General features: G+C 33.6%; 4 protein-coding genes across 7 annotated transcripts in view; 1 reads left to right on the top strand and 3 right to left on the bottom strand.

The window, feature by feature from the left end:
* The window catches only part of LOC6047969 (low-density lipoprotein receptor-related protein 4), a 136406-nt gene extending 100880 nt beyond the window's left edge, over nucleotides 1–35526 (bottom strand). The window contains exons 1-7 of the mRNA XM_038266557.1: nucleotides 34892–35526; nucleotides 27009–27485; nucleotides 14174–15134; nucleotides 2954–3404; nucleotides 2767–2891; nucleotides 558–2706; nucleotides 1–502 (exon numbers count right to left, since the gene is read on the bottom strand). The exon at nucleotides 1–502 is cut by the window's left edge and continues 446 nt beyond it. Of these exons, the coding sequence (XP_038122485.1) occupies nucleotides 1–502; nucleotides 558–2706; nucleotides 2767–2891; nucleotides 2954–3404; nucleotides 14174–15134; nucleotides 27009–27156 (4336 nt within the window). The 5' untranslated portion in view covers nucleotides 27157–27485; nucleotides 34892–35526. The remainder of the gene's footprint in view (nucleotides 503–557; nucleotides 2707–2766; nucleotides 2892–2953; nucleotides 3405–14173; nucleotides 15135–27008; nucleotides 27486–34891) is intronic.
* A 6460-nt stretch (nucleotides 35527–41986) lies between these two features.
* Nucleotides 41987–106078, bottom strand: LOC6047968 (gamma-aminobutyric acid receptor subunit beta-like). Of its 4 annotated transcripts, none has more exons than XM_038266805.1 (9): nucleotides 105476–106078; nucleotides 77155–77852; nucleotides 67419–67522; nucleotides 64522–64589; nucleotides 61905–62322; nucleotides 60354–60469; nucleotides 55242–55629; nucleotides 42368–42634; nucleotides 41987–42300 (listed from the first exon to the last, which is right to left on the bottom strand). In XM_038266805.1, the coding sequence occupies exons 2-9, from the start codon at nucleotides 77292–77294 to the stop codon at nucleotides 42128–42130; spliced, it is 1674 nt and encodes a 557-aa protein (XP_038122733.1). In that variant the 5' UTR covers nucleotides 77295–77852; nucleotides 105476–106078; the 3' UTR covers nucleotides 41987–42127. The 4 variants fall into 4 exon arrangements, with proteins under 4 accessions (XP_038122733.1, XP_038122736.1, XP_038122732.1 ...); XM_038266808.1 differs by lacking the exon at nucleotides 105476–106078 and adding an exon at nucleotides 92210–92321; XM_038266804.1 differs by lacking the exon at nucleotides 105476–106078 and adding an exon at nucleotides 89154–89271.
* A 3581-nt stretch (nucleotides 106079–109659) lies between these two features.
* LOC6042758 (gamma-aminobutyric acid receptor subunit alpha-6) overlaps nucleotides 109660–144179 on the top strand; it is a 37758-nt gene continuing 3238 nt past the window's right edge. Inside the window, exons 1-7 of the mRNA XM_038249113.1 lie at nucleotides 109660–110090; nucleotides 118364–118493; nucleotides 132767–132913; nucleotides 133179–133690; nucleotides 133968–134035; nucleotides 137545–138297; nucleotides 142830–143193. Of these exons, the coding sequence (XP_038105041.1) occupies nucleotides 118387–118493; nucleotides 132767–132913; nucleotides 133179–133690; nucleotides 133968–134035; nucleotides 137545–138297; nucleotides 142830–143193 (1951 nt within the window). The 5' untranslated portion in view covers nucleotides 109660–110090; nucleotides 118364–118386. The remainder of the gene's footprint in view (nucleotides 110091–118363; nucleotides 118494–132766; nucleotides 132914–133178; nucleotides 133691–133967; nucleotides 134036–137544; nucleotides 138298–142829; nucleotides 143194–144179) is intronic.
* On the bottom strand, nucleotides 142108–142597 carry LOC6042757. Its single transcript, XM_038249115.1, has 2 exons — nucleotides 142414–142597; nucleotides 142108–142327 (listed from the first exon to the last, which is right to left on the bottom strand). The coding sequence occupies exons 1-2, from the start codon at nucleotides 142588–142590 to the stop codon at nucleotides 142166–142168; spliced, it is 339 nt and encodes a 112-aa protein (XP_038105043.1). The 5' UTR covers nucleotides 142591–142597; the 3' UTR covers nucleotides 142108–142165.

The raw sequence follows: 144179 nt of genomic DNA, 5'->3' as shown, positions 1-144179 counted from the left end.
CGATCGTCTTCCTCCGCTCACCGTCCATATCGGCCCGCTCGATCACCGGATCCTTCCTCCAATCCGACCAGAACAGATATCCCATGTCGTAGTCCAGCGCGATTCCCCTCGGATGATCCAGATCGTGCCAAACCAGCACCGTCCTCACGCTACCATCCAGCTCACTGCACTCGATCGAGCACCTCCCCGCGTCCGCCCAGTAGATCTTCCGTCCGATCGAGTCCACCACCAAACTGTCCACGCTGTCCATGCTCTCGCTGAGCACCTGCTTGATGCGCATCCCGTTCGGCGACGATCGCATGATCACGTCCTCGATCGTGTCCGCCCAGTACACGTCACCGGTGCGGGCGTCCACGTCCAGCGCCACGGCGTTCGAGATCGGCGGCAGGGGGAGGACCACGTCTATTTGGTAGTCGCTGTCCAGCGAGACTTGCCGGATGTCGGTACGGTGCGCGAAGATCAGGTAGTTCGAGGGGCCGTCCTTGCACGTTTTGCCGTTGTCCTGAAAGGGTACCAGAATTAGTTAGGAGTTGGTTTTGTTACGTAACAAGACTTACATTCAGCTGAATTCCAATCGGGCAAGCGCAGGAATATCCGGATGGGTTCAGCAAGCAGATGTACGAGCAGCCGCCATTCCTCGATCCGCAAGGATTGCGGACGTCCTTCCGAGTCCGATGAAATACCCTGATATCCATCAAGTCGGTATTGTTCGCCAGAATCGTGTCCCGATTCTTCCCGGTGATCTTGTCCGCCACCTGAATACTGTGCGTATCCCAATCCGTCCAGTAAACCTTCCGATCGTGCACGTCCAGCCCAAACGGATGCTTGAGCCCCTCCGTGATCAGTCGATTCCGGCCAGTCCCGTCAAAGTTCACGTACTCCAGCAGTTTCGTCCCGCCATCAACAAAGTACAACTTGTGGCTGTCAATGTCCAGCGCGAGTCCGTTCGGCCACTGCAGGTTCTCCGAGACCAGCGTCACCCGCCCCGTCCCGTCCATCCCAGCGCGCTCGATCAGCGGGTTCGAACCCCAGTCCGACCAGAACATGAACCCCTCGCTCGGGTGAACGACAATGTCCCGCGGTTTGTCCAGCCGTTCCCAGATCAGCAGCGCCCTCTGGCGACCATCGGTGCTCGCCGCTTCGATCCGGTTCGTACCGGCGTCGGTCCAGTAGATCTTGTCGGTGATCCAGTCGAGCGCGAGACCCGCTGGGGAGATCAGGTTCGACTTGATGATCGCCTCCTGCTGGCTGCCGTTGATGAACGCCCGGCTGATGATGCTCTTGCCGACGTCGGTCCAGTAGATCACGTTCGACTGGCTGCACCAGTCGATCGCGACGTTCGACTTGATTCCGTCGAGCGGGACGACCATGTCTACGCCTTTTGTTGGATTTTGTTGGTCGAGCTGGCGCACGCGGATGTCTTTCTTGCGGGAGATTAGCAGGAGTTTGTCCGGTTGGTTGGAGCAGGTGCGTTGATCGGGTTTCAGGGTTAGGCCGATTGGGCAGGCGCAGCGTCGGTGGTTCCGGTTTGGTAGACACAGGTGGGAGCAACCTCCACGGCGACCACTGGAGTCTTGTGCGCATCTATTGATGTATTCCGGTTGGCGAGAGGGGTGGTAGCTCTGGATGTCCATCGGGAAGTGCAGACCTTCTTGAACGATGCGGAAGTTGCGTCCGTTGACCTTGTTGGCGGAGGACACCGTCCTCGTGTGCCAATCCGTCCAGTACATCGAGTCCTCGAAGAGGGTCATGGCGAACGGATGCGGCAGATTGTTGCTGAGGATCTTCTTGCGTCCTTTCCCGTCAAAGTTTGCGCTCTCGATCACGTGCTTCGCGTCGGCCCAGTAGATCCGGTTGGTGGTGTAGTCGATCGCGAGGCCGTTAGGCCAGAAGATCGACTCCGACACGATCGTCTGTCGCTCCGATCCGTCCATGTAGGACTTTTCGATCTTCGGTACCGTGCCCCAGTCCGTCCAGAAAACAGTGGTTTTACCAGGGTGAACCGCGATCGCACGTGGCTTGTCGAGATCGTTCGCCGCGATCACCGCCCGTAGCTTGCCGTCAAAGGTGGACACCTCGACTCGACGTGTTCCGGAGTCGGTCCAGAAGAGCAGGTCGTGAATCCAGTCAACCGCTAGACCTCCTGGAGACTCCAGTCCCCACTTGATCACGTCACGCACGCCGGTTCCGTTGATGTACGATCGCTTGATCACGTCGATTGAGACGTCCGTCCAGAACAGTAGATCCTTTTGGTAGTGGTAATCGAGGGCGATCGCGTTCGGCAGTCCCTTCACGATCGACGTAAACTGATTGTTGCTGAGAGAAACCTGTCGAATGTCGGCACGGTTGGCCATCAACAGTTTGACCGATCCTCCAACGGCTTTGCAGGTTCGCCCGTCCGGTCTCAGGATGTACCCGGGCTTGCAGCTGCACATGAACGATCCGATCGTGTTGGTGCATTCCTGCGAGCAGACCGGATTGCTGGTGATCGTGCACTCGTCAAAATCGGTGCAGTTGTATCCGTTTCCGTGAAGCAGGTAGCCCACCGGACATCGGCACTCTTCCCGACCACTGTACGCCGTCACGCAGATCTTCTCGCACATGGCGTGCGCCCCGCACGGGTGGACAATCGGACAGCGATGCTCGTCTTCGCCGTTGGCGCAGTCCGCGTGACCATCGCACACGTGCTTCTGGTTGATGCAGCGACTAGTTTGAGAGAAAGTCAGTAAATAAATAACATAACCTAGAAGGTCGAGCAATACTCACGAGTCGCGGGAGCTGTTCCGGCCTGCGGCCGGACACGTAAACTGGTTCCGTTCGCACTTGATGTCGCAGTCCTGCTCGTCCTCGCCGCGCTTGCAGTCGGCGGTTCCGTCGCAAACCCAGGAGCGCTGTTGGAAGGACAAATCAAGTTTTATAAGAAGACCAAACAATAACAACAAACCAAACTCACCAAAATGCACCGACCATCCTTGCACGTGTACTCATCCTGCGAGCACTCCTTCCCCGCCAGCTTGTCCACCGGACATCCCTTCTCGTCCTCTCCCGTGTTACAGTCCTGCTTGTCGTCGCACCGCCACTGCATCGGAATGCAATCCCCGTCGTCACACTTGAACTCACTGGCCGTACACAGCGCCTGCTTCTTCGGACAGCCCTCCTCGTCGCTCCAATCGCCACAATCGTTGTCCCCGTCGCACCGGAACCGCATCAACACGCACCTCCCCCCGGGGCCCCCCAACCCACCCAGCGAACCCTTGCACTTGAACTCGCCCTCCGGACAGCTCTGCATGGGCCGGTCGCACGCACCCTCGTCCGACTCGTCGATGCAGTCCGCCTCGCCGTCGCACTCGAACGCCGCCGAAATGCACGACCCGTCGTGGCACCGGAACTCGTCCGCGGTGCATCTGGTGGAGAGGAGGAAAAAATTGTGAAGATTGAAATTTAGCATTTTTTTTGTGTTTTGTTCTTTAATGAAATTAAAAAAAAAAAAATTTTCGAACCTAGAGTTTTTATTTATTTTAATCCTCATAATAAATTTTCATAAAAAGTTGATTGTTTCAAAACTATTTTTCGATGAAAACTGCACCCTTAGATTTTACGGATTTCAGTGAACTTTACCGATTTTTTAACTTTTCGGTAAACTGAAAACTACCGAATTTCGAAAAATCTTACCGACATTTCGGTGCATTTTTTTTCATTTTGACAGATGGTTTACCGATCTAAACTTTACCGATTTTTCATCTACCAAATTCGGTAAAAAAAAAATCTAAGTGTGTGAGGTTTCCAGAAAATACGTGTTTTTATCATAGCAATGGAGGCGCATGGTCATTTACGAAAGTTATTATTAAATAAACAGATTAAATCTTTTTATGATTTTATTTCATATTTAATATAAATTGAACACGCAATTTGAATATTTTGTTACCTTTAGGATCGTTCATCATTTAATTTTTAAAACACTTGTTTTTAAATTTCCGATAATTATTCATGCCGGCAAAAAAAAAACAACTTTCTACGTAAAAATTTTCTCAACCTTTTGAAAAAATACGATTCACATTTGAAAGGCCCAAATAATACGATTAAAGCCGTTTTTTGAAAAGGGAGTCATGATTTTCAAATCCTGGATTTTTTATGAAGGTAAAAAGTCGGATCTACACGCACGTTCAAAATCACTCAATTTTCGCCAAAAACGAACCTACTCAGAAATTAGTACAGGGGCCATAAGTCTGATTTGAGTAAATTTTTCTCAGAATTCAACGAAAACTGAATGATATTTACCCATATCTGAGTGAAATTCACTCAAATCTGACAAATGACCCCTTTACTCATTTTTCAGTAGGTTCGGTTTTGGCAAAATTTATCAAATTATTTGCAATGCCATATCTTAGCAACCACAGATAAGATCAACATTGCTCAAAAAAGAAAATTGAATGGATTTTCTCGAATTTTCAAATTTGGTATTTTTTCAATTTTGTTTAAACAAAAGAAAAAGTAGTTGAACAATTAAAAAAAAAAACATGTTGTGATGAAAATTCATTTAAAAAAAATGCGTTTTATTTTTCATTTTACCTATTTTCTTCGAATAGTTCAAATCCTAACCAACAAATTTACCAAAGACACCAAATCGATCAGAAAAAACCCTTCCTCAAGATAAAGATTTTTGCATATTTGCATAGCACTTATTTAATGGAACTCCAGGGAATTTTCTAGGCACTTTTTTATTGCCACCTCCTCGATTTAAAAAAAAAATGAAAACATGTTTCATGAGCCAGTTTCTCTGGAGAACGACATTTGAGAAGGGCGTAAGTTATTTGAATATTGTTATTTTTTTTTTCTTTGTAATTTTGATATTTCTGTACCTCGCAGCCAACTCGCAGCCGTTGTGTCAAAAAGGGAATTGAAAAAACACACTGAAATAAAAATACACGCTCTTTCTATGATTTTTTGATATTTAGTTTCAAGTGAAATTTCAAAAGGGCACAATCTATTTTTGCTTCATATTTTTGTGAAAATAGATTAAAATGTTGCAAAACGTCTATCCTAAAAAATATAAAACATCATTTATCAAAACCGTTCTTTTGAATAAATAAAACATTTGAAAACTTTTTTTTTAAATGGCGTTTCTTCGAAACGATAGGACTAAGGTCAAAATTTTAACAAAATTTGACAAATAAATAAGTTTTCTAAAAAAAACTAAAAAATAAAATACAACAAAATTAATATTTTAAGCCGTAGTATTAACATTTGAATTACAAAAAGTATTTTAAAATGCATTTTACACCACTGCAGTTAATTTTACACCACTGTAGTTAATTTGCAATTATTAGCTTTAGCGTTTGTAAGCATTGATACATATTTTTGCGCAAAAAAAACTTTTTGTGGTGCTTTTCACAAAAAAAAATCAAGTATCTTTTAAACAAGCTCAAACATGCAGAATATGATTATTTGCTGAAAAATGCATTTCAAATAGTTTTCAGTCGATTGAATTAAATTAAAATTAAAACTCTAAAGTTTTAAAAAAAAAAAAATATTTTTCTGCTCCCTGATAATGCAGGCCAATTTTGAAGGGGGTGACATCCACTTTCAAAAATAATTGCAAAGGTCTATGGAAAAAAATCAGGTGTCAAAGCAAAATAATTGCATACAAACTGTAATTTTAATTGCAATCACATGCAAAGTATTCAGAACATATTTCACAAAAAATATTTTTTGCATTTTTTTAAATCTGATAGGGCCTTACCCTTATTTAAAAAAAACACGAAATTTCAAAATGATTTTTTAATTTAAAAAAAAAGCAAATTCTAAAAGTACATCTATTAAAACTATTTTTATATTTTTTTCGATGAAAGATAAGTTTTTTTAGGAATTCTGAGTAAAAGTCCCTTTGACACCAGACCAGCACCATTGCAGGCTGCACATTATTGGAAAACTTGTTTTTTTCGAATGTTCAAACACACAGAAAAAAACTAATGTCATTTTATTTGTCTTAATTTAGGTGAAATTGCATCATAGAAAAGGTAATTTTCAAGATATCGAGAAATGCAGCTCGATGGCGGAGAATTACCCAATCTTAAAAACAAAACTCAATTTTCGCCAAATTTTTCCAAAACGCAATTCACAGGCTCCACACTTTACCTTCCAATCAAAGCATGCGATTTACATTTCCACCACCCAAATCGTGTGCAACCTCCCACAGAGCCCACCCAGCCAGCAAGTCCAAAGCTCGTTAGAACATGCTGCGAGAGAGGGAGAGCGAGAGCTTTTGCTTCCATTCGAGTTTCGGGAAAAAGCTTTCTCTCCTCCGGCATCCCACTTGAAGCTTGAAGTTGAGAGATTTTGAGAGAGGTAATTTTCTCTCTTCTCTCCTTCTCTGTGGAAGCCACCACCTAGGTTGAAATTTTGCGAAAAAAAATCGTCGAATCTGTAAACTTTCCATTATTTACATGTAAGAAAATTACCTTTAATTTAAGATGAGTTTATTTTTGAAGCTTTTCGACTGTTTTATTCTAGAAAACGAGCAGTCATTGAAATTCTTCAAAAAACCCTGTAATTTTTCTTGTTGGGAATACTCCTGATGGTGGTGGTGGTGTCAAGGACCACCTACGCACCACGTCTTCACGCCACGTCCTTTGTAGGATTGTTACAAGTGGAAGGGGAGATGAAGGTGGGGAAGTTACACTTTGGGCAAAAAGCAAAAAAAAAAAAAAAAGATTGATCTTGTGTACCGCCCACGAGAATGTCGACGGGACACGCGAAAGGGGGCATTTGGCCCGTGGAACGAAATAGCTTGGGCCTGAAGCTGCTGATGATTTTGTGTTGTTGGATGAATATGTATTGGGGTTTTGAGTTGTAGGAAAGTGTGGTATTTTTTGAATAAGTACTCATGCGGTGATTTTTAAATGGATTTCTAGTTTCAAATTAATTTTATTTCTTTTTAATAAGATCAAAAATATCATATTTTCTTCTAAAACATTTGCTCTGTAATTCACTTTAAATTTAGCCACCATTTGTCATAGGCAACATGTTAATACAGTTTAAAAAAATATCTGCCTGAAATTTTAACGAATTTCTCTCTAAAAATCAACTAAACAAAATTTTCACCGAAATCTTGAATGAAATTTCTTGATTTTTTTTAACAATAAGTTTGTGTCGCTTCAGTGCGAATGGTGCAATTTTCAAAATTCCTTATAAATATGTAAATTTCGCTAAAAATAGCTTTTTTAAACAATATCAAAGGTTTTCAGCAAAATTTTGGAAAAATGTTTAAAATACTTTTCTTATTAGTGGCGCTTACATCACTTAATCAAATATATTACAAAGATTGGTTTTGCATGAGCAACTCCAAACCAGCTATTTTCTGTCATTGGTTCACCCATACAAGCCTCCATACAATTTTGGCTGCTGTCCATACAAAAATGGTATGTAAATATTCAAACAGCTGTAACTTTTGAGTGAATTTTCTAATCAATTTGGTGTCTTCGGCAAAGTTGTAGGACTATTGAGAAAAAATTGGTATACGGAAAAAAATTGCTAATTTTTTAATCAACTTTTTTTTTCACAAAAACTAAATTTCCCAAAATACGTATTTTTTGATTTTCGAGAATTTTTGATATGTTTTAGGGGACAAAAACCCGCAACTTTTGAGCCATAGAGAAACATGGTCAAAAAATCTGCCGCCAAGTTATAAATTTTTGAAAAAATATTTATTTTTGGAAAAAATCTAAATTTTATGCAAAAATAAATTTGACGTAATTTTTTAATGTAAAATTGATTTCCAATCGAAAAGTACTTTGCAGATTTAGCCCTTTATCTCCGTTTTCAAGATATAGCCACCGAAAGTTTGATTTTAGCGAAATATTTGCAGTTTTTCTATTTTTTAAAATGAGTGACCATTTCTAAAAAAAAAATGTTTTGAAAAGTTCAGAAAATTTGCTATAAAATTGTCTAAGAGATATTGAAGATTGGACCTCGGGTTGCTGAGATAGAGCCGCTTTAAGAAAAAGAAACACGAAAATTGAAGTTTTCTAAGTCTCACCAAAACAACCCACCATTTTCTAATGTCGATATCTCAGCAACTAATGGTCCGATTTTGAATGTTAAAATATGGAACATTCGTAAAATTGTCCGATCTTTTCGAAAAAAACATTTTGAAATTTTTTTAGTCAAGGCCAAACATTGAATATTACGCCCATTTAAAATGCTGGTCTTGATTTATTTTTTTCAAAATATTTTTTTCGGAAAGATCGGAAAATTTCACGAATGTTTCATGATTTAACATTGAAAATCGGACCATTAGTTGCTTATCGACATTAGAAAATGGTGAGTTGTTTGGGTGAGACTTAGAAAACTTCAAATTTCGTGTTTCTTTTTCTTAAAGCGGCTGTATCTCAGCAACCCGAGGTCCAATCTTCAAAGTCTCTTAGACAATTTTCTGAACTTTTCAAAAAAAAAAAAAATATTTCAGAAATGGTCACTCATGGTCACTATTTTTAAAAAATTTTAATTCGCTACAATCAAACTTTCGGTGGCTATATTTTGTAAACAGAGCTCTTTATCAAAAAATCTGTAAAGTCGTTTTCGATTGCAAATTCAATTTTTTATTAAAAAATAACGTCAAATTAGTTTTTGCATGAAATTTAGATTTTTTTCAAAAAATCAATATTTTTAAAAAAATTTATAACTCGGCGGCAGATTTTTTGACCATGGTTCTCTATGGCTCAAAAGTTGCGGATTTTTGTCTCCTAAAACATATCAAAAAATCTCGAAAATCAAAAAATACGTATTTTGGGAAATTGAGTTTTTGTGAAAAAAAAGTTGATTAAAAAATTTGCAATTTTTTTCCTTCTGCCTATTTTTTTCAATAGTCCTCAACAATACCTACAACTTTGCCGAAGACACCAAATTGTCCGAAAATTCACTCAAAAATTACAGCTGTTTGAATATTTACATACCATTTTTGTATGGAGACTTGTATGGGTGAACCAATGACACAAAATAGCTTATTTGGTCACAGGAAAGACCCCCACAAAGTTTGAGTCAAATAAAAAAATACAAAAAATAAAAATGGTCGAAATCGGCCGATTTCGTAGAGAGTTGCTCATATGCTTGTTTGAAAAATATTTGTGATGAGCTTAATTTTCATCAAATAAAATAGAAATATTCGAAATTTAAAATTCACAAATTTATATGTAAAATTTTTAAATTTTTAATTTTTAATGTTAATAAGTTAGAAACTACTTTCAACGTCGAGCTTTACACCACGTGTATGCAAATCTTCGCCCAAGAAGAAAACAAACAAATATCAATCTAATAAAAAAAAACAACGCAAACCATATTCCAGGAAACACCCAAAACTAAACCCAAAAAAAACGCAATCTATCCTCAGCAGGCCATCGAACACCATCGAATGACGTCATCAAAGTTGCGAACGCGTTGTTGTCGCAAAATCAAGTCACGGACAGCCGGACCTTGGGTGGAGGAGGATGGAAAAATCATGCTAAAATCACCCAAAATCTCATCAAACATCCACACAACATCGTCCCACCACAACAGATAAAGTCATAAAACTTCCAATCGATTCGATTCTGCGTTTGCGTGCGCGTGTGTGTGCCCTTCGTTCCCTTCGACGTTATCCATGCACACAAAAATATAGCCTTCTTTTTTACCCCCACTTGCTGTTGGTGTTAGTAATCCGGTGGGAGAGAGAAAGAAAAAAACAACCCCAAAAAGAAGAAAACTCCGGCTTATCCAAGAGGAGAGAGGAAACTCTTAGCTGACGAAAAGTGCGTGGGTGTCCGACCCCTTAGCTCGACCCACTTGCAATAACCGAGCGTGTAAAGAGAAGAAAGGCCAACATCCCTTGGAAGGAACAAGCAAAAGTTGGCATTTATGTTTGGCCTTGATACATAACTTTAAAAAAATAAAAAAGTTTAAAAAATTTAACATTTGAATGAAAAAAGTGTTTGAAAACGCATTATACACCTGTCCAGTTTTGTTGAAATCATTAGTTTCCAAAATACCTAAGTATTCAACACAATTTATTTTTTTGCAGAAAAAAAAGTTTTCGCGGTGCTCTAAATTGGAATTTCATAAAAATTCAAAATATGTTTAATACAGCCAAAACTTGATGAATTGGCTTGACATCTATTTCATCTAAATTTTGAAGCTTAAAAAACTGTTTTGCCTCCTGATTTTTCGGACCAATTTTAAAAGGGGGGGTTCGGGAAGGGGTGACATAAACTTTGAAAAATATTTGCAACTGCCTTACGATTAGCACAGAAAAAAATAGAAGCATGAATAAATCCCTTTTTTTTTAATTCTGTGTGTGTGTTCACCTAATTCAATACCGCAATATGTTCAAATATCTGACAAAATTGATCCAATTTTGGGCTGCTGAGATGCGGCAAAAAATCAAAAACAGGAAAAACATATTTTTATGTGCTACCTATTTTTTTTTGTATTTTCTAAAAATATTACTTAACGGTGTACATCAGCCAGAACTTTTTTACCAACAATACTTTTCGATTTCAAATTTAATTATAAATCCAAAAATGTTTTATTTTTAAAACTTTTTGGAGATTTTTTTTCAAACGTTACATCTTGCCCTAAACAAAAACTTCCGTTTTGCATTACAGAGCTGTTAAGTTGTTTTGTAAGAGCAAATTCAATTATACATTGAAAAATTAGGTCAAAAAATTGTATGCGTAATTTTTTTTTCCAAAAATCACTATTTTAAAAATAGCAAGCCATAGTCTAATTATTTGAAAGAAAAAAGTGTTTCAAAACGCATTTAACAATAGTTCTGTTGTTTTGCAAAACAAACTTAATCCACCAATGTGGTTAATGCCTTCCTCACTTTTTACCAGCAATGAGTACAAATAAACAGATATAACTTAAGTGGTCATAACTCGAGACAGGGTTGCCAGATTATCAATGTTGTGGACTCCTTGGAAAGGGATTTCGATTACCTAACCAACAGTGGGTCGGGTGATGGATCCGGACATTATTTTGCATACATTTAATTGAGATCCGGCTTCAAAAAAGTGCATCAATATCACTTAAGTGGCCATATCTCGAGACAGGGTTTCCAGATCTTCAATGTTTTGGACTCATTGGAAAGATCTATCGATTACCTACCCAACGACGGGTTTGATGATGGATCCGGACATAGTTTACATACATTTAGGTGCGATATGGCTTCAAAAAAGTACATAAATATCACTTAAGTGGTCATAACTTGAGACAGGGTTGTCAGAACTACAATGGTTTGGACTGGTTGGAAAGGTCTTTTGATAACCTAACCAACGATGGGTCGGGTGCTGGGTCTGGACATAGTTTACATGCATTTATGTGAGATCCGATTCGCAACTCTGACACTTTTTTATACGTAACTTTTGAACTACCTATCGGATCTTCAAAAAATTCAATAGTGCAGTATGGTGCACCAAACCGGATCGAATGCAACTTATTTGACTCAAATCGGATCAGCCAGTGCCGAGAAAACTTGGCAAGAATTTTGAGCACCAAGGGGAATACGTACACACACACACACACACACACACACACACACACACACACACATACGCGCATTTGTTCAGTTTTCGATTCTGAGTCGATAGGTATACATGAATATAGGTCTAGAAGCTGTTTTTTTAAAGTTCATTTTTCGAGCAGGATTATAGCCTTATCTCAGTGAAGAAGGCAACAATAATTTTAGCGAAAAAACACATCCCAATTGAAAATATGTTTCATTAATTTTAAGGACATTTTATGTAACATATGCATATCTATCAACAGGATTTTGTGATATCGTCAGCTGTGTGCTATCTTGTGACAACGACAATTTAGTACTTTTCGAGAAAATCGATTCTTAAAGTTTGTTGGTAAATAATTTCATAACTATGAATGATAGAGCTAAACCTTTTGAAGCAATCAGTTCGTATACTATCGCTTAACAAACGCTCCAAGTTTCAACTAATTTGGTTACACCAGTTAAAAGATACAGTAAATAATGTAAACAAAAATCTGAAAAGCACGTGTCACAAGTGTGTTTCGAAAGTAAAATTGTACTACGTGTCACAAGTGTGCACATAATTCCAATACAAACTAAAATAAGCTCAAATCAATGGTTTACTCGACTCAGTATAATCAGTATATTTTTATAAACTAAAGGTGGCATTGCCTTTAGAAAGTATGTATGTACATAAATTTGTGAAAAACAAGAAATTTTTTCCACATTTTCCAACAACATGTATGACGTGTCACAAGTGTGCACGATCATTTTGATGATAAATTGGTCTATGTCACAAGTGTATATTGCGATTTCCAGGAAACGGAAGCTAGTTTCCAAAATCGGGTTAAAGCATCTTGTAGTGTTTGTTAAGTATAGCAAAACGTCATCATTAACTCATTTTCGACCAAAATGGTCTATGTCACAACATAGCACACAGCTGACGATATGTTAAAAAAAGTCGAACTTAGATGGTAAGAAATGAGTTGCCATTTTGCTGGGGACGCATGGTGCTTTACATAAAATTAATGGACTGAATTCAGATATGTTTTTGCCTTCCTCACCTCACTGAGGCAAGGCTATAAAATTACTCGAAAAATGAACTTCTTAAATACGACTCCTAGATATACCTTCACGTATACCTATCGACTCAGAATCAAATTCTGAACAAATGTCTGTGGGGATGTGTGTAGACACGATTTTTTTTCTACACGATTATCTCAGAACTGACTGAACCGATTTTGGCCGGATCCGCCTTATTCTGTTCGTTTTGGGGTCCCCTAAGACCCTATTAAATTTTATTCTGTTTAGTTAAGTATTAAAAAAGTTATGCAAAGAAAAAGATTTTTTTAGAAACAAAAAAGGGTGATTTTTTGCCTAACCTAAAAAGGCCGGGTCTTTTTGTTTACGTGCGAGAGTCGCGCCAGATGCGAAACGCCCGGTTGCCACATTGCTTCAAATGAGAGTCTGCATGTTTTCTGGAAAAGTCTGTATCAGGTATATATTTTTTTCATAAACTTATTTTCAATATTACTTTGTAAATGTGAGGAAGGCACAACCCACTTGATGGTGGATTTAGAAACGTTTTTTATCATAACCCTGTGAATCCTGTTAATGGACATTCATCTCTATGGTCTCGAGACCTTCAGATCAGCAAATATAGTTTTCCTTTGATCTTTAAGTGTATTCAGCTATGATTTTTGAATGTCTTAGCTATTTTCCGTTAAATCGCGGCGAATAACAGGTAGGGGAACAGCATATAATTACAGCGAGCATCTATTGTTGCCATATCAGAACTTTGACATTCAATTACTGCCCATGTTCACATAAATGTCCCATATGCAAAAACAGCAAGCTGAGGAAAAAGACATTTGAAGTGTGTCCCACACAAAAGGTTACGTAAAAAGTTTTCGCGAAAAAACTGGATTTCCTTCTGATTTCTAGAACATAATTCTGGATGTTGTATGCTTTTCTGAAAAGCACACGATTTTGAACCAAACTGCATCAAAAACTCAAAAGCGCTTAGAATGCATATGGGACATTTATGCGATCATATTACAGCTCATAAAATAGCGTTTTCAACTGAAATCGAGTGATAAATAGCTCAATAAGAAGTAAGCAAGCAAGTTTCGATCAAAAGTTTTGCAAAATAAGTTGTTTAAATAATGAAAATCAGCAAACATTCGAGAATTTCGCCTAGTACAGCCGTTCCGGTGATATATGATTTAAAAAAAAACAAATATTTTTGTGATAATCGTCAAAAAAGCCATTTTCTTCACCACCCTATTAAGGGTAGGGTACCCTTTATAGTCAACAAAAAAAAAACGGATCTAATTATTTCTTGGCCAAGGAACTCGCATGCCACATTTGAGCTAAATTTGAGTCAAATTGTACCACTTGGAATCGCTATAAATATAAGTATTTCCTGATAGTCCACACATTTGCATTAGAGTGGTTCAAACTGGTTTAACTTTTCTTCCATAACATGGCATAACTGATTCATTGTGAACTCGTTGACATGATGAAATCAGAATCTATTTTAAACTAGATTTTAGAAATTTGCATCTTCCCTATCCACTTCAAATTTAAACTTTTGTATTAAATTTCATCAAAACCATAAAACTAAATCAAAAATATCGTTATTTCAATCTTCAAAATACTCACTGCCTCGAACAATTCCTCTCATCGGACAGATCCGTACAATCGTCATCCCCGTCGCAGACCCACTCCCGCGGGATGCACAGCTCGTTCGCGCACTGGTACTTGTTCTCCGTGCACTGATGGGCCGTTCCACACCCGCGTTCATCGCTCCGATCTCCGCAATCGTCATCCCCATCACATCGCCACTCCTTCGAAATGCACGTCGTCGAGGTCGCACAAATCATGTGCGTTCCGCTGGCCTCACACGACTCCTTCATCCGTGCCATCAGCTCCTGCTGGACCGCTTCGCAGTTCTGCTCGTCCTCGGACAGAATGCAATCCGCCTGCCCGTTACAGTGCAGATCCATGTGGACACAGGCGCAACTCTTCTCGCACTTGAACTCCTTCGGCTCGCACTGAATGTCGCAGTTGTCCACGCCCGGGGAATTGTCCGCTCCGGCACCACCCGCCAGAAGGTCACCCTCCGGCACGAACACCTTGTCCAGCGATCCCCCGTACTCGTACCCGTTGTGCATCCGCGGGTTGCCCTCGGTTCGTTCTCCCCCAACCGGTCGACTCAACCCGTGCGAAAGTGTCCCAAATCCACCGCCGGTCCCGTAAACCGGTGGCACCGGCCTCCTTGGACCATTTCTCAAATCACCCGGCCCATTCGGAATCTCCTGCCCGATCGGAATCGGCCCCGGTGCCATCTTAATCCTTCCATGGGGCAACGGGGTGCGTCCATTGCCGCCGCCACCACCACCACCTCCGCCGCCATTGGCCTTGGACTTTGAGTTGGGGTTCTGCTTCTGGGCCTTCACCAGCCGGCCGTCGAATTTTAGCTTGCCTGCGGCCGGATTGTACGCGTACGGTCGTGAGGGGGGACCACCGAACTGGTTCGCGCCCGGAAACAGGATCGGCTGCGAGTGGCGCCAGTAGTGGTCGTCCACGAGGGGGTGAGGCGTTGTGTCCTCGTCGCAGAGGGCTGGGAAAGAGAGGGGAGAAAGGAAAAGATTTAGATTTATAGAGAAATTGTAAATAGTTGCATAGAATTATTTGAATGGAAAGCAAAGATAGTAATTGAGGGAGTTGCAAATATTTTGTTTTATCGTCGTGATTGTGCTATCGTGTCGCATGTCAAATCAGGGCAAAATTGCCTCACATTTGGACCCTTCATAGATCTTCATAATTCGAATACTGAGATATTCAACAAAACCTTTAAAAACTCCATACATTGTATACGGATAAATTTATTTGCCCTTGTTTTAATTATTTAATTTTACAAAAAAAAAAAATTTCACGATCTTCGTTTTTATTTTATTTTAGGTTCTTGATATGTTCCAAGGGACAAACCGCAACTTTTGAGCCATGGAGAAGAAGGGGATTTGTCCCTATTTTGGGCCTACTAAGCAGAGCGCACTTTTAATTTGATGTTCTCTCAAAGACTGCTATTGGCAGCCTAGTTTGTTATACATGAATAAGTTGGATTTTTAATGCTTAAGCTCGTACATAATCAACATTTTGATGAAAATACCTTATATCGCTGTAAAAGCACGAAAAACTTAAACACTTTTTGCCCCTATTTTGGGGATATTGCTCCTAGCATACGACCTTCTTTGTGCATATTTTCGGCCTATCTTCTGATTGGTTGAAATCTCGAAGCACGTGGCGAACTTTTTTGACGTACGGTTCAGCCCCAGCTCGTACAGTACAGCCGCACAAATTCGGTCGACAAATATGCTAAATCATTGTGATGTTTTAAGCTACAAATAAACATTAGAATGATTGATTTCACTTGCATTACGTGCATATTTAGCTTGGCCATGATTTATATCATTCTTTACGAGTTTTAAACATAATAAAACAATTGTTGCATAGCCAAACAACGAGCTCGTAATATGCAAGAAAGACTGTAAAATTCGAGAAGCGCACACACACTGGCACAGTTTGTAGTATTGTGAAATGTATCGAAAATATATACATTTCTCTCCGATATGGACGAAGCAACTTAAATCAGTTATTTTATTGATTTGGTGGCAGTTTAGTGATTGTTTTTGCAATGGGATTGTGCAACCCACCAATTGCTGGTGGTTGGAGATTCGCGGGACGGCTCTCATTCATGTGCTGAGCGATGAAAACCGTGACGCTGAGTGTCAACAAGCGGTAAGCAAAAGTGGTGAATATTTTGGACCTAATGGGCACCTAGTGATTTGCCAAGAAAAATGTGAAGAGTGATATATTTTTTGCTTTATTTCTATTTTAGGAGGAAAAAGTGAATGATCCTTGCCCACCAAAATGAAGATAATGACTGCATGTATCATTCTCAAGTAGCAGATCTCTGCCAGATTTGGTGAAATGCTCAATTTCGTTGAATTAAGTTTGGTAGACACAAAATACGTACTAGGCCCAAAATAGGGACAAATACCCTACGAACAAAAATTTGCTATCGAGTTACAATCGTATTAATAGTGTCTTTAATCTAATCTAATCTAATCTAATCTAACCCTAGCGCAGCCAGTCTTTCGAGGGCATCCTGGAAAATGCCTTAGGTTGATTGACGCCTAGCATCTTCTTGTCATTATCAACATTTGCAGTGCGCCATTGCATTAACATGCATTGAAACATCACAAACGTCGAAGCGGCCAGGCCAACTGCGAAAAGTTAACCGCAAAGATGATTCGTTGAATTGGATTGATTATGAGCACGAATGTTCACACAACAATACATTTCTGAATCTACAGGGGAGGAAGAAACGTGGGGATCCCCCGCTCACGTTCCTGTTTTTTTAGAACAATGAATCGTTGGGAGCACCATGCTAAGAAGTGTGCTCCGGGACCCTCGAGGATGGGACATTGTATTTCCACAAATGCCCTGGACACTATTTGCCATGGTTATAGCGCCAAAACTCGCTCTCTGTTGATGAGATAATGTTAAAATAATTATTATGAAAATACAAATTTTTGATTCACACAAAACATTAAAATTTCAATCAGATTCAGCTGATAAATGAAAAAATGATTTCAAGTATAACAACAAATAGCGCAAAACGCACACAGAAATATGATTGTAAAATAAAAAGAGTGGACTGACCTTGATTAATGAACAGAACGCCAACACGCTCTGAAAACTGGAAAAATCTTACCTCCAATAACAGCTTCTTTAGTCCCTACCGTTCTGATTTATGTCTTCTCTCGCTCACCACCTTTGGCTCGGCAAGCCAGTCAGAGAACGCTTTTTCACCAATCGCCAGGTAATGCACCAGCCGCATCCGGATTGGAAAGCTCCTGTAAACACAAGCTCTACTCTACCGCTTACGCACAGCCTGAGCCGAGCAAACGCTGCAACTCAGCATAGTAAATTCAGGTTGCCTCCAACGTCCCCTTCCGTTGCCGTTAGAGTTTCCTTCTGCATACCAGCCTGAATATTCCAATCCACTAACACTAACGCAATCCAATTTTGCGCACACCTTTAACTGCTAACAATTTGTTGCTCATTTCGTTTCGTTTTTCGTGAATCTTCCCCGATACTTATCAGCGCTGTCAACAGACTTTCACCAATACAAAGGCACTTATTTTTCCAGGCTTGGAGTATCTGTTGTCTCACTCTTTCCCCCGCGGTTTCGGTACTGATTTCTTTTGCGATTCTACTAAACACTTTTGGCCACACAACTACAACAAGCAGCAGTATCACACACACTACAGCATGACCGTCGAAAACATTCCGGAGCGCCATCATGGCGGCCTCAAGCGAGTGCTCCAAACTGATTGAAAACTCACTAAAAATCACTACTTATGGCAAAACTTCGTAAAACTCCATGTTTTCTGAGATCCCTCAACACACTCGCGACGTTTCCGACATTTTCCCCAACGCAGTCTAGCATTTTCATGCAGAAAACTTCAAAAACAAAAGCACGATGAAAAAGACAATCGTGAAAAGGAATCGTGACGTCAGGAATCCAATCGTATTAATAGTGTCTTTATGGAAAAAAATAGAAAATTTCACTTATTTTTTTCGGGATCAGTTTTTAATGTAAAATTAAACTTTGCAATCTAAAGGTAGTTTACAGAAATATTGATAAAATAAGACGTGTTTGAGATACAGTCAAGCATCGATTTTCCGAAGTTTCGATTATCCGAAGGTTTGTATGGGACTTCGGATAATCGAATCACGAAAAAAATGTATATTTTTTCGTATTTTTTTAACATCAAGTTTTGAGTTCTACGAACCCATTTTAGTCAAATTTGAATGGTTGCCTATTAAATAATAAATGCATTTTTTTTCAATATTCCATCACCGTTGGCCGCCATCTTGACAATCAAAAATAAGACAACAACAAAAACAAAATTTGTGATTCGATTATCCGAAATGAAATTTTTCCAAGGCTTCCGGATAATCGAGTCTGGACTGTATAGCCACTGAAAGTTTGATTTTACAAACAAAGAATCAGATTTATAATTTTGTTTAAATAGTGTTCATGAGTGTCCATTTCTGAATGTTTTTTTTTTCGAAAAGTTCACAAATTTTCCTATAAATTTGTCAAATAACCAGCAACAAATTTATAAGTATTTTTTTATATTTTAAACTAAACAATTGTTGTTTAGAAAAAAAAAATATCTTTAATTTCAATTAATATAGTATTTTATATTATATCATATTCTTTATTATCTCAAAAATTTAATATTAGGTGTGTTTCAAATGTTAGTATAAAAAAGTCAGAAAATTTCACAAACGTTTCATAATTTAACATTAGGAGTTGTGCCATTAGCTGCTGAGATATTATCAGTCGAAAATGGGGGCTATTTAGGTGAGACTCAGAATAGTTTCATTTTTCAGCAATTTTCCTTTCTTTTTTTTTTATCCGCTGAATCTCAGCAACCAAAGGTCCAATCTTCAATGCATCTTAGACATAAATGACAATATTTTTAGAAACTGAAACTCATTGAAATTATTTTAAAAAATCAAAAAATGAAATGTCTTCGTTAAAAACAATTGAGTAAATTTCTATTTTTTCCAAAAAAACAAGTTTTTTAATTATTCAAAATTTGACGGCAAAATGTTGGCCCGTACTTCTGTATACAGAAGTACATATATGGTTCAAAAAGCAGGTTTTGTCTCCAAAAACAACCAGAAAATAAAAAAAAATATAAAATACGGATTTTGAAAGTTTATTTTACTGTAAAAAATTGGCATTTTTTCCGTTTACTTTTTTTTTCTTAAAATTCCTCATCTCATTCCAGTCAAAATTGTCAAAATTGTCAAAATTGTCAAAATTGTCAAAATTGTCAAAATTGTCAAAATTGTCAAATTTGTCAAAATTGTCAAAATTGTCAAAATTGTCAAAATTGTCAAAATTGTCAAAATTGTCAAAATTGTCAAAATTGTCAAAATTGTCAAAATTGTCAAAATTGTCAAAATTGTCAAAATTGTCAAAATTGTCAAAATTGTCAAAATTGTCAAAAAAATGTCACTATTGTCAAAATTGTCAAAATTGTCAAAATTGTCAAAATTGTCAAAATTGTCAAAATTGTCAAAATTGTCAAAATTGTCAAAATTGTCAAAATTGTCAAAATTGTCAAAATTGTCAAAATTGTCAAAATTGTCAAAATTGTCAAAATTGTCAAAATTGTCAAAATTGTCAAAATTGTCATAATTGTCAAAATTGTCAAAATTGTCAAAATTGTCAAAATTGTCAAAATTGTCAAAATTGTCAAAATTGTCAAAATTGTCAAAATTGTCAAAATTGTCAAAATTGTCAAAATTGTCAAAATTGTCAAAATTGTCAAAATTGTCAAAAAAATGTCACTATTGTCAAAATTGTCAAAATTGTCAAAAAAATGTCACTATTGTCAAAATTGTCAAAATTGTCAAAATTGTCAAAATTGTCAAAATTGTCAAAATTGTCAAAATTGTCAAAATTGTCAAAATTGTCAAAATTGTCAAAATTGTCGAAATTGTCACAATTGTCAAAATTGTCAAAATTGTCAAAATTGTCAAAATTGTCAAAATTGTCAAAATTGTCAAAATTGTCAAAATTGTCAAAATTGTCAAAATTGTCAAAATTGTCAAAATTGTCAAAATTGTCAAAATTGTCAAAATTGTCAAAATTGTCAAAATTGTCAAAATTGTCAAAATTGTCAAAATTGTCAAAATTGTCAAAATTGTCAAAATTGTCAAAATTGTCAAAATTGTCAAAATTGTCAAAATTGTCAAAATTGTCAAAATTGTCAAAATTGTCAAAATTGTCAAAATTGTCAAAATTGTCAAAATTGTCAAAATTGTCAAAATTGTCAAAATTGTCAAAATTGTCAAAATTGTCAAAATTGTCAAAATTGTCAAAATTGTCAAAATTGTCAAAATTGTCAAAATTGTCAAAATTGTCAAAATTGTCAAAATTGTCAAAATTGTCAAAATTGTCAAAATTGTCAAAATTGTCAAAATTGTCAAAATTGTCAAAATTGTCAAAATTGTCAAAATTGTCAAAATTGTCAAAATTGTCAAAATTGTCAAAATTGTCAAAAAAATGTCACTATTGTTAAAATTGTCAAAATTGTCAAAATTGTCAAAATTGTCAAAATTGTCAAAATTGTCAAAATTGTCAAAATTGTCAAAATTGTCAAAATTGTCAAAATTGTCAAAATTGTCAAAATTGTCAAAATTGTCAAAATTGTCAAAATTGTCAAAATTGTCAAAATTGTCAAAATTGTCAAAATTGTCAAAATTGTCAAAATTGTCAAAATTGTCAAAATTGTCAAAATTGTCAAAATTGTCAAAATTGTCAAAATTGTCAAAATTGTCAAAATTGTCAAAATTGTCAAAATTGTCAAAATTGTCAAAATTGTCAAAATTGTCAAAATTGTCAAAATTGTCAAAAAAATGTCACTATTGTCAAAATTGTCAAAATTGTCAAAATTGTCAAAAAAATGTCACTATTGTCAAAATTGTCAAAATTGTCAAAATTGTCAAAATTGTCAAAATTGTCAAAATTGTCAAAATTGTCAAAATTGTCAAAATTGTCAAAATTGTCAAAATTGTCAAAATTGTCAAAATTGTCGAAATTGTCACAATTGTCAAAATTGTCAAAATTGTCAAAATTGTCAAAATTGTCAAAATTGTCAAAATTGTCAAAATTGTCAAAATTGTTAAAATTGTCAAAATTGTCAAAATTGTCAAAATTGTCAAAATTGTCAAAATTGTCAAAATTGTCAAAATTGTCAAAATTGTCAAAATTGTCAAAATTGTCTTAAGTGTCAAAAGTGTCAAAATTGTCAAAATTGTCAAAATTGTCCAAATTGTCCAAATTGACAAAATTTTCAAAATTGTCAAAATTGAACAATGTCTCTTCCACGAAACCAAGAACTGCATTTGACTACCAGTAACTGAATAGTCACGTGTTCGCCAGTGAGGGTCACTGATTTAGAATCTAAATTGCACCATCCACTTGACAATAATTCACTGAAGATGTCTCTTCCTGAAACTAAAGGGTCATTTTCTACTGATCACTGGAAAAATGGTCAGAAAACAATCAAAACAAACTCTTATCACAAAATGCAAATCTTCCACCCAACCCAGATCAGCATTTTCCCACAGAAATAGAAAAATTTAAATTTTGATTTGCAAAAAAGGTGAGCTCGTGTGTCCACTTGAGTATGCAGTGCAGTGTTCCCAGCGCGGACCAATTTTCTAATTTTAGCTCACTCGAAACCATGGCGAGCTCTCCTCGGCGTCGCTGCACTCAATCAATCAACGACGACGCTGATGATGATGCTGTTGACAAGCCGATGCATTATGTGCATAGCACTTTTGTTTATTTATTCTATTTTGCAGTGGAGGGATGACAGCAGTGCAGTGCAGTGTGGCGGATTGATTGAGTCTGGCGATGATGGGTTTTATTTGTTTTGTTTTGTGATCGAAGAGCTTAATTGGATTTTACTGAATTGAATTGCTTTTGAATTGATGTTTCAAAGATTTTTTCAAGAATTTTAATTTTTTTTAATTTTAAATGCGACTTGATTTTTTTTTATCTTTTCGTTCTCATTTTATTTCTATCAATCTTCAAAGACTCTCAATCAATCCACTATCGTTCGATAGTCCTTGACAAACATAGAGCAAGAAATAAAACAACCTCCAAAAAAGAAAACCGCTCAAGCAAACTACACTCAGCCAGCAGCCAAAAATAGTTTTCATTCAATAAAATCCATCAACTGGCAGCAGGCAGCCAGCAGCACTTTTAGCCCCAGCAAGCCATGCCAAACTGTCGACGACGACGATGTATTATGGCTTCCATAAGGTCATCTCTCTTGACAGCCCCAACCCCCAACTTCTCGTCATGGCCACCTTGGATCAGGATGATTCGTTCGTCGCCAACCAACAAAACGAATCTGCTGGGGGAAAACAGGGGGAAGGGAAGTGGGAGAAAAAAGGACGATTGAATGAATGAAGCAACACACCCACGCAGAAACAGGCAGCGGGTTTTTCCTTGATTTGAGTTTTTTTCTTCTGTATTTGTTGTTGTTGTGGGGGAGGGAGGTGTTGTGCTATTTCTGGTAAAGTGGGGGTTGATTTACTGATGTTGTAATTTCGTGTTTTTCGAGTGTAATTTTTGGAAATAAATTGAGTGTGTTTTTTTTTCAGAAGAAAACCAATTTTTTTTCATCTAAATAAAGATGTAATTTATAACAATAATCGGAATTCAAATTTAACACTACAAAGTTGAATGGAAGAGGAAATGCTGGTACTGCGCAATCGCGATTGCTCAATTTCGAAAGGACCTCCGACTGATTGAGAGGGAGAGAAAGCTTTGGCAAAATTTGCTTCTCGCATAGGATTCAAACTGGAGAAAGAGCGCGAGAATAATAATCTGAGAGAAAGCACAAGGTTATTACGGGTTGATTATTGCAAATAACTTACATGCGAGCATAGAAGTATACAACAATGCTTTCTAAAATTTTGTATTTGATTTTCATCCATTGCTGAGCTAGATTTATGTACCAATAGGGTGTAATATCAAAATCGATTTTCCAGCACAGCAATTTTTCAGTTGCTTTTGGGGTCCTAAACAACTCCCCAAAGTTTGGGAACGATTGGTTTAGTCCTCGCTTTGCGCAAAGCGATTCAATTTTCCATATAAATTTGTATGGGAAAACCAATTTTTTTGAGTTTTGATATTTATAAAATCCACGTTTCACGCTGTACTTAAACCGGATTCATATTCGGATGCTCTGGAAGGTGCTCTACAACTTTCCCGAAGAGAGTATGGTGCTAACTTGCTCCTATAAAAAGATACAGCGTGTTCAAAACTCGTCTAAAACGTGTTTTTTGCTCGAAAATCACGTTTTAGACGAGTTTTGAGGACGCTGTATCTTCTTTCAGGGACAAGCTAGCACCATACTCTCTTCGGGAAAGTTGTAGAGCACCTTCCAGAGCATCCGAATATGAATCCGGTTTAAGTACAGCGTGAAACGTGGATTTTATAAATATCAAAACTCAAAAAAATTGGTTTTCCCATACAAATTTATATGGAAAATTGAATCGCTTTGCGCAAAGCGAGGACTAAACCAATCGTTCCCAAACTTTGGGGAGTTGTTTAGGACCCCAAAAGCAACTGAAAAATGGTTGTGCTCGCTAAATTTGGACAACTTTATTTTTTTCCATACAACCATATTACACCCTAATGTACCAATCATTAAATTAAACTGCTAAAGATCATTCTGAAAAATGATTAATTTTTTCAGTCTTGTAATTCTGGTACGATGATATTATTATTTTGGGAATACTTTCCCAATTAAAAAAAATAAATAGTTTTAAATTGGTTTTTGAATGATCTTTATCACTAGTCGATAATTACATAAACCTGGCAACCCTGCTGTGACAGATCACTACTTATCTATTTCTACTTTTCAAGGCATCTGGCATCCCTTATTTGAAAAATTGGTACCAAATTAAACTACTAAAGTTTTATTTAAAAAAAAATCTTTCAACACAATCAAATTAATTTTGCGACAATGATTTCATAAATCTGGTAACCTTGCAATTAAAATCATTACAGAATTAAATTTGAATTTACATTCGAAATAGTCGATGACATTGGCATTAATCGTACGAAAAATCATGCAAACATCAAAAAATTATAGTGTTTTGGAATCGGGATGATGTCAGTTATCCATTAAAATTATTATTTTATGAAATTTTTCACAAAAATACGTATTTTTCCTATATTTCTAAAATGCATTTTTTTTCTCTAAAGAAACCAAAAATATATTGTTATTGCAATATGGGTATCAAATGATCAGGTTTTTTTTCATACATTTTGGATGTAATAACAACATTTTTAGAAAATACTTCAAATTTTCACAAAACTACGTATTTTCGATAAAAAAAATACTCAAAATTTCCGTTTCTATAATGTGGGTATTAAACGATCGGGATTTTTTCATACATTTCAAATGTAATAACAATATTTTTTGAAAAATACTAAAAATTTTCACAAAACTACGTATTATTGTAAAACTTTTCAAAATTTCAGTTTTTACAATATGGGTATCAAATAATAGGGATTTTTTCATACAATTCGAATGTAATAACAACATTTTTAAAAATACTCCAAATTTTCACAAAACTACGTATTTTCGAAAAAACTCAAAATTTCCGTTTTTACAATGTGGGTATTAAACGATAGGGATTTTTCATACATTTCGAATGTAATAACAATATTTTTTGAAAATACTAAAAAAATTCACAAAACTACGTATTTTTGTAAAAAATTTCAAAATTTCAGTTTCATTTCAGATTTTTTAACAAAGGTTGAACCTTTTTGGTTGTATTTCGTGTGCCAAATAGTATGTAAAAATTAAAAAAAATTAAAAGGAGTTTTTTTTTCTATCAAACAAGTAGAAATTGTTTGCGGATTTTAAAATTACTTCTTTGCCGCTCAAAATTTATTGCAAGAAAAAAAAATATTTTGATATGTTTTTAAGCTATAAAATGTTATCTTTTCAGAAATTTCAAGAAAAGCTAATAAATATTTGCTTAAATAACTTTTTTTGCAAAAAATGTGAGTTTTCGAAACAAATTATCTTAAAAAAGGTTTAAAAATAGATTTTATAATTTCATGTAAAATCCAACAAGGGCACTATTTAAATGTGTTATTTTTAAAAAAGTTTCCTAATAAATTGAAAACTGTGCTCTTTATCAAAATTTTACTACACTACTTTATGATTGCAAATTTGATTTAAAAATCTCGCCAAAATGTATGGTGTACTTTTTATTTTTTTAAATAACAATTTTTCAAAATATCATAATTTGGTTTAAGATTTTTTTGACCTTTCTGGAATTTTTGATGTGTTGACATTTCATGTCCCATCACGCATGAAAAATTAAAATCAGTTAAAATTGTGTGTTTTTTTTTTTGATATCAATTTCTAGTGTAAGTCTAAAAATCAACAAAAAAAATCATTGTATTTTTTTTTCTCATCCATACCTACAATTTTGTCGAAGACCCCAAATTGGCCTCAAAAAGAATCTCTTCAAGATACAGATTTTTAAACTTTCGCATTCCATTTTTGTTTTGACAGCTGTCAATTTGGTATGGACATGATACGGACAAACTGATAATGCAGAATGGCGTTTTTTGGGCATTTGAAAGGCATAAATTAAGCATAATTTTAAATTGATAATCACAAAATAAATTTTAAATTGTATTACACACTGCTTTTTAGGCAAAATAAAGTTTTTGCAGCATTTCGCTTTGAAAATTATTATAATTCGTTGAATTTTCTAATATACAGTGGACTCTCTGGCTGTCGATCTTCTCGATATCAATATTGCTCCAGCTGTCAATAAATTTTTCAGTCCCTTCAAATAGATTGCTTTGATTTTTCGTTCTATAATTTGATAACTCCCGCTCTCGACGGTTCCACAATTTTCACTAAAAACCTCATTAAAACCCATTTTAAGGGATTTGCTCTGACAAAAGAAGGGGGGGACTCGATTTTTTTTGGTTACGGTATTTGTGAATGACCTCCCGGACAAATCCCTCCCCCTGGTACCGCCAGTGACCTCAACCCATAAATCAAGAAAAACATAAGTTTCCTTAATGTTTTCAAAGAAATTCTGAGGGTTCTTTATGAATCAGTTAAAAAAAACTGAAGAAAATATTTTTGAAAGCATTCCTCATGGAAATGTTTCATAAAAAGCATAACAAAACCCTGAAGATTCAAGAAAAAACCCAAAATCTTTTGAGAAAACAACGACCGTTATTTTCAACTGTCACTTTCACCATACCAGGCATGCCAGATTTTGAAGTTTTTCGGGCACATCACAAAAACGCAAATGAGTTTAACTTGATGGCAAAATAATATTTTACAAATCTGTTTTTGGCAAAAGAAGCAAAACATTGTTATCTTTTTCGTGAGTAATTCATTTAATCAAAAATCATCGAATAACATGGCAAAGCAATACGTTTGAGCATTGAGCCTGTGCTCTAAAATCTTCAAATGTGGCATCCCTGCACCATACCATTCAAAATAGAGACAAAAACAACAACAACTTTGTTTCATCCTCTCCCACAAAATCCATCTCTTTCTCATTTTCTGGATGCCGTTCAACCATTTCCACCATGAAGCTTTCACTCTCCCACCACCCAAAAGTCCTTAATTCGAGAGAGCGGAAAAGTGAGCGCCTCTTTTCCGCCCAACTCTTCCGAAATCCACCCCGCGAGAGAGGGAGTAATTTTCCATTCAGAAAGCACCTCCTGCTGATGCCTCGATTTGCACGCTTTGCCCCAATTAACGACGTTTCGGCCCACTCGAGTCGCTTCCTCAGGGTGCTTAATCGTAAAATTACAAATTAAGTTCAAACTCACCAACTCCGGCGACCAGCAGCAGGGTCGACAGTGTTGCCATCGTGTTGGCAATGCGTCCCGTGACATTTCGCAGAATCGCTCCAGTGTTGCCATCACTTCGTCTGCTTCTGCTTCTTGCGAGGATCCAAACGCTTTGGATGCTCATCATTATCGCGTCGCTTCAGGGTTGAGATTTCTTTTTTTGGTTTGAGAGTGTTTCGATGATCGGCTTGAAAAAAGTAATCTTTCTTTCAAGGACTGATTTTTGGCTGGCAACACTGAACTGGTAATCCTTAGTTCTTTATTTTTCGCACAAAATTTTAAGGTTTTTTTTCACTCACAGAAAAATTCACATTTGAAACACCCACTTTGAAGCTCACTTTTGCGTTGGTGAGTCCACTTAGACGTCGACGTCGTCAAAATCGGTGACCAGTTCCGGAAGGAATCTTCTCTTATATCCTTGCTTCATAGTTTCTGCCGTTTTGCGTCAGAGGCTATCTGCATGAAAGTAACAACAATTTCATTTTAGAACGAAAGAATCAAAAACCGAAATTTTTCCAACACCCGACATCGCGAAAAATTGAACCCAATTTCGATGAATGAAAAGCACAGCTGCTGATGCTGATGCTGCCAGTTGGTCCAGCACCGTCTCTCGCAGGAGAGCTTTTCAAATTGTGTGAGAGTGAGCTTTTCTCTTTAAAGATTGAGAGAGAAAGAGAGCGATTCAAATTGGCTTTTGGCGAAACATGGGCGGTTTGCAAAACTATTGTTTTTATTTATTTTTAATCATTTTTAAACTGTTCCAAAATTAAAATATTTTAAATTTATTTAAAAGATATAAGTGAATAATTAAATAAATATAACTCTAGTAGGTGAATAACAGATCATCTTTAACATCAAGTTGAGTAACCTAGTTCTATAAAGAATCAGAAAATTGATGCGAGAATCATAAAGTTTTCCATTATTTGCCAATTCCTTGGAAAACTAAGTAGAAGCTTCCCTCTCGAAAGATTGCATAAAGATTTCCTTGGAAAATTATCCCACAGTTTTCCATTAGGTCATGTTGAGGGCTCTGTGGGAAACGAAGCCACAGCAAATTTATTTCCGCAGTATGAACGTGCACACTCAGTAGAAGTTTTGCTTCTCAGGAAACATAACAATAAAGTGCACACGTTTTCCCTGGAATGAATACTAGTTTGTAGTTTTTTTTTCTGAATTTACAAATTGGACGGCACAATTGATAGTACATCCTGGAAATTGCCTAGCTCTGATTGTGTGGTCGTGTTGTTTCCGAGCTATCAATATTCAAATTCTTTGGAAGTCAAACAGTTCAGCATGAACGTAATTTATGCGTTGGTAATATGTGAGCAACCAGAAAATCAAATTGGTTCCCGCTGAAATATGGTTTATATTTTCAGGTATATTTGTTTGAATTAATGATTAATATTGGTGGTATTTTTGAGAAATAAAACTTGTAATTGAGGAAATTGATTCTTATGAATAATATTTTGCTCGATAACAGAATTAATTTCAAAGTCAGTAGATATCAATCAAATTAGATTTTTAATTTTATCTTTAAAAATATCAGAATTGAACACCTTAAAAAAATCTGCGAAAACTTGTAATTGCATACAAAAATATAAATTTAACTTTTGTACACTTGCGTTAACAGTTATTTCAAAATGTACCGTAAACCGGGGTGACTTTGATAGGATTTCAATTTATTTTTGGAATATTTCCCAACTGGAAAGGTTTTTCTCAAGATTATTATTTTTAAAACATGTAATGGGGTAGGCCACACAAAGTCCATGCACTATTTTTGAAAAAAAGTTTTTTCAATAGTGTTTAAAAAAATAGTTACGTTAGAAATTCTTAGTTTAAATTCCGGGGTAAACTATGACTATCAACATAGTTTTTCATGTTAAAATCACATTTAAGATGTTCAAACTTAATTTGTACGTTACCGAGCATGGGTAAATAACAAGGGAAATGCGTAACAATACCTTTCTCTGGTATCAATACCCAATTTTGGTATTCCTGGACCCTTTAAAATTTGTCTTAAGGATTATGCAAGAGCAAAATGTGCTATCATACCAATTTAAGGTATTGTTTTGATATTGCAAAATTGCAGAATTTGTCAATGGTCGAACACCACATTTTGGTATTCTTTTGGTATTACAGTGTTTTATCAAATTCCTCTGAAACTATGGGAAAATTTTGACCAATTTTGACAAAATAATTAATTTTGCGCTAAAATGATGTCTCAAAGCGAATGCTTTCATTGAAAACCGGAAATTTCAACCTTGATTTTAAAACATTTTTGATATACCCTTCAAAGAAATGACTTGAAATTGTGGAAAATTTTCTAAATCAGGATGGCGCATTTTGGTATTATTTTGGTATTGAAAGGTTTTTTTCAAATTCCTCTGAAACTATGGGAAATTTTTTATAAATTTTGACGAGATAATTAATTTTGCGCTAAAATGACTTGAATTCCAAAAATGTTAAAGCTGATTTTCAATTTTTTTTATATACCCACTAAGATTTTATTTAAAACGTTGAAATTTCTCTAAGTCGGGATAACCAAATACTTAATCGACAGATTATTGAATTTTGGTGAATTCAATCCACATATTTTTCAATCTTGTTATTTTTCAGAATCTTCAAGAACTTCAAGCACAGGCCGTTCATCAATGACAAATGCATTCGATGTGGTGAAGAATATCACTAACAACAACATGTAATCATCAGGTGAGAAGATTTGGCTGTTGCATATGGATCATTTCCGTTTTTTCACTGACTGCAACTGTTGCACTAAAAATGGTATGAAAATACCAAATTTTGGTATTACTTATGCAAATACCAGCGACCGTAATGTGCCCTTGGTTGCTCAGTAATAGATGGTAAAATACCATGAAATCATACCAAAATCATGTATGTGGAAGACCACAGGAATACCAAAATCTGATTTTCCAAGGGCGCGGGAATACCTAAAAATAAAACCATGGTAATACCAAGTTGTGGTATTCAAGCAATGTTCAAAAATCCAGAAGACCTCAACTTGGTATTGAAATGGTTTTATTTTGAGGTATTATTTAACCTTTGGAATAACATGGTTTGGTATTGTTGTGCCCTTCCACATACAAGACTTTGGTATGATTTCATGGTATTTTACCATCTATTACTGGGCAACCAAGGGCACATTTTGGTCCCTGTTATTTGCCCAAGTAATACCAAAATTTGGTATTCCCGTGTTATTTACCCCTGCTCGGGTTAAATGTACCATCACTAAAGTAGCTGTAAAGTTTTTAAGAAAAAAAAAATAATGTTTATATTTAATTAACTAAGTGTATAAGCTTTTTAGCAAAATACATATAAATTTTAGGTAAAATTGTTAAAAATTTTGCGGAATTTTGCCTGCAATTTGTTAAAACTAGTTTTGTTTATAAAATTATCGATTTATATTGCATTTTATACTGAATTCGAAGCACAAATCACAAGTTTTCACATTTTATATGAAATTTGTTCTACTGAAATTGCAAATAAATTTGGATATTGTTTTGGATTGTGTTTCAAAAACACATATTATTTATTATTTACAAATTTATTTAACCTTCTCCTAGTGGAAAATTGTCCAAAGAATCCGAAAATGCATTCCGTTTTCCGATTCAAAATCAAGTTCATTGAGGAAATTATGACACTTTGAAAAGTTTAAAATAATGACTTTCATCAACATTTTCTTAACTATAGTTAATTTTTATGAAAAGTTCTTCTTGAGGTACTTTGAACACTTCTCTACCACGGTCAGTATGATTCTAAACCATTCCGTACGTATTTTAGTTGTACTCTTCATTTTGCGGAAAAATCGCAAACCTATCAAAGTCACCCCGTTTTACGGTAATCAAAGAATGATTCTTACAAATAATGGCGAAACTAAAAAGATTTAAATAATTAAACTCAAACTGCGTCCAACATGAAATTTATCACGTAAAAATAAATATTTCAAAATAGCTTGAAAATTTATCTGATTGGTTCTTTGTTCACAAAATCTGCTGAATAATAGTTAAATTCGTAAAATTTGCTACTTTACCATTAATTAATTAAAAAGTTGCAAGAAAATGTAATATTGTTTGTTTTTTGATTGAAATAAAACGAAGTTTATTTGCCCAAAAATAGCATGAAAAAGTAGTGACGAGTTATTTTAGGTATTCAAAATCCTATTCTTCAATCAAATTTATGCTTAAAAACGTATCTTATCCACCATCATCTGAGGCACCGACATTTTTGATTCAGTAGTTTAGGTAATTTTCCAAACAACTATCATTTGATGACCATATCAACAAACGCAACTATTTCTACTGTTAATTTCTAAGGTAACTTTTTGTCAAATTGTGCTTGAATCAGATGGAAAAACTGATTTTGTGTTTAAAAAAAAAGATTTATTTTGACAGGCTTTTAAAGTGCAAAAAATAAAAATTAGCAATTTGAATTGTTCACGTCATTTAAATTCTTTTTTTTCTTGAAATTTTAGCAAGTTAAACTCATAGTAAATTACATAAGGCCTATGCATATATTTTTCAAAGTGTTTGTACCTTGCCTCTGGTCGAGGCCGAGAGGAGGGGAAAAATAAGAAAATATTCAAATTGAAACTGAACAGTCAAGAACTTCCACATGGCAACGAAAACATTGTGGGAAAATGCATAATACACCCGTACAGTTGATTTGCAATCATTAGTTTAAAAAAAAAAACAGATTTTCCATAAGACATTATTTTTATTGCAATTCCGAAAATCGAAAGCCCTTTGTGAAATAAAATGCGGTTCATTTTCCGATTCAATTTAATTTTAACTCATCACATTAAAATGCCATTTTGTTTAAGAATTAATTTCTTTTGAAACTGATAGAAGTTGAGAGCGGCAAAAAATATAAAATTTGGAAATATGCAATATAAAAGCCATGAACCGTTGTTCAATTAAAAATAAAAACAAGATTTAAATATTCGTGTTTATTTTACATTAAAAGGTGTATGTTTATATCTTTTCTGCATAATATCACAAAAATCCAGTTAAATTGAGGTAAAATTACATCAAAATGAGAGTGTTGAACGTTCCATATGCAAAAAAGGGAGTTTTAACGAAGGCTTTCATGGTATAGAACCAGGCTGCATCATTAATTAATTTTATCCTTGATAGCCACACACAAAACTGGTATAACAAATTTAGTCAATTTTACTAAAATGTGCAGTATTAAATTTTTGACCGTGTGAAAATTTGCTGAAACTTGACAAATTTTGACAACTCCAACTGGATTTTAACTGAAATTCAGCGAAAAACTTTTTTTTTGTAGTACAGTTTTCAGTAACTATTTTCTGAAAAACAACATCAAAATTTGGTGTTACAATTGTTGAAAAAACGTTACTTAATCCACCTAAAGGTGGTTGGTGCCTTGCTCACGTTAGTCACTTTAATATAGTTTCTTTTTTCCAGAATAATCTTGTTCGATTTACAAATGCATCTAAATTTAATTTCATTTACTTATAACTTTTGATAGGGTTGTCAGATCTTCAATCTTTTGGGCTCGATGGAAAGTTGTTTCAAAAACCTTTCTAAAAATGTATAGCATTTTCTTACAAAAACCACCCTTTTTACAATCTTCCGGTTTTTAGTCACACAGAAATATGCTCAGAAAATGATTCTGAGTCGATATGTATAAATGAAGTTGGGTCTACCATGATCAAATCACGAATTTCAATTTTCGAGTGATTTGACCTTTTGTGTCTATTTTGGATAGCATTACCCTCTAAATGTGAGGAATGCACCAACCACCTAAGAGTGGTTTCAGTTAGTTTTTTTTTTATATTTTAAAGCCTTTTTGTATTGACAATTGCCAAAACTGTATGGAGCCTTGCATGGGCGGAACCATAATATAAAATGACTTCTTTGGTCATAGAAAAATGCAAATAACTATCATTGTTCGATGTCTCAGGGGATTTCTCAAATGAGAGATTTATGCGAACAGGTGCGACATTGACATTGAATTAACGCCTAAACTCTCAAGCTCGAGAAAATGGGGGAATTTGTATGGAAATTCCCCCTATTTCTCGAGCTTGTGAGTTTAAGTGTTAAATATTGCAAACTTTCATAATTTTATTATTTGCCACGGTCTTCAAAATAAAAATTCAAGGGATTTTTTTTTTTGTGAAAAAAAAAATATGATCTTTAAGTGACTATTATTCCAAAACAGTGCATTTATAAAAAAAATATTGGAGTGCTTTTCGATTGTAAATTTAACCCTCTACTGTCCAATTTTTTTTCGAGCATTCTTATTTTTCCCGTGTTTCGGAGGTCATTTTGAGCAACTTTTGTTTTACGGAAAACTTTACTTTTCTTGTTTTATGTTTTTCTTGTTTTATTTTTTGTATTTTAATTTGCATTTATCTTGTTTAGTTTATATTTGTTTATGGTAGTTTTTGGCCTATTCTACCACCTCCTAGCATTACGTTTCGTCTTTCTAATTTTTTCATGTTTTTAAAGTCACTTTTTCAATTTTTTGCGTGTTTTTTTACAAATTTTGCTCTAGAATGGCACCACTATCATTTAAATTGTAAAAAAATGCGTAAAAGCATAGTCTGGGACACTACTGGGAATCCAACTTTCAGAGCAAAAAATAAATAAAATATTGATATGGGTAATTTTTTAAATGTAACTTTTTTCTAAATAGTCCTAATTTTAATCTTCAACTTTTCCGAGGACACCAAATCAATCAGAAATTCTCATCTTTAGATAAATACAGATTTTTATATATTTACGTACGTGAAATCGTGAGAAAACTGAGACAGAAAATTTTCATAAACAAATCTAAAATTTTTATTTTTTGCAAGAAACAATCGTTGACGATTCAAACAGAATCAACTCTTTGCTCTATAGATTTGAAGATTGAGTAATACTATTTGAATTAAACATGTATAACTCAATGATCATTTCTACCTGAGAAAAAAAAAATCAGGATCTTTATGCGGAACAAATCTCATAACATTTCATTAGATTAAAGGAGACATTTACAAAACTTACAAAAAAATATAAGCAATTGTTCTGCATCCTTAGAATCAAAATCTAATTCAAATTTACAATTGGCAGTCCATCAATTTTCTCCTAGAGGAACAGCATCTAACTCCATCGTGCCTTTAATGTTGGCATATCAGCACTTTGACGTTCAATTACAGCTCATAAAAAGCGTTTGCAACTTAAATTGAGTGATAAATAGTTAAATAAGAAGTGAGCAAACAAGTTTCTATCAAAAGTTTGGCAAATTAATGAAAATCAGCTAATTGGATGGAGTTGGGAGCGGGTGCTGCCAAACATATGAGAATTTCCCCTAAATAAGTTTTTATCGCTTTAAAATTATTTTGAAAAATAAAAAGCTTTGGAAATTGCAAAAATGATTGCCTTGTTTCTATCCAAAATTGACCAAATTGTGCAAGTGACCTCCTCCAGCATCCCACAACGAACTGGCAAACCTACACACACACAACCTCGCACAAACACACACACACCAAAGCTGGCCAAGATGGCCGTCGGTCCCAGTGTGCCATGCCGTGCTTTAGCAGTACGAAATTTTCCTCAATGAAACTCCTCGCCGAGGATTCGAAAGTCTCTCTCAAGCTCAACAAAAAAAAGCTCATCGAAGAGAGCGAAAGCTCTCTCTTTCTCTCTCTCATTTTCTCTTTGTGCGGTTAAGGGAAAAGCAACAACAACAACAACGATTTAATGGGTGTGTTTTTCGCGATGAAAAGTGAGAAACGAAAAAAAATCGCCAGGGTCGGAAAATTTCCAAATTTCCGCTTCCACCGCAAAGCGGTGGGAAAATCCGGAATTTGGACGGGTTTTCCAGCCTTTTTCACGCACGTTGTGTCAGCTTCAGCAGTTTTTTCGTTCCGATTAGATTCGCCAAGGCGCGGCGGGGACCGTTTTTACACGTGGGCGTGATGACGACGTGGGACCAGGCCGTCGTCTTCGGCGGTTGGCCAGACTTTCAGCCATTTTTGCGGTCCATCCGGCACCGGACCGGAAGCGGATCGTGGTCCGCGGTCATCCCCGGGACCAGTTTTTTTTGTTTAGCTCCTTCAAATTTTCCCAAATTTTCTTTCTTTTGCTCCAGTAATCCTTAAAGGGGGGCGAAGATCCCCGCCCGGGTTCCAACTCCGGTGGCCAGGAACCACTTCCGGGTGCAGCACACCACACTTCACTTCACTTCAAACGCCGCAATCGGAACGCAGTTTTTTCCGGAAAATTTTCACACCCAAAAAAGAAAGATGGTGGCACTTTTGCTCGGGATGATTTTTTGTCCTGCTCCTGCTCCCCTCAAAGTGTGTGGGGGTTGAAAGTGCTGCGTTTCATACGGAGGAACACACACACACGCGCGCACGCGAACACACACACAGCTGTAGCGCGGCCTGCTGTGGTGGTGATAAGTCGTCGGGGTCGGTTTTTGGCTTCTGGTTCCATACGTGGCTGTCTCAAAACTGAACGAGCCGCCGCCAGCTCAGTAGGCTGGATGCTGTGATGATTGGGATGCTGGAGATGAGCGAGAGAGAGAGCTTTTGCGGTGGTCTGCTCAGAGATGACACTGCTGATATCAATGAATGAAAGTGGGACGAGCTTTGCGAGTTGAATGGAGGGTTTTTGGAGAGATTTTTTCGAGGGGGGAACTTACAGCATTGTCATGTTGTGAAATTTGGAAAATTGTGGAGAGTTGGGATAAGAAAGGTTTATGATTTGGTAGTTGAAAATTGTTGAAAAAAAAAATAACAAAATTTCAGAGCAAACCCAATATAATTTGGGAAAAAAGTCCAAAACTGCCCTTAAATTACAATAAATTGAACAAGTTTTTTCGATGAAAATTTAAGTTTTCACCAATAGTTTTATGCCTCTGTTAGTGGGTAAAAAAAATATTGACTTGTATCTCACAGTAAAACGAATGCTCGAAAACATGAAAATAAATCTTGTAAATAAACAAGTTATATTGGGGCAATCCTCTATCATTTTGCAAATCGATTTTTCATTATATTTCTTTTTTTTGTATGAAACTAAGTCGATTGATTTCTTATTTCTATATATGCCATTTTGCATAATTTGTTTCTTCTCACAAGTTATCAAACCAATTTGGGGGCTGTCCATGAGAAGAGGTATGAAAACACACCAAAAAAACACCCAAAAATACTTTTGGACTCGACCTTCACCTATTTTTCGTTCATTTTTCGATAGTAATATCGAAAGAAATTTCAAGATTGGTGCCAATTGGACCCTTCCTCTATTTTTGGCATGGGGTGCTTGATTTTGCAAAATAAAAAAAAATCAGTAAAATCGCTGTTTCTCGGCAATGGTGCATTTTACATTGAGGTTTTCATTAATTTTTATGTAAAATTGTCCGGGGAACACGATGGTGAAAAAATAAAAATTTAACAAAAATAGGAAATGGGTCAAAACCACACTTAAAAACTTAAATTTTAGTTTAAGGGTAAACCGAGGGTTAAACTTTATTTTTATTGAATTCTCTGGGAATTTCCTATAAAATTCTTTTTTTTAAATTTTTTTTGCTATAATAGTTGCAAAGTTATGAGTAAAAGAAAAAATATATTTAAGAATATCGTCAAAAAAGAGGGCGGTGCCAAAACTAGACGGATGAAGAAAAAAGTGTCCACGTGGTTTATAGATGGTCCCTTAACTATCGATAGATGAATCCTCCAAGTTTGGTCCAGATCGGCGAAGGTCGAGTCCAAAAGTGTAGTGTTTTTAGAAAGGTATCGAAAAAGCTAAAAAAAAACATTTTTTAACGTGAAACTCAATTCTAAAACTAAAATTACTTTTGTAATTACTGCTAAGGTGCGCCATTTTTAGGTTCACTGAAAAAAATGATGGTAATATTCATCGAGAAATGGGATTTTGTGTCAAAAAATGTGTAATATTACATCAGAAAATTATGAATTTTCAGCAGTTTATTGGACACCATTGGTCACATTTTCAGTGTTAAAAAGTGAATCTTGTGTGAAATATTTTGATAAAAAATTAATCATAGATTTTCAAAATCACAACTTACATTTCACTAGGGTGAAATAATATGATTTAAGCCTTTTTGAAATAAAGTTGTGTTGGTTGTGATTTTTCAAATCTGAAAATGTTTTTATCAAAGAGTTGAGAAAATGTCACACTAGTTACAAAGTTCAAAGAATTGAGAAAATCACAAAACCAACAACTTTACCGATGCCACCAAATTGATCAGAAAAGTTCTTCTCAAGATACCCCCCAAATTAAAATTGAGATTTAAAATTAAAATCCGGATTTATTTTGCGAAATTCTAGAGAACTTGTTAATATTATTTAAGATTACGAACAAAAACTGTATCATCTGGATGGAAAATTTTCAGTTTTTTTTATTAAAAATCTTTTTTTTATCAGAACATTTTTCGTTAGCATTTTGCAAAATAAATAATAATAACGTAATATTTCTTAGGGACCATCTATAAACAACGTGGACCCCCTGGAAGGGGGGGGGGGGCGATTGTTCACGCTCCATGCAACAAAACATATATTTGTATGGAAATTGGGGGGGTGGGGATTGAGATTTCCAAAAATGTGTCCAGATGGTCCCTTAATGATTATTTTCAAACATAGTTGCAAATTATTGTTAAAAATTATTACAGTCTAGACTCGATAATCCAAAGCCTCGATTATCCAAAGTTTCTATTTTCTTTTTTTTTTCTATTTTCCAAAGTTTTGATTATCCGGTTTTTATGGGACTTCAGTTAATCGAATTAAAAAAAAATAATTTCGTATTTTTTCAATGTCTTACTTTTAACATCAAATTCGAGGTCTACGACCCAATTTTAGTCATATTTGAATAATTATTTAATTGTCTACTAAACTTCAAAATGCATTATTTTTTTCAACATGTCACCTACGCCATTTTGGCCACCATGTTGCAATTAAAAAAAACTTTAAAAATTTGGAATAGTTTAAGGGTCAAAATTAAGCTCAGCAATCAAAAATAAGAACAGGCTCGTTTGCGATTCGAATATCCGAAGTAATTTTTTTCCAAGACCTTCGGAAAATCGGGTTAAACTGTATCACATTTCTTATTAAGTACACAAATTTTCTTAATTTTTAATATGGGTTTGAAGCGCCGCATATTTTGTAAACCTATTTCCTACGTTATTTTCAATCAACGCACTGCAAATTATGATAATTTGAGTACTTTCCAAAAAATGCGGTGGAAAATTTAGTCAAATTTAAATATATGATTGCCTTTTAAATTAAAAAAATGCATTTTTTTCAATATGTTATAACCGCCGTTTTGGCCGCCATCTTGGATTTAAAAATTCTAAATCATTTTAGAGTAGTTCATGGGTCATACATAACCTGGACCATCAAAAATAAGACAACGGAAAGGAATGTTTTTCGTGATTCGATTGTCCAAAATCAAAATTTGTCGAGGAAATCGCATAATCGAGTCTGGACTGTATTTTAGATTAGGTACTCTTATGTAGTGAAAATATATACACAATTTCGAGTCGAGTGAATGAAATTTTGAGTACCGTCGTCAGGGGTGACATTGGGTCTGGGGGGTGAGATTGGGTCATACAAATTTCAGCATTTTTGTATGACCCAATCTCACCCCCCAGACCCAATGTCACCCCTGATGACGGTATTTAAAATAAACACTTTAAAATTTGTTTTATTAAATGCTAAACAAAAGGTTAAAATAAATAAAAAGTAATTTCAAGGATTTCTTTCACGCCACAAAAAAATAAGTCCACGCTAGTAAAATTCAATCATTTCATTTATTGTAATTCACAATACGTTTAAAACTATAACCTCATTAATTTATCTCTTACGCTTCTAGTATTTGTTTTCTTCTTCTTCATTAGTTTAGTTGACATGTTTTGCTTTTGCTGCTTTGCGTCACTTTTTTCTCTGTTTGCTTTGCTTCATGTTAAACGTTTAGTTTGATTTTATTCTTAACTTTTAGTTCTCTGCCGTCGATTTTTTTTAATTCTATTCAAATTTTCTTGTGTGCTAAATGCTCTTTTATTCTTCATCTTCTCCTTATTTCTCATTATTAATTTCGTCTACCTGTTTGGGGGGGAGCTGAAAATGCATGATCGATCCTTTCGAGTTTGGTGCGTATATCAATGTTTTACTTAAAAAGTTGCTACTTTCTCTTTTTTTGTGTGGTTTTTGTTTGTCTCCAGTGAACACTTTCTATGAGTAGTTTCTTTTTTCCTTAAATGTTTTATCTCTTTTTCGTTCTCACTAAGTTTTACTTCTACAATGTGGTTTGATTTCGTTCATACCTGAAACAGTTTGTGGAATTTTCGTTTCAGGGACGAGCTTCGCGTTTTTTTTTTTATTGCAATTCCATGACTTTCAATGTTTTTTTTTTCTTCTTCAAAAAAGATAAAATGCACGATAAACGGAAAAAAGTGTTAACGAAATCCTCATTAATATAATGGGGGTTTGCCTTGTGCGGTTTGCCAAACATTCAAATTATCTTTTTTTATTTTAGTGTTTTTCTTCTTTTTTTGATTATTGTTTTATTGTTCTACACGAATTTACACCTACTAATTTTTGACTTACACCTTCAATTGAGTTCATATTTGTATTTCTAGATTTCTCTTTGATGTATCAAAATCAACTTGAAGCAAATATAACCAAACTTCAACAGTGAAACATGATCCTTGCCGCTCTATAGTTTGGTTCTTTCTCTTTTTTTTTCGCCTTCTTTCATTCTTTGTAGCTAACAGTTCAACGTGCGATATATAGCGGATAACAAAACATTATGGTCTCTTTTCTTCCTGTGCCAACACGCTCGATTTTGAGGGAAATCGGTTTGTTGTTATTTCGTATCAAAAATTGCATAACATTTATGAGTTAATTTTTACTTATTTTTTACATTTAGGAATGATTATTCTAACATTCTCACAAAAAAAAATTCAGCTGGAAAAATATTATTTTTGTTGAAAAAACTTTCATTTTTAGCGTGCTCCGTTTGTTTATCAACAATGCTGCAGCTGGATGGTGAGACGAAGTAAGGGGAGAGAGGTCTGACATTTTTAAGCCCGCATCTGATTTGCGCATATTTAGACGGTCGTTTCCAACGACCGAGTCCAGTAAATCACTGACCGTGCAATAAATAATTCAAATCAACAAAAAAAAAATCAACAGAAATGAGGGTAGATACCGAGCTTACACTCGAGAATTTGTAAAAAAAGCCAGATGCCAAAATAATTAGCTTCTTTTCCCTCGTGTTGTTTCAGGTTTTAACAGCGAAACAAGTGAAAAAATGTAAACAGTTCACGCGGACTGTCAAAATTCTAACCTCAAAACCACTCAAAACTAAGTTGGCGTAAAACCTAATCGCACGTTAAAAATCACTCAGTTTTCGTCAAAACCGAACCTACTCAAAAATGAGTAAAGGGGCATCTGTCAGATTTGAGCAGGGGGTAGCAAACACTGAGAATCAGTATTATACATATTACTATGGTAACACGAAGTGTGTTTTGCTGGTTGAACTCAAAAGTCCCCTGCAAATGTGTAAAAGCAATCTGAAAAATGTGTAATGCCAATTCACAGTGTACGGGCGCACTGTTCGATCGACCAAAAGAAAAAAAGCAAAAAAAGGTAAACAGAAAAATCACTTTTTTCGATTAGAATTTTTCAGCCAATAATGGGATGGAATCTGCAAGAATATGATAGAATTTGCCATCAGCAGCACAAATCACGTTTTTTTTTTTCAGGAATTTATCGTTTAAATTGCGGAAAATTTGATAATCAAAAACCCCGAACAATGATTTGTTATGGGCTCTCATTTGACAACCGTGCTAATGTCGACTGTTGTCAGTTTGCTTTGGTCGGAATAGGGTTGCCATCCCCTCGGATTTGAGAGATTTTCACTCAGATCTGGGTGATTATCACTCAGTTTTCGTCGAGACCTGAGTGAAATTCACTCAAATGTGATAGATTTACTCATTTCAGAGTAGGTTAAGTTTTTACTGAAATCGAGTGATTTTTAACTTGCGTGTAATGTCAAACGTCAAATAATCGAGAGTAACATTGCAAAAAGGTTTTTTTAATTGCGTAAAAAAAGATTATTTAATCTGGATTTCTACTGTTTTTGACTCAATTTTGTTATCATTATTTCTTTTTCAATGCGGATTTATAATGTTTATTCATTTAATAAAAATACACGAATTCAACAACAAACCAATTTACCCCATAACCCTCTCTCTTTCTTGTTCCTAAAGTTAAAGCTGTATCGTGCAATATGTTTTTTTGTCTAATAATGTTCTCACTGTTTTTTCCCATCACATTTTTTTACTGGTTATGATTTATGTTTTTTGTTTTTCTAATACTGAAATCGACATGTTTTTGTTGCCCCTCCTCGCGCTTTCCTATCACCTCCTAACCTTCTTCCTTCGTTTTTTTTGGCACTGCATCCAAGCAACCAGCCTCCTGCGATTTCGCTAAAAAAACAACAACTTCTCAGGGCTTGTTTTTTTTTTTGCGGGGGGTAAATTTCGTTTCGTTCGCTTTAGTTTCTAGGTTATGTTGCTTAGTTTATGTTTTCTTCTTTTTTATTTAAAGTCTAAGGTTTCTCTAAAACGCAACTACCATTTATTTTTGACGGATATTTAGTTGTTGTTTGTTTTTACAATTCGATTTTGCTTGTGTCTTTTTTAATGTTTATTTTCAATGCCTACTGTGACGTCCGCTTTGCTGAGCAACCTCCGCACACGTAACCTAACATTTTAGGTGAGGTTATGTTCGCGGAAATGCGCTCAGCCCTACTCTACCAATCACGATTTTTTTTTTCGATTTTGATTCAGGACTCTCGGAACTAACCGGATCAGCCAAAAAGTGGGGGAAAAAAGGTTCTCCAATTTTTTGTGCTTTTGTAAGAAAATTCACGCGAGAACTCGTCGGCGAAGGGGATTTGTTAACTCTCTCTCTACAGGGTGTTCGTCATCGTCGTCGCCTGCTTCGACCTTCGGCGTTCTACTGAGTTGCACTACGAGACCGCTACTGTTGCTACTCGACTCGTGGCGGGTCGTGACTTTGCTTACGGATTCGGTTAGTTCACGGTAGGTCACTCCAGAACGTAGAAGATCCAGTAGCCGGCGTTGAACGCCGCAAAGCTCACCGGAAAGATGACCCGCGAGTACTTGTCGATCACGTTGACGTCCTTGATCTTCGGGATGGACGCCTTGATGACGGACGCGCCGCGCCGGATCGCGTGCAGCATCTTGGGCCGGTTGTGACCTGGAAAAAAGAACAGACAAAAACGTCAAAATTCATACAAAAACCCCACTCATTTCGGCGACTTTACCCCGATTGGCCCGGTAGCGGAGGCCGCTGGACCGGGTGCTTCCGCCGCCACCGCCGCCGTACTGGCGCGAAATCCGGAAACTGGGCGGGAACTTGGCCAGGTCGATCGCGTCCGGACCGCCGCTGATGCCCGTCGACGAGGTCGTGTTGGAGTAGTGCCGATTGCGCAGCGACGCGATCGGGCTCATCCGGACGTCCTGCAGCTCGATGATGTCCTCGGAGGAGCAGCCGCCGCCGCCGCCGCTGTTGGCACTGTTTTCTTGTTTTCCTGTGAGAAAAAAACGTAAATAATGTCGGATTAATTTAAAATTTGGTGTTACGTAATATTTGAACGATTCCCTGTGTTTGACAGATGATGCCCGGCCACCTCACCTTGAGTATTGCAAGATCTTGACTGTGATAGGCGCTGCCATGTGCAAGGTAAGCTTTGTTATGACATTCAATCTGTCAAACGGGATCGGTGAAATTGAACAAAAGAATTTTTTAACTTCCTGAATATTTCATGTAATGCAAGCCTCTATATCAGTCAATATAATCCAGCAAAATTGTGTTGTATCACTGTTTGTCGTGCAAACTCGTTTGTTGATAGTTCCGTTGAAATCGATAGCTTGTCTTGATAGCTTAATAAAAGGGTAAACAAATTAACCCTTGCTTCACTATTGTTGGGGGTTAAAAATAATTTCTTCGAATTGCATTGTTAGTTTTCGTTTTTAAAATCGGTTTTTATTCTGTCAAGTTTATGTGAATTTTTTTTTTCAGTCAACCTATATTTATGTTAAGGGTTAATTGAGTCATATTAACTTTCTAATAGTCCAATAACAAAGGCGTATCAGGCATGGATACCTTCTTTCAATATTTTATTACAATTTATACAGTTTACACAGAGAATTATGTTGTTAAACGTCTGATAAATTGGTCTTTGTTTTAAAAATAAAAGATTGTTGTTCTAATAAAACAATCTCATTCTAGACGAAAATATACTGGATTGAGTCATTTTTAAAACGTTACAGTGAGTGGTTGATTCTTCTGCCTCGGTTGTTATTTATTTGTTTGACATCCATACTGCTTGAAGGATGATTCCAGAACCGGAAGTTAACACCGCATTATTTAATTTTCTACAAATTTTGAGTAAGTGAAAGATCCAACATTGTTTTTGTTTCTCTTATTTAAAAAAAAAACATATTTTTTTATAAGAATTCAAGTACAAAGCTGATTAAAAAAAAAAGATATATTATCTAAAAGGGCCCAACTGTGGGCTTAGGCGTCATCCATAAAGTATGTCACACAAAAATCGGCAAAAATTTTTTTTTCATTACGTAATCATATTCAACTTGTCTGCTATGATATTTGAAGAAGAATTACAATTCTGCTAATTGTTATAAGTTTCAAGATTCTTCAGGTCGTCGCCGTCGTGCTAACTTGTCGTACGTGCATTTTGGACCAAATTGAGTTAAGAACGCCATTTGGTGCAGCTCACAATGCCACATCTTTTGACCACAGATCCCCAAAATTCGATTTCAATCCTGAGATATTCAATGAAAACCAAAAAAGCTCCGAAAATTTTTGTCACTCTGCATATAAAAGAAGTTTCAATCCTGTCGTGCTATCTTGTCACTCCCTGAAAATTGATGTAAGTGCGACAAAGGGCAAAGGGATTTCAGGTCAGAATGCGTTTGACGCACGTACAAGTGAGACTACCGTAAACATTATTAATTATAACTCGGGACTCCAGCAACCAACTTCAACCAAACTTCGGGACAATGCACAGAATGGTCAGCCAAACAAAACGTGTTTGTTATTGTTTACATTGCGTGCTTTCGTTTTTGTTTATTCAAGGTCAAACATTAAAACGCGTTTTTCTCGGAACGTCAAAATGGCGGGTGCGACATGATAGCACGACGACGTCGAGGTGAACATGGAAAATTCGGTTCAAAGATGAAGTAAACAAACAAGGCTATACAGTCATGCCTCGGTTTAGCACCGCATATGGGGGGGGTGCAAAACCGAGGCGTGCATAACTGAAGCACACACAGAAAAAAATTCATGGTAATATTACATCTGGGAAGGGGTACATCTTTTATGTCAGAAAAATGTGAAATTTTACTTCTGAAAATGTGTAATTTCACCACTTTTCTGTTGTAATGTCGCTTTTTCAGTCTAAATTGAGGTTAAATTACATCATAAAAGAGGTGATATTCAACCTTCGAAAATTACACCTTCCAAATTTACCCAATTTTTTACTGTGCAGAGCTTATGGGATTTTGGCTATATGGGAGACATTGGCTATTATAATCGTATGAAAAATCGTGCAAACATCAAAAAATTATAGTGTTTTGAAATCGGGATGATGGCAGCTATCCATTGCAATTATAATTACAGGAAAATTTTCACAAAAATACGTAACCTCAAAATAATTGTTATTGCAATATTGGTATCAAATGCTCGGGTTTTATCATACATTTTGAATGTAATACCATTTATTCATTAAAAATACTCAAAATTTTCACAAAACTACGTATTTTCGAAAAATACTCAAAATTTCTGTTTTTTATGATATGGGTACCAAATGATTGGAATTTTTTCATACATTTCGAATGTAATTAAAACATTTTTTGGAAAAACTCAATTTTTTCACAAAACTAAGTTTTTTCGAAAAACTACTCAAAACTTAAGTTTTATTCACAATATAAGTATCAAATGATCGGGATTTTTTCATACATCTCAAATCTAGAGTTTTTTTTTGAATATGTTCTATAAACATATGAATGACATTAGCTTATTGGACCTTTTCAAAAAAAAGTCTAGAAATGTAAAACCATTTTTTTTTGAAAATACTCAAAATTTTTACAAAACTACGTATTTTCGAAAAAATACTAAAATTTTCTGTTCTTCACGATATTAGTATCAAATGATTGGAATTTTTTTGTACATTTCGAATGCATAACAATTTTTTTGAAAATACTCAAAACTTTCACAAAACTACGTATATTTAAAAAATACTCAAAATTTCATTTTTTTTACGATATAGGTATCAAATGATTGATATTTTTTCATACATTTCGAATGTAATTAAAACATTTTTTGAAAATACTAATTTTTTTCACAAAACTACGTATTTTCGAAAAAACTACTCAAAATTTAAGTTTTTCACATTATGGGTATCAAATGATCGACATTTTTTCATTCATTTCAATTGTAAAACCATTTTTTTAAATACTCAAAATTTTCACAAAACTACGTTTTTTCGAAAAAATACTAAAATTTCCAGTTCTTCACGATATTAGTATCAAATGATTCGAATTTTTTATACATTTCGAATGTAATAACATTTTTTTTTGAAAATACAAAAAACTTTCACAAAACTCGTATATTTAAAAAATACTCAAAATTTTAGTTTTTTACGATATAGGTATCAAATGATTGATATTTTTTCATACATTTCGAATGTATTAACTTTTTTTTTTGAAAATACTCAAAATTTTCACAAAACTACGTATTTTTGAAAAAATACTCAAAACTTTCAGTTTTTCACGTTATGGGTAGCAATAACTGAAAATTTTATTATTTTTTTCGATGAATGTATGAACTATATGAAGAAATCCAGATCGTATGATACCCATATCGCTTCGCTTCGCTAGGAGACGGTGATTTTAGCGGATTGCAGAATGGATTTCGCCATGTTATGTGATGATTGCCTAAGCCCAAGTTGCCTAGGAATTGATTATTGGGAACACAACCAACTCCACCTGAACCAGATTCTCACCACCATGACAGCCGTCCATTGCCGGCCGCTCCCATCTCCACCGCGCACCAGGGACAAGGAAAGGGATTTGGAAGACGGGAAGTGTTGATGCTCCACTTTTTTAAGGGCAGATCGTTTGATACCCATATTGTAAAAAAAATAAATTTTGAGTATTTTTTCGAAAATACATAGTTTTGTGAACATTTTTAGTATTTTCAAAAATGTTTTTATTACATTCGAAATGTATGACAAAATCCCGACCATTTGATACCCATATTGTAAAAAACTGAAATTTGGAGTATTTTTTCAAAAATACGTAGTTTTGTGAAAAATTTGAGAATTTTCAAAAATGTTGTTATTTCATTCGAAATGTATGAAAAAACCGATCATTCGATACCCATATTGCAATAAAAATAATTTTCAATATTTTTTCGAGAAACATGGCATTTTCAAAATACAGGAAAAATACGTATTTTTGTGAATTTTTTTATGTACCCTCCGCACGGCTGGGACCTTGACCCCATGGAAAGCATGGGACGGTCGGAGGGCTTGTAATGCACTTTACCAATACGGAAAGAGCAGGGGAGCATTTGTTCCCCATACTAGCGCCAGTCAAAGATGTTACACATTGATCTTTGCCGAGTGGTGTCTGGAAATATTAATAGTTCTTTATTAGTTATTTGAAGAATATTTACAGTGCCACAGTTTTGAAGAATAAATCCAGACGGAACCGAATGATCGAATGCTGCCTGACGTCGGAAAATTCGGAGCAACTGGAGCGTACCTAGCGGCCGGGTTGTGTAGCGTAATGGAACTCCGATTTCGATATGATGGTACCCACGGCGGAGCTGGTCAAAGGACAAGCAGAACAAACTCGTTACTGGCCAATTGCGACTTATGCTGGCGAAGGTGATCGAGGACATCTGAAGGCGGTTGCGGAGTCGTCCTCTTTAAAGCTAAGTACTCATGCATGATATTCGTATTACAGGCCTGCCTTTTCTGGTCATGTTGAATACGATTAACTGCAACACTAACCACTTTAATTTTCAGCAAAATTGACAAGACTTTTGACGAACGTGACAGGACAGGGGACAGTAAGACTGTAAAACATTTTATATAAGTCCTTTTTATGTGGGAAAATTTTGCCCGAGGTGTGTTTCTTTGCTTCTTTTAAATAATGACCTTTGCTAATTGAGTTTAAACCTCAACATATGAATTCATTTTAATAATTTTGCTTTTGTTGGAACAGTTAAGGGTCACGTAGTAAAAGTCCGTTGGTGTGTGGATAGTGTACCCCGTTCGCTCGAGTTCCTTGGGGCCAGTTCTGTAGGTTTTAACAGTCTCGACAGTTCAAACCTACAGCACTGATTTTAGGAAGCTTGTGCGAATGGGGTTTTTAATGAACATTGGGGGCGGCGATTGAGCACGAAGTTTCGATTCAGCTTATTTACATCATTACACGATTACATACTCTCACAAACACAATCTCATTTTAACCTACCCAATCGTGTCCTCAATCCCCGCTCCCATGGAGTGCGAGCGATCCGCATGTGATTGACACGACCATTACCGTTCCTTTACACAACCGGACTTGGACTGACTTGATCCTGGCTATCCCACCTCGATCCGCAAAAAAAAAAAAAAAAAACTTTTGATAGGGTTGTCAGATCTTCAATCTTTAAAACTCGTTATTGTTATTTTTATTTTATTGTCCATCCGACATTTATCTGTCTTAATGGACTGGGTGGTAAAAGCCCGTTCGAGTTGGATCGCTAAATTCGCCACTCTCGAATAGGCACAAAACCCACCGTCTTTTAAACATGGTCAATACATGAAACATGAAAAGGTCTTTCGAATACCTTTCTTTTTTAGAGTTTCCTTTTATCGTTTTTTTTTTTGTGCGCGATAGAGGAGCCATGTTCCCTTCTGATTTTTTCTCTTGATGAGCGTCAAAAGATAAAATCTTTTGATTCTGAGATTGAGATTAAAAAAAATGTCAACAATGTGTTTTTTTTTTAATTTTTTGTTGTTGTTTGAGATCAAAAGATAAATACTTAATAATAATTTTGACTTATTTAAATGAAGCGAGTTGCTTTGGAGGATTTGAACGGTGCGCGTCGCGGTCATCACGCAGGATTTTCGTTGCCGTTTCCGTCTTTGTTTTCCCCCCGATTGTGTGTGTATTTCGACCCGGGTGATTTCGCGATTGTTTGACGGTTGCTTTGGATGATTTGAACGGTGCGCGTCGCGGTTATCACGCAGGATTTTCGGTGCCGTTTTCGATTGTGTGTGTTTTTCGGTCCGGGCGGTTTCGCGTTTTCGCATTTTATTTGGTTTTTTCTTTCCACAGCCGGCTGTCTAAGATTGAATCATTTATGCTAAACTCAACACCAAATAACCGGGAATAATCTCATCCGCATCCTCCGACTGTTTGCCTTGAGAATGCATAATACATCACACCATTAAACAAAATTTATTGATTATTGGGTCGCATCATCATCCTCTATGTTGAATCCTGGCCATTACCCTCACCCACTAACAAAATCCCAAGTAGAAGTAGTTTTCCGGCACACGTGGGGGTGTGGATATCGTATAGAACCCACCCTTGGTAGCAACCTGTGCTAACTAACATTCCCGTCCCAATCCCCCGAGATCTACAAACTGACATGGCGGGCGCCGTTGGTGGCCAATGACTGTTACCTATTTGCTTCAGATCTAGTTTTAATGATCTTGATGTTTTATCTTTTCAACGCATTCATACATGCTGTTGATAAGGGAAACACCATTAGATCGTTTAAGCGTATGGTCGGTTGTATTGATAGGATATTACGGTCCTGTTCAGCAACGGAGAAGGACAACCATGGGTGGTCTCTCATGCTCATGCTCATGCTCATTTTTGTGAATTTTTTTATGTAATTGTAAGCGATTCCAAAACACTATAATTTTTTGATGTTTGCATGATTTTTCATACGATTATAGCCAATGTGCAAAACCGAGGCGTGCAAAACCGGGGCATGACTGTAATTGTATTTTTGTATCTGCTTTCGACAAGAAGCCGATTTTTTCAGCTCCAAAAAAGTTTTTAGTTGAAAACATATTTTTATTGAAAATTTTCATTTCCCTAATTTGTTTTTGTTTATCTTTTACTCTTTTGTTTGACAGGGGGATTGGAAGCCGCACCCCCTTTAAGCTTACACTCAAAGTAAAAAGTATCCTTTTTTCAAGTTCACCCGTCGTCACCCTTTAAAAGGGTATCGAAAATGTACTGAATTTGACATACCCTTTTAAAAGGGTGACGCCGGGTGAACTTTAAAAAAGGATAGAAAGTATCCTTTTTGAGGATTGAAAGTACCCTTTTGAGGGATACTTCTGACTTTGAGTGTAGGGCTGACAGTTTTATGCTGGATTTTGGTCTGGACCAAGTGAGGGATAGGACACAGCTCCCTCTTTACATACATTTCTTTACATTTATTTTTGATAAGCCTTTTGACTTCCACCAATATCCTCATCCTGAATCTGTGCACAACATTTACCAACAAAATTTAATCTGTTCTTTTCAAGTTTTCCAAAACTTTTCCTCGGAAAACTACTGCACCGTGCTCTACCAGGACCCTCCGGAGCGCTTCCTCACTGCTGGCAACACTGCCCTGACCGAAAGCGACGACGGTTGCAACCACTTTTGCGAGATTCGAGCTGCGCTGGAGCAGGTTTTCATCGCGGACCAACTCCCGGTCCTTTGGATCACCACCGGAAGTGACGACGAGGATAAGCTACTTGCGCAAGCCATCGAAATTGGGTGCCAGAGCTACATAACCTTAGTTGGTGATGTTGAAAGATTTCTGGAGAGGAAGCTTGCCGTTAAGGAGCACGTGACTCAACGTGGGAGGGACCAAAATTTTCTGGTTGTGGCCGAAAATGCAACATTTACGAGAAGCAGTGAAGTTTACAGAGAAGCCTTGAATTGCAAGAATCCTAATTGTGCGAAGAAAAGTTTGAATTTAACGTGTCTATTTTTTTCAGTTTACCCCAACTTCTGGGCCATGGTCCCGTCAGAGTCCGGCTTCGACTTTTACACGCAAAACTTTACCACCTCAAACACCACCGATCTTTACCTGGCCAACAGTTTCGATCTGGAGAACGGGACATTCTCCAACCCCGAAGTTCCGCTGTTCCACGATAAAATCTTCAACCTTGGAGGCCGTGCCGTCCCGATGGGGGTGGTCGATTACGTGCCGTACTGCGTCACCCGGTATGTGGAGACCAATCGGGGCAACGCGGACGCCCACAACTCGACTCTGCACGGGGAGGTTCAGATTGAGGGGCTGGAGGGCGATTTGATTGCCGAGTTTTGCCGGATGAGGAAGTGCAGCTTGAAGGTGTGGCCTTGTGAGTATTTTTGGATCCCTCTTTGATTTTTTTAATTGACTGCCTTCACCTTAAGTTGGTTTCGAGAATTGGGGCTACATCAACGAAGATGGCACTGGCGATGGACTACTCTATTCTGCTTATTCGAAAAGAACCGAAGCTGTCATTTGCTGCATTTATTACACTTGGTAAAATTGCTCACTAACATTCCTAACCTCAAACTAACACTCAATTCCTCCAACAGGCGTCGTGAAACCTTCGACGGCAGCAAATCCGTGGCGAAATCCTCGGTCGTAGTTCTGGTCCCACGACCAAAACTGCTACCCTTCTACCTGACCCCGATTTACCCCTTTTCGCCCCAGCTCTGGATGGTGGTGTTCACCATGATGATGATCATGACCGTCGTGCACCACGGAATTACGACGCTGAATCTGATCGTGAACAACTCGCCGATGCCGCCGATCGAAAAGTCCGTGTTTGATATGATGTCGATCTATCTGGATCAGGGAATTTTTCCGAAGTGAGTTATTCAATGTTGTCAACATTGTCAAAATTGTCAAAAATGTCTAAATTGTCAAAATTGTCAAAATTGTCAAAATTGTAAAAATTGTAAAAATTGTAAAAATTGTAAAAATTGTAAAAATTGTAAAAATTGTAAAAATTGTAAAAATTGTAAAAATTGTAAAAATTGTAAAAATTGTAAAAATTGTAAAATTGTAAAATTGTAAAATTGTAAAATTGTAAAATTGTAAAAATTGTAAAAATTGTAAAATTGTCAAAATTGTCAAAATTGTCAAAATTGTCAAAATTGTCAAAATTGTCAAAATTGTCAAAATTGTCAAAATTGTCAAAATTGTCAAAATTGTCAAAATTGTCAAAGTTGTCAAAATTGTCAAAATTGTCAAAATTTTCAAATTGTCAAAATTGTCAAAATTGTCAAAATTGTCAAAATTGTCAAAATTGTCAAAATTGTCAAAATTGTCAAAATTGTCAAAATTGTCAAAATTGTCAAAATTGTCAAAATTGTCAAAATTGTCAAAATTGTCAAAATTGTCAAAATTGTCAAAATTGTCAAAATTGTCAAAATTGTCAAAATTGTCAAAATTGTCAAAATTGTCAAAATTGTCAAAATTGTCAAAATTGTCAAAATTGTCAAAATTGTCAAAATTGTCAAAATTGTCAAAATTGTCAAAATTGTCAAAATTGTCAAAATTGTTAAATTTTTAAATGTCAAATCTTCTTTATCTTATTCCAGCACCTCAACCTCCTCGTACCGCACCCTCATCTCCTTCATCCTGCTCTCCGGCGTGGTCCTGAGCAACTCGTACGCCGGTGGCCTCGCCAGCTCCCTCACCATCCCCAAGTACGACAAAGCCATCGAATCAACCCACGACCTGGCCCAAAGCCCGTACCGCTGGGGCTCCCCCTCAATCGCCTGGATCTACTCGATTCTGACCGCCGAACAGCCGGACATGCGAGCGGTCGTGTCCAAATTCGACGAAATTCCCGACCCGGAAGTGATGTACCAGCGATCCCTGAAAGGAGACTTTGGCCTCGGAATCGAACTGCTCAACAGCCAGCGGTTCGTGGCGGGACCGTTCATCCGCGAGGACAACCTGCACCTGTTCGCGTCGATGAAGGAGATTCTGTACTTTGACTATTCGGGAGCGTTTGCCCAGAAGGGTTGGCCACTGATGGCCTACTTCGATCAGTTCATCATGGAGGCGGTTCAGCACGGGTTCGTGATCCACTGGGAGCGACGCCTACTGCGCAAGCATCAAACTAACCGGTTTGCTGTGGCACTTGAGGAGGTCACTTCCGGCGGAAGTCCGGAACCGGCCGTGCAGAAACTGGTGGTGGAGCACATTTTGGGCGCCATGTTTATTTTGTGGGGAGGGTCGGTGCTTGGTGGGATGGTGCTGGCGCTGGAATTGGCGTGGAATGCAGCCTCCAAGTGGAATCGGCGACGGTTGCAGCGGAGGGCGGAGATTTCTGGGCATGCTGATTGAATTGTGTTTATTTTTAAGGATTGCAAATATGCTTTTTTAACTCAACTTGCAGCAAGCATTAATGTTAATAAAAAGTTTGAGCAAATTATCAGTTATTTATAATTTATGAAAAAAAATCCAGAACATCAGTTCCCCACGGCACGGTTTCGTTTTTCGCAACTAGTTTTAAATTTTATGTCATTTTTGTATTTTTTGTTCTTTTCTGTAATTTTCCATAATTTTCTACTATTTTCTGCAATTTCCGTAGTTTTCTGTTAATTTCTGTAATTTTCTGTAATTTTCTGTAATTTTCTGTAATTTTCTGTAATTTTCTGTAATTTTCTGTAATTTTCCGTAATTTTCTGTAATTTTCTGTAATTTTCTGTAATTTTCTGTAATTTTCTGTAATTTTCTGTAATTTTCTGTAATTTTTTGTTCTTTTCTGTAATTTTCCATAATTTTCTACTATTTTCTGCAATTTCCGTAGTTTTCTGTTAATTTCTGTAATTTTCTGTAATTTTCTGTAATTTTCTGTAATTTTCTGTAATTTTCTGTAATTTTCTGTAATTTTCTGTAATATTTAATATTTTTATGGTAATTTTCTGTAATTTTATATAATTTTCTGTAATTTTCTGTTAATTTCTGTTATTTTCTGTTATTTTCTGTTATTTTCTGTTATTTTCTGTAATTTTCTGTAATTTTCTGTAATTTTCTGTAATTTTCCGTAATTTTCTGTAATTTTCTGTAATTTTCTGTAATTTTCTGTAATTTTCTGTAATTTTCTATTATTTTCTGTTATTTTCTGTAATTTTCTGTAATTTTTTGTTATTTTCTGTAATTTTCTGTAATTTTCTGTATTTTTTTGTAATTTTCTGTAATTTTCTGTAATTTTCTGTTATTTTCTGTTATTTTTGGTAATTATTTGTATTTTTTTCGAATTACTGTAATTTTAGTAATTTTCTGTAATTCTTTGTAATCTTCTGTAATTTTCTGTTATTTTCTGTAATTTTCTGCTTTTTCTGTAATTTTTATGTTATTTAATGCTATTTCTGCTATTTTCTGTAATTTTTTGTAATTTTCTGTATTTTCTGGAATTATCTGCTTTTTCTGCTTTTTTTTATTTATTTGTAATTTTCTGTAATGTTCCGTTATTTTCTGCATTATTCTGTAATTTTATGTTAATTTCTGTTATTTGCCGTTATTGAGTAGTGCGGTGCCTGTGTGGACGCGCAGTCCTGTTTTTTTTTCGTGTTATTTTCCGTCTCTTTTGTGTCGCTGTTCGAGTGCATGGGGTGATTGGCTATTATAATTAAATAATGGCATCAGTAGTGCGGTGCCTGTGTGGACGCGCAGTCCTGTTTTTTTCGTGTTATTTTCCGTCTCTTTTGTGTCGCTGTTCGAGTGCATGGGGTGATTGGCTATTATAATTAAATAATGGCATCAGTAGTGCGGTGCCTGTGTGGACGCGCAGTCCAGTTTTTTTCGTGTTATTTTCCGTCTCTTTTGTGTCGCTGTTCGAGTGCATGGGGTGATTGGCTATTATAATTAAATAATGGCATCAGTAGTGTGCTGCTTTACGGGACGCGCAGTTCTGTTTTTTTTACCTTCTTTTTTTCATTGTTTTTTTTTCCACTCGCGTTCGTTGGCCGATGAGTTTTTTTGTGTTGTTCTCTATTTATAGTTTTCTATAAAAACGTACCTATTTTTTTGAGACTAGCAAGTCGTATTGCTGGATTAAGCCCTTTCTATTCCATTTCAATAATCATTTCAATAAATGAAGCCCTTCCTACATCACCGTTGATCGGAAGGCACGCCGACGGAGAATTTCTGGAGAATCGCGGTTGAATTAATACTATATTTAAATCCCTAGATAGCTATCTTTCCGCAGCCGGCTGCCTAAGATTTTTAAAATTTCAACCGATAAACAAATTGCTTATGGTCGCATCACCTACCACAGTGAATCCTGACCTCATACCCATCTTACTAACCCTCAAAACTCATGTGATACTTTGTCGGAGACGCAGTCGATTTGGCGGTCCCATCACTCAAGTATCGGACTAACATTCCCATCCACTTCCCCGTGTCTTACCTCTGGTCGTGGCCGGCGTCGGTATTGATCAGCATGATAGGGACCTTTGAAAATTGCGAAGGGGTGATGATTGGTTCCTACTTTTCATCTGTGGTCCACGGAGCAATGTTTGGGGGTCCTGGTCAATAACGAAGTAGCAGCTACGGGTAGACACCAATGCTATGCTATGCTATGCTATTTCTGTTATTTGCCGTTATTTTCTGTTATTTTCTGTTATTTTCTGTTATTTTCTGTTATTTTCTGTTATTTTCTGTTATTTTCTGTTATTTTCTGTTATTTTCTGTTATTTTCTGTTATTTTCTGTTATTTTCTGTTATTTTCTGTTATTTTCTGTTATTTTCTGTTATTTTCTGTTATTTTCTGTTATTTTTTGTAATTATTTGTATTTTTTCGAATTTTAGTAATTTTCTGCAATTCTTTGTAATCTTCTGTAATTTTCTGTAATTTCTGTAATTTTTTTGTAATTTTCTGTCAATTTGGTCAATTTTGCAAATATTGTTAATTTTGTCAATTTGCTTTGTTAGATAAGATTTATATTTTTGTAAATGATTCCATGAATATTGTTCACGTTTTCATGAACTTTGTTCATAATTTCGTGAACAATTCACATTATCTTGAACTTTGTTCATGAAACAGAGTATTTCATTTTAATTTCCCACGTAATTCAATGTGACACAGCATAAATACTCACTTGAAACCTTCTTCTCCTGCTCCTTGTTCTTTTTACTCTTCTTCTTGGCCCGCGCCCCCCAGTAGGTGTAATTCACGGCCGCGTACTCCAACAGCGCCGCAAACACAAACACGAAGCACATCACGAGGTAAATGTCGATGGCCTTAACGTAGCTGATCCTCGGAAGCGAACTCCGCACCCCGGTGCTGATCGTGGTCATCGTGAGCACCGTCGTAATTCCGAGGGCCACCCTCGCCGAAGTGGCCTCGTGGTTGATCCAGAACGACACCCACGAAAGCATCACGATCAGAATGCTGGGGAGGTACGTCTGGAACACGAAGTAGCCAATGTTTCGCTGGAGCTTGAAGGAAAGGGATAACCGCTGGTACACGCCGGTGGCGAGCTTTTCCTGTAATTATATGCGGGAGAGAAGGTGGGGGGGAAATTGGTGAAACAATTAGCAAACGAGCGATTGAGCGAGCATTTCAAGTACGGAAACAGGGGGAAATGTTTTTCTCAGCGTGTTAATTGGTGACCTCGATTTGGAGGAGAAAATTGTTACAATTATCACCATTCTGATTTTGGCCAAATGCACACGAATGCGACTTTAACAGTACAATTTCTAGAATGATACATTTTGAATGCTACACACTTAGATTTTTATGCCAAACTTCGGCAGGATTCTGCCGAAATCAGAACAACTTATCGCTCGGCAGAAAAATATGCCGAATCTCGGCAAAATGTGAGTCATTGTACCGATTACTCGGTGAAAAATGACAGTTATTTTGCCGAAGTTCGGCATTTTTCTGCCAAAGAAATCAGTTGTTCTGTTTTCGGCAGAATTCTGCCGAGCTTTAAAACCAAAAATGAGTGTGTAAATTAAATAAAACTGAATGATTTTCCTTTGTTTTCCTTTTGTTTAGGTTTATGCCCTAATTCAAAAAAATTCTATTTGAAAACCCGGATAAAAAATTACCATTTGATTACCATATTGGATCATACAATGACACTTTGAGAAATGGTAACTATTTGTGAAATCGTTTTTTCAATTTCCCAAAATTAAAATTTAACTATATTAAACTATTTGTGAACTGTTTGATTTAAGGTTACTTTTTGCCAAATAGTACTTAAACCATTTATTTACCACACAACAAACAGTTTTTTGACGAAAATAGTACTGAGTTTTTTAAGGTTACCATTGCTAACCACCCTTATGCCAGATGGTTAAACCATTTGTGAGATAGTAAAAATTCATGCCAACCATATAAATACCATTTTTAAAATAGTAGTCAAACATTTTTGGAAATGGTAGTAACAATATAGTTTAAAGTTCAATTACCATATGAAAAAAAGTTTTTATATGGTACTTTTTTATGCGGGAAGTACTCTACAAATTTATATTTATTTGATAATTTTGAAATTTACGGTTTTGATTTTGAGACCTCATCATTTTTATTCATTTTGAAGAGTAATTACACAAAACAACGTCAAATTTTGTATTACCGTAAACCGGGGTGGCTATAATACGATTTAAATTTGTTTTTGGAATATTTTCCAACAGGTAAGGGTTTTCTCAAGACTATTATTTTTAAAACAAAAAATAATGTTTTTTTTAATAGCGGAAAACGGCAAAAGTGATGAGAATTGTTTGAACGGCTTAGAGTGATTAAAATGGATGTGTTTCCCCTACTAGGGTAGGCCACACAAGGTTCATGCACTAATTGGATGCAAAGTTTTTTCAATAGTGTTTAGAAAAATAGTTACGTTAAAAATTCTTAGTTAAAATTCCGGGGTGACTTTGATAGTCACAGTTTTTCTTGTTAAAATCATATTTCAGATGTTCAAACTTTATTTTCACGTTAAATGTCCCATCACTTAGTAGCTGATATCATTTTTTAAGAAAAAAAATCAATGTTTATATTTAGTTAACTAAGTTTATAAGCTTTTTAACAAAATACATATAAATTTTAGGTAAAATTGTTAAAAAATCGGAATTTTGCCTAAAATTTGTTGAAACTCATTTTGTTTATAAAAATATCGATTTATATTGCCTTTTATACTGAATTCAAAGCACGAATCAAAAAATTTTACATTTTACATGAAATTGGTTCAACTGAAATTGCCTATAATTTTGGAGATTTTTTTTAATTGTGTTACAAAAACAAATATTATTTATTATATAACTTAAACTTATTTTACCTTCTACTAGTGGAAAATTGTTCAAAGATTCGGAAAATGCATTCCATTTTTCGATTCAAAATCATGTTTATTGAGAAAATCATGAAACTTTGAGAAGTTTAAAATAATGACTTTCATCAACATTTTCTTAAATAAAGTTAACTGCAGGGATGGAATAATCGCAAAAAAATCAATATCGCTTGCGAACTTTCTTCACCCGCGAAAGAGAGAGAAGGCAAATCACGCAAAAGAAAATCGCTCCCGAAATTCTTCAAGAAAATCAATCTGCTGATGATTTTTTGTGAATTTCCTTGTCAGCACCACTCAAAAATATTTATTTTACTTTGTTTACACACATTGCCCATCTACAATATGTGACAGGTCATTTTTCGACGTGTGACGTTACACTTGCAAGTGTAGTAGTGAAAAAGATGTTCCGCCGAATAATCATGATGATGATTTTTTTAGATTCATTTTACCGATCTTTCGTGCGCGAGAGAGGAGAGCCATACTCCCTTCGATTTTTTTCTCTCGATGAACATCCAAAGATTTTCTTTTGATGATGATTATTCCATCGCTGGTTAACTGACTTTAAAAACTTTTTAAAATTTTAAGAAAAGTTTTTCTTGAGGTACTTTGAACACTTCTCTACCACGGCCAGTATGATTCTAAACAATTCCGTATGTATTTTAATTGTACTTTTCATTTTGCGGAAAAAAACCTATCAAAGTCACCCCGTTTTACGGTATTACATTGTAGTTTTAGAGCAAAGTACTAAAATTTTCACAAAATACAATTTTTAATTGCTCAAATTTAAAATATTGCAATATGAGTATGAAACTAAATGAAATTTTGTTTGATTTTTAATACATAAGATTTTTTCAAATTAAATATTCGGATATTTCAAACAAAAACCGTAAGTGTTCTAAATACTAAAATTTGTATAATTTTCAAAATGGATATGGATGAAAAGATGAAGAATTTGGTTGAAACTTTTCCTACTTTAGAGTTTAAGAGTGATTTTTGTATAGATTTTCACTATGTTTTTAGTGTAAAATACGCTGACATTCACAATATTCTGTATTTTCTTAAATACTCGTAATTTACAACATGGATATCGATTGACGCAAAATTTTTAATAAATGAAAACTTCATTTATATTTTAACAGTGAATTACTCAACGATTTTATACAAAAAAAAAATTAAACACTGACATTTAAATAGGTATTGAATGACACGTTTTTATGAATTTTCAATACATTTTGAAGTATTTAAAACTAAAATATTTACAAAATACCGTTTTCAGAAAAACTAATATTGAAAATTTAAACAAATAAATGGCGTTGTTTGGTACTTATGTTACAAATTGTGAATATTGTAAATTTGAGTATTTCACACTAAACAGTTTTAAGTTGTAAAAAAATAGACGTTTGATACCCGTACTAGAAATTTTGGAAAATTGAAAATTTCAATAAAAGATGTTTTTAGAAAATAAAAATCTTCGCGATAGAAATTCTATTGATTTTTTTTACAAGATTCTTTTTTACCTTTTGATGCAATTATGAAAAATAGAGTATTTTGAGAACATTGGGTTCTACAAACTCTAATTTAGTGATTTTTTTTTAAATTTAGTGTCGTTTGATACTTATATTGCAAATTATGAAAAAAATTGTATTAAAAAAAAGCAAATATATTTTTATTTTTCAAATTCACCATGCTGTTTTTGCATATAGACATTTATGAAAACATGAGCAGTTTAAACCATTTAGATAAAAAAACATCTTCCATCATTTTAACATCTGGAAAAAAATATGTTTGACAAAAGTGTAATGTTTTGTACCCTTTTAATTTATGACCATCGCGTAAACTGCCCATAAATGCATACATGTCCCATGTATTTTATATTATTTTGTTGAGCAATTTGCTTGAAAACCGGCTGAGTTTTTTTTTATTTGGCTGAAATTTTGTGGAGGCCATTTTGTTTAATTAGTTAACTCATACAAGTCTCCAAAAAATTTTGGTCCAAACAGAAAAATTACGTTAAAATTCGAAAATCTGTGTATTTTGGAGAAATTTTCTGATCAATTTGGTGTTTCGGCGAAGTTGTGGTTATTGATGAGGAATATTTAAAAAATGAGCGATTTTTGAATAATAAAAAAAAACAAATTCCTAAAATACTGTTCTTTCTGTTATTTTTTTTTGTTTTAGGGGGCAAACACGACAATTTTTGTTAAAAAAAACCTTACCGAAAAAAATTCGACTACAATTTTTAATGTTAAATCGAATTTGTTATCGCAAAGTAATTAAATTTTGTTAACTCAAAATTTGCTGCTTGGAAAATATATTTTTAGAAGAGTGCAGATATTATCCTATGATTTCGTATAAGAAACAAATTCTCTGATTGCTGAGATGCATCGGGTAAAAGGTAAATAAAAAGTAAAATTTAAGTCCTTCTTTTTAAATGCGAATATCTCACCATCTGATGGTTCAACTTTCAATGTAAAAAGATGAAAACAATTTCTGCTCTTTCTGAAAAAAAAATATTTTGAAAATTATGGGCTCATAACTAACATTTCAAAAGGGACAAATATTCAATATTACGATGCGATTTTGGTTTATTATTGTTAGAAATGTACATGGGACAAATATGCCGGTAAACTACAAAGTTAAAATAATTTAAGTCAATTCGGACTTATTTGAAGCGGAAAAGTTTACCGAATATTTTCCTTTTCAAAACACTGAAAAATAATTTATCTTCAAATGCAGTTTTAAAAAATAGTAGCCACTAGTTTAGCTCGGGAATTTAAGTTTACTAATTCTTTCATGTTTGGTCAGTATTGGAATTTAATTTAAATAAATAAAAGTAATAAAATAATAATTTTTGCTATTTCCAAATGATAATTTTCATAACTACACATTTATTACATCAAAATAAAAACTCCAAACAAAACTCACCTTCCTATCGTTCGTCTCGTACCCGATGATGGTGAACTGGGGCAGTTCCGCCTCTTCCACTCCCCGGATCGGCGTCGAGCGCCAGTACATCACCACGTCGGACACGGTGTAACCATCTGAGGGGAGGGAGGGAGGAAACAAAAAGAGAGTTGAGCAGAGTAAAATTGGATTAAAAGCCGGGTGAAAACCGCATCGTTCTCCATCATTATCAAAATTAATCAATCTGGACAGTTTGGATGACCTTTTTTTAAAGGGGGGAGACTTGAAACCACAGATTAGAGAAAGATTTTTGAAAGGTTAATGAATTGCAGTTTGGAGATAAAATTGAAATCAATAAATCATGAAGTTGAAACTGCCCACTGTCAAACTTGTTTGAATCAAATTGTCACAGTAAAGTTACACGAGAACTTGATTGCCCTAACTTTTCTTGGAAATCAACGGCAATCTCCTTGAAAGGGACTGTAAACATCATTAAGTAATCACCACAGTAATTTGTGTTTGTTTGAGCAGTACACAGAAAAAAAAATGATGGTAATATTCATCAGGAAATGGTGACAGATTTTGTGGCAAAATAAATGATAAATTTTACCCCAGAAAATGATGAATTTTCATCAGTTTTTGATGAATATTCATCAGGTTCACATTTTTACACATTTTTTATGTAATATTACACAAATAAAGAGGTAATATTCAACCTACCAAATTTTCAACATTCCAAAATTCAACTTTTTTTTCTGTGTAATACACAGGGTAGGTAAACCATCACCATCGCACTATCATTGATGCATATTTCGGTGCGTTCCTCGTCTCTTAAAATTTCTCTTCTTCTTCGCAACCGAGTGATGGTCGGCTTGCTATCGCGAATATCGAAAGCCCCTCACATCGACGAAAAATACCCTATCGCTGGCTCCGATGGAACTATCGTTCCAACCGGAGAGACACGCACACGAAATTGCTGTATACATACACTGGACATCACGCACACAAATGAACTCATTTCTACAGGGCTTATGGGCGAGAGAATTTCACGATTGCTCTTTCTCTTGCTTTTGAGCGAGGGGACTGGCTGTGTGAGAGATTTTTTTTCCGTCTTACGCTTCGGTTTGTTCGTTGCTCGCTATTTCATCGGCGTCGTTTTCGCTTCACTCTCTTGATGCAGTTTTGGGAGAACGCCGAAAAATTGATGATTTGAGCGAGGGACGATATCTAAAAGTCCTCGCCATCGGCGAGGAAACGAGGAAATACCATCCCTGGTAATACATGCAAACTTGACACTGGTTTCAAATTGATTGTAGACTTGAGAATAGCGTTGACTCTTACCAAAAAGTCAAAATCTCAGGTTAGACTTAACGAATCAAGCTCATATTTGGACAGTAGATGCACAAGAAACATATCTAAAAACTGTCGAGCTAGATTTCTGAAAAAATGAACCATTTTTGAAAAAATCTGATTTTACTGAAAAGCTTCCAAGTCATGCCCTCAGTCGTTAAGTGTATCAAAAGGTTCGTGTCTTGTCAAAAAAAAAGAAAAAAAAACAAATCAAACACTCACAACTCTCGATCTCCACGGTGCAGTTCTGCGAGTCCAGCGGGTAGTAGTGCAGGTCCATCATGCAGGCTAGCGTCGTCGTGAACCGCATCCCGTACGTCACCGCCCCATCCCCCGCCAGCCGGACCAGCTTGTTCCGCTCGGTGACGTCGTGCAGGAAGCTGTTTTTGTCGTTCGCGAAGAACGTGTCCGGCACCCAGATCTTCTCGGCAAAGTCCCCCGACAGGGTTATCACATCATTCGCGCCGTCGTCGTCGATCATGATGTCCCCGTTTTGGTCGTACTGAGACGACGCCCCTGAACCACCTGAGGACGACGAGGATGAGGACGCCCCTGCGTTGTTGCCCCAAATCGAGTAGGCGTTGAACGCTAATCGCTCGTCCTTCCAGTACTGATTTAGGTACATTGTTATCGTGTAGTCCTAAAAATAGAAAAAAGGGGATTTTGGGAGGAATCAGAAGGGTTGGTGATGGTCTGGATGGTAGTAGGCTATGCTGGGGAAAGGATAGTAGGGATGCGTTCGTAAGGCATGGGCGTACTGAATGTTAACTGAAGGAAGATTACCTAACTTTAAAAAATACCTTGATTTCTAAGATCGAAGAACAATTCTTAGCAGTTTTGTCTTGTTGTCGTTATTGTCGTTTTGATCGTTTAGATCGTTTATGTGATTTTTGACGTTAATTTTTGACGTTAATTTTTGTAATTTTTGTAATTTTTGTAATTTTTGTAATTTTTGTAATTTTTGTAATTTTTGTAATTTTTGTAATTTTTGTAATTTTTGTAATTTTTATAATTTATGTAATTTTTGTAATTTTTGTAATTTTTGTAATTTTTGTAATTTTTGTAATTTTTGTAATTTTTGTAATTTTTGTAATTTTTGTAATTTTTGTAATTTTTGTAATTTTTGTAATTTTTGTAATTTTGTAATTTTGTAATTTTGTAATTTTTGTAATTTTTGTAATTTTGTAATTTTTGTAATTTTGTAATTTGTAATTTTTGTAATTTTGTAATTTTTGTAATTTTGTAATTTTGTAATTTTGTAATTTTGTAATTTTGTAATTTTGTAACTTTGTAATTTTGTAATTTTGTAATTTTGTAATTTTGTAATTTTTGTAATTTTTGTAATTTTGTAATTTTGTAATTTTGTAATTTTGTAATTTTTGTAATTTTGTAATTTTGTATTTTTGTAATTTTTGTAATTTTTGTAATTTTGTAATTTTTGTAATTTTGTAATTTTGTAATTTTGTAATTTTGTAATTTTGTATTTTGTAATTTTGTAATTTTTGTAATTTTTGTCATTTTTGTCATTTTTGTCATTTTGTCATTTTTGTCATTTTTGTCATTTTTGTCATTTTTGTCATTTTTGTCATTTTTGTCATTTTTGTCATTTTTGTCATTCTTGTCATTTTTGTCATTTTTGTCATTTTTGTCATTTTTGTCATTTTTGTCATTTTTGTCATTTTTGTCATTTTTGTCATTTTTGTCATTTTTGTCATTTTTGTCATTTTTGTCATTTTTGTCATTTTTGTCATTTTTGTCATTTTTGTCATTTTTGTCATTTTTGTCATTTTTGTCATTTTTGTCATTTTTGTCATTTTTGTCATTTTTGTAATTTTTGTCATTTTTGTCATTTTTTGTCATTTTTGTCGTTTTTTGCTGTTTTTTTTTGTTTTTTTTTTGTCGTTTTTGTCGTTTTTGTTATTTTAGTCGTTTTTAGCGTTGTTGTCGTATTTGTCATTTTTGTCATTTTTGTCATTTTTGGCATTTTTGGCATTTTTGGCATTTTTGTCATTTTTGTAATTTTTGTCATTTTTGTCATTTTTGTCATTTTTGTCATTTTTGTCATTTTTGTCATTTTTGTCATTTTTGTCATTTTTGTCATTTTTGTCATTTTTGTCATTTTTGTCGTTTTATTTTGTCGTTTTTGTCATCTTTTGTCATTTTTGTTGTTATTGTCGTTTATATCTGTTATATCGATTTTACCGTTTTTATCGTTTTTATCGTTTTTTTATCGTTTTTATCGTTTTTATCGTTTTTATCGTTTTTATCGTTTTTTTTGTTTTTATCGTTTTTATCGTTTTTTGTAGTTTTATTTTGTCGTTGACAAATCATCTTTTGTAATTTTTGTTGTTATTGTCGTTTATATAGTTTATATCGATTTTATCGTTTTTAAGGTTTTTATCGTTTTTGTCGTTTTTGTTGTTTTTTTATTTTTTGCGTTTTTGTCGTTTTTTGTCGTTTTGGTCGTTTTTTCATTTTTGTCGTTTTGTCGTTTTTGTGTTATTTGTCGTTTATATCGTTTTTATCGTTTTTTATCGTTTTTGTCGTTTTTGTCTTTTAGTCTTTTGTTCAATTCTGACTCGCCCATGACTTTTCCACAAGTAAATACCGTGGATGACAGCGAAAAAAATGGTCCTACACGATGTTAAAAAAGCGACACGCTGATTTACGGCCAATACAATCAGATACACAAACGTTTACATATGTGTAGGCTTCGATCCCATTTAGAGCCGCATTTTGCGCAGGTGACATCCCAGTAAAATGGAGTGCGGGGGCATGATTGATGGAAGTAAGAAGAGAGAGGGATGGACAAATTATTATTGATCGTCACGATACTCACCATATTTACTTCTGAAATTGCATCGAAACTAGCTATCGTTAAATCCATCCCTACAGTTAGTGGGTCACCTGCGGCAGGGAGAGAGCAAATTGGAAGAAAGGAAATAAAATTGTAATTTAATTCAAATCACTCTAATTAATTCTGCATCAATCCCAATCAGGGCGCACACCAATTGGATTGACCTGAGCGCAAAACCTAGAGCTGGAATGTCCAAAACCAATAATCATAATGTGGCAGAGGGCAGCAGTGTTTTTGACTGGACACATCACACGAATACCACACTGTGTGTGGGTGGATGTTGTGGGAATTAAATTGACCTCGGCCTCACAAATCGGAGCTGCTGCTGCTGCTGCACCTGACACGACATTTGATGGACACTTTGTCCGTGACGGTGTCACCATGTTATTGCACTGTGGCAAAAACATTGTTTCAAAACATACGTTCACACGTTCTTAAGTAAATTCATCATTTCATGAGAAATCATGTTTCCATGTGAAATCATGTTTCCATGAGAAATCTTGTTTTCATTACAAATCATGTTTTCGTAAGTCACATTTTCATGTGCAATCATGTTTTCACGAAAATTCATGTATTTATGTGAAATCATGTTTTCATTAGAAATCATGTTTTCATAAGGAGTCATGTTTTCATGAGAAATCAAGTTTTCATGCGCAATCATGTTTTCATGAGAAATCATGTTTTCATGGTAAATTTTGTTTTCATGAGAAAACATGTTTTCATAAAAAATCTTGTTTTCAACAAAAATCATGTTTTCATCAAAAATCACGTTTTCATCAAAACTCATGTTTTCATAAAAAAAACATGTTTTCATGAGAATTAATGTTGTGTGTGTGTGTGTGTTCCAATCCAATACCCGCTAACCGGTAGCGATATTATGGGAAAGTATAGTTTGTATCAGACTTTGGTATATGCCGAATGCTGATACAACTTATCTCAGTCCCGGGTATTAGGTGGTGATAGCCCTCGCGCTGCTTCCAACGACCCGTTTCAGAATGACAGAGCTCCTTGCGGTCCAATTCCGAGGTCGCTGGGCATTGTTCGGCCCCGCCTAAACATAGAAGCAAGCATCTGAAGGAAACTCGATCTATATTTAGACTTCCAATCCCTTCAGGCAAATCAGGGATCAGCGCGTATTTAATATGAGAAGATAACATGTTTCACCACTACGGATCAATTCACTGCTAGAGTGTAAACCTTCTGATAGCCGACTGCTTAGCGTCCCAGACTACCAATCCAAAGGCGTGAGTTCGAATCCCACCTGATTCAATTTCGTTTTTTGTTCATATTCAAAGTTCAAATTCCTGATTCCAGATTTCAAAGGTACCGACCGGGATTTGATCCCTGAACCTTCTGCTTGTGAGGCAGAAGCCATAACCATTAAGCCACGGAGCCGGTAGATGTTTTCATGAGAATTCATGTTTTCATGATAATTCATGTCTTCATGATAATTCATGTTTTCATGAGAAATCATATTTTCACGAGAACTCATGTTTGCATGAGGAATCATGTTTTTATGAGAAATCGTGTTTTCATCAGAAATCATATTTTCACGAGAAATCATGTTTGCATGAGGAATCATGTTTTCATGAGAATTCATATTTTCATGAGAATTCATGTTTTCATGAGAAATCATGTTTTCATGATAATTCATGTCTTCATGATAAGTCATGTTTTCATGAGAAATCATATTTTCACGAGAACTCATGTTTGCATGAGGAATCATGTTTTTATGAGAAATCGTGTTTTCATCAGAAATCATATTTTCACGAGAAATCATGTTTGCATGAGGAATCATGTTTTCATGGGAGTTCATATTTTCATGAAAATTCATGTTTTCATGAAAAATCATGTTTTCATAAGAAATCATGTTTTGATGAGAAATCATGTTTTCATAAGAAATCATGTTTGCATGAGGAATCATGTTTTCATGAGAATTCATATTTTCATGAGAATTCATATTTTCATGAGAGTTCATATTTTCATGAGAATTCATGTTTTCATGAGAAATCATGTTTTCATGAAAAATCATGTTTTCATAAGAAATCATATTTTTACGAGAAAACATGTTTTCATGAGAAATCATGTTTGCATGAGGAATCATGTTTTCATGAGAATTCATATTTTCATGAGAGTTCATATTTTCATGAGAGTTCATATTTTCATGAGAATTCATGTTTTCATGAGAAATCATGTTTTCATGACAAATCATGTTTTCATAAGAAATCATGTTTTCATGAAAAATCATGTTTTCATGAGAAATCATGTTTTCATGAGAAATCATGTTTTCATGACAAATCATGTTTCCAGAATTTCACAAGCTTTGTCTGTAGTGCCGTCGTTGTGGGAGCATTCCCGTTCGGTCTGGCGAGTGGGTGAGATTGGTTTGTGGTTTTTGGCAACGACAACTACATGAAAATTAGCACCCTTCCCATGGTTTTCTGCTCCCCTTTCCAGATCCTGAATAAATTAGATCAACCGCCGACCAGCTTCTGTTTTGTCCTCTTTTTGCTACTAATCAGTAACCTTCCAGCCTGAAATTCAAAGGTCAATCAAAATACTGCTGCTGTTAGTGTTTTGCGTGGGAGTAGACACCGTCCCAGCATAATCTTTTATGGCAACAGAAATAGCTGCCCGTCGGATCAGGACTAAATCTAATTGGAAAACTTGTCTCGGTCAAAACGGGAAACCGCCACCCGGAATCCCATGTGCTAGAGCTCTCTCTCTGTTCAGGAATGAATTTGCAATTTGCTACAAATTGATACACCTACAACTGCTGTATCCTTACAGAAGTCGAAATGGACTAAAATGTTTAAATCCGGGTTTTCCTAGTTTCTCAATTTAAGCCCTCTTCAAACAAGAGTCAAGAGCATACGTACCGCCAAAGTTTGGCCGCAACCGGATGTCGTATCCTTCCAATATCCTAGAAATAGTTTGGGTGACGTTCTCCAGTCGGCCGGCTGCCATCGCCCGCGAGTGCCCACTGTGGAGGAAAAGGAGTAGAAAAAGGGGAAACAAGTTTAGAGGAAAATTTTGGGTGTTTAAAATAACCTCTACAGTTTTGAAGTTAATGTCAGTAAACGCTTTAGTTTCGTCAAGGTATGATAGATTTAGGCTCGCTTAACACACTCCAATCGACAGAATTGAATTTCAGTGGATGATCTGCCAATAAATAAAATTATAAATTTTGAATCATGTTGAACAACCGTGCGCACTCTCTTATAATATTTTTCGTTGGCAGGGAATTCACTAAAATTCAATTCTGTCGATTAGAGCGTGTTCAGGGAGCCCAAATCTATCATACCTCGACGAAACTGAGGCATTTACTGACATCAACTTCAAAATTGTCGAGATGTGTAATATTGTCGATTTCAATGGAGACGCTTGGTTATTCATCAGAAATTTTGGTCAAAGGTGCCAAAATGAACAACTTTCAATACAAAACATCGTTATCGCTCGAAATATCCCGCCAAAAATCCTTTGCAACCCTTTTCCAGTCGCAATGAATTCATATCTCGTTTATGATCCAGTCCCAACAAGCGATTATCACCTCAACCCCTCGGGCTAAAAAACCAAAAAAAGATTTGTCACCGTGAAAAAAAAACGATAAAAAACGTGGTGCGAATAACCCACGCGAGACACAGATTTTTCTCCGCCACCAGCGGGAAAAATTAGTAGCTCAAGGCTAGGTTCGTCCTCCTGATGGCTTCGAGTCGAATTTATCGATATTTTCCCCCTCCCCGATTTCGATTTCGCTTTGAAATATTGCCGATTTCGAAACTTCATTAAATTGGGTCCTTTTTCCGGTCCCTAGCGACAACAAAAAAAAATACGATGGAAATTTAAAATGACGAGATGATTTACTTTTCAAGCCACGTCGAAGAAAAGGGGGCACTCTCGGCTTTTGATGTGTTTTGCAACCTTTTTGAAGCTCGAGAGTGGCTAGCGATGTAATCCGGAGAAGGTAAAACGGTTGTGAAAATGTCTTAGTCTGAGATTTGTGTCCTTTTCTAGTAGGAAAATCAACCACTAATAAAAAAAAATGTGGTTGAATTTGCTTATTTAAGGAATAAATGAAAACTAAAGAAGTCTGTGTGACTTTGTGAGACTTTCTGTGATTGTGTGTGACTTTGTGTGATTTGTGTGACTTTGTGTGACTTTCTGTGATTGTGTGTGAATTTGTGTGATTTTGTGTGACTTTGTGTAACTTTGTGTGACTTTGTGTGACTTTGTGTGATTGTTTGTGACTTTGTGTGATTTTGTGTGACTTTGTGTAACTTTGTATGACTTTGTGTGACTTTCTGTGATTGTGTGTGACTTTCTGTGATTGTGTGTGACATTGTGTGACTTTGTGTAACTTTGTGTGACTTTGTGTAACTTTGTGTGACTTTCTTTGACAGTGTGTGACTTTGTGTGACTATTTGCGATTGTGTGTGACTTTGAGTAACTTTAGGTGATTGTGTGTGACTTTCTGTGATTGTGTGTGACATTGTGTGATTTTGTGTGACTTTGTGTGACTTTGTGTAACTTTGTGTGACTTTCTGTGACAGTGTGCGACTTTGTGTGACTATTTACGATTGTGTGTGACTTTGTGTAACTTTGTGTGACTTTCTTTGACAGTGTGTGACTTTGTGTGATTGTTTGTGACTTTGTGTGACTTTCTGTGATTGTGTGTGACTTTCTGTGATTGTGTGTGACATTGTGTGACTTTTTGTGTAACTTTGTGTGACTTTCTGTGACAGTGTGTGACTTTGTGTGACTATTTGCGATTGTGTGTGACTTTGAGTAACTTTGTGTGATAGTGTGTGATTTTGTGTGATTGTGTGTGACTTTGTGTGACTGTGTGTGACTTACGAGCATGTCTGTCTCCAGATTCATAGGTACAATCGATAATATTATTATGATTATTTAAAAAAGCATACATACACATACACTTTTGGACTCGACCTTCACCGATTTGGACCAAACTTGGAGGGAACGTTCATCTATCGATAGTTAACAGAAATCCCAAGTTTGGTGCTGACCATCCCTTCATTTTTGGCACCACCCTCTTTTTTGACGTTTTTCTAAAAAACTTCTTTTTCTTTTAATCATAACTTTGCAAATACTTAAGCAAACGACTTTCTACAGGAGGCATTTTATAGAAAGTTGTCCAAGGAATGCGACAAAAATAAAACTTTAACAATTAAATGACCACTAATATTTTATTTTAACGTTTTAAGTATTAAAATTCAGTTTTGACCAATTCCTTATATTTTTATTTGTTTTATTTTATCGCCATCGTGTTTCCCGGACAATTTTACATAATAATCAATGTAGACCTCAAACTAAAATGAACTATTGGCGAAATACAGCGATTTTACTGAAAAAAGTTTGATTTTGCGCTGCACTCTGTCCTATGAATTCAAATCCGAAATAAGTTTCTCTCATATAAAAACCGAACTATGCGGGATTCATCCCTTTTTGTTGAAAAGTACACCATGTACTTCCGAGTGCTGTGCAAAATCAAACTTTTTTCAGTAAAATCGCTGTATCTCGCCAATAGTTCATTTTAGTTTGAGGTCTACATTGATTATTATGTAAAATTGTCCAGGAAACACGATGGTGATAAAATAAAACAAATAAAAATATAAGGAATTGATCAAAACTGAATTTTAATACTTAAAACGTTAAAATATAATACTAGTGGGCATTTCAGGGTTAAAGTTTTATTTTTGTCGCATTCCTTGGACAATTTTCTAGAAAATACCTCCTGTAGAAAGTCTTTTGCTTAAGTATTTGCAAAGTTATGGTTAAAAGAAAAAAAAGTTTTTAAGAAAAACGTCAAAAAAGAGGGCGGTGCCAAAAATAGAGGGATGGTCCAATCAGCACCAAACTTGGGATTTCTGTTAGCTATCGATGGATGAACGTTCTCTCCAAGTTTGGTCCAAATCGGTGAGGTTCGAATCCAAAAGTGTACTCAGTTGACCTGGAATGACCCATGTATTTCATCGTAAAGAGATGACATCACAGTTTGAATAAATTTCTACAAAGATAACATCAATTTCCTTAAATCTAGATCGAGGGTTATGAGCCTCACCTCACAAAGGACTTCCCAGCGAGAAGTGACTTCAAATGTTTGCAATGATTTCGCTACATCATTCTTCTGATATGTATTCTGCAACAAAGTGCTTGGGGAGCATTCAAAGATGACGTAGATTTTTTTTGAAAGTTGCAAATAACCTCTTTCAAGGACAATTGTTCAAATAAAAACAACATTTATATAAATCATGAGAATTTTTTTAATCAACCCCCCTTCTTTTCGTCATAAAGCGTAATTTGTAAACGACCCCCACACGAGAAAACGCGTGTGGTGTGAGAGTGATAAAAGACTTTGCGCTTAGCGAGTAATTGTAAGTGTGCTCGTTCGTTCTGCCCTAGGATAATCCCAGTCGCGACGGTTTTTGGGGAAAATCACAGACACACACATCAAAATCCCTTCTCATTCTAGGAAAATTCTGCCGAAAAAGCGCGGTACATTTTTCCGGGGAAAAGCGTGGGCGTTGTTGTTGTTGTTGGGCTTGGATTGAAGGAAACTCACAACAAAAAGTTTGACTCAAGGGTGATGCGAGCTGGGGGTAGGGCGTAAATGATGCTCGCTTCAAGGTCGGTTGTCGCCGTGATTGTGATAAACGCTTTTAAGCTGAACACTTGAGAAGGTTCGATAATCTGGAGGTTTGAGTTATTTCTAAATTGTGGAACATAACATAATTTTTTTATAATAAAACAAGCCTTACCCGACAAACTTCGTTCTGCCTTCGTTTGTTGACGTTTTTGGCTTCAGCCTCCTGTGATCAAAATTTGATTTTACATAACATTTTCCATACAATTTGTCGATGCTCCGGAATCGGTTCCAGAGAGGCCAAAGTGTCAATTAGTTAGCGTATAAACCTTCCTTGGGCTTATACGAACCTAACGCAACAAAGAGCACCTCGATCCGACGCTCCGTGTTGAACTGATTCGCGTTCGAACAAAACCGTCGAAATTTTTTATATATATAGAAGAAGAAGAAGAAGAAGAAGATATGTTTTTATATTTTGACAAATCCTCTCTTTTTTTAAACATTTCTACAAACCAAATTCGATTTAAGCTGTTTCGGGAATTCTTCAGAGTACATCGCTCTGATGCTGTCAGTCGTCAGCTCCAAAAGCATTACGACACGTGACATTTATTACATTTTTCAGCTCTCATCACTTGCGTGCGATGTTACCGGTTTAACGGTGTCATTGCTTCGGTTTGTTCTTATTTACTTTTTATGTTCGCTTTTTTTTGTGATATCATTCATATATCCATAGTAAGTAAACCCGGGCAGACGGTAATAACAAAATTTATGCCATTTCAATAACAAATACTGTTAAAATAACAGAAAGTGTTATGGAATCTTCCTGAAAAATCAATTATTGCATAAGAGTTTAATAACAGTTTATGTTATCATAACAAAATTTGTTATTGGGCTGATATTGGTTGAAAGAAAAAAAAACTGGGGAATAACATTTTTTGTTATGGAAGAATACCGCCAATTGTTATTGGGATGATCGGATTAGTTGTTAAAATAACAAAAAATAATAACAAAGATTTGTTCGAAGAATAACTCAAAATGTTATTAGTCTGTTATTACATTAACAATCCAATAACAAAAAATTCATAACGACGAATAACAAATCTTGTTATAAATAACATAAAATGTTATTGGCCTAGTATTTTTGAATAACAAAAAATGTTATTCCCAAGTTATTTCCGTCTGCTCGGGAATGCTGGACGTGATGGAACGTAAGGCGAAACAACTGGATAATAATTGGATGACAGTAGGGGAACTCACATTTTTTTTGGTGATAAATGAAGACATTTTATAGTAAAGGTTTACGTTCACCTCATATTCAAGTCATTGAAAATTGACAAGCGTTTGAGAGGATTCCATAAATAATAAAATCGCATATTGAGTTCAACGCATCTAAAAAGTTTAATGTAAAATGTTAGAACGGATTTACTGATCATTTGGGGGAAAAGTAGCAGGTATTGATGGGAAGAATTGAAGACAAATTGTCACACTCTAAAAAATTACCAACCATTCCAAATATTGAGATGACGATATCTCAGGAACTATAAGATCGATTATGAATGTCAAAAATTAAACATTAAAAAAATCATAAGATTCAAAATATCATCAAAAAAATTAAAATCTGCTCTAAAATTTTCACTCAAAATGGATTATGTCAAATGTTTAATTTAATATGTTTGAAAAAATGATGACTCGAAACATCAGAAAGGAATCGTTACTTGAATCGTACTATTTTTATTCATGTTCATTTTCTGTAGTAAATTTATAGAAACATTCCAATATATTCGGAATAATTTTCAACGATAAAGAATAATATTTTTTTAAATGTAATAAAATTTTCGTTGTGACATAAAAAAATACTAAATTGGCAGCACTGCCGAATGATGTGTAACAATCTCATTTTGTTGCTCAAAATGGCAGTTTTGATCAACTAAAATATATTCTAAGTTCAAGTTTTCTCAAAATAATCATTTTGCGCTACTTTATTTTTTGTTTATAAAGTAACTTTTTTATCTTAGATTCTTCACATTAAAACCTACAACTTTGAAAAAAAAAACACCGATTTGATAAAATAAATTGTTGCATATTTTTTCATGTTTATGTCCCTCGACTCTGATCAAAGTCGAGGGGGGGGGGGAGGGAGTTCAAAAAATAAATTACAGACCATGGTATCAACATTTGAATGAAAAAAAGTGTTTTAAAATGCATTATACAACTGTCCAGTTGTTTTGCAATAATAAATTTCCAAAATTTCAAAGTATTGTCGAAAATTTTATTTTTGCGAGAAAAAAAAAGTTTTTGCGGTGCTATACATTGTAATTTTCTAAAAGTACTAAATAAAAACAAGGCATTTAAGATTGTTCTCAGTTTATTAGAATTTTTCTTCCATTGATATTTTGAATCACTAGCGTGCACAGGGTGGGGCAACATGGGGCAACTGCCCCACCATCCTCAGAAATTTGTTCCAAATTTGGTCAGGGGGTGTCCATAAATGACGTAATTTTCAAAACGTTCACATTATTGCCCCACCTTCCACAATGAGCTGGGCACGCTAGGGATTTTGATGTTCTTTGAAAAAAAAAAATTGCCCCCTGATTTTTCGGACCAATTTTGAAGGGGGTGGGTCACATAAACTTTGAAAAATATTTGCAACGGCCTTATTTTTGTATAATTTTTGTGCGCAACTGCAAAAATTTCATGATTTTTTATGGACTATCTAATGATATAAAAGTGCCTGAATAGTTTCAGTTGAACTTATAAATGCCTAAAAAAATGTTGTTCAAAATATAAAATTGAGGAAAACGTGTTGTACAATTCTTCATAATATTAAAATTATTGCCAACTAATTCAAACCGCTTATTGGGCATTTATATTAACATTTTTAAAATAAAGCCTAATCAATTCAATAGGGTACGTTATCCATTAGTGGACCCCTTTCCTATAGTGGACCCTCTGAAGGGTTTTTGATGAAAACTTCAATAAAATCACAATTTCAAGCGTGTTGTTGTCTACAAATCTTTTATTTGGCATGTTCAGCATCATTTAAAACAATGTTGACTGACATTGAATTGTCCTTTTCACCAAAATAAGTGTTTTGAGTTCGACATCTGAAATTAGCCATGGCCACTAGCATTTTCACAACAAAACTGCATTTATATTTTATGATTGAATTAACCATCCAATCATTTTTTGACTGATAATTTAACTTCAGCAAGTCGAAATAATGTAAGTTTAAGGATCTTTACTAAAATAAAGCGAAGAGCTGTCATTTTCGAGCAAAAATTAGGGGGGTCCAATATAGGACAACGAAATCCAAACTTTTCCAAAAGTGGACCCCTGTTAATTTAACCTTCAAAAATGAAGAAAACTGTGTATTCAAGCAAAAGTTTCTCTAAAACATACAATAAATGCATGTTGTTATCAACCTAAACGCATATTTTTTTCAATTATGAGTATAAATATAGCTGTTTTCATGTTAAAAGTACCAAAAATGCTGAAGCCGTAAGAATTTATAATTAATCAAAACTATAGTTCATTGTACTTAACTGAAGCATCATAATTGCAGTTTGAAATGATATTTTATAATAATAAATCAATAACAAAACATTTTTTCAAATAAACATGCGCGGTTTTATCAGCAACTGTAAACAAATCTATTATTTAGTTTCGGTCAACCATTTATGTAACTAATATGGAAAAATTTGCATCAAGATTACTTTTTTTTATTATTTTTATGTTTATAGTGGTTTTTGAGACGTTTTCTCTGATCTTTTTCGTAAAAAAAATGTGTTTAAATGTCTGTTAGGTTTTTTATTGTTTAAAGCCAAATTTGTTAACAAAACATATTTGTTTATAATGAAAAGTGAGCAAAATCCTTCCTTTATTCATTATATCTATCGTTAGACCTACACAATGCATCAAAACATCAAATATCGGTTAAATTTGGTATAAAAATAACAGTTTGCCTATAGTGGACCCGGGTCCACAATCGGATTATGGACCCGGGTCCACTATAGGAAAAAGGGGTCCATGACAGGCAAAAAAAACTTTTTTTTTCAAATGGCTTTTTTTCTGCACAAAAACAAATAACTGATGAAACAAATAGTCAAAATTGTTCAAAAGACTTCAGATTTCATTGTTTTGTACAAAGGGTTATGAAAAAGTGCTTAAAATATTGAAAATTTGTGAAAAATGTGCTTCGGCTCTACTAGGGGGTCCACTAATGGTTAAAATACCCTAGATACACTATTAGTTTATTAGATTCAAATTATGGCCCTATGATGCTTTGCAATTTAAAAAAAAGCGCTCATCAGTCCAAAATATTCAAAATTATAATTAAACGTTTGCAACGTTCAAGTAAGTAAAAAAATAATGTTTTAAAATTCTAAATTACTTCAAAGGTATATTTCAATGAGTACAATAATAAAAATCACAATTACAGCATTATTGTTATTTAATGGATTGAAATATATATTTAAAACAAAGAAAACTTTTCAACTCTCTTTTCAATATTATTTTACTGCTCGGCACTGAATTTTTTTAAGCTTTTCTAATTTATGATTTGAATTATAACTAATTTTAAGTTTATTAACTTTATTGTATTATATTGAAATTATATTGAAATTAAAGACCTTTCTGTTTGTTCTAAAATCTGGCAAAACTGTCAAGCAATTTCCCCACTTCGGTAAGGTCTTTTTAATTTTTTAGGCTGTGAATTCCGATGAGATTTAGTTCCAGATTTTTTTTTTAATTATTTTTGAATGTTGAATACTAGTATTTTTTCAGATAGTGAAAAACTTCAATATTTATTTCAGAGCTAATTAAACGTATAGGCTGACAATTTTTTAACACAAAGTTACAATAATCATATAAGCAACTCTCCACGAAATCGGCCGATTTCGACCATTTTTATTTTTTGTATTTTTAGAATTGGCTCAAACTTTGTGGGGACCTTTCCTATGACCAAATAAGCTATTTTATGTCATTAGTTCACCCATACAAGTCTCCATACAATTTAGGCTGCTGTTCATACAAAAATGGTATGTAAATATTCAAACAGCTGTAACTTTTGAGTGAATTTTCTGATCAATTTGATGTCTTCGGCAAAGTTGTAGGTATTGTTGAGGACTGCTGAAAAAAATAGGTTCACGGAAAAAAATTGCAGATGTTTTAATCAACTTTTTTTTCACAAAAACTCTGTTTCCCAAAATACGCATTTTTTGGTTTTCGAGATTTTTTATATGTTTTAGGGGACAAAAACCCGCAACTTTCGAGCCATAGAGAAACATAGTCAAAAAACATGATCAAAAAAATACAGATTTTTTGATTAAGGGCTCTGTTTTCTAGATATAGCCACCAAAAGTTTGATTTTAGCGAAATATTTGCAGTTTTTCGATTTTTAAAAATAGTGACCAATCTCTAAAAATATACAGATTTTTGAAAATAAGGACTAACATTTTAAAAGGGCTAAACATTGAATATTACACCCTTATAAAGCGGTAGTCTTGATTTAATTTTTTTCCTAAATATTTTTTTCGAAAAGATCGGAAAATTTTACGACTGTTTCATGTTTTAACATTAAAAAAATAAAAATCGGACCATTAATTGCTGAGATATCGACATTAGAAAATGGTGGGTTGTTTGGGTGAGACTTAGAAAACTCCAATTTTTGTGTTTTTTTTTTCCTTTAAGCCGCTGTATCTCAGCAACCAGAGGTCCAAGCTTCAATGTCTCTTAGACAATTTTATAGCAAATTTTCTGAACTTTTAAAAAAAAATATTTTTAGAAATGGTTACTCATATCATCATTTTTAAAAATCGAAAAACTGCAAATTTTTCGAGATTAAAAAAAAGTGTCCACGTGGTTTATGAATGGTCCCAAGGAAATTTATGTGTATTTTGATTATTTTTGTTTAGTACAAATTCGCAGAATAAGTAAATTTTTACTGAAATGCTTATGAGAATAACCTTATGATCAGTCAATCTGTGTTTATATATGAAAATCCTCAAAACGCTTACCTCTTCACGGCCCCTCCGGTCTGCGCGCCGCACAGCAGCAGCACAAGTCCCGTTATCACCAGATGTCGCCACCAGAGCCAACACCACCACCCGGTCCGCTGCCACATTTTCACCGGCCGGCCACCACCTTCGCACCCCATCCGTCCCGACCCCAACTTGTACCCCTCTTGGACTCCGTCTCCCAAGGTTTCCCCGAAACTGTTTTTTCAAAATTCAACTTTAAACTTTGCTTATTTTGGTCTCACACCAAACCATTCACTATAACTCACATAAGCAGGATATTTCGAACCCGGTTCCACCGTCCAGTTCCGGCCAACTTCGCGCTGGGACAACCGCCGCGGGACACATGCTGCCGCACTGTTATTTTTTTCTAACTGCGTTCGGAATTTCAATTCCCAGTAGCTTTAAGCCGTTGAAAAAGCTCACATGCACTACTCCCCCAGCCACCACCACCACATGCGGTGAAAAGTTTTTAATTATTTTCCGTTTTCCATTTCCGTGGGAGCTTTTTCGCGAGAGAGAGAAAAAAAACTGCCACTCAATTTGCTGCCACCACCAGAGGCAGATTCCGCCGACGGACAAGTTTTCGACTTCCTCCAGCAGGCAATGATGTACTGGCGCTGCTACTACCACAACTATCAGCAAAACTAGTGCTCGACATCCTCCTCCTCATCATCGTGCTGCTGCTAGAGAGGCATCTGAAATGGTAGACAAACAGAAAGCACACACAAAATGAGCGATTTTACGTTCCATTGGAGCATAGCTTTTAATTGGAGATTATTGACATTTTCCTCCCAGCGACGGAACATCATCATCGTCATCAAAGTCTGTCTCGGAAAACGAGGAGGAAAAAAACAGCAAATTGATGAGTTTGACGAGAAACAAGTTGGGGTGGCCGTCCCACCATGCCTTTGAACTACGTTATTGCAGAACATTGCTTCTGGTTGTGTTTCACTAAGCAGATAATACCTATTTGCTACGATTTAACTACTGTTTAAAATTGTGCCCATTCTAACATTCTTTACGTGTTAGGGCTGTCCCACCATGCAGTTTTAAACGGCTGTCTCACTATCCAAAAATCATCAATGCGTAACCACATTGTTCACTAGCTTTCTAGAATTGTAGGTGTCTCACCACTTCAAAATAAAAAAAAAATAGATTGGGTCCTTATCATGAAATTACCCTCTACGCTTTCAACTGTCCCACCTTCTCAAATCACTAATTTCAGTTCTTCTTGAAAATTGATCAGCGTTGTTTATTCTTCAATAACCTTGAAAAGTTGTAACTGTCCCACAACTTCAACATAACTCTACTTGGTGTCTCAATTACCTTTTAAAATTATTACTGTCCCACCACTTCAAATCACTCTACTTTTTCCAATATAAATTCAATTACCTTCCAAAATTGTCCCATCACTTCCAACCACTCTTTTCAGTTCTTGTTGGAAAGTGATTTGATATGCGTTTTTTCAATCGATTTAAGACTTCTTGAATATAGATTTGATGTGCGTTTTTTAATCTCTATTATCCTCTTCAAGTTATAACTGTCCCACCATTTCCAAATAACTCTACTTAGTATCTCATTAAATTCAATTACCTTCCAAAGTTGTCTCACTGTCTCACCATTTCAAATCGCTCTACTAAGAGTGTTCTTATTTTGCCTATCAACTACTAAAATTTTAACTGTCCCACCACTTCCAATCACTCGATATAGTTCTTCTTGAAAATTGATTCAATAAGTCTTTTTCATTCTTCAATGCCCTTCTGATTTTTTAGCTGTCCTACCAATTCAAAATAACTTTACTTAGTGTCCCCTTTATTTAATTTTCTTCTATATTTATTACTGTCCCACCATATCAAATCACTCTACTTTTTCCAATATATATTCAATTATCTTGCAAAATTGTCCCACCACTTCCAATCGCTCTTTTCAGTTGTTCTTGGAAATTGATTTAATATGCGTTCTTTTATTCTTCAATACACTCCTGAAGTTGTAGCTGTCCCACCACTTTAAAAAAAAACTCTACTTAAAGTCTACTTTTAATCAAATACCTTATACATTTGTTACTGTCCCAACAATTGGGTGCTCTATCATGCTCTCATACATTTGTTTTTTGTCCCAACAATCATTTGATTTTGCCTAGTGTTTAACTGTCCCACCACGTCCAGTCACTCTAAATAGCTCGTCTTAAAAATATATTTAATATGCTTTTTTTATTCTTCAATACCCTCCTAAAGTTGTAGCTGTCCCACCACTTCAAAATACCTCAACTTAGTGTCTCCTTTTATTCAATAACCTTCTAAAGTTGTCACTGTCCCACCATTTCAAATTACTTTACCTAGAGTGTTCTTAATAAACCATTATTTCCTGGGTGTTTAACTGTCCCACCACTTTCAGTCACTCTATATTCAGTTCTTCTTGAAAATGGAATTAATATACGACGTTTTTTTTTATTTTTCAAACCCTCTTGAGGTTGTAGCTGTCCCACCTCTTGAAAACAACTCTACTTAGTGTCTCCTTTTATTCAATAACCTTCTAAAGTTGTCACTGTCCCACCATTTCAAATTACTTTACGTAGAGTGTTCTTAATAAACCATTATTTCCTGGGTGTTTAACTGTCCCACCACTTTCAGTCACTCTATATTCAGTTCTTCTTGAAAATGGAATTAATATACGACGTTTTTTTATTCTTCAAACCCTCTTGAGGTTGTAGCTGTCCCACCTCTTCAAAACAACTCTTCTTAGTGTCTTCTTTTTCAAATAACTCCTAAAATTGTAGCTGTCTCACCACTTCTGTTTACTTTTCTAGTGTTTCCTAATATTCAATTTCCTCTCGAAGTTTTAACTGTCCCACCACTTCACTCAATTCAGTTTCCTTTGAACCAAAAATTAGTGGGTGTTCCTCATAAAGTTGTAGCTGTCTCATCGCTTCAAACCACTCTATTAGATGTCACTATGTTTCATTTACTTTCGATAAGAATAACCCTTCAAAGTTGTGGCTGTCCCACCACATCAAATCCATTCCTTACTACACATTGGAGAGAGAGAGGGAGAATTGTTTAAATTTCCTTATTATAAAAAATCGTTTTACGGATGTCTCAAATTATATCAATTAAAATTTAAAAAAAACTACTCAAGTAATGGCCGTCCCACCATGCAAAGTTGTAAATGTATTAGTTACGATCACGAGGTATGTTGTGGCCGTCCCACCATCAAACAATTTGGGACAAACTGACTGAAAGTAGTCGTTTTAACATACACATAATTACATGCATTTTAAAGATTAAAATGACCATCATTTTCAGTAGTTGTTTTGATTAACTAACCGTCTCACCATTCAGATAAACAACATTCTCTTCCGATTCACAACAAAAAAAAAAACAACTTGTCTAAACATAATGCCAGAACTTATGAGAGAAGGTGAGATTTGTATGCATCTTTTCATCAGATTGATGTTGCTGTCCCACCATGCAGCGTTCCCCCCTTTCTCATCATACAGTTAATTGCATCTTGTCCCATACCTAGATCTTATAATCAGACACACCGGAGCAATTTAGATCAAATCATTATTCTAACTTAACCATTTAGAACCAGAACATCTGAGACAAGATGAAACTTTTGACTTCGTCCAAAAGACGTTGCCCGGCTGTCCCACCATGTGACACGCTGGAACCATAACTTAAGGAAAAAAACAGCGATTTTGTTGCAAATATGACTGTCTTGCCACTCAAGATAGATCATTTGAAATAACTTTTCGATAAATTGTCGACTGTCCCACCATGCAGTCGATCGTGTCTCAGTCTATCAGTACATTATCGCACCATTCTAAATTCCAATTTTTTTAACTTGAACGTACACAGAAAAAAAAATGATGGTAATATTCATCAGGAAATGGTGACAGATTTTGTGGCAAAATAAATGATAAATTTTACCCCAGAAAATGATGAATTTTCATCAGTTTTTGATGAATATTCATCAGGTTTACATTTTTACACATTTTTTATGTAATATTACACAAATAAAGAGGTAATATTCAACCTACCAAATTTTCAACATTCCAAAATTCAACTTTTTTTTTCTGTGTACGTAAATCATAATCTGACCGTCTCGCCACGCAAATTTCATTGTTTGGCTGTCCCACCATGCAAAAATCTAGTAGCAAAAAAAAAGTGACACACCGATTCTGATGAAAATTTTATTGTCCCACCACTAAGAACAGTCCTTTTAAAATCAATTTTTGTTATTATTTCGACTGTCCCACCATGTATTCTATCAGCTCGTCCCATTTTAATTTATTCTGTTGGCGACTCAGCTAGCTTCCACCAAACTCAACAGGAAAAAATCCTCAAAAAGTAACGAACTCCGCTTCGTCAATCTGTACAAATTCCGCTCCACTGCGTGCTGTGCACTCTTTCAAACTGGAGCCGCCACTCCAATTAGCGGTAAAAAGCGAATCCACGAATTTACGAGTTTGATTCTCACTCGAAAATCCAACCCATAAACCTGGTTTCGTTCGCGGTAACCACATTCAAATCCTCTTCAGAAAATCTTTTCCCTTTTTTTATCCACCACGTCACAGTTTTTTTTTTTTTTTCAAAAGTTGTCCCACTTTGAAATTCTACTTCTTTTTTTCTCTCAAGTCGAAAAAAGAAAAACTAGCTCACACCTTGGCTCCATTTTGCGCAACAAGACACCCTTAAACGCCCACAATTTGCTGGCAGCTTTTGTGGGCAAGGTAGAACACAAACTCACCACAAAGGCGGCAACGGAAACAAAACAAAAAAAACTAACAATTGTACCTACCACAACAGCTTCGCATCGTGAACCACCTAGGTGTGGTGAGAAAGAGAGTGAAAAAAAGATCAAAGACGTTTTGTTTGAGGGAATTCTATTTTTGTTGGCGCTTTTAGAATGGTGTTTGCACTCAAGCTTTGGGAAAAACACTTTTTTTAGGAGGAAATGATAATCTAGAAAATTTCATCTCTTAAAAATTTGAAAAAAAAACTAATAAAAAACTTAAAAGTCACTAATTTTATTTTTTTTAAATGTTGCGTATTATTTGGACGAACCCTAAAGCTTATCATAATCATATCTTAAAATTCTTAAAATTCTTAAAATTCTTAAAATTCTTAAAATTCTTAAAATTCTTAAAATTCTTAAAATTCTTAAAATTCTTAAAATTCTTAAAATTCTTAAAATTCTTAAAATTTTTAAAATTCTTAAAATTCTTAAAATTTTAAAATTTTAAAATTTAAAATTTTTAAAATTTTTAAAATTCTTAAAATTTTAAAATTCTTAAAATTTTAAAATTTTAAAATTTTAAAATTTTAAAATTTTAAAATTCTTAAAATTTTAAAATTTTAAAATTTTAAAATTTTGAAATTTTAAAATTTTAAAATTTTAAAATTTTAAAATTTTAAAATTTTAAATTTTAAAATTTTAAAATTTTAAAATTTTAAAATTTTAAAATTTTAAAATTTTAAAATTTTAAAATTTTAAAATTCTTAAAATTTTAAAATTCTTAAAATTTTAAAATTTTAAAATTTTAAAATTTTAAAATTCTTAAAATTTTAAAATTTTAAAATTTTAAAATTCTTAAAATTTTAAAATTTTAAAATTTTAAAATTCTTAAAATTTTAAAATTTTAAAATTTTAAAATTTTAAAATTTTAAAATTTTAAAATTTTAAAATTTTAAAATTTAAAATTCTTAAAATTTTAAAATTTTAAAATTTTAAAATTTTAAAATTTTAAAATTTTAAAATTTTAAAATTTTTAAAATTTTAAAATTCTTAAAATTTTAAAATTTTAAAATTTTAAAATTTTAAAATTTTAAAATTTTAAAATTTTAAAATTTTAAAATTTTAAAATTTTAAAATTTTAAAATTTTAAAATTCTTAAAATTTTAAAATTTTAAAATTTTAAAATTTTAAAATTCTTAAAATTCTTAAAATTTTAAAAATTTTAAAATTTTAAAATTCTTAAAATTTTTAAAATTTTAAAATTTTAAAATTTTAAAATTTTAAAATTTTAAAATTCTTAAAATTTTAAAATTCTTAAAATTCTTAAAATTTTAAATTCTTAAAATTCTTAAAATTCTTAAAATTTTAAAATTTTAAAATTCTTAAAATTCTTAAAATTTTAAAATTTTAAAATTTTAAAATTCTTAAAATTTTAAAATTTTAAAATTCTTAAAATTTTAAAATTCTTAAAATTTTAAAATTCTTAAAATTTTAAAATTTTAAAATTCTTAAAATTTTAAAATTTTAAAATTTAAAATTTTAAAATTTTAAAATTTTAAAATTTTAAAATTTTAAAATTTTAAAATTTTAAAATTTTAAAATTTTAAAATTTTAAAATTTTAAAATTTTAAAATTTTAAAATTTTAAAATTTTAAAATTTTAAAATTTTAAAATTTTAAAATTTTAAAATTTTAAAATTTAAAATTTTAAAATTTTAAAATTTTTAAAATTCTTAAAATTCTTAAAATTTTAAAATTTTAAAATTTTAAAATTTTAAAATTCTTAAAATTTTAAAATTTTAAAATTTTAAAATTTTAAAATTTTAAAATTTTAAAATTTTAAAATTTTAAAATTTTAAAATTCTTAAAATTTTAAAATTTTAAAATTTTAAAATTTTAAATTTTAAAATTTTAAAATTTTAAAATTTAAAATTTTAAAATTCTTAAAATTTTAAAATTTTAAAATTTTAAAATTTTAAAATTTTAAAATTTTAAAATTTAAAATTTTAAAATTTTAAAATTTTAAAATTTTAAAATTTTAAAATTTTAAAATTTTAAAATTTAAAAATTCTAAAATTCTTAAAATTTTAAAATTTTAAAATTTTAAAATTTTAAAATTTTAAAATTCTTAAAATTTTAAAATTCTAAAATTCTTAAAATTTTAAAATTTTAAAATTTAAAATTTTAAAATTTTAAAATTCTTAAAATTTTAAAATTTTAAAATTTTAAAATTTTAAAATTTAAAATTTTAAAATTTTAAAATTTTAAAATTTTAAAATTTTAAAATTTTAAAATTCTTAAAATTTTAAAATTTTAAAATTTTAAAATTTTAAAATTTTAAAATTCTTAAAATTTTAAAATTTTAAAATTTTAAAATTTTAAAATTTTAAAATTTTAAAATTTTAAAATTTTAAAATTTTAAAATTTAAAATTCTTAAAATTTTAAAATTTTAAAATTCTTAAAATTTTAAAATTCTTAAAATTTTAAAATTTTAAAATTTTAAAATTTTAAAATTTTAAAATTTTAAAATTTTAAAATTTTAAAATTTTAAAATTTTAAAATTTTAAAATTTTAAAATTTTAAAATTTTAAATTTTAAAATTTTAAAATTTTAAAATTTTAAAATTCTTAAAATTTTAAAATTTTAAAATTCTTAAAATTTTAAAATTTTAAAATTTTAAAATTTTAAAATTCTTAAAATTTTAAAATTTTAAATTTTAAAATTTTAAAATTTTAAAATTCTTAAAATTTTAAAATTTTAAAATTTTAAAATTTTAAAATTTTAAATTTAAAATTTTAAAATTTTAAAATTTAAAATTTAAAATTTTAAAATTCTTAAAATTTTTAAAATTCTTAATATTCTTAAAATTTTAAAATTTTAAAATTTTAAAATTCTTAAAATCCTTAAAATTTTTAAAATTTTAAAATTTTAAAATTTTAAAATTTTAAAATTTTAAAATTTTAAAATTTAAAATTTTAAAATTTTAAATTTTAAAATTCTTAAAATTTTAAAATTTTAAAATTTTAAAATTTAAAATTTTAAAATTTTAAAATTCTTAAAATTTTAAAATTTTAAAATTCTTAAAATTCTTAAAATTTTAAAATTTTAAAATTTTAAAATTTTAAAATTCTTAAAATTTTAAAATTCTTAAAATTTTAAAATTCTTAAAATTTTAAAATTTTAAAATTTTAAAATTTAAAATTCTTAAAATTTTAAAATTTTAAAATTTTTAAAATTCTTAATATTCTTAAAATTCTTAAAATTTTAAAATTTTAAAATTTAAAATCCTTAAAATTTTAAAATTTTAAAATTCTTAAAATTTTAAAAATTTAAAATTTTAAAATTCTTAAAATTCTTAAAATTTTAAAATTTTAAAATTTTAAAATTTTAAAATTTTAAAATTTTAAAATTTTAAAATTTTAAAATTTTAAAATTCTTAAAATTTTAAAATTTTAAAATTTTAAAATTTTAAAATTCTTAAAATTTTAAAATTTTAAAATTTTAAAATTTAAAATTTTAAAATTCTTAAAATTTTAAAATTTTAAAATTCTTAAAATTCTTAAAATTCTTAAAATTCTTAAAATTCTTAAAATTCTTAAAATTCTTAAAATTCTTAAAATTCTTGAAATTCTTAAAATTCTTAAAATTCTTAAAACTCCTAAAATTTTTAAAATTCTTAAAATTCTTAAAATAAATTAATTCTTATAGATTTTATAGAATTTTGAAGAAAGTATACTTTCAGGCGATTTTTGGTATTTTGCTTCAAAATGTATGAAAATGAACTACAAGTCTACATTACGGCGTTTTGAAAAGCAGTTTACTCAAAATCATGTTCTTTTAAAACTAAAAAAAAAACCTCTTCAGTAATTTTGAAGAAGTCGACTTTTGGAGAATTTCCTTTTTCTTATCTTCTATTACGGACTTCAAGCTGCAAGTGTGTATCTGCATAGTTTAACAATTTCGATGTTTCAAGGTAAGTGTAACAATTTGGAAGCAGTTGAATGATTCTGGTAAGTGTTTTCTGTCAATCTGTCATTCTGTCAATATAATAATATAAGATCATAAATATTTTAAGGTAACATTTAAATCCCTTTTAATACCACCGTGCATAATAAATCGCTGCTATTTTTGTACACCGTATCTTTGCTCTTCTCGGCATTATATCTTTCCCCCCTTCCCTCCATAGATTCTATTCTCGCGTTTCAAAAACAGAACCGGAGCTATTTATTCTCGGCAGACACACACTATTTACCCTGAAAGCACGACCTATAGAAAAATATTAAAATCAATATTTCGCCTCCCCGCTGCGAAAAGCATAAACAAATCCTTGCCATCATCATCTTCTTTCTTCTTCTTCTTCTTCGCCAAAGATCTTCTTCCGAGTTTCTGAGCCGCCCAGAATTTGCTCACAACAACAGCAACAACAACACATCACTATTCAAATTATGCACCACACAGAACATTGTTGCAAGCTCAGCGCTGCTGGCTTCCATCTTTTTACACAATTTGCATATAAATTTCAAAAGTAGTTGCCCCTACCCCGCTGCCAGGACCAATCGGGAAGGCAGCTTCTCGGGGTCGAATAATTCAAATTTGTAGCGAGTTGCATAGTTGGCCTCTCCAGCATATTTTGCGTGGATTTTGGGCGATTTGTAGAGCGTTAGGGAGCGCTACAAATGTTTGGATTTTATTTTGCTTCGCTTGGCTGGGAAAATGCACATGAAATATTCATAGATTTTGGGTTCTGGGCAGACTCAACATGTGCGGTGTACGAGGAGTATGATTGGGATTGATTTTTGGTGGGGATTTTACGACTTTACGAGCTGTAACAGCTGGAGAAGTGATGAAAAGGGATTTCGACGGTTGGAAAACAGATAAGAATTTTCTAAATTTTGAGCTTTCTTAAAATACCAAAAATACTTGGAATTCTAAAAAATTACAAACACAAAAAATAACAAAATTTCTTAAAATTCTTAAAATTTAGAAAATATTTGAAATTCTAGAAAAAATAAAAACACAAATAAAAATCCAAATTTCTTAAAATTCTTAAAATTCTTAAAATTCTTAAAATTCTTAAAATTTTAAAATTTTAAAATTTTAAAATTTTAAAATTCTTAAAATTTTAAAATTTTAAAATTTTAAAATTTAAAATTTTAAAATTTTAAAATTCTTAAAATTTTAAAATTTTAAAATTCTTAAAATTTTAAAATTCTTAAAATTTTAAAATTTTAAAATTTTAAAATTTTAAAATTTTAAAATTTAAAATTCTTAATATTCTTAAAATTTTAAAAATTTTTTAATTCAAAAAAAAATTCAGAAAAATTCATTTGAATTCAAAAAAAAATTCAGAAAAATTCAGAAAAATTCAGAAAAATTCAGAAAAATTCAGAACAATTCAGAACAATTCAGAAAAATTCAGAAAAATTCAGAAAAATTCAGAAAAATTCAGAAAAATTCAGAAAAATTCAGAAAAATTTAGAAAAATTCAGAAAAATTCAGAAAAATTCAGAAAAATTCAGAAAAATTCAGAAAAATTCAGAAAAATTAACAAAAAATTCAGAAAAATTAAGAAAAATTAAGAAAAATTAAGAAAAATTAAGAAAAATTAAGGAAAATTCAGTAAAATTCAGAAAAAAAACAGAAAAATTCAGAAAAATTCAGAAAAATTCAGAAAAATTCAGAAAAATTCAGAAAAATTCAGAAAAATTCAGAAAAATTCAGAAAAATTCAGAAAAATTCAGAAAAATTCAGAAAAATTCTGAAAAATTCTGAAAAATTCTGAAAAATTCTGAAAAATTCAGAAAAAATTAGAAAAATTCAGAAAAATTCAGAAAAATTCAGAAAAATTTAGAAAAATTCAAAAAAATCAGAAAAATTTAGAAAAATTCAGAAAAATTCAGAAAAATTCAGAAAAATTCAGAAAAATTCAGAAAAATTCAGAAAAATTCAGAAAAATTCAGAAAAATTCAGAAAAATTCGGAAAATTCAGAAAATTCAGAAAAATAGAAAATTCTGAAACATTCCGAAAAATTCAAAAAAATCAGAAAAATTCAGAAAAAAACAGAAAAAATTCAGAAAAATAAAAAATACATAAAAAATCAGAAGAATTCAGAAAAATTTAGAAAAATTCAGAAAAATTCAGAAAAATTCAGAAAAATTCAGAAAAATTCAGAAAAATTCAGAAAAATTCAGAAAAAATTCAGAAAAATTCAGAAAAATTCAGAAAAAATTCATAAAAAATCAGAAAATATAAAAAAAATCCGAAAAATCTCCTAAACACTTTAAATTGACCGTAAAAATTGTCCCATTCAATCAGATGATTCTCGTACGTCATGGTTTTAAAACAAACCCAACAACAACAAAAAAAACGCAATCACTTAATCCCAAATCGACCATCCCCCTCAAACCCCTCCCAAGTCATGTCTCTACACGTGTCCCAAAGGCCTAATGAGCGACAACCATGGACGACACATTCTCGTCGCACGTTCTACCAACATCAATTACACACACACACACACACTGGTTCCCATCCCCAATGTGTTACTCCTCTCAGAAAGCTGATGATGAGAGTGAGTGAGAGGGGCATCAATCAGAGCGGGACAGGACAGGACCAGACAGGCGGCAGGACCAAATGATGAAAAGTCCTTCACCGCGACACATCTCGTGTGTGTGTGTCACTTCTCATTTTTCAATCAATAATTTTATTATAAATTCACACTCACACGCAGAAAATGGCAACACTGGCTTCCGGTTTCTTGATGGGGAGATTTTTCTTTTTCACATAAAAAGGTCCATAAATCTTGTCGCGTCAGCTTGCCCCGAAAGTCCGAAAGCTTCGAATTTAAATTAGTTAATTAAATTGACACCAGAGGGAGCGCGAAAGCCGGAAGAAGCGCCTTTATTTAGGCAAAACTTACTTCGAGGGTGAGCGCGGCCAGTGCTGGTGGCATACTTTTGGGCGCAATCACAAAAAAAAACACCAGAGGAAGCTGTGTGTTTTGGGGTTGCTGCCTTTCACTTCAATGGGCACATCCACCTTATGAAAGTCAAATTACTTTCCGTTCTTCTCCCGCCTCCGGCGGAGATCCTCCTCGTGGAAATCGTGGAAAAAGGTGAATCCTGGTTGTCCCCAACTTTGAACAAATTAGCCCTCATTCAATTACAATTTCAAACTAGACCCTCAAATTCAGCTGGACAACAAAATTAACCTCATGAAAAAAGTGGGCTTTTCGTAACATTTCGTTTTTCCTCAAACTCACTTTGCTTTTCCAAGCGGAGTCACAATTTTTCACCTCACTCGCGGCGACCTTTTCACACACAGTTTTGACACGGTTCGGTTTGACGCAATTCAGGAGGAAAACAACCGAACCTGTCATTCTGTCAATATAATAATATAAGATCATAAATATTTTAAGGTAACATTTAAATCCCTTTTAATACCACCGTGCATAATAAATCGCTGCTATTTTTGTACACCGTATCTTTGCTCTTCTCGGCATTATATCTTTCCCCCCTTCCCTCCATAGATTCTATTCTCGCGTTTCAAAACAGAACCGGAGCTATTTATTCTCGGCAGACACACACTATTTACCCTGAAAGCACGACCTATAGAAAAATATTAAAATCAATATTTCGCCTCCCGCTGCGAAAAGCATAAACAAATCCTTGCCATCATCATCTTCTTTCTTCTTCTTCTTCTTCGCCAAAGATCTTCTTCCGAGTTTCTGAGCCGCCCAGAATTTGCTCACAACAACAGCAACAACAACACATCACTATTCAAATTATGCACCACACAGAACATTGTTGCAAGCTCAGCGCTGCTGGCTTCCATCTTTTTACACAATTTGCATATAAATTTCAAAAGTAGTTGCCCCTACCCCGCTGCCAGGACCAATCGGGAAGGCAGCTTCTCGGGGTCGAATAATTCAAATTTGTAGCGAGTTGCATAGTTGGCCTCTCCAGCATATTTTGCGTGGATTTTGGGCGATTTGTAGAGCGTTAGGGAGCGCTACAAATGTTTGGATTTTATTTTGCTTCGCTTGGCTGGGAAAATGCACATGAAATATTCATAGATTTTGGGTTCTGGGCAGACTCAACATGTGCGGTGTACGAGGAGTATGATTGGGATTGATTTTTGGTGGGGATTTTACGACTCTTACGAGCTGTAACAGCTGGAGAAGTGATGAAAAGTGGGATTTCGACGGTTGGAAAACAGATAAGAATTTTCTAAATTTTGAGCTTTCTTAAAAATACCAAAAATACTTGGAATTCTAAAAAATTACAAACACAAAAAATAACAAAATTTCTTAAAATTCTTAAAATTTAGAAAATATTTGAAATTCTAGAAAAAATAAAAACACAAATAAAAATCCAAATTTCTTAAAATTCTTAAAATTCTTAAAATTCTTAAAATTCTTAAAATTTTTAAAATTCTTAAAATTCTTAAAATTCTTAAAATTCTTAAAATTCTTAAAATTCTTAAAATTCTTAAAATTCTTAAAATTCTTAAAATTCTTAAAATTCTTAAAATTTTAAAATTTTAAAATTCTTAAAATTCTTAAAATTCTTAAAATTCTTAAAATTCTTAAAATTCTTAAAATTCTTAAAATTCTTAAAATTCTTAAAATTCTTAAAATTCTTAAAATTCTTAATATTCTTAAAATTCTTAAAAATTTTTTAATTCAAAAAAAAATTCAGAAAAATTCATTTGAATTCAAAAAAAAATTCAGAAAAATTCAGAAAAATTCAGAAAAATTCAGAAAAATTCAGAAAAATTCAGAAAAATTCAGAAAAATTCAGAAAAATTCTGAAAAATTCTGAAAAATTCTGAAAAATTCTGAAAAATTCAGAAAAAATTAGAAAAATTCAGAAAAATTCAGAAAAATTTAGAAAAATTCAAAAAAATCAGAAAAATTTAGAAAAATTCAGAAAAATTCAGAAAAATTCAGAAAAATTCAGAAAAATTCAGAAAAATTCAGAAAAATTCAGAAAAATTCAGAAAAATTCAGAAAAATTCAGAAAAATTCGGAAAAATTCAGAAAAATTCAGAAAAAATAGAAAAATTCTGAAACATTCCGAAAAATTCAAAAAAAAATCAGAAAAATTCAGAAAAAAACAGAAAAAATTCAGAAAAATAAAAAATACATAAAAAATCAGAAGAATTCAGAAAAATTTAGAAAAATTCAGAAAAATTCAGAAAAATTCAGAAAAATTCAGAAAAATTCAGAAAAATTCAGAAAAATTCAGAAAAAATTCAGAAAAATTCAGAAAAATTCAGAAAAAATTCATAAAAAATCAGAAAATATAAAAAAAATCCGAAAAATCTCCTAAACACTTTAAATTGACCGTAAAAATTGTCCCATTCAATCAGATGATTCTCGTACGTCATGGTTTTAAAACAAACCCAACAACAACAAAAAAAACGCAATCACTTAATCCCAAATCGACCATCCCCCTCAAACCCCTCCCAAGTCATGTCTCTACACGTGTCCCAAAGGCCTAATGAGCGACAACCATGGACGACACATTCTCGTCGCACGTTCTACCAACATCAATTACACACACACACACACACTGGTTCCCATCCCCAATGTGTTACTCCTCTCAGAAAGCTGATGATGAGAGTGAGTGAGAGGGGCATCAATCAGAGCGGGACAGGACAGGACCAGACAGGCGGCAGGACCAAATGATGAAAAGTCCTTCACCGCGACACATCTCGTGTGTGTATGTCACTTCTCATTTTTCAATCAATAATTTTATTATAAATTCACACTCACACGCAGAAAATGGCAACACTGGCTTCCGGTTTCTTGATGGGGAGATTTTTCTTTTTCACATAAAAAGGTCCATAAATCTTGTCGCGTCAGCTTGCCCTGAAAGTCCGAAAGCTTCGAATTTAAATTAGTTAATTAAATTGACACCAGAGGGAGCGCGAAAGCCGGAAGAAGCGCCTTTATTTAGGCAAAACTTACTTCGAGGGTGAGCGCGGCCAGTGCTGGTGGCATACTTTGGGCGCAATCACAAAAAACACCAGAGGAAGCTGTGTGTTTTGGGGTTGCTGCCTTTCACTTCAATGGGCACATCCACCTTATGAAAGTCAAATTACTTTCCGTTCTTCTCCCGCCTCCGGCGGAGATCCTCCTCGTGGAAATCGTGGAAAAAGGTGAATCCTGGTTGTCCCCAACTTTGAACAAATTAGCCCTCATTCAATTACAATTTCAAACTAGACCCCCTCAAATTCAGCTGGACACTCAACAAAATTAACCTCATGAAAAAAGTGGGCTTTTCGTAACATTTCGTTTTTCCTCAAACTCACTTTGCTTTTCCAAGCGGAGTCACAATTTTTCACCTCACTCGCGGCGACCTTTTCACACACAGTTTTGACACGGTTCGGTTTGACGCAATTCAGGAGGAAAACAACCGAACCTGGCAGCATCCAGCATCCATCTGCTCGCCCCATCGTGGGACTGGGAGCGAGAGCGAAACTGTGGGAGAGTGGGCCCCAAAGTTTGCTCACCAAGTCAGTTATCTGACAGGTTGGGGCTTGCTTGGGAAAGGAAGGATAAAATGCTTCCGGTTTTGACAGAAATGGTGGAGGTTTGGTCCAGGTTTTGCAGAGCAGAGAGAGATCCTGAGATCGGCGGGATAAAGGCAATTGTCAAGGATGAAGAAAAAAGGTGGTTTGAAGTGGTGCCATCTGGATGTGAGTGCGGAAAGCGTTTTCTTTGAATGAGATGTTGAAGAACTAGATGACAACATTTCAAAAAGGAAGAAATTGATTCAAAGTCATAAGCTCCAATTCAATTAACCAAAACATTCCGTAAAAGAATTTTAAACCATCTATAAGACTTAGCAGACGTTGAAAAACTTTGTATACTTTCAGGTGTTTGTCACTTTCAAAATTTAAAGCCTAAATGTATACTAGCTTTCCAATTCAAACTTTTTTTAGAGATTTTTTTGACAAAAAATGGAACTTCCATTACGGACATCAAACTTAAAAGCATTTCTATGATTATATTTCAAAGAATAGTAAGGTCAGTGAAAAAATTGACATAAACGTTAATATAAATGTAGAGTTATTCCTGTTTCATACCTCATATTTATTTACTTAAGGCGATTCAATAAACCTTACATCATTTTTTTTATCTAGAAACAATCTATACAATCAATAGGAACCTGATTTGCCCTAAAATAAAAAAATGACGTAAACGCCAAATTGAGATAATACTTTGTCTACATCACATTTATGATTGACAACAATGGTCCCCTTTAAACGAGCTGTCAAACAAGAGACTTTAAAGAAAGTTGAACAATTTATAACAGACCAGACCACAAAGTACGACCACGAGGTCATTCAAAATATAATTGTGCTTCGAAAAATATAAAGTTAGGTGAACATAATTAATAATTGGTAGGTACTTTTTGTCAATTTATCAATTTGTCTATTTATACAGCAGTTCCATATGAAAGTTAAAGAAAAAAATAAAAGTGCTTCGATTTGACTCCAAATTCTACTGGAGGTTCCCTAGCCGAAATAATTAGACCTGTATTTTTTGTTTGGCCATTAGGGTGGCCAACGCCATGTTAGGGTTGTCATTTACGTAGATTTTCACAAAAACCACTTTTTTCAAAAAATCATAACTTTGCTCCATTTTAACCGATTTTAGCTGTCTTGGGCGCAAATGAAAGAAACATTTGAAAAGGTCCGATGATTTTTTATTCCGTTTTGACGGTGTCTGGACCAAAGAGCCTATATCTGAAAATATTTTTAACGGATTCCTTGGACAATTTTATATGATATATCGAAAATTGGGCGAGGGTTAACAGGATTTCGAAAAGATTCAAAAACGTTTGATTAACAAAAGTCTCAAATAAACTTTCCATAAACATTCATTCGGTAATTTTCAACTCTTGAGCAATTCCATGTCAAATAGGGAATCGGTTGTACCCGACCCTCTCCGATTTGAATGAAACTTTGTGGACATGTTATCCTAGGCATATATAAGCCATTTTTGTGTATATGGAGCCAGTTACACTCGATAATGACATTTGAGGGGCGTATGTGTTTTAAATATTTTTGTATTTCGTAATTTAAATATTGCTGTATCTCGAAGCCGTTGCATCGTATCAAAAATTGGTCGAAGACAAACTTGTAGGAAATTTGACGGGCTTTCCGAAAAAAATACACTGGAAGAAAAAAACACTCCACTTTTATGATTTTTTTTATTTTTCAGTTTAAAAGTCAAATTTGAAGGTGAGCCCACGATTTTTTTTCGCTCAATTTTTTTTAGAAAATAGCCTAAGATGTCACAAAAAGACTCACGAAAAATGCAGGATGGAGCAACTCACCTAAAAAAATACAAAAATCATTTACTGAAACTGATTTTTTGAAAAGTGCTCTAAACGTCAAAATTTTCAAAAGCCAAATACGGGAATCGATTCTCCAGACAATTTTACATAAAAGATTCCATATTGACCATTGCCCTAAGTCCAATCCTTGCACTAGCGTGCACAGGGTGGGGCAACATGGGACAACTGCCCCACCATCCTCAGAAATTTGTTCTACATTTGGTCAGGGGGTGTCCACAAATGACGTATTTTTCAAAACTTCCATATTATTGCCCCACCTTCCTCAAAGAGCTGGGCACGCTAGTGAATCCTTGTGAAGTTACAGCGGTTTTAAAAATAAAAATGTTGAAAAAATAGGGTTTTTGATGGTTTTTGGCAATTTCTATATGACAGACTTGATTTTTCAGTCTTGAAAATATTTTTACCGGAAAGCTCGTCCAATTTCCCATAAGTTTGTCTTTGACCACATTTCAATTGGATGTATGGGCTTACAGTTATAAGACAATTTACTATCCAGGTTACTATACTACACTGAGAAAATATTATGTTTTCAGTTATGAGCAAAGTAATTAGCTTATATCTGTAAGCCCATACATCCAATTGAAATGTGGTCAAAGACAAACTTATGGAAAATTGGACGAGCTTTCCGGTAAAAACATTTCCGAGACTGAAAAATCAAGTCTGTCCTATAGAAATTGCCAAAAACCATCAAAAACCCTATTTTTTCAACATTATTATTTTTAAAACCGCTGTAACTTCACAAGGATTGGACTTAGGACAATGGTCAATATGGAGACTTTTATGTAAAATTGTCTGGAGAATCGATTCTCGTATTTGGCTTTTGAAAATTTTAACGTTTAGAGCACTTTAAAAAAAAAACAGTTTCAGTAAATGATTTTTGTATTTTTTTAGGTGAGTTGCTCCATCCTGCATTTTTCGTGAGTCTTTTTGTAACATCTTAGGCGATTTTCACAAAAATTTTGAACGAAAAAAAGTTTGACTTTTAAACTTAAAAATCAAAAAAACTCATAAAAGTGGAGTGTTTTTTTCTTCCAGTGTATTTTTTTCGGAAAGCCCGTCAAATTTCCTACAAGTTTGTCTTTGGCCACTTTTTGATACGATGCAACGGCTTCGAGATACAGCAATATTTAAATTACGAAATACAAAAATATTTAAAACACATACGCCCTTCTCAAATGTCATTATCGAGTGTAACTGGCTCCATATACACAAAAATGGCTTATATATGCCTAGGATAACATGTCCACAAAGTTTCATTCAAATCGGAGAGGGTCGAAAAAAAAGTCCTGTTTTGGGCTGGAATTGCTCTCTTGCAATCTTAAAAATGTATTGCAAACTTAATAGTGCATACATTTTTTTATCACGTAACGAAAATTTGGGATTTTCAGAAATCGAAAATCTATATCTCGGAAAATAATTTGCAGATCGATTTGGTGTCTTCAGCAAAAGTGTGAGTATTGGTTACTAAAATAACAAACATTTTAAAAACCAGACACTCGAAAAAATAAAATAAAAGAGGAAAACTGGTGTTTTTAAAGTGTCGCCAAAAATATTAAAAAGGAATACAGATATCTCAAAAATTGATGGTCCGATTTCAAATGTCAAAAAATTAATCATTCAGGATGAACCAACCATTTAATGACACCCTATTCAAATGTTAGTCTTGACGTAAAAAATTTCAAAATATTTTTTTCGAAGGCATCACAAAATTTCACGAACATTTCCTCTTTGACAATTAAAATCAGACCATTAGGCATTTAAAATAAAGTGGTGACAATTTTGGTGACACATAAAAAAACATAATTTTAACATTTTTTTGTGTTACAATCCTCGAAGATTCTTAGAAAAAAAATTCTAGGACTTTTCTCAGCTGTTTTACAATATATTTTAAGAAATGTACTCTCATATACACCTCAGAAAACAAAAAAACAGATTTTTTCTTTAAATAAAACTTTAAATTGTCTATTACTCAAAAACGGTGTACAAAACAGTTTCAAATTCATTTTTTTGCAATTCCGTTGTGAAACTATTTACTTTTCCTGTCATTCTTGAACGACGAAATAGCCTACTTTTCTGTACCAAAAATAACATAATCAAATAGCAACACTTTTCAAAATAAATGCTGAAAAGTTCTACTTTACAGCACTGAAATGGGTGCTGAAAAGTTGAACTTTTTAGCACTTGTTTTGAAAAGTAACACATTTCAACTTTTTTTTTTATTCAAACGATTTATTGACAAAATACATGAAAAATTGACTTAAAATTTCACGCAATGGGTGTTTTTCGGAATTGCACAAAAAATGTTGTATGGAACTCGTTGCAAAACTTGATTTTTTCAGTACTCGTCGTATTGATTCAACTCAGTGAACCTCGTTGGATAAATGTACGACTCGTGCCGAAAAAAACCCTCTTTTGCAACTTGTTGCATAAACTACTATTACTTAAATAAAGTAAACATTTGAATAGACGTTGTTTTACAATCATTAGTTTTCAAAATATTTCATTTTTAATGAAAAAATATTTTTTTGTTGTCTGTGCAACGATTAATTTTTGCAAAGAATCCCTCAAATTCAATCAAAGTTTTTTATTTGTCCAAACATGCTTAGTTCGACTGTCAAAGCAAAAGATGTCATTTTGAGATATTTTAAGGCCAAATATTTTTCAAAAATCCCTTCTAAATCGGCCCGAAACATCAAAATTACAATGGAAATAGACTTCCAAATAACTGAAAACAAGTTTAAAAGCATTTTCCTGCGTTGATAACCATTTTTAGCATGAATGAACCTGTTTAAGATATTCAGAATTTTGGTCAAATTCCAATGTAAAGTTCCGCAAAAAGTTCTTTCGCAAAATTTTCTTTTTTAAACAAGGATTTTTGAAAACAACTGTACTATGTTGATTTAATAGCTTGCAATATCAATTCTCGCTTACTTTTGAAAAAGTAATCTAGAATTTTTCATTTTCGGCACTTGGATTCAGCTCTTCTATTGCGGACTTCAGACATCAAATCCTTTCTATGTTAACGTTTTAATATACAACAAATTCATGGAAGGTAAGTGTTCGTGTTCCAAATGCAGCTTATTGATCATGTAAGTATTCTCTGTCAATCTGCCAATTGAGTCCCAGAGGTTTCTGAAAAAGCCAATTTGGTCGAATTTAAAAAGATTGTAGTTTAGAAAAATCGAAACACCATGAGCCAAAATTAAGTATCCAACTATTGTATCACTCCCATCCACACAAGAAACAGCCATTGGCGACCTCATTCTGGCCACAAATAGCCGACAGGTCGGTTCCCTTTCTTGGAAAATCCGTTATCCTTTCCGGTTCCCACATCACACAAACACACTTCGACCGCCCCATTGTGCAAAAGTGCAATTTCACCTACTTGATATTCCTGTCTTATTCTCCTCCTGTTTGTTCAAATATAGTGAACCCTCGAGGGCACAATTTGACCCTCTGGTGGCGCATTTTGTGACCACAATAAAGCGTCTTACAATGTCGGCGTGGGGAAGGGGGAACTCCCCAGGGAAATATTTCAAATAGTTGCGCGATATGAACTTGGCATCCTTTTATGCTCCTCGGGAGAAAATCCCCTTTTCTTTGAGTTTGACACACGGAAATGCCCGAGATTTAGCACTTGTGTGTGAGTTTGTGTTTCGTAGATGACTGAACGAGCGTCAACATCAGCTGAGCTGAGCTGCCCCGTCCAATGTTGTCATTATCCTTTCTGCTCGACCAGATGCAGCAGCAGCAGCAGCAGCAGTTGGGAGTACATTACAAAAGCATTTAGTAAACACACATACACAGTGACGCTCTGGAATCCTCTCCTTCTTCTTTCACTTTGCTACGAACCTATGAAGCTGAAAATAGCACTGACTTCGTCACTCAGCATCGCTGTAGCAGCTGGACGCTGATCCTTGGACTTAACTGGCCAATATGCACTGAGAAAATTTAGTAATTAAGCTGGAAATTCTAACTGAAACGAATTATTGAAAACTTGAAAGCAGACAAAATGAGACAAGCAGACAATTACAACTATAAGCTTACAACAAGAAGCTTTAAAGCACGAAACATAAAAGCTCTGCTCTAAAAGCCCAACTTTAAAAGTTCTACACCAAAAGCTCAACCCATAGATTTAAGCTCAAAACAAACTTTTCGTGTGCATGTGGTCGACACATAACTAAAATTAAATAATTTTGACTAGAAAGTCATAGTTGGAAGCTTTCATAAAAAAGCTATGAACAAAACGTCAAAAACTTTCCAAAGTTCGTGGTTTGAAAAACGAATCATGTAGTTCAAATTTCAAAGCTTCATACTCAAAACTAAATTTCCCCGCGCAAAATCGTAGCTCAAAGCTTAAATTCAAAAGCTTGAAACAAAACACCAACAAATAGATGGTTTAAAGCTCTAAAAGCCCAAACACAAAGTTTCAAAATCGAAGTTTTTACCACTAGTTTCGAAGCTTAAAGCTAATAACAACAAATAAATGACAAAATGCTAAAAGTTGGAAGCTTTCATTTAACCCTCTACCGCCCAAATTTTTTTTTCGAAAATATTTATTTTTCCCGTATTTAGTAGGTCATTTTGAGCAACTTTTGTTCTACGAAAAACTTTACTTCTCTTGTTTTATGTTTTTCTTGTTTTATTTTTAGTATTTTAATTTTCATTTATCTTGTTCAGTTTATGTTTGTTTTTGGTAGTATTTGGCCTATTCTACCACCTAATATAATTACATTTTGCCTATCTAATTTTTTCACGTTTTTACAGTAACTTTTTCAATTTTAGAATGGCACAATCAACATTTAAATTGCAAAAAAAAATGCGTAGAGGCATAGTCTGGGGCACTACAAAAATTACTGCATACTTCTTTTTACTGAAAATATAGGAAATGTTAGTAAAAAACACAGCCAAAGTTGACCCCTAAAAAAATGACATTTTTAAAAACATTGGCAAAGTCACATAAAACAAGTTAAAATTCCAACTCTGAAATTTTCAAAATTTTAAGAGTTTTTCTTTCCAATGCTTTTTAAAGATCAAAAATCGGTTGGAAAATTTATTTTTGGCGATTTTTTAGATCGAAGCCCATCTAAAGGCGGGGTTAGGTTGTAGAGGGTTAAAAGATCCAAAAAAGAGCGAAAGCTCTAAGATTCAAATTCAAAAAAAAATTTTTAAGCTTCAAGCTCAAAACTAACTTTTCCCATACACAACTTGAGCTGAAAGCTTAAACTTGGAAGCTTTTACTCAACAGCTCGAATCAAAACAACAATAAAAAATTGTTAGCTTTTTTTTTTTGGCAAAACGACAAAATTTAAAGAATTTCGATTTCAAGCTCAAAACATCACTTTCCCACACACAACTTGACCTAAAATCTCAAGCTTCATTCAAAAGCTTCAGGGAAAACACCAATAATGTAATGTTTATAATGTTGTTCTGTTAGCTTTTGTGTGGCTGTAAAAGCTCAACCCAAGGTGGAAAGTTTAAATTTGAAGCTTCAAACTCATAACAATCTTATTAGAGAATCTAATCTGAACTTAAAAGATGATGAAATTTTGATTGAAATCTCTAAATTGAAAGCTGTCATTGGAAAGCTTGTTTTAAATGCTTTTTAATCACTTCCCTCTAATTAATTATGATTTTTCACTGATAGTTTTTTTATCAGCGCCAGTGAATTAAAAAAATCTTTTTCAAAACGTCAATAACTTCTTATTAATCTTACAGCTTTCAACCAAAATTTCAAATCTTCAAGCTCAACGCAAATTTTTCCCATACATCTGACTTGAACTTGGTGACGATTGAACAATTGAAACTGAAAGCTCTAACTTGAAAGCTTACAAACTCTAACTTGAAATCCTAAGCATCAAACCTGAACTTGACAAAGATGATACAATTTTAACTAAAAGCTCAAAGTTAGAAGCTTTAACTAAAAAGCTTTAATCAAAACGTCAAAAACGTTCGAAAGCTCTACGAATTCGAAGCTTTAAGCACAAATTTAAAAGCTCCAATCTCAAACTTGCAAGCTTTCATTCAAAAACTTAATGCTTCACCAAAAGCTCTGAAAGCTCAGACAAAATTCAAATGAACAATTAAGAATCTTTTACTACTACTTTCTAAACTTCTAGCTTATAACATCTAAACATGATTATTATGATAAAATTTTAACAAAAAATTCAAATTTTAAAGCTTTCACTAGAAAGCTTCAATCAAAAAGTAAAATAATGCATGACCGGACCTTGAAATATTAAGTATATAAATTGATTGTCTGAATTGAAAAAAAAATAGCTTTAGATCAAATTTCAACACATTATAACAACATTCTTCATGTTCGAATTAAATTCTTAAAATTTCTATACTGATATTTTCAAACTGGAAACTGGTGAAAACAAAATTATCTATTTCGTAAAATTGATAAATTTATGAACAAACATAGAATTTTGTCTAAAAATGTACAAAAAGACACTAAATTAAATTTCCTTAGTTTTAACCATGTTTTCGTCAAATTGATTTTTTTTCTATTTTATATATTTTTTTAGATAAATAAGTAAGCAAAAACTAACGTATTTTTACAGAACAACTTTTCAGTTTGAAAAAAGCTTAAAAAAGCAAATTATTCAAACTGAAAATAGATCGCTTCAAATATTTCAAAAAATATTAAAAAAATGTGTCAAAATGAGTCATTAAATCAGGGAGCAAGAATATATTTTTCATAAACTTTGAATTTCGAAGAATAACAAATTTAAAATGATTTAATATATATTTTTTACACTGTTTAAATTTGATGGATGATTAAAATCATTTTAAAATATTTTAATAAAGGTGTACAACAACGCAAATATTGTTTTTTTTTTTAGTAAGGATATTCGAATCCTAGTTTCGTTTGAATAAATTTCATTACGTCTCATTGATTTTTTCATATTGTAGTGTTGAAGAAATCAAACTTAAAAAAATGCAACGACTATTGAAATTTGAATGATTTTTACATAAAAAAATATATCCAGGTATTTCATTGCAATCGTCAAAAACAATAACTATACAATTTTAAACAAACAATAATTATAATACATCAAAATATATGAATCTTATTAACTACACTATTTCTTTTATTTTTACTTTAAACGAACCCAATCATAAAAAATGTGTTTACTTTTTCAACTTTTTTTTAAATATTAGTTCCGGCCCGCCACTGTTTCAGAACAATCAGATCTGGCCCGCAGGTCCAAAAGGTTGGGCACCCCTGCTCTAATAGCACAAAACAAAATTTAATTGTTCAAATTCGAAGATTTTACCACCAATTTCGAAGTTTCGTGCTCATAACATCAAAACATGACGAAGATGTCAAATTTTTTGACTAAAAGCTCAGTGTTGGAAGCTTTCGTTAAAAAACTTTAAGCCAAGCGTGAAAAGCTTAATAAAGTTCTAAGCTCAAATTTGTAAGCTTTCATTCAAAAGCTTATAAACCAAAACACCGATAAACTAATGTTCTACGAATTCTTACAATCTAAACCAAATAGAAAGTTTCAAATTGGAAGCTTTTTCCACAAATTTCAAGCCGTAATCTCAGAAACAAAAAAAACGCGCAGACGATTCTTCCACCGAAGATGAACGAGCAATGTTTGAGCTAATACGCGCGGGGCACTTACTTTGGAAATCCAGGGCCCGTTTGAGGGTTAGAAAATGGGGACAAGTGCAGGGCAAACAAAGAAAAAAAAAGTGAGCTACAAAAAGAGCATCCGAGCAAGTCAGTCAGTATAGTGTGCGGCCAAGTCAACAAGGGAACGCTTTCAATCTTAGACCGATAACTAGCTCGGAACTTTGGAGGTGGAAAAGTGGGGTGGTGGGGGTAAATGAGGGATGCAACTTGACATAATTAAAATTAAGTTTGTCTTTTTTTAATATTTTTAATTTATTTTCTGAAATCTGGTACAATTTTCGAACTTTTTTTGTTTTAATTTTTTTTTTCTATTATCATAAAAAACTTCTTCAGACTTCATCCTAAACCCACCTGTAAATCGATTAGCCCTGCGGGAGCTGCCAAAATGCTTAAATTCTTTCTTCCCAGCTGCTCTTGCAATGAAACCGGACGGAAAATATCTTCCTCGCACCCCCGAGGGCACTTTACTGTGGCATGCTGGCAGGTTTGTGTCAGAGTGGGGTGCGTCGAGTAATGTTAAGGACCATGCTCTTCTTTTGTACACTGCATAGAAGGCATTCCACTCGCAATAGCAACAACTCCTGGTTGTGAGTGTGTGACTTTGTGTGATTTTGTGTGGTTTTGTGTGGTTTTGTGTGGTTTTGTGAGTTTTTGTGTGTGTGTCTGATTTTTTTCACCAGTGCAAGCTTGAAATTCACCCACAAATACCTGTCTGCGGTGGTTTGGCTTGCGAGTTGCGAGTGTGTGCCAGAATGGAATTTAAAATTCCTCCCATTTAGCTCACATCAAACCAATACCACACGCTGCGAACACGCTAAACATGTGGGCAATGTGTGTGTGATTTTGTGTGTATGCTTCTTGAATGAATGCTCAGTGCCTCGGGACGAATTACACAGTTAAATACGCTTTCTGATGGAGCAGGACCTGAGAATCCACGATGTTGAGGAAATTGCTTTTTCAATAACTCGAAATTCTTGTTTTTTTCGGTATTGTACAGTCAAATGCAGAAAATATACATTACCCTCATACAAAAAAAATAATACGATTATATCTATCGTCAGTCAGTCAGTCAGGAGGATGCACCAGAGAAACAGATTTTCTTCTTTTCTTAATTCCACACGAGAAATATGTCAGTCAAATCAGCTTTTGCCGAAAAATTCAATTACACGGTCACGGGATGTCGTCGTCCTCGTCATCGGAAAGAAAAGATTGCATCACGAGCAGGTGCATCGTGACATGACTTGTTTGCCCACCCTCAACCAACTCTCATACAGAGAGCAATATGATGAGATGTGATGGGACCAGGAGCAACATTTCATATATTATAATGGGAGGAGATGAGCCCTGCTTACGTTCGAATTAAAAACCGTTGACTTGTGATGCTTTTCTGAATTGGGTTTCCATGTTATCAAAACTGGCTTCTGGAAATCATGGAATATTGAATAAATTATGTATCCAAAAATCATAACCTCGACAAACCACAAAAAATTAAAATAAAATTAGCTATTCGATATCAAATAAATTGAAGCAACTACAACAGATTAATCTCATAGAAAAAGAGCAACATAATAACAAAATGAAAAGGGGGAACTAAACGGAGCAATTCTTCAAAAAATAATTTGCGTATTGAATTGCATATTTCGAGCTATGTTGCTCAAAATTCATTAAAATTTTGCATTTTTTTCGAAAAAAAAAATCATAATTTTTGAAAATTTATAAAAAGTTTAAATAACTTTTTTGACTTAATTTTTAGATAATAAATCGAGTTTGCAATCAAAAAAAATCTAAGCATAAAATTTTATATCGTGAGCCGTTTTCATGTTCAGCAATTTCATTTGAAAATAGCCTAAACCGAAAAAAAAGTTTTCCGATCGGGCTAATTTTTTTTCTGGGGTTCCTTGGCCAAAATAATTAGACCCGTATTTTTTTTGTTTAGCCATTAGGGTGACCTACATCGTGCTAGGGTGGTTCAAAAAATGGCAATTTTCGTCATTTTTCGCAAAAACCACTTTTTTTAAATTAAATAATATTAAATACCATGTGACCCATCGGAACCGGTTCCACCGATCTCCGGTGGCCACATCCGGAACCGCATTAGGAAACATTGTTAACCAGTCATGCGACGTATCAAACTTCTTGATTTTGGATGGGGACATGAGTTATACACTCCTCTTTTAAAAACATGAAGTTTGATATGTCGCAAGAGTGGTTTCAGGAATTTGCCAAATATGATCTTCGGATGTGGCCACCGGAGAACCTGGGAACCGGTCACCGGAGGCAAAAATACATTTTAAGGATACTCTTCATCCAAAATCAAGAAGTTTGACACGTCGCATGACTAGTTTACGCTGTTTCCTAATGCGGTTCCGGATGTGGCCACCGGAGATCGGTGGAACCGGTTCCGATGGGTCACATGGTATTTAATATTATTCTAGGATTGTTTTGCATGCCTATTCATGGTAGAAGAAAGCTTATCAGTTCACAATTGGATAAATCTGACACTTTTTCCAAAAATCCGGATCTTCCGGTGGCCTGTACTCCAGCCACCGGTCCGTGCAGTGCGATTTTTAAAATTCAATCTACAACTTTGCCGAAGACACCAAATCGATCAGAAAATCACATTTCAACATAAATATTTTCATATATTTACGTACCAATTTCGTATGACAAGCCCGCAAAATTATTTGGAGACTTGTACAGAAAACCTAATGATGCAATTCATCCAAATAAAAAAAAATACAAATTTAAAAATCGCAAAATAATTTGAAAATCTGGAGAACCGATCATATGCAACAATTTAAATTTAAATCCTAGATCATTTATAGAGATCAACCTTTATTTTTTTGAAATTTTACAAAATACTGAGTTTTTCAGTTTTACTTGGTTTTACGATGAGTGCTGATAAAGCCAAGTTCCATACAACTTTTTTTTTTGCAATTCCTAAAAACACCCTTTAAATGGAATTGTAAGTCAAATGTCTATGTATTTAGTCAATCCATCGATCCAATCAAAACAATGTTGAAAAGAATTACTTTTCAGTATTGAAAGTAGAAGTTTTCAACAATTTTTGTAATTTTTTTTTCTTTTATTTTTGGTAAAGGAAAAAGGCTGTTTCGTCGGAAAAAGAATGCTCGAAAATATTTTTTATCGATCCGAAAACTGTCTACAATTTTATTTTTTTAAATTGCTTATTAGACAATTAGTTGCTGAAACATGGCCTATTAAAATGGTAAAATTTAGCCTTCAAAATTGTCGGAAATGTTCAAAAATTCTGAAAAAATATATTGTAATTGTAATATCAAAAAAAAAAAGAAAATAAAAAATATAAAATATATTAAAAAAAATATCAAAATAGATTTTGGCCGCTAAATATCATGTTTTTTACAAGGAAAATATCCAAAGAGTATTCACTTCAAACCATTTCTTTCAAATAGTCCTTAACCTACAACTTTACCCGAGACACTAAATTGACGGAAACCTTTATTACCTTTCCATTTTGTTTAAATTAATTAACGTTAAAAGTTTTGTTAGTAATTTACAAGGCATTTACAACCTATTACTTACCTCGTTTACAATATTGCCGTTTCTCAGAAATCGCCACGTCCCCAGTGACTCAAACCTACCAGTAAAATCATTCATCTAAATTCCCTACTAAACATCAGCTAAACCACAACTTTGACGACATCAACAGCAACAACAACAACAACAACTAGTACAATAACCACAACACATGTAAAATTATGTGCACATCGTTACGTGTACTTTTGCACTTTTCTCCACTGCACTTCCTCTATATGTCACACACATTCACACACTCACACTCACGATCACTGTGTCACGCCGGCCGTGATTCTCGGGGGTTGAACTATGAGCTTGAGAATCTTCCCCGTTCTCCCCAACTCCTACTCCACGACCATCGTTCGTTTAGTTGGCATTTATCACATTCCGTTCAAGTTTTTTCCCCTCCTCTCCACCTTAATCCACTAACCCTTGGCCCGCGTTGTCCTTGTCCATTGCCCTCGATATTCGTCCCTCTTAAGAACTGCAACTGCACTTTTTCTTCTTCTTCACACGTGCTTCGAAAAGCGGAACACTCCCCACCCACGTGGCCCCAGAAAAGAAAGAAGCTCCAGCAACGCGACCAGCCCTTATTTCCAGAAGGACTCTCCACGGCAAACTGATTGACTGATGGACCACAAGCAATGAAACAGGACTCCTCCTCGGTGGCAGCATCCGACGGTGGACGTTCGTGTTCTTGATCAAGCCGAAGTGAGCCGAGAATTGAAAAGAGAGAAATTTTCGTGAGAGAGAAAGGGGTTGGCACGCGGAAGACAATTTGGCGCGGCCGTTGAAGATTTTCGAGAGAGAAATTGAGTCAGTGCTGGAATTTTGAAACATTAAACACTAAACATTAAACATTAAACATTAAACATTAAACATTAAACATTAAACATTAAACATTAAACATTAAACATTAAACATTAAACATTAAACATTAAACATTAAACATTAAACATTAAACATTAAACATTAAACATTAAACATTAAACATTAAACATTAAACATTAAACATTAAACATTAAACATTAAACATTAAACATTAAACATTCAACATTAAACATTAAACATTAAACAGTCAAAATTGTCAAAATTGTCAAAATTGTCAAAATTGTCAAAATTGTCAAAATTGTCAAAATTGTCAAAATTGTCAAAATTGTCAAAATTGTCAAAATTGTCAAAATTGTCAAAATTGTCAAAATTGTCAAAATTGTCAAAATTGTCAAAATTGTCAAAATTGTCAAAATTGTCAAAATTGTCAAAATTGTCAAAATTGTCAAAATTGTCAAAATTGTCAAAATTGTCAAAATTGTCAAAATTGTCAAAATTGTCAAAATTGTCAAAATTGTCAAAATTGTCAAAATTGTCAAAATTGTCAAAATTGTCAAAATTGTCAAAATTGTCAAAATTGTCAAAATTGTCAAAATTGTCAAAATTGTCAAAATTGTCAAAATTGTCAAAATTGTCAAAATTGTCAAAATTGTCAAAATTGTCAAAATTGTCAAAATTGTCAAAATTGTCAAAATTGTCAAAATTGTCAAAATTGTCAAAATTGTCAAAATTGTCAAAATTGTCAAAATTGTCAAAATTGTCAAAATTGTCAAAATTGTCAAATTGTCAAAATTGTCAAAACTGTCAAAATTGTCAAAATTGTCAAAATTGTCAAAATTGTCAAAATTGTCAACATTGTCTTTATTCAATTCAATTCAATTAGTTTTTATTAGTAAATAATCAATTCACAATTTCGTAATTCTTATAACCTAATAGAGTTTTGGAGTACCTTTCAACTATGATTTGTACTTTAGTTCATTTTGATGCAATTGGATATTCTAACAATGGATTTGTCAACAGAAGGAAAAATTATTTTAAAAAAACCTTCGAAATTTGGTAAGGAAAAGGATAGAAATAGAAAAGCTTAAAACTAGATCACAGTTTGTTTTGTCTTTTGACGTCGAAAAACTTCGCTGCACACGGCAGCTTATCCGTTGTAGATGTACTTCATCATCAGCTCACTAAGAGCTTGGAATTGTTCTGCCTTGTTCCGGCAGGCACGAAAGCGCGTGAGCATCTCTCCAGCAAGAGCGAAAAACTCGGGAAGCGTGAAGAGGTCATCTCCGGTAACGTCTGCTTGTCCCGGTGAAGTACCGCTCCCAGAAGCGGCTACTCTAGCGTACGAACCTCCCCAACCGGGAGGGAACGCTGGGTTGGTCGATGGAACCGCTCCGCCGCCAGCTGCTGCAGCGTTCGTGCTCGAAGTCTTTGGAGGTTGGCGGGACGCTGGCGCTTTCTTCTTCTTGTCCTGCTCCTCGAGGTACTTTTTCCGCGCGGCACAGCCACGGAAATTCGCCGTGTGGTTTCCACCACAGTTCGCGCACTTGACGCGCGCTTTGTGCTGCTGGGCGTTTTCCCCCAGCTGGTCTTTCCGCGGAAGATTGCACCTTTCGGTGAAGTGGGTCTCACCGCACTTTACGCACCGGGGTGGAAGATTACATTTTCTAGAACCGTGTCCGAATTTCTGACAGCGGTGGCATTGCGCTGCGTCGGCCGGATTCTTCGTGTAGAATCGCCACGTCACAAAGAAGCCGTCCAGTGCTTTGATCCGCCGTAGGTCCTGGATTTTGACGGACCCACGATCGAAGTACAGGAGGTACAAGGTGTACATACCTGTCACCGTAGTTGATTTTGAGAGCACCTTTATTTCTCGAGGCTTAACCTTGACGCCCGTCAGGTGTTCTTCCAGGTCGGAGATCGGGCGGTCCGGATATCCCTGAAGGACGATCTTCACTGGGACCTTCTCTGCAGGGTCAAATGTGAAGAATTTGAAGTTTCGCAACTTCAACTTCTTCACCACCAGGTCGAAATTCTGTTTATTGTGCGTAATAACTTGCACAGAAGTTTTACTAATTTTCAGACAATATTGGAGTCCCTCAAGCAACTCGTCAATATCGTCTGCCAACGTTTCCAAAACAAAAATTGGAGGTGGACGTCGTTCCTTCGGAGAGTTGCATTTTTTCTTCTTTTCTTGCTTGCGCGCAAGTTCATCATCGTCATCATCGTCGCTAGCACTGCTGCTGTCACTGGCGGTGTTGTTTTCTTCTCCACTCAGCATCTCAAATTCGTTGCTGGTGGGAACGTTGGAAGTGGTTGTTGTCGTAGTGCTGGTGGACTGCTGCTGCTGCTGCTGGCCGGAAGTGCTTCCGGATGCCCGGGTCGATTGTCTCGTCCGTACTGGGGACTCACGTGGGCGGTATGACACGTGTAAAAACGATGGATCGGTGACGTCACTGGGCACGCTCCCGTGCGCGATGGCGGTCGATGCGGCGTTGGTGTGTTTACCTTTCTGCACTCTGCCGGTAGATGAACTTCGCGGGTTTTTCGAGGCCGCACTCGAACTGCCTCGGCCACGGCTGGCCCTTGGCATGCTGGAGCAGCAAACTCGCGGGTTATCACGGTAAATTACGGCGAAAAAATCGAAAAGTCTGAAGAGCTCCGAACAGTTGACTGTTGCTGGCTGGTGTTGCCAGTCCCGATCTTGTCAACATTGTCAAAATTGTCAAAATTGTCAAAATTGTCAAAATTGTCAAAATTGTCAAAATTGTCAAAATTGTCAAAATTGTCAAGATTGTCAAGATTGTCAAAATTGTCAAAATTGTCAAAATTGTCAAGATTGTCAAAATTGTCAAAATTGTCAAAATTGTCAAAATTGTCAAAATTGACAAAATTGTCAAAATTGTCAAAATTGTCAAAATTGTCAAGATTGTCAAAATTGTCAAAATTGTCAAAATTGTCAAGGTTGTCAAAATTGTCAAAATTGTCAAAATTGTCAAAATTGTCAAGATTGTCAAAATTGTCAAAATTGTCAAAATTGTCAAAATTGTCAAAATTGTCAAAATTGTCACCAAAATTCAAAAAAAAAATAAATGACAAGAGAATCTTCTCTCTCACAACAGAATTTCTCGCTCTCTTCCACTGACTTCGGCTTCAACCACGTGTGTTACAAAAACCGCCACTCTCGAAGAAGAATCTCCACCCGAAGCAGCATCCACCCCCACCCAGCGTGGCCAATCCATCATCCGGCGAAAGGGTTCCTCCTTCAGATCCTTCTTTCGTCGTCGTCGTCGTCGTCGTCGTCGCAAAAAAGTTCCAAGCCCAAGAGTTTGCGAACAACGGCCACCTAATCATAACGGCACCAAAAGCGAACGGAGGCGCATCGCAGGTTGCCTACCTTGCAGGCGCGGCGCGATCTTTACTCTCGTCGGTTGGTTTGGTTTGAATTTTGAGATTCGTTTCGCGTAAAGTGCGTAAAAGTGCGTGTGAGAAAGAGGAAGACTTGTTGGAAGGGGCAGAAAAAGGCGGGATTTTTGCGGTTTTCGCGGGAAAATCGTCTAGGCAAGATTTGTGTGAAAATAGTTTTGCCCCGGTGGATGAGGGCTCGTGTGGTATTATTTCGCGTGGTTTTTGTGGTTCTCGAGAAAACAATTCGATTGAAGTTTCTTGGTTGGGATTGTTGCTTTCTGTTTTAATTTTATTTGCTGGTAAGTTGTAAAAAGTGTTTGCTTGAGAGCGCCATGATTGTGGAGAAAATTGTGGAGTTCAGAAAGTATTTGTGAGATGAAATAAGGTAAGTTGAAAACGATTATTTGATAGGAAAGTCGTTCCAGTCTCAAATTATTTTTTTTTAGGCTTATTTTTTTAAGTTAAAAGCTGACCTATTAAAATATTTTTTGCATGACAATTTTTCAAAAATCAAAAGCTATTTATGTGTTGATGCAATAGAAATTAAGAGAAAAAAATAATTTGATTTATTTGGTTACAAAAATTGTATAATAATGAAAACCCAACTACATTTGTTCCTAAATTTATCATTAGTTTATGATGATTCATATTTTCACATCGAAGAATTGAGAAACTTGAGGCATCTTTTTTGAAAGAAAAAAAAACTGTGACTGAATCCTGAATAAAGCATTTCTTCGATCATGATTCCATTAATCATGTATCAGCAAATTTGATTCTTCCATTTTCTGTAACTAATGATTTGTAACAAAGAACCGAAAAGAAAATGCGTGATAAATAGAATTTTGTTTAATTTAAATTAAAAAAAGCCAATTTAGCAATTTAACAATTTAATAATTTAACAATTTAACAATTTAACAATTTAACAATTTAACAATTTAACAATTTAACAATTTAACAATTTAACAATTTAACAATTTAACAATTTAACAATTTAACAATTTAACAATTTAACAATTTAACAATTTAACAATTTAACAATTTAACAATTTAACAATTTAACAATTTAACAATTTAACAATTTAACAATTTAACAATTTAACAATTTAACAATTTAACAATTTAACAATTTAACAATTTAACAATTTAACAATTTAACAATTTAACAATTTAACAATTTAACAATTTAACAATTTAACAATTTAACAATTTAACAATTTAACAATTTAACAATTTAACAATTTAACAATTTAACAATTTAACAATTTAACAATTTAACAATTTAACAATTTAACAATTTAACAATTTAACAATTTAACAATTTAACAATTTAACAATTTAACAATTTAACAATTTAACAATTTAACAATTTAACAATTTAACAATTTAACAATTTAACAATTTAACAATTTAACAATTTAACAATTTAATAATTTAACAATTTAACAATTTAACAATCAAACAATCTAACAATTTAACAATTTAACAATTAAACAATTTAACAATTTAACAATTTAACAATTTAACAATTTAACAATTTAACAATTTAACAATTTAACAATTTAACAATTTAACAATTTAACAATTTAACAATTTAACAATTTAACAATTTAACAATTTAACAATTTAACAATTTAACAATTTAACAATTTAACAATTTAACAATTTAACAATTTAACAATTTAACAATTTAACAATTTAACAATTTAACAATTTAACAATTTAACAATTTAACAATTTAACAATTTAACAATTTAACAATTTAACAATTTAACAATTTAACAATTTAACAATTTAACAATTTAACAATTTAACAATTTAACAATTCAACAATTTAACAATTTAACAATTTAACAATTTAACAATTTAACAATTTAACAATTTAACAATTTAACAATTTAACAATTTAACATATTAACAATTTAACAATTTAACAATTTAAAATTTTAACAAATAAATTATTAACAATTTTACAAATAAATTATTAACAATTTAACAGTTTTTTTCAATTTTGTAAATTTTGTCAATTTTGACAATTTAGACAATTTAGACAATTTAGACAATTTAGACAATTTAGAAAATTTAGACAATTTAGACAATTTAGACAATTTAGACAATTTAGACAATTTTGACAATTAAGACAATTTTGACAATTTTGACAATTTAGACAATTTTGACAATTTTGACAATTTTGACAATTTTGACAATTTTGACAATTTTGACAATTTTGACAATTTTGACAATTTTGACAATTTTGACAATTTTGACAATTTTGACAATTTTGACAATTTCGACAATTTTGACAATTTCGACAATTTTGACAATTTTGACAATTTTGACAATTTTGACAATTTTGACAATTTTGACAATTTTGACAATTTTGACAATTTTGACAATTTTGACAATTTTGACAATTTTGACAATTTTGACAATTTTGACAATTTTGACAATTTTGACAATTTTGACAATTTTGACAATTTTGACAATTTTGACAATTTTGACAATTTTGACAATTTTGACAATTTTGACAATTTTGACAATTTTGACAATTTTGACAATTTTGACAATTTTGACAATTTTGACAATTTTGACAATTTTGACAATTTTGACAATTTTGACAATTTTGACAATTTTGACAATTTTGACAATTTTGACAATTTTGACAATTTTGACAATTTTGACAATTTTGACAATTTTGACAATTTTGACAATTTTGACAATTTTGACAATTTTGACAATTTTGACAATTTTGACAATTTTGACAATTTTGACAATTTTGACAATTTTGACAATTTTGACAATTTTGACAATTTTGACAATTTTGACAATTTTGACAATTTTGACAATTTTGACAATTTTGACAATTTTGACAATTTTGACAATTTTGACAATTTTGACAATTTTGACAATTTTGACAATTTTGACAATTTTGACAATTTTGACAATTTTGACAATTTTGACAATTTTGACAATTTTGACAATTTTGACAATTTTGACAATTTTGACAATTTTGACAATTTTGACAATTTTGACAATTTTGACAATTTTGACAATTTTGACAATTTTGACAATTTTGACAATTTTGGCAATTTTGACAATTTGACAATTTTGACAATTTTGACAATTTTGACAATTTTGACAATTTTGACAATTTTGACAATTTTGACAATTTTGACAATTTTGACAATTTTGACAATTTTGACAATTTTGACAATTTTGACAATTTTGACAATTTTGACAATTTTGACAATTTTGACAATTTTGACAACTTTGACAATTTTGACAATTTTGACAATTTTGACAATTTTGACAATTTTGACAATTTTGACAATTTTGACAATTTTGACAATTTTGACAATTTTGACAATTTTGACAATTTTGACAATTTTGACAATTTTGACAATTTTGACAATTTTGACAATTTTGACAATTTTGACAATTTTGACAATTTTGACAATTTTGACAATTTTGACAATTTTGACAATTTTGACAATTTTGACAATTTTGACAATTTTGACAATTTTGACAATTTTGACAATTTTGACAATTTTGACAATTTTGACAATTTTGACAATTTTGACAGTTTTCACAATTTTGACAATTTTTATAATTTTGACAATTTTGTCAATTTTGACAATTTTGACAATTTTGTCAATTTTGACAATTTTGACAATTTTGACAATTTTGACAATTTTGACAATTTTGACAATTTTGACAATTTTGACAATTTTGACAATTTTGACAATTTTGACAATTTTGACAATTTTGACAATTTTGACAATTTTGACAATTTTGACAATTTTGACAATTTTGACAATTTTGACAATTTTGACAATTTTGACAATTTTGACAATTTTGACAATTTTGACAATTTTGACAATTTTGACAATTTTGACAATTTTGACAATTTTGACAATTTTGACAATTTTGACAATTTTGACAATTTTGACAATTTTGACAATTTTGACAATTTTGACAATTTTGACAATTTTGACAATTTTGACAATTTTGACAATTTTGAAATTTTTGACAATTTTGAAATTTTTGACAATTTTGACAATTTTGACAATTTTGACAATTTTGACAATTTTGACAATTTTGACAATTTTGACAATTTTGACAATTTTGACAATTTTGACAATTTTGACAATTTTGACAATTTTGACAATTTTGACAATTTTGACAATTTTGACAATTTTGACAATTTTGACAATTTTGACAATTTTGACAATTTTGACAATTTTGACAATTTTGACAGTTTTCACAATTTTGACAATTTTTATAATTTTGACAATTTTGTCAATTTTGACAATTTTGACAATTTTGACAATTTTGACAATTTTGACAATTTTGACAATTTTGACAATTTTGACAATTTTGACAATTTTGACAATTTTGACAATTTTGACAATTTTGACAATTTTGACAATTTTGACAATTTTAACGATTTTGACAATTTTGACAATTTTGACAATTTTGACAATTTTGACAATTTTGACAATTTCGACAATTTTGACAATTTTGACAATTTTGACAATTTTGACAATTTTGACAATTTTGACAATTTTGATAATTTGAGTAAATGTAATACTCTTCTTGAGAAGATTCTCAAAAATACAAATCGTGATTGCACGTATTTTTAGACAAAAAAAAACAGCAAATTGCTTTCTCTAAACTACACTCTTAAACAAATCCGATCAATGCAACAATTTACCTTTTCCGATTTCCCTCAATCAAACCATCATCCTTGCTGTGTGTGACTTCATGACAACGTCTGTCATTGAAATCTTTTATTCATGACCGTTTTGTGTCGTCGTGCTCAGGGTGTGTTCGTTTCATGTTTTAAACCAACCACCAACCACCCTACAACAACAATATTGATAGTCCCTCAGAGAGAGAGCGATGACAATCATAAACTCGCATAGGAAAAACAACTGCAAAAAAAAATCCAGTTAGAGCAAAGACAAAATTCAAATCTGTCCATCTTCCGTCAACCGCACATGCGATAGGAAACAACTAGGACTGAAGGTAGAACCATAGACAATTGGATGTGAAAGTAAGAAATTTTGAAGTTGACAGAATATTAACGGCCAATTCAAAAACTCAAATTGTGAATTTAACACTATTCACCAAAAATTTCAAAACGCTGATTTATAATCTTTGATAAAACAGTCTTCCTCAAAGTTAAAACAACTACAAAGCGCCATGTGGTGACAACGAAGAGGATCCTTTTCCCCCTAGGAAAAAAAAGAGGAAACACTTTCTTCTGTATACGATTTCAATTTTCCAACGCAAATGATGGCTCAGCAAAAAAAACGCGAAAGCTAGCATTTGCAATTCCAAGTTTTGCTCGCGTTTTATTCACAGAATGAAATAGGGAAACTATTGTGGTCTCGCGAGGAAAACTTTTCTGTATTCATGTGTGATAATTTACCCCAACCTGACAAAAGCGTCGTTAAATGGGGATTCGAAAGCGACAAAAAATCGGGAAGGCATTAGTCAAATTATGGCGTGCTCGATACACGGTGATGCAAAGTTACTCGTTTTAAAGTCTTTTCTTAACTATTGTTTTATTGAAAAAAAAAGGCAAACCTTTGCTTTAATTGTTTTCTATGTTTTCTTTTCACAATTTTTTCAATCAAATTTGAGTTTATTTCTCACTCAAAGATAAAAAATACTCAAAGATGAGCTATTTGAGATCAGCGTGTATCCAAACTCGAGCAATTTTTTGTTTTGTTTTTGCAAAAACTGACTGAAATAACTAAAAAAAAACTATTTTGGATGAGCGTGTTTGTCATTAAGAGTGTAACTTACTCAAACTCGAGTAAAATTAGCAAAAAATGTGTTGAATTTACACGTTTAAAAAAATTCAAACCTCAATTTTAAGTTGCTTATTTTTTTTCAATTCAATAGTTCTAAATTAATGAAACAGATAACTTTTAAAACTAATTTTCGTCACTCGAGCAAAATGGGTACTATTTACCCAAAATTAGTTGCTTAAAATTTGACAAAGTCTAATTAAAAATAAATCAAAAATGTGCTATTATTAACAAGTGTCTTTGTTTTATATCTGTTTTAATGAAATATGAATGAATGAAAAATTGTTACAATTTACTCAAAATAAGTTGCTTCGGATTTGACAAAGTTGAATTGAAAATAAAAAATGTGCTATTATTAATTTGTCATTAAGAGTGTAACTTACTTAAAATCGAGTAAAATTAGCAAAAATTGTGTTGAATTTACACGTTTAAAAAAGTTCAAACCTCAATTTTAAGTTGTTTTTTTCAATTCAGCTGTCCAAAATTAATTAAACAGATAACTTTTTAATATAATTTTCGTCGCTACAAAAAATGGGTACAATTTACCCAAAATTAGTTGCTTAAAATTTGACAACGTCTAATTTAAAAAAAAAATCAAAAATGTGCTATTATTAGTAAGTGTCTTTGTTTTATTTCTGTTTTAATGAAATATGAGTGAGATATCTCAGAAATTATTAATTTTGAATGATCGTGTACACTTAACAAGTCCGTTCTTTTAGGGGGTCGGAAACGCCAAGCTCATTATTTTGTTGCGCCCCCATTTTAAGGTTTGGAAAGGGACGGCTTAACAAGTTTTTAACGTTCCCTACCCCTTTTGAACAAGAAATCCGTCATCGAATTTACAATGAGCTTAGGAAGTTGGGGGTTGGGGTAAGAGGCAATAGCCAAAAAGGGATGGCTATTCAGGGGACAGATATGTGAAGAAAACTGGACGGTTTTGAGAGCAGTAACATTCTGAAAGGGCTTTTTACATTAACTTATGCGTAGTCCTACGTCAAATTTGTTTTTGACCTTAGTTGATTTTATCTTTCCGATTTAGCGTGCACACTTTTCTGGACGTAAACAAATAGCTGTCACTTGAAGAAAAACTCCCAGTCTACTATGTTCGACCAACATCGAGCAATTTAACGATGATGCCGGCCCTACAAGTAAAAATTTTGTGCATTTCTAATAGGGTTCCACCCAAAATCAGCTTAAATGACCCCTTTTAAAATGCCACTTTCGAACGGGATTGCGGGTGCACCTTTTTGTCCACTGAATAAATTCCCTCCTCCTTCTTCAACGTCTTCTTCTTGGAATATGTCCCAGTGAAAGAACACACAATAATGTCACATGTTTGGAAAGTGGATCGGTCCCACACACACACGGTCACAAAACACTTGTGTACGTGCTTAAATGGCTTTTAATTCAGTCATCGAGAGGCGGTTTCCTATCGGGACGGGAAAACGGAAGTGTGTGTGTGAGGGAGGACTTATTGTGAATATGTCGTGAATTTTGTCGTGGGACGAGGACGCCGATTTTTCGGAAGGTTTGTTTCGCCTGATTTAACGTCCATTAAGGGGGAGAAGTCTAATAATGGAGCGATTTTTTAACAAATTCGGGTTTGAAGGACTTCCCGAGATAGAGGGGTGGATGGAGCGGGGGAAAGCATTTTTCACTATTGAATGTGGGGTTTGTTTAGGGGTTCGGATTTGGAATAAATTGATTTGTTTTTCCTTAAAATTGATTTCAACTCATTTTTACAATTTTAAATTTGAGAAAAGCTGAAAAGACAACATTTATTTTTATTTAAGCTGAAAATACTAAATCCAAAAGTGATCAAAACTGTTGAAATAATCCTTCCCATAACATCGCCACTCAGAAGGCACGTCGGTGATAATGGGAAATCATAGACAAATGGACATGACAATAAAAACAATCATTCTTAAAATTTTAAAAGCTAGCAATCACATGCAACATCTACACTGAGAATTGTGAAGTAGTATCTTGAGAAAAGTTTTCAAAGCGTCTTAAGCAAAAATGATTTGAAAATGTTGGGCTGTTGCGTGACAAAATATTTTTTATTGTATTTCATATGAATTATTTTTTTGATTTAAATGTCAAAATAAACAAAACAAAATAGTTTTTTTTTCAAATATTTCTCGTTACGACCTTTTGAAAAAAGCACCTTCGAATTTACAGCATCATCTACACCCTTACCAAAAATCATGATTTTCTGAGTTCAATATCATACTTTTTCATACGATTTTTTGAGTTCAGGTACTAGAACCAAAAAAATGGTAATATGGAAAATTCGTATGAAAAAGTGGGAACTCAGCAAATCATGATTTTCGGTTAGGGTGTATTACTGTTTACGTCTGAAACCACGTGGCACGTCAAATTTGACAAAAGTTTTTGCGGATACGTATTTAAAAAACTTATTTTTACTCATATTTCGTCATAGCCTAACTAACTTAGCGATGAGTATTGAAGTTTTTTGAAAATTCACCCAGAATTGAGTAAAAAGAAAACCATCCAAAGTAATTCTTGGAAAGGTTGATTTTTGTCGAAATCTGAGTTAAAATAACTCAAAAATAAGTTATCTGAAACAATCGTGTAGGAATACAGTTTTTAACATCTGTCAAACGCATGCAAAACAAAGCTTGGTGGTGAATTCTGATATGCTGAGGTGAGTTTCTAATTATTTATATTTACCGTTAAATTATAAATCAAAGGTTTCATAATAGATTTAAATCGTTTTTATTGTGCTTTAGCGTTATTTTCAAATAATGTTTTTTTATTTGCATTTATTTTAGACCAATACACTCTCAAATTAAAACTAAACGCTTTTTTTTCCTTACAGACCGCTCACCTGCCAAAACCACAATGGCAGCCAGCAACCAACTCACCATAATGGGAAAACTCATTAGTGTCAATCCCATTAGAATGGTGGCGTTTGTCGTTCTCCTCCTGGTTGGATCATTTCCAATTCCGTAAGTGTATGAAATTTAAATGGGGCATAAACTCTAAAATGGAGTCAAAATTGACTGCCAAATGCTGTAATTTAGCAAACTCAGATATTAAAACTTTAATTGATCCTCTCGCAGTTTAACCCACTTTTGCGTAGAATTCCGTTCCGTTCGACATGCAATCCTCACTCACGTGGAGCGGGTTTGTGTAACAAGTTTCGTGCCCCCAAGGTGCGTGTTGGCACCTTTCAAACCGATGAAAAGTTAACAATTGAAACTCTTTCCGCCGTGCAGGTGGGGAACCTTACAAATGTGCTCGTTCTGTTGTTGTGCGGTTCGGTTCCGCCCTCGAGGGGGCAAAAAAGCATCGGATGCACTTCCCTTCCAGGGATCATAGTTTATTTTTGCTCGAGAACTTTACAGTTGGTAGTGGCTAGCTGGAAATTTCAAGATTTTGATTTAAAAAAACCTAAAATTTAACGATTAATAAGTAATTCCACGTCAGCGTGTAGCCAGTTTCACGTTGTAAACAAACAGCTGTCACTTTTCAACATCGAGCAGTTTTTCGATGATGTCGGTCCACAAAATCATGAAATTTCTTACTGGGTTGTCCATTTAGTGAACGCCCCCTGTGCAAACCTTTAAAGTGCTTACAGCGAAACATTTTATTGCATTTTTCCAGTGAGAAGCTGTTTTCCTCATGACAGAAGAAAAAAAGCACATACAGGAAACAAGATACACGTTTATTGAAAATTTTTATTACACTTCGTCGTTGCAACTCTCGAGGAGAATTTTATTCCGGAATGGGGGGGAGAGGTCCTCCACACGTGCAACAGCTCGAAAGTGCACGTGTCAAAAACACGAATCGTTTTGCTGCAATATTGCATCTTGGATCAAATGTCGAACATCTTTTTGGAAGAATGCCTGCATTTGGGCGTTTTTTTTTTTTCTTTCTTTCAATTCTCCCTTCTCTGATCGATCCACGCAGATGATTTCGGGGTCTCGCTTGGCTGACGCTTCTAATTGATTAGATTTTATTTATTGATCGTAAAGTGTGATTCTAATTTTGGAGGACTGGCCTCCGGAAAACTGTGTTTTCCGTAATGAGTCGATAGATTTTTGGTGTTAGCTACAAAATGTAGGACAACGCCAGAACGCGCCAAATTGAGACATCATTTATGGAAGCAATTTCGATGCGAAAAGGGTTCGGTGAGAAAAAGGGATTTTGGATGACAGTAATGTCACAGCCAAACAGACGAAAGTTTGACAATTTTGTCAATATTGACAATATTGACAATTTTGACATTTTTGAAAATTTTGACTATTTTGACAATTTTGACAATTTTGACAATTTTGACAATTTTGACAATTTTGACAATTTTGACAATTTTGACAATTTTGACAATTTTGACAATTTTGACAATTTTGACAATTTTGACAATTTTGACAATTTTGACAATTTTGACAATTTTGACAATTTTGACAATTTTGACAATTTTGACAATTTTGACAATTTTGACAATTTTGACAATTTTGACAATTTTGACAATTTTGACAATTTTGACAATTTTGACAATTTTGACAATTTTGACAATTTTGACAATTTTGACAATTTTAACAATTTTGACAATTTTGACAATTTTGACAATTTTGACAATTTTGACAATTTTGACAATTTTGATAATTTTGACAATTTTGACAATTTTGACAATTTTGACAATTTTGACAATTTTGACAATTTTGACAATTTTGACGATTTTGACAATTTTGACAATTTTGACAATTTTGACAATTTTGACAATTTTGACAATTTTGACAAATTTGACAAATTTGACAATTTTGACAATTTTGACAATTTTGACAATTTTGACAATTTTGACAATTTTGACAATTTTGTCAATTTTGACAATTTTGACAATTTTGACAATTTTGACAATTTTTACAATTTTGACAATTTTGACAATTTTGACAATTTTGACAATTTTGACAATTTTGACAATTTTGACAATTTTGACAATTTTAACAATTTTGACAATTTTAACAATTTTGACAATTTTGACAATTTTGACAATTTTGACAATTTTGACAATTTTGACAATTTTGACAATTTTGACAATTTTGACAATTTTGACAATTTTGACAATTTTGACAATTTTGACAATTTTGACAATTTTGACAATTTTGACAATTTTGACAATTTTGACAATTTTGACAATTTTGACAATTTTGACAATTTTGACAATTTTGACAATTTTGACAATTTTGACAATTTTGACAATTTTGACAATTTTGAAAATTTTGACAATTTTGACAATTTTGACAATTTTGACAATTTTGACAATTTTGACAATTTTGGCAATTTTGACAATTTTGAAAATTTTGACAATTTTGACAATTTTGACAATTTTGACAATTTTGACAATTTTGACAATTTTGACAATTTTGACAATTTTGACAATTTTGACAATTTTGACAATTTTGACAATTTTGACAACTTTGACAATTTTGACAATTTTGACAATTTTGACAATTTTGACAATTTTGACAATTTTAACAATTTTATTTTGACACATTCGTTATTTGCTTCTCTAAATTTTTTATTCCAAATAAATATCACGTGAATTTCTGTTTATTTCAAATATTTAGACCTTTCAAAACCCGTAGAATAAATTATTAATTTAAAAAAAATCAATAGGAAAACAAAATAGGACTGTATTTTGCTCTGAAATGAGTTAAAGTTCAATAACTCAGTGATTTTGCCTTTTTCTCTAAAAAGTCATAAAAGTCAATTTAATTAAAATTCAAAACCAAATCATCACTCAATGACGGCAAAGTTTCACCACCAGTCAACCCGAACCAGTGTCAATCGGAAAACTTTCATAAGCTGACACAAAACCCCTAACCAAAAATTCCTGGAAGTCTCACCAAACCCCAACTGTTGCTGCCCACCGAAGTGAAAACATCAAAAAACTTCTCCCCTAGCAAGATTCTGCGCCCTCTATTTGCATCATCCCGTAGCCCTAACCTATTAATAATCTGTCCGGCAGCTAATTAACACGCTTGCCATAATTCACCACCCCCCAGTGTCCAGCAAAGACTAATGGAGTCCATCACCGTTGAAAAAGAGACCAAATCAATTTCGTAATTGAAGGTCGAAGACCGCTCAAATGAACTTGAACAGGGAAAAAAGATGAAAGCGAACCGTATCGAAAGTGACAGTCCTTGACAAATCGGAGGGCACGGAAAGGTGTGAGGGGGCTTTTCTTTAAGGCGAAAAAGTGACAGGTCGCCATAATGGCGGCTAAGTCGACTTTTTGGATTGTTTTAGAAAGGTTCCGCTAGTGGCGCTGCGCGCGCTGAAGGGTGACAGTTAATCAACTGTCAAAGTGTGATTTTATAGCAGCCGACATTATGGCAAACTTAGTTTTTCTTCGTTAAAAGCGTCATTTATGAAGATTTTTCAACGAAACAACAATTTTTCCGTGCTTTTCTCGATTTTACTTTCCCTCCGCCGCGAAAGTAAGAGGCAGTCATCTTCATCGTTTTGGAAGAGGGCGTCTGTTGGAGTGAAACGCCCAACCATTTCTAGTATACGCCATATTAATGTTGGGCACGTTTCCTCTAGCTGCCTCGTGCACGTGACTTTGGGCGGGAAAAGCGCGCGAAACCCCTTTCTGTTCTGGCATTGTTATTCATGAGCAACATATTGCTCTCTTTTTTTCCTTCTCGCTTCGGCGGTGGGAAAAAACGAGGAAAAATGCCGCAGCTTTTGAAATGTAATCCAATGTAAACACAAATTTCGTTTTCGAATAAAGTGGCATGATTTGGTGGTTTCGAATGAACTTGTTTCGATTGTTGCTTTCGACGCGTGTCACCTTTGAAGCAACTTACATTGCTCCCCGAAGGGTTTTGCCATAATCTTTTTATAGCACGTCACCTGCTTTTTTCAAATTCTAAACAGCTAGGCTCGTGCACTGAACCTGAAAACCACCAAGAAAACGGAATAATTTCAAAACTAATTAAAAGCAAACCAGAGTGGAAAAACAAGTTTCAAAACCGGAAACAGAATGCGACAGAAAGAGAGGAGGACGTGAATTGCAAAGTATTTTCCGCAAAATAGTTCCGTCCGTCCCAAGGGGCAGATGTTTATCCTGTTTTTCATAAATCTGGCTGGTATGCGAAGGTCATGACGGGGGAAGTTTGCTGGCCGCGGGCGATCTAATGGAAGTATGTGATGGTTGGAGAGTCGTTTTCAATGAGTTAGAGTTACAGCGAGAGGGAAGGGATCTGTGATGGATTTCGTTGGTTTTAGAGTGAAAACGGGTTAGAGAAAATTAAAGTATCTGAAAAATACAAATTATTCAAGTGTCTCATGTTCAAATTGTCTAATTGTCTAATTTTCTAATTGTATCATTGTCTCATTGTCTCATTGTCTCATTGTCTCATTGTCTCATTGTCTCATTGTCTCATTGTCTCATTGTCTCATTATCTCATTGTCTCATTGTCCCATTGTCTCAATGTCTCATTGTCTCATTGTCTCATTGTCTCATTGTCTCACTTTCTCAATGTCTTATTGTCTCATAGTCTCATTGCCTCATTGTCTCATTTTCTCACTATCTCATTGTATTATTGTCTCATTGTCTCATTGTCTCATTGTCTTATTGTCTCATTGTCTCATTGTCTCATTGTCTCATTTTCTCATTGCCTCGTTGTTTCTGGCATTCCTGTTGTTGTCTCATTTCTCACTTTCTCACTGTCTCATTGTCTTATTGTCCCATTTTCTCAATGTCTGAAAATTTGAGTTTTTACGGTACTATGTCAAAATTTCAGTATTTTCCAAAAAATCTTCTAATAAATTAAAAAAGCAGTCGAAATTTCAATTCGTTTGATAACCATATTACAAATTTTGAAAATTTTAATAATTTCAAAAAAAAAATACGGTATTTTGTGCAAAATTTAGAATTTCCTAAAATTGATTAGAGACCAAGTGAAAAAGCATACCAAATTTTGCTTCGTTTGATACCCATATCGCGAAGTTTGATAATTTGAGTATTTTCGAAAAAGAAATACGGTAATTTGTGAAAATTTAAGTGTTTTGCAAAAATAACTCTAATAAAAATTGAAAAAGCATACTAAATTTCAAATCATTTGATACCCATATTGCAAATAATGAAAATTTGAGTATTTGAGAAAAAAACGGTGATTTGCGAAAATTATTTAAAAAAAAGATATTTTGGGAAAATTTTAAAGTTTCCAAAAAAAAACTCTAATAAAGTAAAAAGCATACCAAGCTTCGTTTGATAGGGATTGCATGTTTTGAAAATTTTAGTATTTTCGACAAAATAAGGTAATATGTGAAAAAGTATTTAAACAAAAACTATAATAAAAATTGAAAAAGCAAACGAAATTTCAAATCGTTTGATACTCATATTGCAAATTTTCAAAATTTGAGTATTTGGGAAAAATACGGTATTTTGCAAAAATAAACAAAAATATTTGGGAAAATTTTAGAGTTTCCAAAACAACTCTGAAAAAGTAAAAATCATAGCAAATTTCGCTTTGTTTGATACACGCAGAAAAATATTTTGTAGAATCAGCCTCTACGAGGTTTGAATCAAAAAATTTTTTGTTGAATATAATCAACGCCGATTTTGCGTTGAAACAAACCTTGATTTTCTCAATTCCACAAAAGTCTTTTGTTGTTTCGAAAAAGCTGCTTTGACGTTTAGCGTTGATTCAACAAAAATAATGATTTTCAAATCAACAAAACGTTTTGTTGATTCAAATATGCCTTATTTTTCTGCGTGTAGGTATTGCATAATTTGAAAATTTGAGTATTATCGACAAATTAAGGTAATTTGTGAAAATTTTAGTATTCAAAAAACTATCATTAAAATGGAAAATGCAAACGAAATTTCAGATCGTTTGATACACATATTTTTTTATTTGAAAATTTGAGTATTTTTGAACAAATAAGGTATTTTGCAAAAAAATAGCATAATAAAAAAAATGCTCTTATAAATTGAAAAAGCATAGAAAATTTTAATTTGTTTGAATCCATATTGCATATTTTAAAAAAATTGTTTATTTTCGAAAAAAATACGGTATGCTGTGAAAATTATAAAATTTTATAACAAAATCTATAATAAAACTTGAAAAAGCATACAAAGTTTCATATTGCAAATTTTGAAAAATTTGGGTGATTTCGAAAAAATACGGTATTTTTCGAAAATTTTAGAATTTTCAAAAAAATCTCCAATAAAGTGAAAAAGCATAATTTTGACAATTTTGACGATTTTGACAATTTTAACGATTTTGACAATTTTGACAATTTTGACATTTTTGACAATTTCGACAATTTTGACAATTTTGACAATTTTGACAATTTTGACAATTTGGACAATTTTGACAATTTTGACAATTTTGACAATTTTGACAATTTTGACAATTTTGACAATTTTGACAATTTTGACAATTTTGACAATTTTGACAATTTTGACAATTTTGACAATTTTGACAATTTTGACAATTTTGACAATTTTGACAATTTTGACAATTTTGACAATTTTGACAATTTTGACAATTTTGACAATTTTGACAATTTTCACAATTTTGACAATTTTGACAATTTTGACAATTTTGACAATTTTGACAATTTTGACAATTTTGACAATTTTGACAATTTTGACAATTTTGACAATTTTGACAATTTTGACAATTTTGACAATTTTGACAATTTTGACAATTTTGACAATTTTGACAATTTTGACAATTTTGACAATTTTGACAATTTTGACAATTTTGACAATTTTGACAATTTTGACAATTTTGACAATTTTGACAATTTTGACAATTTTGACAATTTTGACAATTTTGACAATTTTGACAATTTTGACAATTTTGACAATTTTGACAATTTTGACAATTTTGACAATTTTGACAATTTTGACAATTTTGACAATTTTGACAATTTTGACAATTTTGACAATTTTGACAATTTTGACAATTTTGACAATTTTGACAATTTTGACAATTTTGACAATTTTGACAATTTTGACAATTTTGACAATTTTGACAATTTTGACAATTTTGACAATTTTGACAATTTTGACAATTTTGACAATTTTGACAATTTTGACAATTTTGACAATTTTGACAATTTTGACAATTTTGACAATTTTGACAATTTTGACAATTTTGACAATTTTGACAATTTTGACAATTTTGACAATTTTGACAATTTTGACAATTTTGACAATTTTGACAATTTTGACAATTTTGACAATTTTGACAATTTTGACAATTTTGACAATTTTGACAATTTTGACAATTTTGACAATTTTGACAATTTTGACAATTTTGACAATTTTGACAATTTTGACAATTTTGACAATTTTGTCAATTTTGACAATTTTGACAATTTTGACAATTTTGACAATTTTGACAATTTTGACAATTTTGACAATTTTGACAATTTTGACAATTTTGACAATTTTGACAATTTTGACAATTTTGACAATTTTGACAATTTTAACAATATTGACAATTTTGACAATTTTGACAATTTTGACAATTTTGACAATTTTGACAATTTTGACAATTTTGACAATTTTGACAATTTTGACAATTTTGACAATTTTGACAATTTTGACAATTTTGACAATTTTGACAATTTTGACAATTTTGACAATGTTGACAATTTTGATTATGTTGACAATTTTGATAATTTAGACAATTTTGACAATTTTGACAATTTTGACAATTTTGACAATTTTGACAATTTTGACAATTTTGTCAATTTTGACAATTCTAACAATTTTAACTATTTTGACAATTTTGACAATTTTGACAATTATGACAATTTTGACAATTTTGACAATTTTGACAATTTTGACAATTTTGACAATTTTGACAATTTTGAAAATTTTGAAAATTTTGAAAATTTTGAAAATTTTGAAAATTTTGACAATTTTGACAATTTTGACAATTTTGACAATTTTGACAATTTTGACAATTTTGACAATTTTGACAATTTTGACAATTTTGACAATTTTGACAATTTAGACAATTTAGACAATTTTGACAATTTTGACAATTTTAACAATTTTGACAATTTTGACAATTGTGACAATTTTGACAATTTTGACAATTTTGACAATTTTGACAATTTTGACAATTTTGGCAATTTTGACAATTTTGACAATTTTGACAATTTTGACAATTTTGACAATTTTAACAATTTTGACAATTTTGACAATTTTGACAATTTTGACAATTTTGACAATTTTGACAATTTTGACAATTTTGACAATTTTGACAATTTTGACAATTTTGACAATTTTGACAATTTTGACAATTTTGACAATTTTGACATTTTTTACAAAGCTATTATATTTTGTCTCATTGTCTTTATTCTGTTGACAACTTGTGAGCCGTTTCAAATTACATCAAATTACGACTCCTTCCTGCTCACAGTTACACAATTACACCATCGATTATCACGCTGAATCGCTGCACCACTTGCTCGGCAGCAGTTAATCTATATTAGGATGAGTAAAAGTCGACAACGTGCAAATTATGTGCTCGAGAACTGCTGGCGAGTGGAAAAAAGTGGGCACGTGATCCTTCAGCGCCCAGCAGGATGATGCCCCAAAGGAACGAGACCTCCTTCAGACAAGCCATGGATGCACTCTTGTGCATCACATGTTCTAGGAAGAAGAAAAAAAAGCAACATAATTGCTGCCGCTGCGAAGGACATTCCACCCACCCCCTTGGACGACCTTCGTCCTTGCTGCTTTCCGTTTAAGCGTGTAAAACGAAACTTTAAACCCCATCACTTCATTATGCGCTTGGAAAGCGACCCATCAACATTTAAATTTCAAGTGATTTTATGCAATTTTCGTTTCATCTTTTTTTTGCTGTCCTTTCTGAAAGCTCTTTTGACGAGCCGGCTCGGTAGAGCAGCTGGCAACACTGGCTTGGTCTAAACCAAGGGGGTTGTCAGTATTTTGCACTCGTTTGATTTAATTTGTGTGTCGGAATGGTTTCGGTTGCATTTTGAACGTGCTGCAGCAGGATTTGAAACATGGCTGGCATTATTCAGATTAAATGCAAAACTCAACCTTGTAGTTTGTGGTGGAACAATTAAAAGTAGTGAGGAGAAGGACGATTTCGTTCTGTGACAATCCTGGAAGTTTGTGATTTTCTGTGTCCTCTTATTTTTTTTTAGTTTTTTAATGTTCTTTGATTTTTTTTTTCAGAATTTTCAATAAATTATTATTACACTTAAACCTAACTGTAATCCTTACTTTACTATACTTAACTTTGAGTAAAATATAATCCCAATTCACCTGCCAGTTTTCAGATTACTGCAGTCACTGACTGGTTGTCCTGGTCAAACCACTACAGAAAATGCTAGAGTCCTCTCCGCTCTTCCGTGGTCCCCCACCGTGATTACAACAGTTTTAATTGCTGCGCTGTCTGTTTGTCATATTTCCACCACTCTTTTCCATCAAACCAAGCCTTAAATTTCATAGACAAATAGATTTAATTTAAAAAAAAACTCAATTTTTTATAATTTCTACTCTTTTTACATATAGCTAAAATTCGGTAATAATTCATAAGAGTGTTTTTAAATTGACAGTTACACGCTGACAAGAAGTTGACTTAATTATTATGTTTTAGCAATTTTGTTTCTTCTTATCTATGCCAAAAAAAAAAATCAAGTTGGCAATGTGTTCTACGCTACCAACCCTGAAAAGGGAAGTAGTTGTTGTCAAAACGGATGAGGAACCCCACTCTGACTTAAATGATGATGATGATGATGACGGCAATGACGATTCTCCCCCTCTCCAGCCCCCCTCTTTTGGATGGGTGATTAAGTGGAGCAATAGTACTAGAGTGAGGTGCGCTCAATTTACCGCAGACGGTTTGGTTTCAAGCTTATTGTTGTTCGTTTTGGAAGAAGGAAAAAAATAAAGTTGCAAAAATAAAGTGGAAATGAGGACAACCGGAAGTACGTAAGATTGAAGAGTTGAAACGGGCGAGTTGTTGACTCGTGGGCCACATTTTCTACTAGGGATCTAGTTGAAGGGACCACACAAGATTTAAAGAAGCTGCTATCACCTAAGTATTTTGGAGCTAGTTTTCTTAACCCAAACAAAGAAAAGATCAATGTTGGCATTCGGCAAAGCCTCGTAACATTACTTTACAATTTTAGTTTTTGTCATTTTTATTGTCATTTTGTGCTTTTTGATTTTTGTGTTTTTTTGTGATTTTTGTGGTTTTTTGTGATTTTTGTGATATTTGTGATTTTTGTGATTTTGCCAAGTTTTGTGATGTTTGTGATTTTTTTTTATTTTTTTGTTTTTTTTTTTGTATCTTTTATGTGTTTTTTTTTTGCTTTTTTGTGTTTTTTTTTTTTGCTTTTTTGTGTTTTTTTTTTTTTGCTTTTTTGTGTTTTTTTTTTGGATTTTTCTGAGTTTTATGATTTTTCGGATTTTTGTAATTTTTCTGTTTTTTTTGTGATTTTTGTATTTTTTTTATGTTTTATTGTGTTTTTTTTGTGTTACATGTGTTTTTGTGTTTTTTCGTGATTTTGTGTTTTTTGTTTCTTTTTGTGTTTTTTTTTTTGTATCTTTTTTGTGTTTTTGTTTTGTTTTTTTTTGTTTTTTTTTTGTGTTTTTTTGGTTTTTTTGTGTTTTTTTTTTTGTGTTTCTTTTTTTTGTTTTTGGTGTTTTTTGTGTTTTTTTGTCTTTTTTGTGTTTTATGTTTTTTTTTCATTTTTTGTGATTTTTGTGATTAATGTGGTTTATGTTATTTTAGTGGTTTGTTTAATTTTAGTGATTTTTTCGGAGTTTTGTAAATTTCGAGTTTGTTTGTTTTGTTTATGTGTTTTTTGTGTGTTTTTGTGTTTTTTGGTGTTCTTTTGTGTTTTTTATTTTTTTTTTGTGTTTTTTGTGTTTTTTTTTGTTTTTTTTTTGTGTTTTTGTAGTTTTTTTTTAATTTTTTGTGATTTTTGTAATTTTTGTGATTCATGTAATTTTAGTGATTTTTCTGAGTGTTGAATTTTTTGAGTTTTTTGTTTTTTTTTGTGTTTTTTTTTGCTTGTTAGTGTATTTTTTGTGATTTTTCTGAGTATTTAGATTTTGCTGTTTTTTTTCGATTTTTGTGATAGTTGTGATTTTTGTGCTTTGGTGTTTTTTGTGTTTTTGTGTTTTTTTTTTTGTGTTTTTGTTTTTTTGTGTGTTTTTCGTGCTTTTTGTGTTTTTTTTTTTTTTTTTTTGTTTTTTTGTTTTTTTGTGTTTTTTGTGTTTTTTTTGTTTTTTTTTGTTTCTTTTTCTGGTTTTTTATCATTTTTGTGATGTTTTTTTTTGTGGTTTTGTGATTTTTTTTTTTTCATTTTTTGATTTAAGTGATTTTTGTGATTTTTGTGATTTTTGTAATTTGTGTGATTTTAGTGATTTATGTGATTTTTGAGATTTATGTGATCTTTGTGGTTTATGTGATTTTTGTGATTTTTATGATTTTTATGATTTTTATGATTTTTATGATTTTTATGATTTTTATGATTTTTATGATTTTTATGATTTTTATGATTTTTATGATTTTTATGATTTTTATGATTTTTATGATTTTTATGATTTTTATGATTTTTAAGATTTTTATGATTTTTATGATTTTTATGATTTTTAAGATTTTTATGATTTTTATGATTTTTATGATTTTTATGATTTTTATGATTTTTATGATTTTTCTGATTTTTATGATTTTTATGATTTTTATGATTTTTATGATTTTTATGATTTTTCTGATTTTTATGATTTTTATGATTTTTATGATTTTTCTGATTTTTCTGATTTTTGTGATTTTTATGATTTTTATGATTTTTATGATTTTGATGATTTATATGATTTTTATGATTTTTATGATTTTTATGATTTTTATGATTTTTATGATTTTTATGAATTTTATGATTTTTATGATTTTTATGATTTTCATGATTTTTATGATTTTTATGATTTTTATGATTTTTATGATTTTTATGATTTTTATGATTTTTATGATTTTTATGATTTTTATGATTTTTATGATTTTTATGATTTTTATGATTTTTATGATTTTTATGATTTTTATGATTTTTATGATTTTTATGATTTTTATGATTTTTATGATTTTTATGATTTTTATGATTTTTATGATTTTTATGATTTTTATGGTTTTTATGATTTTTGTGTTTTTTCCATTTTTTTTTGGGTTTTGTGTTTTTTGTAATTTAGTCCGTTGCAAATATTTTTCAAAGTTTGTGTCACCCCCCCCCCCCCTCCCCCTTCAAAATTGGTCTGAAAAATTAGGGGGCAAAAAATATTTTACCAAAAAACTTCAAAGTTTTCATGAAAATAGAAGTCGAACCTACTGAAAACAATCTTAAATGCATTTTTCTGCATCGATAATCATATTTAGTATGTTTGAGCTTGCTTAAAAATGTTTTGAATTTTTATGAAAATCCAAATTCCACCGCAAAAATTTTACATTTCGCAAAAAATATTTTTTTCTCCAATACTTAGATATTTTGGAAACTAACTATGGTAAAACAGCTGGATAGATGTATAATGCATTTCAGAACACTTTTTTCATTAAAATGTTGAAACCAAGGCTCGTTATTTAAATTTTTACCCTTTTTCTATTTTTTTTGCCACCCCCCTCGACTTTGGTCAGAGTCGAGGGACATACACTACAAAAAATATTTGCAACGGCCTTATGTGATTCATGTGATTTATGTGATTTATGCAACCGGGCCCTAAGATGACAGTTATCGTGAGTTGCGCGTATTCACCGACAGATGGCAAGTGGGCCTCGTCGGAGTCCGCCCATCAAATACGCTACTCAAAATTTGCATAGGAAACTTTTTTTTCGTGACGGCTTTTGCGGCACACTCACTTCTACTGTTCTAGACTAATATTTGAATGTGGCGTATCTCTAAACAAGTTTTTAAAGAAAAAGATTCCAGAATGCTTTTTTTGTCGTTTTAAACCAAAACAAGGCAAAAACTATTTTTATTTAAACTATTCGCCATTTTCAAAAGTTTGGCTAGATAATATCGAAGGCCGCCATCTTAGGCCCACTGGGCCCACAAAACGGGGTACGCTCAGTTTATATGGGAGCTGTCTACATGCTCCCGGGCTGGATTTATGTGATTTTTGTTATTTTTATAATTTTTGTGGTTTAACTATTTTTCTAATTTCTGTGATTTTTGTGTTTTTGCGTTTTTTTTGTGATTTATGTGATTTATGTGATTTAATTGATTTATGTGATTTATGTGATTTATGTGATTTATGTGGTTTTTGCGATTTTTGTGATTTTTATGATTTTTATGATTTTTTTGTATTAACGATTTTTGTTATTTTTGTAATTTTTATGATTTTTGCGATTTTTGAGATTTATGTGATTTATGTGATTTTTGAGATTTTTTTTTCATTTTGTTCATTTTGTTCATTTTGTTCATTATGTTCATTTTGTTCATTTTGTTCATTTTGTTCATTTTGTTCATTTTGTTCATTTTGTTCATTTTGTTCATTTTGTTCATTTTGTTCATTTTGTTCATTTTATTCATTTTGTTAATTTAGATCATTTTGTTAATTTAGATCATTTAGGGCATTTTGTTCATTTTGCTCTGCATTCTGCAAAACTGCCATCCCTTATTTAGAACCCCAACAACGCACATGTCCACAACAGAATTGGACAGATCAAACGAAATGGAAGATAAATAAATTGAATGTCTGCTCCAACTTTTAAGTTCCCGCTGAAATAAATTCCAGAACAGCCCCGTCGTAAACAAGCCTGTTTGAGATAGTTTCTCTACTTTAAAAGAATGTGTTTTTCGTGGAAATTTTTGAGTCCAAAGTCCAAATGCATAGTTTTGAGTTGTGGAAGCAACAATTTTAATTAGTTTGTAATTGAGTTTCCTGGAATAAAAATGAAGTCCACTTCTCCGTCGGATATAAAATTGTAACTCCAAAAGCAATTACACAAATCCGCAATCGCTTCCGTGATGGGTGGTGTGAGTGGTGGGAAAAGAAAAGAAAATCGAGCAGCAATCGAGTCGAGGGATTACCTGCAAAATCAATTATGAAATGCAGTTCTAGGAAGGAACCTTAAGCAGCAGCCCAACTCTGGCTTCCCCCCCCCCCCCGGCCAAATCGAATTAAAACCCCTTTTTTCCTCAACTAGTTTCGTGAAACAGTGAGATATCGCTACAAATCCGTTGTTTCTCTCTCTTGATTCCCTTTCCTGGGCAGATTAATCACACCCAGTTCCGGGTACTCGTCCTCGGTGCGGACCGGCCACGTCCAGCAGCACAACACCCTCGAGAACGGGCTGCTGATTGCGGCCAACGTTTCGGTCGGCCACCTGCGAAAGCACAAGTACTTTTACTACATTCCAAGGTGAGAGGTTCGGGGATTTGCATGCATTAAAAGCTAGAAAGGCGATTTCATTCCGTACTGATTTATTGAGGACATTTTTCTTTCATTTTCTGAGGACAGACAAACAGACGAAAATTCCTTCAAATTGTTTAAACTCACCACATCAATTTTAATTTCACCACAGCATGTTTACATGCGTTTGACAGTTACGCAATTCACTTGTTTACATCTGTTTGTCTGTGCGATCTTGATTTTATTTTTAATTAATAATTCTTCAACTCAACAGAATCAGCAACTCCCCCCACAAACGCAAGCAGCGCAATTCGTCCTCCTTCTCAAAAGCTGACATCCTCGACTTCAGCCAGCAAAAATCCCCGGACAATGAGGAGGTCGTGGCATTCCCACCGGAACCCCGTCGAATACGTCACATTCCCAAGGCAAACGGCGTTGGCGCCCCCCTGGAGCAACCCCTTGCGCCGCCCCTGGCCTCTTCGAAAGGGACGTCGAAATCTGGCCAGCAGCAGCAGAAATTCCAACGCTATTACATCTACAGTGCTGCCCCCAGAATGAGGGATGAACTTCCACCAGGGATTCCCGAGAAGAACTTGGTGTTTAGGAATATTGGGTCAAAGTCACCCCAGCGACGGGCGTTTAACGGATCAGCGGAAGAGGACGTTGCATTCAGGAAGGTTAAGAAACGAAGTGCGGCCGATGACATGTTGAGCAAGAATATTACACAGATTTTGGAGAATTTGCTGAAGAGTTACGAAAATTCGCAGATGCCGACGCATGGTCAAGGTATGAAAATATCGGTAGCGTCATAGACAAGCAGACTAAAATCCATCAACCACCAATTTGACGGTCAATTTGAACGATTGAAACTCACCACTACATTTTTAAATTCACCTAAGCTCATTCATACGCGTTTGACAGTTCTTCCACACCTTTTGTGCGGTTCGTTCGTTCACAACTAGATGGCACTAATGAGAAGAGATTGAAATAAATGTTCAACACTTCAAATCTGCTTGTCGGAGGAAGCGTTTTTAAAGCATATAACTATAATATGTTTTTGTAGGGATTCCAACGGTGGTGAAAACAAACATCCTTATACGGAGCATGGGACCGGTGTCGGAACTTGATATGGTAAGCCTCAATCTCAAAATAGCTTTTAAACAGCTGAATATTATCTCTTTTTTGCTTTTTTACAATGTCAAAACTGTAAAAATTGTCAAAATTGTCAACATTGTCACAATTGTCAAAATTGTCAAAATTGACAAAATTGTCACAATTGTCAAAATTGTCAAAATTGTCAAAATTGTCAAAATTGTCAAAATTGTCAAAATTGTCAAAATTGTCAAAATTGTCAAAATTGTCAAAATTGTCAAAATTGTCAAAATTGTCAAAATTGTCAAAATTGTCAAAATTGTCAAAATTGTCAAAATTGTCAAAATTGTCAAAATTGTCAAAATTGTCAAAATTGTCAAAATTGTCAAAATTGTCAAAATGGTCAAAATGGTCAAAATGGTCAAAATTGTCAAAATTGTCAAAATTGTCAAAATTGTCAAAATTGTCAAAATTGTCAAAATTGTCAAAATTGTCAAAATTGTCAAAATTGTCAAAATTGTCAAAATTGTCAAAATTGTCAAAATTGTCAAAATTGTCAAAATTGTCAAAATTGTCAAAATTGTCAAAATTGTCAAAATTGTCAAAATTGTCAAAATTGTCAAAATTGTCAAAATTGTCAAAATTGTCAAAATTGTCAAAATTGTCAAAATTGTCAAAATTGTCAAAATTGTCAAAATTGTCAAAATTGTCAAAATTGTCAAAAATCGCTAAAATTGCTATAATTGTCATAATTGCTTTTTTTGCTTTCTTGCTGTTTTGCTTTTTTGCTTTTTTGCTTTTTTGCTTTTTTGCTTTTTTGCTTTTTTGCTTTTTTGCTTTTTTGCTTTTTTGCTTTTTTGCTTTTTTGCTTTTTTGCTTTTTGCTTTGCTTTTTGCTTTTTTGCTTTTTTGCTTTTTGCTTTTGCTTTTTTGCTTTTTGCTTTTTTTGCTTTTTGCTTTTTTTTTGCTTTTTGCTTTTGCTTTTTGCTTTTTGCTTTTGCTTTTTGCTTTGCTTTTGCTTTTTGCTTTTTTGCTTTTTGCTTTTGCTTTTTGCTTTTTTGCTTTTGCTTTGCTTTTGCTTTTGCTTTTTGCTTTTGCTTTTTGCTTTTGCTTTTTGCTTTTTTTGCTTTTGCTTTTTGCTTTTGCTTTTTGCTTTTTGCTTTTGCTTTTTGCTTTTGCTTTTTGCTTTTTGCTTTTGCTTTTTGCTTTTGCTTTTTGCTTTTGCTTTTTGCTTTTGCTTTTTGCTTTTTGCTTTTTGCTTTTGCTTTTGCTTTTTGCTTTTTGCTTTTTGCTTTTGCTTTTTGCTTTTTGCTTTTTGCTTTTGCTTTTTTGCTTTTTGCTTTTGCTTTTTGCTTTTTTGCTTTTTGCTTTGCTTTTTTGCTTTTTTGCTTTTGCTTTTTTGCTTTTTTGCTTTTTTGCTTTTTTGCTTTTTTGCTTTTATGCTTTTTTGCTTTTTTGCTTTTTTTTTGCTTTTTTTTTTTTTTGAAAAAATGGAAAAATTGTAAAACATGGAAAAATTGGAAAAATTTTGAAAATTGGAAAAATTGGGAAAATTGGAACAATTAGAAAAATTGGAAAAAATTGAAAAAATGAAAATATTGGAAAAATAAAAAAAAATGGATAAATTGGGTACTAAAGCCCTATGTCAATTTTTATTTACAACGTTAAAAAACACGATTAAAAACCATTTCTGAACACTTTTTTCATTTTAATGCAAATTTTTTTTTCAAGACAACATTTTTTCGATGGATTAACTATGGTCCCCTTGGAACGAGCTGTCAAGTAGAAGCTTTTCTGTCAAGAAGGACCGAGAGGTTAATTTTTCAAAATTGATTTAAAAATCCATTTTAAACTCTTTGTGGTCGTACAAAGGGTCATTGTACTCAGAAAAATAAGCTTTATCGCTGTAACCAATAATATCAGCAATCTAAGCTTCATTTTAGGACCCAATTGAAAAAAATGGAAAAAATTTAAAAAAAATTGGAAAAAATTTAAAAAATTGGAAAATTGGAAAAATGGCAAAATAAGACAATTGGAAAAATTGGAAAAATTGGAAAAATTGGAAAAATTGGAAAAATTGGAAACATTGGAAAAATTGGAAAAATTGGAAAAATTGGAAAAATTGGAAAAATTGGAAAAATTGGAAAAATTGGAAAAATTGGAAAAATTGGAAAAATTGGAAAAATTAAAAAAAATTGGAAAAATTGGAAAAATTGGAAAAATTGGAAAAATTGGAAAAATTGGAAAAATTGGAAAAATTGGAAAAATTGGAAAAATTGGAAAAATTGGAAAAATTGGAAAAATTGGAAAAATTGGAAAAATTGGAAACATTGGAAAAATTGGAAAAATTGGAAAAATTGGAAAAATTGGAAAAATTGGAAAAATTAAAAAAAATGGAAAAATGGCAAAATTAGACAATTAAAAAAATTGGAAAAATTGGAAAAATTGGAAAAATTGGAAAAATTGGAAAAAATGAAAAAATTGGAAAAATTTGAAAAATTTGAAAAATTTGAAAAATTGAAAAAATTGGAAAAATTGGAAAAATTGGAAAAATTGGAAAAATTGGAAAAATTGAAAAAATTGGAAAAATTGGAAAAATTGGAAAAATTGGAAAAATTGGAAAAATTGGAAAAATTGGAAAAATTGGAAAAATTGGAAAAATTGGAAAAATTGGAAAATTGGAAAAATTGGAAAAATTGGAAAAATTGGAAAAATTGGAAAAATTGGAAAAATTGGAAAAATTGAAAAAATTGGAAAAATTGGAAAAATTGGAAAAATTGGAAAAATTGGAAAAATTGGAAAAATTGGAAAAAATGGAAAAATTGGAAAAATTGGAAAAATTGGAAAAATTGAAAAAATTGGAAAATTGGAAAAATTGGAAAAATTGGAAAAATTGGAAAAAAATGGAAAAATTGGAAAAATTGGAAAAATTGGAAAAATTGGAAAAATTGGAAAAATTGGAAAATTGGAAAAATTGGAAAAATTGGAAAAATTGGAAAAATTGGAAAAAATGGAAAAAATGGAAAAATTGGAAAATTGGAAAAAATGGAAAAATTGGAAAAAATTGGAAAAATTGAAAAAATTGGAAAAATTGGAAAAATTGGAAAAATTGGAAAAATTGGAAAAATTGGAAAAATTGGAAAAATTGGAAAAATTGGAAAAATTGGAAAAATTGGAAAAATTGGAAAAATTGGAAAAATTGGAAAAATTGGAAAAATTGGAAAAATTGGAAAAATTGGAAAAATTGGAAAAATTGGAAAAATTGGGAAAATTGGAAAAAGATGGAAAAATAGAAAAATTGAAAAATTGATAAAAATGGAAAAATTTCAAAAATTGGAAAAAAACCGATTTTTCGCTTTTTTGCTTTCATTCATGGATAACCATCACAAAATCATGAATTGTGTTATCGATCTCGTGAACCAAAATCTCCGAAAGTTGGTTGAAATTTTTGACGTGTCGAATAAATCTCATAATTCAATTTAAATTCACGATTTTGTTAACTTTATTAATTATCGAATTTCTAACCTCTACTTATCTTTTCTCCCTCAGGACTACTCCATGGACTGCTACTTCCGGCAGTACTGGCGCGACAAACGGCTCAGCTTCCACGGCCCCATAAAGAGCCTCTCCCTCTCGATCAAAATGCTCGAACGAATCTGGCGCCCGGACACGTACTTTTACAACGGCAAACACTCGCACGTGCACACCATCACGGTGCCAAATAAGCTTCTTAGACTGAGTCAGGACGGGGAGATCCTGTACTCGATGCGGCTCACCATCAAGGCGGGCTGTTTGATGCAGCTGCAGAGCTTCCCGATGGACCGGCAGTCGTGTCCGCTGGTTCTCGGAAGTTACGCCTACTCTCGCCAGCAGCTGATCTACCAGTGGCAAACGGACGATTCGGTCAACTTCGTTCCCGGGCTGTCACTGAGTCAGTTTGATCTGATCAGCTTCCACCAGAAGAATTACACTTTTGCCAGGAGGGAGGGCGAGTTTTCCGTCCTGCACGTGTCCTTCAACCTGCAGAGGCACACCGGCTACTTCCTGATCCAGGTGTACGTTCCGTGCATTCTGATTGTGGTTCTGTCGTGGGTTTCCTTCTGGATCCATCGGGAGGCTACGAGCGATCGGGTTGGGCTGGGGATCACCACGGTGCTGACGCTGTCGACGATCAGTTTGGACTCGAGGACGGATTTGCCGAAGGTGAGGTACGCGACGGCGCTGGACTGGTTCCTGCTGATGAACTTTATCTACTGCATCGCGACGCTGCTGGAGTTTGCCGGGGTGCACTACTTTACGAAGGTGAGGTTCACGGCATCGTGAATTTTATGCATGCACGCGTGCACAAAACTCATTGTCAAAATTGCCAAAATTGTCAAAATTGGACAATTTGTCAAAATTGTCAAAATTGTAAAAATTGTCAAAATTAGCAAAATTGTCAAAAATTTCAAAATTGTCAAAATTGTCAAAACTGTCAAAATTGTCAAAATTGACAAAATTGACCAAATTATCAAAATTGTAAAAATTGTCAAAATTGTCAGAATTGGCAAAATTGGCAAAATTGTCAAAATTACCAAAATTGTCAAAATTGTCAAAATTGTCAAAATTGTCAAAATTGTCAAAATTGTCAAAATTGTCAAAATAGTCAAAATTGTCCAAATTGGCAAAATTGTCAAAATTGTCAATAATATTAAAATTGTCAAAAATGTTAAAATTGTCAAAATTGTCAAAATTGTCAAAATTGTCACAATTGTCACAATTGTCAAAATTGTCACAATTGTCAAAATTGTCACAATTGTCAAAATTGTCAATATTGTCAAAATTGTCAATTTTTTCAATTCAATTCGGCTTTATTGGTGAATAATCAAGATACAATGAGTTATTTTGAAGTGCACAACAGAGTTTTAGAGTTCCTTACAGCTGTGTGTTGCTTCATTATCCATTTAGGAACAATTATGTCTTTAACTAAGGCACTAGCAAGAGTAAGAAAAAAACTATAAAAAAAAACTTACAGAAATTGCAAAGGAAAGGGAATAGAGGAAGAGAGAGCTTATATCTAGATTACAGGTAATTTATCCTTTGTAGATGTGTTTGATCATCAGTTCCCCAAGGGCCAGGAATTGTTCTGCCTTGTTCCGGCAGCTCCGAAACCGCGTCATCATCTCCCCCGCGAGAGCAAAGAACTCCGGCAGGGTGAAGAGATCTTCCCCGGTGACTTCTTGCTGGGCCGTACTGCCGCTACCGGCAGCGACCACGCTGGCGAACGAACGCCCCCAACCAGGAGGGAACGCTGAGTTTTCAGCTGGAACCGTACGCTGTCCAGCTGCAGGAACGGCTGCGCTCGTACTTCGCTGAGGAGGGTGGGACGCTTTCTTCTTCCTTTTTCCTGCTCCTCGAGGTAGGCCTTGCGCGCAACGCATCCGCGGTAATTGCCGGTATGGTTGCCGTCACAGTTCGCGCACTTTACGCGCGGCTTGGTTTGTTCTGCCTTGTCCCCCAAGTCCGCCTTTCGTGGCAGTGCGCACGCCTCCGAGAGGTGTGACTCACCGCACTTCACGCAGCGGGGCCGGAGGTTGCAGTTCCGCGAGCCGTGGCCGAATTTCTGGCAACGGTGGCATTGCGCTACGTCCGTCGGGTTCTTGGTGTAAAACCGCCAGTTTACCCAAAACCGTCCAACGTTTTAGTCCGCCGCAGGTCTTGGATCTTGACGGTGCCGCGGTCGAAGTACAACAGGTACAGTGTGTGTGTACCTGTTACCGTTGTCTTGCGCGAGAGCACTTTAATCTCCCGCGGTTTTATTCCGGCGTCCGAAAGGTGACCCTTCAGGTCGGAGATCGGAGGTCTTGATAACCCTGCAAGACGACCTTAACAGGGGGCTTCTCGGGGTTGAATGTGTAGAAGTTGGATTTACTACGCTTCAATTCTTCAAACACCAGGTCGAAATTCTTTTGGTCAGTGTGATCACTTGCACTGCCGACTTACCGATTTTCAGACAATATCCGAGGCCTTCCAGCAACTCGCCAACATCGTCCGCTAACGTGTCCAAAACAAAAATTGGAGGTGGTCTACGTTCCGCTGGAGAGTTGTTCTTTTTTGACGCCGGCACTTTTTTCCGTGCACGACCATCATCGTCGTCGTCGTCGGTAGTGCTGCTACCGTCAGAGTTGTTATTTTCTTCGTCGTCGCTCAGCATCTGGAACTCGTTCCTGATGGGGATGTTGGCGGATGTTGATGTGCCACTGGTCGTGGCACCGGAAGTACCGGAACGGGTTCGCACTGGTGATCTTGGGACATATCCGGGATGTGGTAACTTTTTGTCGATGCCTTCTGCGTTCACGCTCCCCTGCGCGATGGCGGTCGACACGGCGTTGGTTTGTTTACCTTTTTGCACACGGCCGGTAGACGAACTTCGCGGGTTTTTCGAGGCCGCACTCGAACTGCCACGGCCACGGCCGGCCTTTGGCATGCTGGAGAAGCAAACTCGCGGGTAACCACAATCAATTACGGCGAAAAAATCGAAAAAACGATGGAGCACTGAGCACTAGCTGCATGCTCTCGTGCGTACACGGAGGGAGCTGTCAAAATTGTCAAAATTGTGAAAATTGCGAAACCGGTTCCATTTCTGGGTTCAATTATGGTCCATCTCCGGCTACAGCAGCCTCCCGAAATTTCACTATTTATTACTAGAAGCTCGCAAAGTGGTTCTCAGACGATCCCGTAATGGCCACCGGAACGAACCTCAAAATGCGGAGAAGTGGAACCAGGTCACCTAGGCCTAGCAGATCTCGGTCGTGAGGCCGACTTATCAAGGCTTGATTGCGCGCTTTTACGGACCAACGGAAGGTGTTGGGCGAGGTCACCAGGTTTCACTGTTCCGCATCTTAACGGATAACTATTTACGGGTTCATGTTCCGGTCCTGGTTCTCTCTAAGAAAGTTGAATTGATTCTGGCGGCTTTTCTTGTTGTTCCGGAATATTAAGTCGGAATTCTTGAACCGGTCAAGCTTTTTTATCTATCAAAACAAACTGCTCGACTGATTTGACAACGAGAACTGTCATTCGCTCTTGACAGTTCTCGCTGTCAAAAAATCGAGCAGTCTGATGCGTGAACGCAAAAAAAGGTAAGCCAAAAAGCAAGTTATCGCGGTTAAGACTGGTTGCAACGCGAAGTTTTATAATTGTTTCAAATTGCGAGCAGTTTTAAATTTTTAGAACTGGCGGAAATGAAACTAGAACACGGTGCTCGCAACGCGCTGATCTAAATGTTGTTTCAAAAAAATGCTTTTAATTGTGTGCGTATGATTATCAACACAGCATCATAGTGTGTGTGTAAGAATACGTGGATACCTCCATATATCTGATTTTTTTTTGAAACTGAGTTCTATTCCAGTTCCAAATCGTCTCACGTTTGAAACAAACTCGTCGAGCAGTTTTATTCCGGTTTCAAAATACTGCTCGAAAAATAAAACTGCAACTCCGCGTTGCGGGTGGTCTGTTTCAGTTCTATTTGAAAAATGAAACAGCTAGAACAAAGTAGAGCCGCGTTGCAACCAGTCTAACGCGCGTTAAAGCAAGTTAAAGCGGAAAGGTGAAAGTGAACGCTGCAAAGGGAGCGTTCTTTTATTACGTAACGCGAAAAATCGGACTTTAGACCCCCTCCCCCCCCCCCTCGTAACAAAATTTCCATACAAATTTTAAAAATTTTGTATGGAGCGTAACACGGCCTCCGACCCCCTCCCCCTACTGCGTTACGTAATAAAAGAACACTCCCAAAGGTATGGAAAGGAAGCTTTATCGCTCGGTTAGCGCGGAAGTGACGCACCCCTCGGAAAATTGTCAAAATTGTCAAAATTGTCAAAATTGTCAAAATTGTTAAAATTGTCAAAATTGACAAAATTGTCACAATTGTCAAAATTGTCAAAATTGTAAAAAATGTCGAAATTGTCGAAATTGTCAAAATTGTCAAAATTGTCAAAATTGTCAAAATTGTCAAAATTGTCAAAATTGTCAAAATTGTCAAAATTGTCAAAATTTTCGAAATTGTCGAAATTGTCAAAATTGTCAAAATTGTCAAAATTGTCTGAGCTTTCCGTTAGAAAAGAAATACTCAACTCATCTGATTTAGTCAAGACTTTATTTTATACTAAAACCCTTTCACAATTCATGCCCTTTAGTCTTCATGCTCTTCCTCGTCTTCCTCAATATCGTTGGACGGCAGCGGTGGAACCACGTAGGTCCGAACACGTGGCTCCATGGTCAGAATGATTGGCGTCACCACCGGTCCGTAGTCCTTGATTATTCCCACTTCCGCGTTGCGCTTTCTGTAAGGAGTCTGAAAATTGGAACGAAAATAAAAACCCCAATAGATGGCGTTAATATCCATGATTGCGCCAAAAGTTAGGCAATTTTGATTCTTACAACTGTTCCACCGGAGGCAAAGGACAGCAAAAGTCCTGCCAAGAAGATCACCACAACTTGAACGTACAACTTCATCCTGCGATCGTTGAAACTATAATGACTGAAAAGCAGAAATGCAACGAGCAGAAATAGTTTGCAACCTTGAGTCCCGCCTGTTGATCCCAGGAAATAACTCATTGCTCCCGCGTCGCTGGAGGGAAGAACGCACTTTTCATGATTACAGAACTCAGTTGATAACCTTTTAGAAATGTGCAACAACATTGTGACTCGTGTTGCATCAATCGTATAGTATTTACAAATGATTAAAAACAGTTGTAAAACCGTTCAATGGAGTAATTTTGAGCTGTCAAACCTACACGCCAATTCAAACATACCCAAAAAGTTCACTAAATTCAACCCAAACTCCTCCCAAACAGGTGGGCAGCGGTGAAATCCCCCTCGACGAGGACGAGTGGGAGGACATTGACAACTCGGTCGAGATCGGCCTCGGCATCAGCTCCAACAGCAGCACCGGTGGTGGTCCGATAATCCGTTCCCGGGCGGCCTCCATCCACGACTCGCCCCAACGGCTGATGGCGGCCCGCCGCCGCAGTTCGCTGATTTGTCCGATTTACAACGATCCGCAGCACATGTTCAAGCCCACGACGTCGCACCTGTCCACGATGGAGCGGACCACGCAGACGGAACCGCCGAAGGAGCCCCGCTGGAAGCAGCTGTGGCTGTGCTTTTTGGGCGATGACCAGTTTCGGCGGAGGCGGCAGAGGGAGGCCACCGGGCGGGGTAAGGAGAGGGGGTGTATTTTTGTGAATGTATAACAATAGGTCGAAAGACAAAAGGTCGATTTCACAAAACTTCAAAAGTACAAAAGTTCGAAAATCTGCTTTATTTTTTTTTATTTTGCGTGATGTCTCAGTTTTAAAAAGTCAAATAATTTTCCTGTATATCGATTTAAGGATATTTTCATCCTTGAAGTAACAGAAAAACGCACAGAATTATTATAGAAACAAGATGTTTTATTTAACACCAAAACTACCAAGCTCGAGAAAAAGGGGGAATTTCCATACAAATTCCCCCTTTTTCTCGAGCTTGGGAGTTCAGGTGTTAAAATAAACTTCTTTTACTTTTTTGTAAATGAGATCTTCTTCATAAACATTATTTGTAATTTTTGTTTAAAAAAAATAAAAAATTGCAAAAAATTTACTGAAACAGGAATTAGGAAAAAATATAATTTAACCCAAAAATGACGAACTCTTCGTCACAGTGTCCTGATGCAAACAATGATCGAGCTGTAACTGTCAAAAAAAACACCAGCTGGTAGTCGCCTGACAAAAAACTTTATCTAGAAAGAGATAGGAAATCTGATGCAAACAAACGTCCAGCTGTCATGTAAACATACTTTGAATGTATTGGTAAATTTCTGACAAGAATGCTTTTTACATTATTTTGAAAAAAAAATCTATAAATTATGTTCGAACTTAGCACTTTCTCAGTATTTTTAAAATAACTGCTATTGTTTGAATTAATGGAAAAACTCACACACAGATTCTAAACATGTTCGAATCAAATGAACTCATAAAACTATTAAAAGAACTGTTAATTTTTGACGTAATGGTAAAGAAATTTTTGAATTCACAAAAATGTTGCAGAAAACCAATAGTTGATTTTGAAATAATATTTAAACACGTTTGAATCAAAACGACCTTTTGTTCGTTCGACTATTTGTCCATTTTGGACCTTATGTTTTTTGTCATTTTCTTCCGATCTTT

Source organism: Culex quinquefasciatus, chromosome 1, assembly GCF_015732765.1.
Source record: "Culex quinquefasciatus strain JHB chromosome 1, VPISU_Cqui_1.0_pri_paternal, whole genome shotgun sequence".
Taxonomy (NCBI): Eukaryota; Metazoa; Arthropoda; class Insecta; order Diptera; family Culicidae; genus Culex; species Culex quinquefasciatus.
Note: the sequence above shows the minus strand (reverse complement) of the source record. Positions and strands in the feature narration are given on the sequence as shown.

Bases quoted from the DNA above. Each gene is read 5' to 3' on its own strand.
- LOC6042757 (XM_038249115.1), bottom strand. From the start codon at position 142,590: ATGAGTTATTTCCTGGGATCAACAGGCGGGACTCAAGGTTGCAAACTA. The intron at 142,328-142,413 runs GTAAGAATCAAA...TCCAATTTTCAG, and splicing joins TTGCCTCCGGTGGAACAGTT to ACTCCTTACAGAAAGCGCAA.
- LOC6047968 (XM_038266805.1), bottom strand. From the start codon at position 77,294: ATGGGGTGCGAAGGTGGTGGCCGGCCGGTGAAAATGTGGCAGCGGACC. The intron at 67,523-77,154 runs GTAAGCGTTTTG...TTTCCTCCACAG, and splicing joins ACCGGAGGGGCCGTGAAGAG to TGGGCACTCGCGGGCGATGG. The intron at 60,470-61,904 runs GTGAGTGTTTGA...CCCTCCCCTCAG, and splicing joins CACCGTGGAGATCGAGAGTT to ATGGTTACACCGTGTCCGAC.